The sequence below is a fragment of the Oreochromis niloticus genome, linkage group LG4, assembly GCF_001858045.2.
Source record: "Oreochromis niloticus isolate F11D_XX linkage group LG4, O_niloticus_UMD_NMBU, whole genome shotgun sequence".
In the NCBI taxonomy this organism is placed as follows: Eukaryota; Metazoa; Chordata; class Actinopteri; order Cichliformes; family Cichlidae; genus Oreochromis; species Oreochromis niloticus.
In genome coordinates, this window is record NC_031969.2 from 7,507,138 (window position 1) to 7,651,316 (window position 144,179).

The 144,179-nt window shown below is 40.7% G+C and overlaps 2 protein-coding genes and 1 long non-coding RNA gene across 13 annotated transcripts in view; 2 read left to right on the top strand and 1 right to left on the bottom strand.

Moving 5' to 3' along the window:
- Positions 1 to 46,241: 46,241 nt before the first annotated feature.
- Positions 46,242 to 114,484, bottom strand: plppr2a (phospholipid phosphatase related 2a). 4 transcript variants are annotated; one of them, XM_005468525.4, is made up of 9 exons: positions 114,361 to 114,484; positions 113,979 to 114,168; positions 107,377 to 107,504; positions 78,583 to 78,771; positions 56,860 to 56,980; positions 54,879 to 55,129; positions 53,222 to 53,398; positions 51,351 to 51,478; positions 46,242 to 50,309 (listed from the first exon to the last, which is right to left on the bottom strand). In XM_005468525.4, exons 3-9 carry the CDS (start codon positions 107,467 to 107,469, stop codon positions 50,201 to 50,203), a joined length of 1,068 nt encoding a protein of 355 aa, XP_005468582.1. In that variant the 5' UTR covers positions 107,470 to 107,504; positions 113,979 to 114,168; positions 114,361 to 114,484; the 3' UTR covers positions 46,242 to 50,200. The 4 variants fall into 4 exon arrangements, with proteins under 4 accessions (XP_005468582.1, XP_005468581.1, XP_005468584.1 ...); XM_005468524.4 differs by having other exon boundaries at positions 113,979 to 114,445; XM_005468527.4 differs by having other exon boundaries at positions 51,335 to 51,478; positions 113,979 to 114,445.
- LOC112846756 (uncharacterized) lies at positions 68,433 to 71,398 on the top strand. Its single transcript, XR_003219878.1, has 3 exons — positions 68,433 to 69,516; positions 69,892 to 70,425; positions 71,350 to 71,398. It is a non-coding gene; the product is annotated as an uncharacterized LOC112846756 (long non-coding RNA).
- Positions 114,485 to 141,860: 27,376 nt separating the features above from the next.
- LOC102078207 (uncharacterized) overlaps positions 141,861 to 144,179 on the top strand; it is a 10,207-nt gene continuing 7,888 nt past the window's right edge. For 2 of the 8 annotated variants that reach the window (XM_013270180.3, XM_019358229.2), the window contains exons 1-2: positions 141,861 to 142,069; positions 142,442 to 142,481. The gene's annotated coding sequence lies outside the window, so the exon portion shown is untranslated. The remainder of the gene's footprint in view (positions 142,070 to 142,441; positions 142,482 to 144,179) is intronic. The other 6 variants (XM_025906744.1, XM_013270183.3, XM_013270179.3 and 3 more) reach the window with 4 other exon arrangements.

A 144,179-nucleotide genomic window follows, 5' to 3' on the forward strand; every position in this document is an offset into this window, starting at 1 on the left:
CAATGGATGTAGGTCCCCACAACATCTGTAATACCTGCACCACGGGAATCTTTTCTTCTCACACTTGTGCACCGGCATGTTCAGTGTGTGCAGTCAGTAGCCGTGGGGTTATATTGTGCGATGCATTATTCATAAGAAATTTATGAAGGTACAGTTTTTATTGAATTTGTGCTAAGAAAAAAGCAGAAGGAGCGCAAAGAGTTAAAAATGTATCAGATGAGAACAGATGCGGGGATAGAGATTGCCTGAGACAATGCAAGAGGAAATTTATGTGCAGGTTTATAGACTGCATACGAAGGTGAAATCTCACACGTATAAGGAATTACAGGTTGGTTACAAGCAGAAAGCACAAAATTACTTTGTGACATAGCAGAATCTAAATTTATAGAGAATTAGATTTTAATTTTCAGATGTGCAGAGTTGAAACAAAGGACAGTGACTGAATGCTTTGGCAAGAAGGTATGTGAGAAAGCATACAGAGATGGATAAATGATATTTGTGTTCACTGAAAGAGTGTGTCGAGACAGGATGAATCTAATCCCTCCACTAACAATGAAGAGCCTCACAGATTTACTAAACATCAGCTGGTAATTAGAGCAGATCAGATGCCAATCAAGGGAGTAGCACAGGGAAATAAAGAGGCGTGGGGAAAGTACAGCTTTTAAATAATGTCAGACAATATGACAGGGGCAAGCATGCAAGCAATGGTTGATGTGCCATCACTTGGTTTCCCAGTGGCATTGGGTTACAATGTGTCAGTGTCATTACCAGAAATTTTGTGCCTCCATACCATTACAATTGAATTTAGCTTCCATAGTGGCCTACTCTAAGTGAAGCATGTACAGTATAATGTTTACTATGGTTCTCAACACAAAAAGCACATTATGTGCATTAAGTACGTTCATTTAGGTCCATAAGTATTTAGACAGTGATGCCAATTTTGTGATAGGAAAGGTGGTAGAGAGACCAAGGGGAAGACATGTAGTAAATGGCCTCTGGGCAGATTCAAGCCCAGGCCTCTGCATTAACTGGCAACTCCACACTGGATTTTAAACCAACAATCAAAATGTGATTGAAGTGAAGGCTTTCAGCTTTAATTCTAGGGTTTTACCAGAAGTATCAGAGTAACTATTTAGGATTTGCAGCCATTTTTATACACTTTAAGAAGCTCAAAAGCAATTGGACAATTGGCGGTCAAGCAGTTTCACGGTCAGGTTAGGCTTTTTCCCCACTTGAAGTGGATCAGTAGTGTTTATTGCTGATGTGACTGCTAATAGAAGTAGCAGGTGACGTGTAGAGCAAAGGAGGAACCACAGCATTTGGTGATGTTCAGGTGCTTTAGACTTAAAGCAGTCAATGAGTGCAAAGGATTTTATTGAAGTATTCAAAAATTAAAAACAATCCCGATAATCAAAGATATATTAGTTTGTTAAGTTCCTTTTGAGCCTTTGACATGGTAAAGTAAAGACCCTACAATAATACAGAGAAACCCCAACAATCAAACAACCCCTTATGAGCAAGCACTTTGGCGACAGTGGGAAGGAAAAACTCCCTTTTAACAGAAAGAAACCTCCAGCAGAACCAGGCTCAGGGAGGGGCGGGGCCATCTGTCACGACCAGCTGGGATGTGGGAAGGGAGAAAAGATAAAAGATATCATATGGAAGAGAGACAGAGATTAGTAATGACTCATTATTAAATGCAGATTTCAATGCAACAGTCAATGCAATACTTTTGTTAAAGCCCTTGAATCAGAGCTGAAAGTCTGCACTTCAATCACACATTGATTGATTGGTTTAAAATCCAGTGTGATGGTCTACAGAGCCAAAGTAAAAAAAAAAAAAAGATGCATAAAAAGATTAGGTAAGCCATATTTATCTAGCTTTTCAATACAATTTCATTATAGCAAATAACAGAAGTGAATGCATATGAGTCTGACATCCCATAGATTTCTTTGTTCAGGACTGGTGGGCTAATCAGTTTCAACACAGCAAAAGATGATATAATTCAAAACCAGACCCGAAAACGCATCACAGAATCTGAAGGAAGCTGTTGCAAAGTCCTGACTTATAGTGGAAGAAAAATCTCTGCTTTCTGTAAAGAACATTAAAGTTCATCACAGTTTGGCAGTGAACAGAAACTTAGTAAATATTTATGCGCGTTCTCCTTTTCATTACATGAGTCTCATGCTATGAGACTACGATCTTTCCAATACAAATCCATCCATCTATCTCTTCCACTGAAGCCTATCCCAGCTACCATAGGGCAAGAGGCAGGGTACATCCTGGACAGGTTGCCAATCTGACAAAGGACTAACACAGACAGACAGACAGACAACCATTTAGACTCACATTCATACTTATGGGCAGTTAAGAATCCCCAGTTAACCTAACGCCATTAATTACATCTCTTGGACTGTGGGAGAAGCCAGAGTACATAGAAAGAACCCATGCAGACACGGGAGAACATGTAAATTCCACGCAGAAAGGTCCCGGCCAGATGGGGGATTTTTAAAATTATTATTATTGTTATTTTTGGGGGAAGACACACGGCTAAGGGATGCACACTGGACTCGAACCCAGGCCATGGGGCATGTGGTTGCCTGCTCACCCACTGAGCTAAACCGGCGCCCCAGATGGTAGATTTAAACACAGGACCTTTGTGGTGTGAGGCAATAGTGCTCACCACCGCACCACTGTGCCGACCAATACATTTTATACATTAGAATTAAGTATAAATCCATTAAATATTACCCCGTATGAGAAAATGCAAAAGGGAACCTCTTTAATGAGTACATCATAGAATGCGACATGTAGCTTTATATATAAGACTTACGTGCTAGCTACTTTCAGCTGCTCATTAATTCATGAGTAGCCGCGAGAGCAGGTAGCCCTGAATATTAAAAAAACAAAACTTATTTACTTTTTTATCTGGGATCTTTCATTATTTAGACAAATGTATAACCACACTATGGAGCCACACATATAAGACTTATGTGTAAAAAAGAAACTGTACCATTGTCTTTGCCACTTGGTTAAAGGCAGATCCTTTGAGAAAACTGTTTTCTGGTCAGATGAATGAGAGATAGAGCTGTTTGGCCTCAGTAACAGACATGTTTAGTGTAGATCAAAGACAGCTCCTTGGGAGAAGAACCCGCTGTGAAGCATGGACCTGGAAATGTAATGGTTTAGGGTTGCTTTGCTGCCTCAGGGATTTCAGCTTGCTGTCATCACCGAGCTACGAATTCCACATCATATCAATAAGTGCTTGAACATAATGTGAGGCCACCTTTCTAAAAGCTAAGCAGAACCAGAAATAGTGTAGACGTTTTACAAGGATCATGATCCTAATCACACATCAAATCCACCAAGGAATGGTTTAAAAAGAAGACATGGTTATGAAATAACCTGGTAAAAGCTCAGATTTAAATTCTACAGAGGGGATTTGAAACAAGCAGCACACACTACAAATCCCCCAGACCTCTCCACTGGGAGGAATTTTGCAAGAAGTGAATACAAAATTTAAGTAAGCCAACATCAGAGACTGGTAGGCAATTACACAAAATACAAGAAGAAAAAGAATTATTTTCTGCTAAAGGTAGTATGTGCCTCTGATGCACAAGGCTTCTTAGTTTTTCTACATTTTTCTTTTTGTTTGTTGTTGTTTGTCATGCTTCCCATGATGCACTGCGCTCTCTATGTCTTTATAAACACTCTGCATTTAATCATTAGGTATTATTCATCTCTGGTTCTCTCCCATAGTGTGACTTTTGTCCTGTCTGTTATTTTCTCTTTCCACTTGCACCTAACTGGTCACCACAGATGGTTGCACCTCCCTGAGCCTGGTTCTGCCAGAGGTTGCTTCCTGTTAAAATGTTTAAAAGGAGTTTTTCCTTCCCACTGTCACCAAGTGGTTGTTCATGGGGGTTCCTTGTATTGTTGGGGATTTCTCTGTATTATTGTAAAGTCTTTACCTTACAATATAAAGCCTGCTGTTGTGATTTGGCACCATATAAATAAAATTCAGGTTGAAACTACTACAGAAATCACAGTGGTCTCGCAGTGAGAAGGTTTAATCATTTCTAGCAAAAAGTCCTGATGGAAACACTTGACTGTATTCTTCACATTTTGTGACCATAACCACATTTTTACTGATTTCATTACATTGGGGTGACAGCAGAAATCTCACATATGTGAAAACCTGCACAAAGAAAACCAAAAGTGCAATCACATTTTTAATTTCGATGCAATTACCCTTTAGAGTGTACTTTAAAGAAATAAATCAATATTTTTTATTAAGGTAACTCCATGGGTCAGAGGAACCCTAAAATATGAGCTGGGACAACCCATCTGCAGTTCAGAAATGTTTTAATCATGCAAAAACAATTACTTACAAAAATCGAACTCAAATAAGAAGATAGAGGCTGTGCAGAAACAAACACAAGAGAAAGAGGGCCATGAACCAACCACACAATGGGCTTACCAGGCTAAAGTAAAATTAGAAAACCAAACCGATAAGACAAACACTGCAAACAGGACTGCTAGCAATCTCCATCTCAACTAATAATTAATAAACAAACTGCAAAAAGGAATAACGGTTATGAACCTCAGCAGCTAATCGGCACTATCAGAGAGGATGGTAAGAGCAGGTTAATAAGGATGATAAACTTATTCTATTTCTTGACAAGAATTACATGACAAGATCCTAAATACGGAGCTACAGCCATCAGCAGAAAACACAGATTAAACCTGTTATGCTCATTTCAAGCTCCTTAACTTTATTTTTTGGACTTTATTAGCTTTGCAACATTTGAAATTAATGGAGTTAGATTAATTGGTGATTCTAAATTGCCCATAGGTGTGAAAGTGAGATCGAATGATTCTCTGTCTCTCTGTGTTAGGCCTGTGACAGACTGGCCATCTGTCTAGGGCGTACCCGGCCTCTCGCTCTATGGTAGCTGGGATAGGCTCCAGCCACTTCGCGAGCCTGATAAGGATAAGTGGAAGAGAATGCATGGATGGATTTGCAGTTCAAAATAATTTATCTCCTGCTGGGTCTCAGTAGCAGCCCTGCATATCACCCACTCTCTGAAACAGGTTTAGCTCCTTTCCCTTTGAGCAAACTGTCTTTTGATTGGCTGCCCCTCACGAAGGCAGATGAGTGGAGCGTCTGTGGTGACAAGCAGAGCTGCCTGAGTTCAGTGGGACTACTTGAAACTTTGGCCTGTCTAATATGAGCATCCATATTTGTAACGCTGATAAAAAAAAAACAACCTAAGAGGTTCATTTAAAATGTTTATTGTATTGCGTAGCCTACTGTAGATCTCCAACGCTCCTGTTGTGTTGTTGGGTGCGAAAAACTGATTCTCAGTCATGGTGTGAAATTGGTGAGAGTGACTCATAACTGGGTGCAAAATGATGCAATTTACATTCTTTACTGCACTTTGATGCCAAATTGGTAAACAGGTACAAGATGGTTGTTAATAATCAACAAACAAAACCCAGCAACTCTCCGCTGGATTCCTAAAAACCTCAGAGGGGTTTTAGAAAGCTTTTGTTATCTGATAGATTTAATTAATTTAGTCAGATTCACTAAACAAATCCTTAATTTACATTTTCAAGCATGGAAATTTCACGTCCCTGATGACTGACTGTAATTAACCCGTAATGATGATGATAATGAGTGCAACAGTGACATTGTTTATTATATTACGAGCGCAATTGAATACAGCAGGCTACTTCATCTCACTGCAGGACAGAGGGCTGTTCTCATCAAGGTGTAAGGGCAAGCCACAGCAGGGCAGTGTAGCGATCTGCAGGCCGGCTGAGTGTTTGGGCCGGTGCCATCTCTGTTGGTTCTATTTGGATGAAGCATAAAGTCTGGGTGTAGTGGCCTTTTTTTCAACCTTGAGGGTAATTGCTGGAAGGAGAAAGGTGGTTGGCTTGTAGCCCAGGACAAAGAGGCAGTTGGTTTCCAGTAGCCCTGCAGTGGACATCCATATGCTGAACAGGGCAAGATATATATCAAATTAAAATGTCAAGAGTGCAGAGCAGATCACTTATAGCCTGGACCTTTGCTTGTGGTGAGGTGAGCTGGTAAAGTGTTTATTTGAGCAGGAGGAGAAGGTGTAGTGATGTGAACAATGTGCCTGCAGAGCTATGTGTATCCACATCACTGGAACAAGCTATGGGAGGTGTATAGTAACTGTAGGGGTTGTTGTTTTTGATAGCTACAGACATCTTAAAAAAAAAGGTTTACCAGGGTCGCAGCCAACTTTGAGGACATTGAGCTCACATTCTCTCTGCTTTCTCTGCAAATGCATAGCTGTAATTAAACCATAATATTAAACTGGTGAGATTCATGAATATGGAAGTTTAAGATATGAGTCAACATTTTTATTTAGTCGCACAGAGTAATTTTTTTCTTAACCTCGTTAAAATCAGAAAGGTGCCAATTATTCTATTGAAACTGGTCTGCTGGGTGATGATTTGTGTTATTATATGGACAATTATCACCAGGAATTCACTTGAAAGAAATACTGAAGTAGAGGCTAGCCTGATTGTGACACCATGACTTCACTCCAGTGGCAAAGATGAAATGTGTATATGTTAGCCATTTTCAAACACCACAGCTCTGGACTTTTCGAGGCATTAGTTGGCTGATGTGCACGCAGGATGTGTCCTACCAGCTTCCCAGTGCATAGAAACATACCTGGGATTTATGAAGCTTGCGCACTTACCTCGTGCATATGTTAGTAAATCATTCAGAACTAAGATGTTTGTGCAGTCTCTATTTATCTATATAAGGAAACACGTTTACGTCTAGGTGAAGTGGAGAACATAGTGATGATGTTGCAAGAGAGAAACCTGCAGCTGTTTTTAAAGCAAAGAAAAAAAAGAAATATCGAGACTCGGGATGAAAGAATGGAATTTCTGGACATATTTCCCCCTGAGACACTCGCAGTGAGACACAATGAAACAAGCTCAAGTACAAAAAAAAATAAAGTTTGGACATTAAAGCTGATATGACAACAGATTAACTGACTGAAGAAAACAGGTCGAGGACAACGAGCAACTCACTGTAATGAAAAAAAAAAAGATTCTCCAGCATCTGTGGGATAGTGCAAAGAAATATAAATGTAAGTGATGACATCCAATGCAATGATATGAGTCATTTTTAATGAGAGATAAGATAACGTAAGATAAGATGAGACAGCTGAATGTGTTGAAGCTAAAATGTTACATCTTTCTATTACATTTTTTTATTTATTTAATTGTAATTCTGAGCATTTTGTGGCTTATAGTGTAAACTATAAATAAACATCAAAAGGCAATAATAATAATAATATTAATATTAATTAGTAGTAGCATGCATTATAAGCAAAGGTTGTAAAGACACCTACAGTCATACAGAAAATGATTACTTCAATTTACTGCTGCCAAATGTTGCTCTACAACATCCTGAATCATGGGGTGTACTTAGGATTTCACAGGATTGCATAGAGTTCTGTGAAAACTTTCTTTTCCACATGACTGCAGTTTCTGTATAAAAGCTGTTTCTGTATATGAAGCTTTTGCCCTGGACCGTGTGGCTCGTGCAGAAAGCTACTTAGGGGTATAATTTTGTCTCTGATACAGCGCTGTTAAATAATCAAAGTCTTTGCTCATTTTTCTTCAGTACAAGTGGATAAAAGCTGGGGAAAGCAGAGAAGCTGCCACTGCCCCCACACCCCCCAACCCAGCTGAAATAGAGACAGTCATGAGATGGGGCCACAGACTCACAGGAAATGTCAACAGCTTTGCCCTCAGGTCAGGGGCATTTGGTGCCTTGATTGGATCTTTTCTCAGATAACCTATAAAACACAATCAGGCGCCAAGAGAAGGCCACAAAGGATAATGAAATTATCTGAATAGCACGCATAAAACACCAGCGGAGAAAAATAGAAGTGAGGATGAAAGTTTACCCAGAACTGCACTTGACATGGATGAGTATACTGAATAATGAGGAAATACTGAGCCATCTGTTCCAGAAAGGAAAGAGTATGAGAATGTTTGAAAACAGACAAACGCACAAGTGTCTACAGCACAAACCTAAATATTTTAACAGATGCAGCGTGTTTTCGGCTTGAAATATTATAGTCTGACAGTGCATCTGAGTGCACGTGTGCAGAAACACGTCTTTATCTGCGTGAGAGTACAGTGCAGAAGTGTAGTTGTTGTAGTGCATTATTAATATATTGATGCTGTGATCCGCTTCTATTCTCCACTTTATGAGTGTTTGGAATTTATAAAGCAATAAAATTAGTTGTAATCCCAGGAAAACACTTGGCAGAATAAATCATTGTGTTGCCTTCCTTAGTCAATTACTGTAATTATTAACCTCCCTTGGGCCCTCTGAGAAATGTTTGAACTTACCAAGGCTCAAAATATTTCATTATCTCGGGAGGAGACTAATTGGCACTCTGTTGCAGGTAGTGAGTTAAGAACAGCCATTATTCAACAAATAAACATGCAATTTAAATCCATCTTAAGTTTAATTGTTTCATTTCAGCTGTGGGAGAAGGTCAAGATGTAGGAGCGGCTGTGCAGCACACACGATGATAATTTTAGCCCGATATAATATCTTTGTCAGAAACCTGTTACTTCTCGTAGTTATTTCTGTTCAAAGCACAATTATCGATGCGCTGCGACACTTTTTGACAAACTGTTTCATATCTTTTTTTATAATCTATGTATCCATAGGTGGATAAAGTCAAGTCCTCCCACTCCTCTGATTTAGGAGGTGTTAAGTTTAACAGCAACTTCTTCAGCTCCTTGCAGATATTACACGCTACTTAAAGGCTCATATAATCATGATATTTGGTGGACTATTTGAAATTAAAATGTGAAAAAGAAATGCAAATGGTTTAGGCTCATACTAATAGGGATAGTAGAGAACCCTGGAAGTAAAAGTGCTTCTCCAGCTAATGGTGCATGAGTAATACAAAGTGCTTTCTAACTAGCCAAATAGGAGCACGACTGATTCAGAATACATTAATGAAACATTTTTAGAGCTTCAGACTCATTTCTATCACTTTTTATCACTTGTATTATAAAACCTGGAGAGAAAAAAAATCCAGAACCTAGAATTTAATTTATTCTTGCTTAATGTTAATGTGTCTGGAAGCACCGAGCAGAAACCTCTGAATAGTGAAGCCATTGTGGAAGTGCCCAAAACGGCAGGTCCTGGAGTGGCCCTCCATGTTCTAAAGCATTAAAAGTCATATTTACCTCAGCCTGGTACACAAAAAAGGGGGGTTGGCCTCTATGAATAAGTTCCCCTTTAAAACAAATGTACAATGGGTGATCTGGGGCTATTGTTTTTTTGTTTGTTTGTTTGTGATGTGTGATGACTGTAGCAGCACTAGCTAGTAGCTTTTTTTGAGGGCTTACATTAGGGCCTAGTCAGATTGGTTGGTGACTGCCTGGCAACCATCAATCACTAGGGAAAAATGAGTATTCTCCAACTGGTTGCAACTGGTTGCACTATGAAACTGAAAGCTAGCTGCTGAGGCTGTTTGTAGTTTGTACAGAAGACTTCAACTTGTCTGCAAACACTTGCCAACTACTCTCTAAGAGATAATGACAGAACAGAAAGCTGTTGCCGTCCAGTCTTTTAAAATATGTTGGTTTCAGAGTTAAGGAGCTAGTTTTGCTACTGCTCAGTAGTTAGTGAGTGCTTGCAGACAAGTTGGCATCCATCATTCAAACAATGTGTGACCAAAGCAATCTGCTTCCAACCAAGAAAATCACAAGGAATCCTGTGAGGATCCCACATTGCCAGTGTATTGCCGACTGGTCTCTAGGCTTGTGTAACTGAGACCTTGGCTAATTTGAGTCACTGAGCTCGTCCTTGATACCATGTTTGTCCTGGTGGTTGAGTTTGGAGCATTTTTAATAGAATTATCTGGCAAACAATCCGGTGTTCTGTGAGGTGTGGGCTGCAGATTAGGCATATGTTTCAGTTTTGGTGATAAAAGTTTTGGTGTATTAATAGCCCATTACTTAGCACTGCTATCATTAGCTGATAAATTGGCACTCTGTGTTCTCATCCAAATGTGGTCATTTCTGACCAATTTATCCCTCCTACCCATTTTAATAAGAACAAGAGCACGACTGTACAGCGATTACACATGACAGAGTGACGAAAACACAGTGGAATAAGGAGAAATCCCTCCTGTCCTCCATCAACTCTTTGAAGTTGTTGTTGTTCTGATGACGAACACAAGATGGCATACTTGATACTGTCCTCCAGTAACGTTACTTCAGAGGGCCCAGAAAGGGGTGGCTTTTCCTTCCCAGTCAGCTCCTACATCAGTAGAATACTCAAATCTGCGGCCTGCATTTATTAGAAAGTGGAGAGTAAAGATTGAGCAAAGAAAATCCTGAAACTTCCAAATCCCACCAGATAGAGCCCATCAGCCTGCGAGGCTGAATTTTAACATGTATCTCTGTACCACGTTACATAATATTGGTGATGTGCTAATGTAAAGCAGTTACACTCGAATGGGTATAACAGAACAGCCTATGCCAGGTCCCAGTGTGTGTGTGTGGGGGTGTGCGGAGGCGTTAGAAAAAAAAAGGGGGGGGGTGCCATAAGTTTGTGTTGTGCCGTGCCGCAATCTATTCCATTCTACACCCACACAGCTAAACTAACTACTGTAGCAACTAACAAAACGCAGGAGAAAAGCTTTTTCAAGAGTAAACAAAACGTGTTCAGATTCACAAAGGCGCAAACACACGCTCAGATTCATATGCACCTGCCATCCTTTTACCCAGACTGGCACCTACTGTCAGTATGATTTAACCCCACTTGTCCTCTATCCTGGGAAGTTTGATGAGCGCCATCAGACAAGAAGAGCTGGTCCCTTCTTTTTCTTGACATGTGAACAGCTGGGGCCTTCTGTGTTATGACTCCCGCTGCCACATCTGGTGCGTGTGTGTCTGTTTACGGGGCGTGCATTTGACGAGTCCTGCCACATCTGGGAGGCAATCCAGCTGTCCCGTTCTTCACACGTCTGGACAGCGTCCTGCAGACACCTAGCTGTCACTCCGGGTTACCTGGAGCCCACCTCACCGTTAGAGGCGAGACACTGGCTACATGTGCATCCACACTACCACATCTGCCCTGTGTGTGTGTGTTTGTGTGTGTTTGTGTGTGTGTGTCAGTGTATATGTGAGAAGCTGTGTGTTGTTGAGTGTGTGTGTGACACTGAGGGTACATGTATGTCCTCAGGGCTGAGGCTCCAGTCTTCACACCTTTCAGTTGAAAACACACCCAGAAAGACACACCAGGCACTGTAGCCACGCTGGGTATATGGGTCAAAGACTCTGCTTCAGAGGGAAGATTTTTGAAGCTCACGCTTCTGCGATGAAGCAAAAACACATTCAAGAAAAACAGATTTAAAAATATTAATTTAAAATATGAAACAAAGACATGTGATAGCATCAATACTGATCTAGTCTTTTAGCGTTAAAGAGACAGAGAGTAAGCTGGGGATGGATGTGAACCAACTGAGTCGCTTCCAATGCAAATATCTTGAATATGACCTGAAGCAAACTTAGTTTCGTTTTTACATTTTGCATCACCAGAGCGAACACAGAAAACAATTTTTACTCGGCAGACTTTTATTGTGTTTGTGGTATAAATATTATGTGTAAAGATTATTTCCAATGGATGTGACAAATACAATTCATCTTTTGGTAGTCTGAGGCTGTCGAATGTTGTGAAGTATTTGCTAAAGCTTTGGCAATTAGAAGCCTCAAGAAACATCTTTGTAAGTGATATATATTGTTTTTTTATGCGAGTACAGAGATTAAAATCACTTTTCTGGGTACACAAGATAACCTGGTGAAGTTCAAACCGAGCATCAGAAGGGTAAGAACAAACACAACCATCTCTGGGATTTACAGAAAAAAATGCCCAGTGAGCAGCAGCTCTCTGGGTGAAAATGCCTCGTTAATGCCAGAGCTGAGAGGAAAATGGGCCAGACTTTGAGCTGATTGGAAGGCAACAGTAACTCAAATAACCGCTGATCACAACCAAGACATGCAGAAGAGCATCCCGAATTCACAACACAACTGTGTGTATGTGTGTGCAGCAGATGACCTACAGCGGCAGAAGAGCATGCCAGGTGCTTCACCCACCAGCCAAGAACAGGAAGTTGAGGCTACCTTTGTACAAATTCACAACAGAAGATTGGAAAAACGTTACCTAGTCTGTTAGGCAATATTATTTCTGTTATGACACTTGAATTGTTGGGTCAAAATTTGGTTTAAATTACATAAAAAGCATGAATTCATCCTGCCTTGTATGAACAGTTCGGGCTGCTGGTGATATAATGGTGTGGGGGATACTTTCTTGTCACACTTGGGGACCGTTAGTAATACCTGAACATTGTTTAAATTCTACACCCTACTTGCGTATTGTTGCTGGCCGTGTCCATTCCTTGATGACCACACTGTACCCATCTTCTGATGCTTACGTCAAAGCTCAGATCATCTCAAACTGGTTTCTTGAATATGATGTCTACAATCACAAGATCTCAATCCAATAACGCACCTATGGGACCTATAGGTGAAGGTGGAGATTCTCATCATGGATGTGCCACTGTGTGATGCTGTCATGTCAACATTGACCAAAATCTCTAATGAACATTTCCAACCCCTTGTTGAATCTATGCCATAAATAATTACAGCAGTTTCTGAAGGTAAAAAGGGTGTACCTAATAAAGTGGTTATGAATGTTTATGTCAGTCTTTAGGGAGGTGCGTGTGTTCTTCTCTAGTCAAGTATTTTATCATGATCAGGAGAGCAACATGTTTCTCAGCCCTGATTTATTTCTGATCCCATTCTCCTTTGGTTAGACGGATTGTTACAAAAGAAAAATCAAAGCAAATAAATGTCTAAGATCAAAAAACGTCTTATTTTTCTGTGTCGTCAAGGTTTATTTAGAAAAGTGTCAAGAAGTCAACAATCAGACAAACCAAGGTGTTTAGAGCGTTTTCATACTCCCCCCTCTTTACCCCAAGAACTGTCATCCAGTCTTTTGCAAATCATTAGAAGACTGTGTGAAGTGTAAAATCTATTTGTCAGGCTGTTCTTGACAGGGAGCAACGACAGTCACAAAGATTAAACCAATATCACTACATATATATATTAAAATCAGAAGTTTTAATCTGAGGTTTCATTGAAATTCATTTTTTTATGTTACAATTATTTTACAGAGCTAAAATTTGACTAAGCTGCTTCTTGATATTTTGATACCAGATCAGTCACGTATTAATTAACTGCATCACATTCATTGCTGGTTCCTGTTTCTCAAATGATCATATTTCCTGCCTATTCTTTATCTTGAGGACTGCCATTTGGGAGTGTCTCTGGGAAAATGTGGTGGACGTTTACATTATTTTCTGATATTTGAGCTGCAACAAAAAAAAGTCCAGATGATTGTGAATTGCCACCACACCACAGAGTTGTTGCACAAAGTATGATGTACATCTTTGAAGTCTCGAGAGTCTGTCTCTCGTGTTTTAAAGGCAGTCACTCGACCGCATGTGTTGATGTGTAAAAAGCAGCCTTGGAATGAAGCAGCACCACAACTCAGTGGTTCCGTGGATGCATGCGCATCTGCCTTGCCATCTACGAGGAGTGTTGCCAGTTCCTTACCTCCAGATCAACATGCATCTCTCCCTAAGCACTCCACAACTGAAGAATCTCCACTCTAATTAACTGAGATTACAGCAATTAGCAGACCATTAATCACACCCTTATTAGTTTAGCCAGGCAGAGAGAAGGAAAGAGTGAAGAGAGGGATGGAAAGACGTGGAAAGTGCAACAGTGGAGGAGGAAAGACTGGTGGGGTGTGGGGGAGAGGCTCTCCTCTTGGCACCAGAGTTGTCTGTGACTCTACATAGTGAAGCTTTAGGAGCAAAACGATGCTTCCCCAGATTAATACCAGGGGGTATTTGATCCTAAACACTTGCTCTGTGTTTTACAACATACTTAGACTTTGCACACAGACACACCTTCATGCAATTTTTTCAAACACGCCCTGTGCAGATTTTACATACGATAGGGGAGGTGTACACTTAGAGTGTAAAAAATGTGGCGAGTCCTGAAGACAACTGTGTGTGTGTGTGTGTGTGAGTGTGCGTGTGTGTAAAGGTGGTGGGTGGCAGAGTGTGAGTTCGGGTTGGCACAAGTGCTGGTATGTTATAGCTCGAGCATGTGTGTGTGTTTATTCGTGTGTGTCCTAATGCATCGTCTTACAGTTTTGATAAATGTGTGTGCATGTGTGTTTGAGCCAGGGGGAAGAGGTTGCGTGTGTATATATGTGTGTGTGTGTGTGTATTATATATGTGCGTGCGTGTGTGTGTGTATATTATATATGTGTGTGTGTGTGTGTCTTAAGGAAGGAGTGAGAGCAAAGCGGCTTCAGAGGCTGAATTTCTAAATGCGCTCACATCTGATACTATCTTCCATCTACTATTCTATGTTTCTTCTTCTCTCCTCTGCCCCTCCCCTCCCACCCCTGCCTCCACCCCACCCCACCCCAACTTGCCTCCCCTCGTCAGCGAGCGGGGTCAAATGTTATTCCCTCCTCGTTGTCACGGTTGCCAATCACCTCACTTTCTGTAGCAACTGTTTCCAAGGCAACGGAGAGATCCGGTTGCCAGGCACCGAGAGCAATGCATGTGATTGTTACTTATTTATTTAATTCTATCTTTATCTATTTGTTCATTCTAAATGCGTCCGCACTTGCGTTCACGTGCGCACCCTCCATGCACCAGAAAGGCACACACACGCGCACACACACTCTGCTCATCTCGCACTCACAAGCACAAATACATGAGCTTCACACACACACACACACACACAGACAAATGACTGAGACCTTAACTAGCTAACCCATCTGCATTTACCACAGGTGTGAAATGTGCGCATTGGATGACAAACAGTGATTATCATAGCAATAAGGATCCTAATCTGAGCCCTGCTCTCCTCCTGGCCTTCTGTTCCCTCCTCTCATCTGCCACGTCTCATAGGAGCTGCACAGTGATAAAGACAGGCCCTAATGAGAGAGCTCTTATTGCGCTGTGATTTCCTCCCTCTGTCCCTTCATCTCCTACTGCCCCCCCCCCCCCCCCGCCACCCACCCCCAACTCCTCCATATCCATCCTTCTATACCTACAGCATCTCCTCTCTCTCTCTCCCCTTCCGTCTATCCGTCAGATCCCTGCAGCCACTCCTGCACACAGCAGGCCTTTTGTTTTCCTGGATAAGTATTACAGGGTAATTGTAATGGAGTGACCCATCGAGGAGGAAATTACTTCTATCACTGCGCGGCCAAACCCAAGGCATACTTATTCATTCAGAGCCTGTTGTCTCTGTTTTGTTTGGTCTTACTGTGGTTATTACAGACTGATCTGTCGGGGGTGGGGGTGGGGTGGGGGACAGTGTAGATGGAGGAGAAAGGGGTTGGGTTAGGGTGGGTGGTGCTTCAGCTGACCACGTTGTTGATTCTGATGGGGGTTGCTTTGATGTAAGCTCAGCCGCGGATTGTAATGTGGGGCTATTTGCCGGCCATGTTTAGCACCATTGCTGTTAAGAGGCAGATCGCTATTGTTGTCCGGAAATGATAGATTAATCATGTTCATCAGCAGCAGCTCTATGAGAAGTGGATGATGAAGAAATGAGGTTGATTTGAGTGTTGGGAATGTGGTCAGTTTACTGATTGCGGAGATACAGTGGTGGAAGTTGAGTTACAGTAAGTAGAGCTGGGAGGGCTGCGAAATATGGACTACAGCAAACTGCCTATGATGTATTCCTTCATAGCTTCTTCATAGGTCACAATTTGTTCTCTTTATAATTTTAGTCCACTACTTTTATTTTTTTAACCTTAAGCTGCTTTGAAAAAATCATAAGAAAATAAATTAGAGTCATACAGTCTTAATTTGTATACTTCAGTTTGTGCACTTCTGTGTGCACTTTATTTACTTACTTGCACCATGTTTGAATTTCTCAAATTGAACACTGCAAGTTGTGTACTTAGAGATGATTGATATCAGGCATTTTGCAAATATGTCCGACTTGTCGAGCATTTGGCTAAATTGTTTTGCACTGAAGGCAAGAATTCTACGACGCCACACATGTATATGTACAATGCCCGATCAGAATTGGCCTCCTATTGTAACTTTGATGTCTCCTCGTTCCGTCTAGCGCCACCAGCAGAAAAATCGAACGTGTGTCAGGCGTACATGGTTCGTTGACATTTATTGCTCTGCTGAAATGTCTGTTTGATCTGTTGCATAGGTTGTCATGAGAACACATATAATCAGGTGATACGATTGTTTGTTAGGATGAGACCGTCTTCTCATCTAACGCCAACATTAAGTGTATATTTAAACTTGATTCATGATACCAGAGGAGGAAATGTCAAAGTTAAGTGCACATTTAGCTTTGTTTTGTACACAGAAAATGTTGGCGTTACATCAGATTGTAGCTTAATGCACAGTCAGTGGATATAATAATCATTGCTTTTTTCTATAAATTTCCACAAATATTGAAAAATATACTGTGAAGTGCCAGCAAATTCAATATTTCTAATGTATTTCCTGCCGTATGAAACAAAGACATCTTGGCATTTAAGAAGCTAGAGAATTAAAAGTACTTAAATAGTTAACTGCTAACAAAATTCCTGCCATACATTTTCTGTGGATAATTATTTATTCTGTTAGTAAATGTTTTTCTTTTTCTTTTTGAAGGCATTGTATTTAATGGCAAGGTGTACACGTTATTGTTCCAACTCTCTGTTTAATCAGATATCATAGAAAAACCAAACTAGTGAAGCAGGTAATCAGTGTAGGCAGGGAAATCAATTGGATCTTTAATTGCTGTGTGGAAGAAGAGACTGAAAAATTGCAGTCTTACACATGCGTGCACACACACACACACACACACACACACACACACACACACACACACACGCACACCCGTGCACAGTGACAGACAGACAGTGGCACTGATATGAGTGGTGTCTCTGGGGAGTGGCGTGGAGAATCCTCTTGGCTGGGAATTTCCAGGGTTTAGCACAGAGACACAGTTTCTGTCAAAGGGCCCTTTACATGGATGAGCCCCAGCATCACATTCGCCCACTGTGAAATAGAGGGATTTGAATAATCTTATTACATCCCATTACAATAACACTAATATGATCCAATGCCCTGCAAACTAGACTGGAGTGGGGGGAAATTGACAATCTGACCACCCCACATGGCATCAGAGCTGGGGCAAGTAAATCACAAAAAAGATATTAAGGGGATGGCATTTTCATGAGATTACTTAACCAACATTTCAACCCCACAAACATGACTTGATTAGTGAGTTGAAGCAGAGGCTGGTGGAAGGACTTATGTGGTTAAGATAACAATTGCACGGCAAATCTTAAAGTCATGGATTTTTACTCTGCTTAGTGAAAGCAGAGACGTATCGTCTCCTTATACGTGGATATATACGCATATATAACCTGGTTGAAATTGTTCTATGGATGTACTTGAAAAATATAAAAAATAAAGATCACACAGCTTTAGAATTATACAGCTTGATGTTAGAATTAAGCTGATTTACTCTAAATTACTGACTGCAAATGATATCGCCTTACTACAGTGTGTGGTAAGCAGTGTACACTGGTAGTGTGCTACTTACAGTAACATGTAATTTAAAGTAAATTGTGTATGATTTTTAGAAGTAAATGTATGCAATGCATGAAATTTACCTGCAGAGTAACTGTAAAAAATCAAGTTAAATAAGGAAAAAGGAGGAGTATGAGTGTAGGCAGGATGACTTTGTTACATTAGAGAAAAGCTAATTTTGAGCATTGTTTTTGATACATTGTTTCGATTTTCACCACCTGTTATCAGCCAGTCAAACCCATGCACTTTGCTCCTGGCAGCCTGAGTCTGTTAGGCCTGCGATCAGCAAACCACTCCACAGCAGGTAACCTTTGCTGAAAATTCAACATTAATTTACTTAGGAAATTTAAAAAAGCTCTAAAAAAGCCCTAAACCTGAAAATAAAGTAGAGTCTTCAGAGGACTTTTCTGCTTTCTGTCCAGTTAAAACATTAAAAGTAATCAAAAAGTAACCAAATGTAATAATTTATATGACTTTTATGAAAGACTTGAAATAAGTTCATTCCTTACATTTTTAATAAGATAGTAAACTGTAACCTATATTTCAGAAATTACCTTCCCAACACTAAAGATTGATTTACAATCCTGTGCTAAATCTTTGGTCATAGTTGTCATGTAATTGCATGCTCTATGCTATTAACTATGCCATTTTCTGAGACCTTCCCAGGGATGTAAGTACACATTTCAACAAAGCACACGGCAACAACTGTGAGTCGTCTTCTTGGTAGTATGCTGCTTAAATACATAATGAGGCCTCTACGAAACAAAATGTAACCGAGTGTGTGTGTGTGTGTGTGTGTGTTAGTGAGTCTGGGGGGGTTGGGGGGTGGTGGCTATAATTGTATTTAGTTTGCTCACCATGCTAACACAATAGCTCGTATTCTGCCAGTGTAGACATATGCTGTTTTCTTGTTTTCATAGCTCTGACAATCTGCGCTTCAATATTTTTTAGCTCCAAGTCCAACATGATCAGCTCACTTTCAGACACGAATGGCAGAACGATGCAGACGCAGCACACAAGTATAAATGCAAACGACGACGTCGCCCACTATAGGCTCTGCAGAGATTAAAGCTAAAGAGCTGCTGGTCTCACACACTGCAGTAAACAGACAGACCCGTATGTCTGTATTAATCTGTCTATGCAAACTGCTCTCTGCCATGTTTTTGTTTATGTATACTAACTTTTTTATCTATATATTGAAAAAATATATAAATATATATAGTGTGTGTGTGTTTCATGGATTTAGTAACTTATTTATAATTTTACTGTATATATACATACAAGGCCTTGCAATTGTTACACTTTTTTATATTGTATTAGTGTTTTTAATCTAACAACAATAGTGTAGTTACTGTATTACTTGTTTGCAATAATGTACTTTATATAAAATGTAGTTGTAAAAAAATAAAAACTGCTACATTTGCTTTTGAATCCAAATCCAAATGAAAATGCTGCATTAATGTCACTGCACTGACATGTTCCCCTGCCCTCCCATTTTCTTAGAAAATGAACAGTTCAAAGAGTCATACTGGAGCACTGAACACTGCACTGTGTTTTGTATAAAAGCCTGAATCTATATATTATAGATAACTAGATGAGCGGAGTGGAGTCGTTTGCTCAGTAAAGCTGTAAGTGAACTGTATTTAGGGGCAGAACCTGAGCACGAGAACGTAATTGTACATGTTACTTTCCTTTCATCAGATATTTGAATCACAGATATTGCATGTGAAGGTTGTTCCCGTGTTTGCCTGTCTTATAGCCCCTGTCTCTGTTCTTCTGTCTGCTTCTCCACCCACCCTCCTCCAGGCAGCTTGGAGAACAGCTGAGAGTAGACTGAGATTTATCTCTGACTTTCTAAATGCGTTCCTGCCCGTGCCCCTACCTGCCCGCCAGCCTGTTTGCCCGCCCGTCTGCCCGCCAGCCTGTCTGGATATTGGATTTGCTCTTTGACTGTGACCTTATACACAGTGAGCCACAGGAGCTAGTGCGACTGCTGGACCTTCTGTCCTGTCGTGCAGAGTCGTGTCTTCCTGCCGTCGGGGGCCCAGCCTCCCTCCCACCGAAACATCAACACTCCCCCCCTTCTCCAAACCCCTCTGCCATGTGCACTTATTGGATTCCCCTCTTCACCACGCACTCTGATAAGGGCATCTGTCAAGCGGATGAACAATCCAAGCTAAAAAGGTGTGTGATGCACGCTTGGAAGGATCTTACTTCCTGCAGAGGCCGAGAGGATGCTGGGTAGAGAGTCTGAGGACCTCGAACGGGACTTCGGGAAGAGGACTGCCATCACCACAGGTGCTCTTCACATCAGGAGGAGAAATGTTTTATCACTGCAGATGATGGTGATGATGATGATGGCTTCCGCTCAGCTACGCGTATTCTCAAGCAATAACATCGACATCTGTATTATCAACCCAAGAATACCCGTGGTCGAGACGGGAGCAAACGGTCACGCCACCGCTCTTCCCTCCACCTTCTCTCCTCTCTTATGCTCTCACCTCGCATCCCTAACCCACCCCCTCTGTCCCTGTTCGACGCTATACGGCAGGAGAGAGCTGGAGGGAAGGGTGGGGATTTCATAAGCGTTTTCATAAACTGTCCAGGTTCTGCAAAAGGAAAAAAAAAAAAGAAGAAGAAGAAAGAAAGAGAGAGAAAACACAATTCTTATGGGATAGATTCAGAAAATAATTACGACCGCAACAGTTTTTTTAATCAATCATTCATCTGCACATTATTCGCAAAATATCATAAAAATAGTACAAATAAAAAGGCAAAAGCGGAGAATGCCAAAGCCCTATGTGATATTACAAAACCTCAGCATCTGTTCACATTAACAGATGACAAAGAAAAACAGGAAATCTCTAAATGATTGTTATTGTTTTTTACTTTTAAAAAAATCACTGAAATTATGACCAAAAGCCTTAACTGCTAGTGGAAACATCGTCTTCGTCTATTGGCTCATCACGGTCACATTAAAGTTTGCTTCAAAGTGAGAGGATAACCAGGAAGCTACTGAGGAACGAAACAGGAATTAAAAAAAAAACAAAAAAAAAAACAGGGAGTGGATGCGTTCAGATCATCATCTGAACCGAGAGTGAACGCTCTGCTCAAGATGCCCGCTCCACGTCGCGCACAAGTCCTCGCTAATTGCCGTGAATACGTCTTGTGTTTCAGCGATGTCAGCCACGGTGCGACAATGAAACTACTCTTGTTTCCAGCATCGTAAACACTCCCTCCACTTACTCGCCGTTTCTCCCGCAAACACCAAACCGTATCTGCAGCCAGCAGCAGGCGAGCAATGAAAGAAATAAGAGGGAGAATGTGATGGACTGCCGTGCTCGCATGAATAGTCATTTTGTCACCGCACACTGGGGCGCAATAACCCCCCCCCCCAGCCCTCTTTTTTTCTTCTTTATTCTGTTCACTGCTTGGAACCTCTGACTGTGTGCGAGTGAGGAAGTGGGAGATGTGAGCTTTAGCCATCCCCTGTCCCCCGTGTTTTATCAGCGAGCGCCACAGTCGCACGCTTGCATCTGAGGGAGTGAGGGCTGCCCCGCAGTGCTGCGAGCTGGAGCCCCCCCCCCATCGCCGTCACCTCCTCCACCCCACCTCACCCCGTGCTGCACAGCACATGTAAGAGAAATCAGGAGAAAAGGAAAAGCGGAGCGGAAAATGTATAGAAGAGGAGGCTTTGTAGACAGACGCCGAGGACGCGAGGAGAGACATATATATGTGTGTGTATATATTATAAATGTCAAGGAAGGAAAAAAACAAAAAAGGAGACGAGTGTGCACAATTTCAAGAGAAAGAGAGGGAGAAGAAATGGATAGAGAGAGGTTTTTGTGTTTATGTGTGTGTGTGTGAGAGAGAAAAGACACAGAGAAAGAGAGAAGGGTGGGTTTGTGAGGGGGAGGGGCGGGGTGGGGGGTATCAGCTGGGTTCGGACTGTCATTCTACAACATGATTGGCTGTGTCAGGGAAGAGAGATAAGCAGTCTTCACATCCCTCTGCCCTCGCATCTTCAAGGCCCCGGAATCAAACGGTGGAGAACACCGACGTGCGCTCCTCTGCACTGAAAAGAGACTTACATGAAAGGAGTGATTCCTGCTATTATTCTAAACACCTCTGCATGTGAAATACCACACTTTTTTTTCAAAGGGTGGAGGTGGGGAGGGTGGGGAGGAAGGATGAAAAGGCAGAAAGACAGAGAGAGAGAGAGAGAGTGAGCGAGAGAAAAAAAGGCTGCTTTTAGAAAAAAAAAATGTTAGAATTCCTCATAGGAGGTTGTAGCCTGATAGTACCCCTGTGGTTCCAAGGCCCTGAGATCTCAAATCCCTGTGTCTTTACAACTCTTTCTTCCTCTTCCACTCGCCATAAGCTCTCACATTAGACAGCATTAAGGGAGGAGATGGAGCGAGGAAGAACAACTCCCCTACATCTCAGTTCCTGTAGGACTTAACATCTTAGCTCTTAACTGTCCCGGTGGCCTGTCCAGCCGCTCTCCCCTGATTCAGTCCACCACTTCCCAAGTGTCATCTAAGAGAAATCCCCAAATTAATCCTCCAGGCGTTATTATAAGCTGTGACACTCTTGTATAGATCTGCAGGATTAAAAAAAAGAAACAGGCAGGTATTATAAGGTATTACTAGGTATTAGTTTTTTTTTTAAAGCAACAGCTTAAACCCTCACATCTGATGATGGACGGGTGAAAGGGCTTTTAAACGTTAATTCTATTGATATAAGTAGTTCCTTGTGAACGCCGAGAGCTACAGGGTGGTGTAAAAGATTCCGATCACAAACCCTTTAAAAATAAAGAACCGCAGATTGGGGATTGATTGAGCAGATCTGAGCGCGCGCCGCAATAAGAGCGAGTGTTGTAGTGTTTGGACCCTGCGAGGATAGAACGCCAGGCTGTGTCTGAAACAAGACAGACTGTCTGCGAGGCTGCACAGGCATCACCGGCAATCTCTGGTGTGCTCCCAAACAGCTCCCCACTATGCGCCGCATCAATTATTCAGCATATTTATCTATGCAATTTGACGGCCTCTCCCCTCCAAAGCTCTGAACAAATTGCGGAAGCAGCTAATATCGCTCCCGGGCTGTGTGGCTCAAATCGGCGCGCTATAGCAAAAAAACCCCCAGAGGCTGAGCACAAGAGGCTGTAAACAATCACTTGACACTTAGCACTTATATTTTTTGATCTGTTGGGCTAAATGCAGGCTGTGAACTCGTGCACACCTCCTCTTCCGAGACGTGCGTGCCGCAAGCGCGATCCTCTTTTTTTTTCCACGAGAGACACAGTGGCGATAAATGTGCGCGCAAGAGACCTGTGGAGCTTTTACAATACCAACAAATCTAAGCATCCCTCTCCCCGCCCCACTCCCATTGGCGAATCCATGTGAACACACACACACACACACACTCACACACACACACACACACACACACACACACACACACACACACACACACACACACACACACACACACACACACCTCATTTCTTTCTTTTCTCTCGTTTTCCACCAAACCGGCATTTAGCATGACACACGCCGAGGAGCCAGGGTAGCCAATTATCAAACAGATGTCAATGTATGCGTTACAATACTGAGGGGAGCCCAATTACCACACAGATGTTTTGTTTTCCTTCTCTCACTCTTGCCCCCCCCCCCCCTCCTGATTTTTTTCCCTTTTCTACCCAGCATCCTCTCTGCTCAAGGCCCTGTGAGGATGGGCCCAGCCCCCCCCCCAACCGCCCGAAAAACACACCCTCCACTAGTCTCCACTAGTCAACACTAAAACCTAAAATCGAAGTGCACACACGTGTACGCGCGCACTTGCGCTCAGCCTTTAGCGAGCCAAAAGGAGAGCATTGGGATGTCAATCAACAGGGTGGAGGAAGGGAAAAGGACTGGGGAGGGAGTAAGTGGGGTGGGGGATAGGAGTTTGTGCGTGTGTACATGTGTGAGTGCTTTTTCTTTTGGGGGGGGGGTAACAGGGAGGAGCAGTATATAGGGCCACTGATCAGAACCAAGGACAGCTCCCAGTGGGCAGACGCTTGCCGCTTTGCTGCGTTATTAAATGGAAGTCTTCAGACACACACGCGTTCATATGAACACACCCGTGCAAGTGCGCTAAAGCACCGCTATACGAACAAACTGATTAGTGTGTGTGTGCGTGTGCGTGCACAAAAAAAGTCAGACACACACATGCACATATAATCACATGTACACTCACACGCGCGCGCACACGCACAGGATCTTTGTCCAAGCACTAACAACAATTTAGTAATCAACTATTAGCTCATTCCTGTTTCCTCTCTTCATCCATCTCCCTTAATGGATTCCCAAGGCTTCGACCAATCTTTTTTGTATTTCCTCCTCCCCCCCCCTCACCAACACCCCCTTCCACCTTCTCGTCTTCATAGGGGGGCCAGCAAGCCTAAAAGACAGACAGCTAGCTCCAAGCCGAGCCCACATGAAAACCGAGGAGATGGAACTTTATGTCTCTCTCTGCTGCTTGATCAATAGGAATTTAATGGACAAGGATTGAGTTCAGGGAGTTCATGCTTGCCAACGTGCCTGAGGGGCTGAGCACATGCACACTGTGAGGGAGGCAGGGAGGCTTACAGACACACACACAAACACCAACACACACACACACACGGGCACACATACACTCATTCAAATGGATGTTCTTTCTCTATACCATACAGATGCACGCGTGAACAGGTGCACATCACGCCGTCACATGCTCACACGAACCAAAAGCTGCAAAATAAATAAACAAACAAACAAATAAATAAATAAAAAGCCAACAGTTGAAATTCAACTGATTGCAAGTTACAGGCGGAATCTGACATAACTGTTCACTGCACAACTCACAGAAGGGAGACATGGACACGCCGAGGAGAGAAAGCACGAACATGTCACTGAAGTGAGCCGAAACCAAATCATCTGAAGAGGTCCATCACATTATGCTGAGCCCTCGCGCGAGAGAGCAGCTCCTGCCTTACAAATGTGGGGTTTTAAAGCGCAGGCTGTTTAGCTCACATGGATACTGACAGAAAACTTATGCTGGATTGCTGCAAAAAACATAAAAGAGAATGTCAAATGAAGAAAGGCCCGAAGAGCTCGGAGTAGATCCACAAATACATCAGCCTGGTGTTGCAAACATCAAATGATGCTTAACATTCACGGACACACAAACTGTGGCGGTGATGACTTTCGGATTTATCAGGGCGAAAGAAAGAGTGTCATGATGTGATGTTGCATTGTTTCCACATTTTCCTTTGTTCTAAGCTTTATTTGGCGGAGAAAATAAAGTTATTCACATCTGCATTGTAGTGCAGGCCGTTCACTTTGAACACGAAGTGAAGTCATTGCAAAATTACAGGCAACAAGCGAAGTCACGTCCAACTCTTAAAAAAAAAAATCTTACTCAAGTCTGTGAAGAGGAATTAGAAAAAAAAAACAGGGAGAGGGGAAAAAGCACGGGAGCAAGTTGGAAAATAGCGCGCGAGGAATGAATGAATGTATGAATGAAGGGAATAAAGAGAAGGGGAATGGTCTTAAAGCGCTGTTTCATGACACTGGTGTTGGCTTTGTGCTGCGATTACACTACACAGAGCGCTTTTTCTTCCTCCTCCACCCCATCCCCTTTTTTTCCCCCCTCTCTCTTTTAATGGACAGTCTGCTCTGTAACGATGGTCAATGATTTGAATAAACCCACCTGACGAAACTGACAGCTTTTCATAGTGCACTGTAGCCATATTGGCCACACATTTTCTGCGTGACTTAACGGCTCTGCATTAATTCTATTACACAGCATTTATGTCAAACGGATTATGAGAAGAATGGCAGCAGCGGCAGCAGCAGCGGTGGCAGCAGCAGCAGCAGCATCTCTGGAGGATTTATTCCATACTCACCCCATTGTTGGAAGTCTGTCAATTTCCCCCTCATGCACTCAAGTCGACGGCAGTGTATTGGCGATATCTGGAAATCACACTGAAGAGAGGAGGGGGAAACGCCCCCCTTTCTAACTCTCTCTTTCTCCTTCCATCCAGAAAAAGCCTCACCCTTGTTCGAGGGAGGGGAAAAATGAAGGTAAAAGAGGAGAGGGAAAAAAGAAGAAGAGAGATCCGAGAGGCAGACACTCTCCACCCTTTATCCTCCCTTTAGATCCTGGAATCTCTGGCTCTGCTTCTGCCCTCATCTCTCTCTCTCTCTCCCTCTCTCACTTCCCCCCCTCTCTCTCCTGTTCTCCCATTGTTGCGAATCAAGCGTGGTCAAAGGGGCGCGGCGGAGGCGACTCAACGATTCAGGATTCACAGAGAAGGAACAGATTCAAGCCCCGCGCGCGCGCTCACGCACGCGCGCGCACATACATCGCGGTCATGGTGATGCACGCTGATCAGCATGTAATGACAGCTCACACACTGTGGGGGGAAGATTCGGCGTAGGTCTAATTACGACGACGATGATGATAATAATAATAATATTACAATAATGATGATAATAATTCAAAGTGTGTGAGTGTAAAAGCAGAGTGTGTTAACTCGTCCGCATTCTTTGCTCACCGGACTCAGTGCAGCTTTTTTCCCTCCTTTGTCTCAGTGTCTTAATTCCATTAGGCTATAATAAGCGCATTAAACAATAGTCTCTAACTAAGGCTTGGAAATTATTCAAATGTAACCTTCACCAAAGTGTTCAAATGATAAACCTGCACACCGGGAGACACTCATTAGGCAGTGGCAGGCTGCCTGGAGAGCTCCGCTTTGGAGCCGTTTGCCCTGAACATGACCGCGTTGCGCGTTAGGCTAATTAACTTTTCAAAATTACAGATGGTCCCGCATTTAAATTCTGGCTGGAGTGATGGACATTTTTTTTTGTTATTAATTCCGCACCCTATCTTCTTTTGTACCCAAAAAAGAGAGAAAAAATCATAATTGTGCCCAAAATCAGGCCCCATCAAAAATCTTTTTTGTCCTCCTGTTCCTTTAAAATTGTCTACTTCCTCAGCAGCATATAACACGAGCTGATGGATAGATGCACAAGCAAAGGAAGTCTCACTGCCTGCCCATTCAAAAGCACAAGCACAATCTGTATAGACACACACACACACACACACACACACATATATATGTGTGTGTGTGTGTGTGAGTGTGTATACTATGGCCTACTGTGAGCATTGCAGCTCCCTGACAGCAACTTCTCAGTGACTGGCTCTATATCCATCCTAATCCAATCCCATGGGATTTCCAGCCGTTGAATTTCCACAGCAAGAAGACTGGCAGCTTCAGCAGGATCTCTGCTTCTCAAATCTTCCCAAACCTCGCCTTATCCGCCGGGGGATTACACAGCTCAACTCCCCGGGTAGCAGTGGAAGTAGAGGTAGTATACTCCAGCATCAGCAGCAGTAGCAGCAGCAGTAGTAGTAGTAGTAGTAGTAGTCTGGTGGAGGGTGTGGAAGTGGTGTTGCTCCATCATTGCATAATAGCTCAGTATCGCTGACGAGGTGGGCACATTGTGGGACTGCGTCACCCATTCATCACTGTTTTATTATTTGTCAAAGAGCATCAGGATGCAGGGTTTTTACTGGGCTGACATCAAAAGGCAGGTTTGCTTTTCTCCAAAGAAGGGGCCTGGCAGAAACAGCACGCGTGAACACGCACACGCATCATATCTGACCATCCATCACTCTGTGGCTGATACGGCTGTAGCATTACATAATATTGCTGCATGCTGCCTGTCAATCACAAAGCGGTTCGATTTCCTATCCCGTGCATACTGTAGGTGATCAAAGTTTTTTTGTAGTAGTGGGGGTTTGCACAGTTTTTTGGGTCCCGTCTTTACTGAGCTTGAGATGGGCCCCCAGCCTTGGTGAGGTGGTGGTTTTCCAGGATCTGAAGCCATCAGCAGCTGTGTGAGGAGCCCAGACAGGACAGCTGAGTTGTAAGTCCTGTTTCCTGCCTGTTTCCAGTCTCTTTGGCTCTCTAATTTCTTCTCTCTGTCTTTCCTCTGTCCCCCCCACCCCCCACACCCCCACTCTTTTGCAGTCTGCTCAGATCCCTGTGGTATGAGCACATTTCTCATTCCCTCTCCTTCTCTCTCTCTCTCCCTCTCCCTCACTCCCTCAAGATTGCTGCTTTATTAAACAGACTCTCCCTATCTTTCATTTGCCACTCTCCCCACCGTGCTCCCCACTCTCGGCCTCTGTGTGTGTGTGTTATTTTTATTTATTCTCTCTTTCGACGCACACATCACACTAGCTTTTGCATACGTCAATGCATTGCTCAGCACACATGCCTGGGTACACTTTCCCCCACCATATTCTCTTTAGTGCAGTAAAACTAAAGGATGGGAAAGTGTGATAGCAAGAGAGCGAAAAAAGAAAGAAAGGAAGGCTTCCCTTCTTCTATATGTTCCACCCCGACTCCAACCTCATCCCTCCCTTTGCTCGGTGTCTACATCTCTCCTGCCCTATGTGCTCTCTCCATCTCTCTCCCTCTCCTTCTGCTCCCTCCATCTCTTTCAGACCCAGGGCAGCTATATTTAGCGGCAGGTTAACTGCTCCTGTCAAAGGTCTGATTTGTATTCTCTGCATGCAAGCCTGACTCGGGCCTCGCAGCAACACAAACAAAAGGCCCTAGTTTGAATATGCACTGAGCCCTACTGGCTTAGGAATCAAAGCCCTCTCTCTGCCCCTCTGCCAGTGGCGCCACCTGCTATGGAAAGGGGAGGGTGTGTGAGGAGAAGGAGAAGGAGGAGGCGGTGGGTCACAGGGACTCAAAGTCAAGCTCAAGTCGCTCCAAATGCACACATTCATGCTACGGGGGGGCACCGGCGCAATAGGCCCAAGTCGCTCTGTTGCACGACACCCCTTGAATGTGCAATATCTGAGTAAGTGAGGCAAACATGCGATCAGTCGCACCCCTGTACCAGAATCTGGGATGGCAGGTGGGAGCGACGGGGAAAGAAAAGGAGCCCCCATACAGGAGACGGACCAAGAATAGAAATCTTCCCATCCTCAAAGTGTGCCCCCAGGGGCTCCAAGTGACAAGGGAGATTAAAGTGAAAGGCACATGCATTCCACGCTACTGTACATGTAAGGACACATGGGGAGCCCACGGAGCCGGGCTGGCGGAGAGGTGTGATAAACCCCGCTGCTTTCCCCTCGCTTCCACTGCCTGGTCTCATCTGGTCCTGCAGCAGGCTGTGGGTGACAGGCTGAAATGGCACCGTGCTACATCGAGAGATACAGTCACTCTGACCAGAGGCTCTGAACACAACACATCCCACATACCAACACAAAGCCAGCCTCAGCTAGACTCTTTTCTAGGTCCCTGCCCTTATTAGTTACTGTTGCCTTGCGTGACGTGCTTTCCATTCTCGCACTGGCAATACAGTGACAAAGGTGGCGGATTTAATATCGAAACCATTAATAGCGTTCAGACAGACCCAGGGAAAAGCAGCTACTCATATCTTGCCAGTAACAGTCAGTTTTCCTGAATGAAATGAGAACTTTCCCTGGCAGCGTACATCAGCTGTAGGGAACTAGTAAATTGACATTAGATTTTAAACTATAAGGCCTTCTGAGGTTCATTAATACATATTTGATGGTAATCTATAGAATAGTCCCGCTAGTGAATAACTCATTTACATATTGCACATAGGAGTATCTCAGTAAATAATGCTGCAACACAACATCATCGTTGTGCTGCTGCATGCCTGCTGTGCAATTCAGTGTTGTTGCATTATCAAACAGATTGTTCGACGTTTACTGTTAGAAGACAGAAGGCTTTCAGGATGAGGACTAATCACTGCATTTGGCAAATGTAACATCCGGGAAAACAAGTTAGAGCGGGGTTGCTTGAGGGTAAACTTCCCCAAATCCAATAAAATAAAAAAAGAAACACAGGACAGAGACACTGAGCTGACACTCTGAAAACCATCAGGAAAATACACAAAGGATGAGCTAGTTATGAGCAAAAACACCACTAAACCATTTTTAAAAAAAAAGTAGTATAAAATGCTCATTGGCATTGGAAGCCATGCTTTGTTAGTAGTTTAGACGATTGCATTTAAGGTCAGAGCTTCATGTTTACTTTCGTGTATATGTGAAATTTGGTTTAAAAGTAAAAGGTGGAGACAGAAACTTCTTTTCATCCATCACGTTCCAAGCACATTCACACATAAAGGAATGTCTTTCTGTGCAACCTTTAAAAGTCTTTTCACTTTTCATGTTTCAGCCCGCTGAGCACTGGGCTCACTTCAACATCATGACTGTGTCGTCGCTTTCGTACAGATGTACACTCTCTGGCTAGATATAGATCACTTTTGAGTCCGAGCACTTTTAATTATTCATTGCAGCGTAAATGTGATCACACAAACAACTGCGAACATGTAACAGGGCTAAAATAATTTGAAATGCATTGTGTGAAGGGTTGATATGACCCCGTTTTATCCAAAGCATTATTCCATTCCCTATTTGTGTCACTAAAAGTATCTATTCAGTAGCAGGGACCACACCTCAAATGTGATTAGACAATGTTTATTGGAAGAGAGTGGAGGATGGAGTGAGTGAAGGTCTGGCCCTGAGACTGCGGTTTGGGGAAGGCCTCAGAGAGGATTGGTGACTACTCCAGACAGATGGAGGAGAAAGTATTGGAGCCTGGAAATAGGAATAAATAAACTTGTGGGACAGAAAGGCTTTTATTGATGCTTGTAAGAGGTGTGGTCCTTTTCTTGAAATTTAGATAAATTATCAAAAATAAACAATCAGGGTGTGCACTAAAAAGAATCCTTTACTGATTTGTGTAAAAATACACTATACTTGTCCTCAGGCTAAGAAGACAGAGACAGTCCAGCTTACTGTAAGACTAATAAGATTAATACATGACAAGTGGGAAAATGATATTCAGGAAATGGCCCAGGGTGGGCTAAACACCAGGCCTCTGCTCAATCCAGTGAGTAATATTGGCACTCTGTGTTGATGTAGACTCATCAGGCATAACATTATGACCACCTGCCTAATACCGTGTTGGTCCCCCTTTTGGTGACAAAACGAGCCCTGACCCATCCAGGCATGGACTCCTCTAAACCCCTGAAAGTGTGATGTGGTATCTGCACCAAGATATTAGCAAAAGACTCTCTAAGTCCTGTAAGTTGCGAGGTGGGGCCTCCATGGATTGGACTTGTTAGTCCAGCACATTCCAAGGAGGCTGGTTGTGCTCCTCAAACCATTCCTGAACCATTTTTGCTTTGTAGCAGAGTCCATTATGATGCTGAAAGAGGCCACAGGCATCAGTTAATACTGTTTCCATGAAAGGGTGTTCATGTTCTGTAACAATGCTCAGTTTGGTGGTAAATGTCAAAGTAACATCCACATGGTTGACCCAAGGCTTTCCAGCAGAACATTAACCATCGCAGTGCCTCCACCAGCTTGCCTTCTTCCCATAGTGCATCCTTGTACACATACACAACAAACTGTGAAGCACTGTGTATTCTGAGACCTTTCTTTTAATTTTGTTAGCAATTTTAGCTCGTCTGTTGGATCGGACCACATGGGCAAGCCTTCGTTACCCACTTGGATGCATGAGTTTTGGTTTTCCATGACTCTGTCGCTGGTTCATCACTGTTCCTTCCTTGGACCGTTTTTGATAGATACTAATGCACATGGAAACCAGGAACACCCCACAGGAGCTGCAGTGTTGGAGATGCTCTGACTCCGTCATCTAACCATCACAGTTTGCTCCATGTCAGACTCAATCAAATTCTTATGCTTCCCATTTTCCTGCTTCTAACACAACTTTAAGGATAGAATGTTCACATGCTTCCTAATATATCCCACCTACTAACAGGTGCCATGATGAAGAGATGATCAGTGTTATTAAGGGTATCTGCCAGTGGTCAGAATGTTTTGGCTGACTGGTGTGTTTCTAAATGCTAAAATGAAATCTGATCATTTCTGCAATCCGATCATCAGATTGCAACAAAATTCAGTTCAATTCAATTCAATTCAAAAACCAAATGGTAACCTCAAGGCGCTTTATACTATAAGGTAAAGACCCTACAATAATACAGAGAAAACCCCAACAATCACATAACACCCAGTGAGCAATAACTTGGCAACAGTGGGAAGGAAAAACTCCCTTTTTACAGGAAGAAACCTCCAGCACAACCAGGCTATGACTAGTTGGGGGACACACAACTCACTCCACTCCACGTGCAAGGACTTCCATCCATTCCTGTACTGTATGTCATAAGCTTCCTTGTGTATAGGTTTCTGGTCTGTCGCCATATGCAGTACACCCTTTTAACAGTTCATCAGCAAACAGATTCAGGTTGTATCTTTAAGCTGCATAACCGTGTATGTCCTACTGCTCCCCTTTAAGGTCTACATGTGTTTTTCTTCAAACTCATGACTGTTCAAATGAAAACTTTTGAATGATATTTTTTCAGGCAAAGCGTGGTCCAAAACAGATGTCCATCTTGGTCTGAATCCGGACCAAATCAGATGGACTAAACAATTTTCGATGACTCGTTTTGGGCTAAATAAAGACGATGACTGGCCGAACACAGAGCCTCCACGGACATCTGGTGTTTGGTGGGGAAGGATGAGAATGACTAGTCTCCCTTAACAGGACATATGTTTATACCACGGCTAAGACACCATGACAGACAAACATTCATGTTCACACTCGGGGTTTCCAAATCAACCAAATCAGCGGGGCAAAAGAGCCTCAAATGAGACGTAAACTGACACCTTGCCTGTCACATCAAATCACTGTGAAGAAAAAAAAAAAAAACGCTCTCGCGCTGCTAAATCCCAGAAGGAAAGTTTCTTGATTCTTGTATCTGCCATAAAAAAAATCTCAAATAGTATGATTTGCATATCCTTTAGGAGTTGTAAGAAAGATTCATTCGAGCTTGAATTTTGCCCAAATGCATTATGATCAAAGTGTGAGGTTTATGACCATGTGGTCGGTAAATATTTTGAATGCAAACAGTGACAGTTGGTGTCCAGTCTGCTCAGTCGGGTACTGACACAGCCAAACAATATCAACAAACATGACCAATGATTGCGTGATTCAAAAGGGGACTTATCCAATCAAATCCAAAAAGGAGGGGAAAAAAAAACAATCTTCACAGAACAGTTTCTGAATTGTCCATTACATCCAAGTGGCACCTCGACTCAGACAAGTGAAAATGTGGTTTGAAAAATAGGCCAGGCGCAGACATGTAATGAATACATTTCCTGGTTGGCAGAAACATATTTGAATATAATTTCAAATGAGCTGTGGAACACTTTATATTTTGCTCACTGAAAATAGCTTTGAAAATGAATGAATTGCCGGTCAAATAAGATTTTTTTTCCCCTCCCCTTCTTCCTTGCTTGTTTCCACAAACACTTTATGACGATTTGTTTAAGGGATGGAAATAAATCACAAGCTATTTTTAAATTACTGTACTGTAACTTGGCTGTGATTACATGACGGTCGTATTAATGCCGAAGCATATTGCAAAGAGATAAGTTACGGCATCGTATTTCTTTGGAAAATTACATCATAAAAGGTTATTAAAAATAAATATATTTTTTGTAATAGAGTGGGGACCAACACATGAGGCTAAGCTTGGAGAGAAAAGAAAGAAGTCTCTCTCTCTCTCGCTCTCTGTAGATTTAGCTACAACATAGTTACATACTACATCAAATATAAACATATGAAAAGGACTAAATTGAAATGTGCTGTTTTTTAATGCAGGGGATATTTTTGCAAAGGGATTTCTTTGCTATGAATGCACGGCCACATGTAATATTTATGTGTGTGCATAAATGTTTTCTTACATGTGTTTTCTTGTTTGTGCAGTTCACACTGCAGACTTGTGCTTTGGGGCTTTCTCTTATGCGTGCATACATCCACGTGTATGCACGTATTTTAAGATTAGACTTAAAAGTTTTCTTTTTGATGGAGCTTATAGTTAGGGTTTGATCAGGTGATCCTGAAACCTGCCCTTAGTTATGTTGCAATAGGACAAGGTTGCTGGGATGCACTGAGTGGTTTTTTCTTCACTCTCTATGTATTTATACACCACTTTGCTTGTGCATTAGTTGTTATTAATCCCTCCACAATGCGTCTTTTGTCCTGTCTTCCTCCCTTGATCCTCAACAGATGGCTGCTCCTCCCTGAGCCTGGTTATGTGGAAGGTTTCTTCCTGTTAAAAGGGAGTTTTTCCTTCCCACTGCCCCCAGGAGGTCATCTGAATGTTGGGGTTTTCTTTCTATTATTGTAGTGTTCCTACCTTACAATCTAAAGTGCCTTGAGGTGACTGCTGTAAAGGTAAATAAAATTGAAGTTTTTCCTCATATTTATAACATATTTTTTGTATAAACACATACAGACCTGTCTGTACCTTGTAATTATTTCAATAGATGTCAGATAGTTGGGTGTATTTTAGGTGAAATTGTGTGTCGGAGCGGAAGTGTTGCCCTTCTTTAGATATAAGTGGCACCTCGCGTGTCCAAATTATTTTACACTGTCATTTGCTATGTCATTTAAAGCTGTGTCGCTTTAAATATTTTTATAGGCGTCTGGGATGTCAGACTAGATTGTTCCAAGACTGAAGCCCTTATCCTTCAGATGGATGACAAGCCAAGCTTCCACACAACTTACAACGCCAGAGGCAACCTACAGTCCACACAAATGAACCGATCTTTGGAACATTTTACAGATGTTTCTACTTTGCTAGAAGAAAAAAAAGCAGTTGCTGGCTATCTCTGCCCAGCCCTCTCCATTTCCTTGTCTATCCGTGTCAGTCTGTCTGTCCAAAAGCTGACATGTACTGCTCAGCCCCGCACCCATAAACACTGACCGATTTTCCCATTTGCAGCTGTCTTAAGGAGACTGGGAGGTGTTTTCAGTTTTATGGATATTGACTCCTCCTCTGCTCTTTGATCCTGGTTGTCCACCTTCAGAATGGAATCTATCAGCTGCTTGTAAAACCCGGTGACAGCTCCAGACAAGTAGGCCCGATGTAAAAATGCATGTACTTTTATTGTTCACGTCTAGTCTTACAATAACCAGGTCTGCCAATCAATCACTCTTCCAGTCAGTCGGGGCTCGAGATGAAAGGGTTTTTGCTACTGGACCGCACACAGTTGGGCTTATGATATGCTTGTTTTTCATTTACCCTGATTAATAGGGTGAAAAAGTGCACATGTGACAGCTGCAGTCTCAGAGCGCTTTGTCTTGTCTGTGCTCACACTCGTCAGCCTCGCCTCCTCTCAACAGCTCACTCAAGGGGAATGTCCTTATTGTCTATTAGCTTGCTGTGTGTCCATGTGTTTACGTGTGTGTGAAAAAGGTCCTGGGCCTGTCATCAGTCAGATTTACTACAGCAGTAGCAACAGAGGCAGAGGCAGTGTAGCGATGGCAGGCAGGGAGGGGCTATATGGGCTGGGATATAAGGAAGCTGAGCCTGGGTCGGTCCCTCGGGGCCTGCTGTATGTGTGAGGATGTGTGTAATGTGTGTGCGCTCAGGTCAGCACCTCGCCCACAGCCCACTGATGATGTCCACGCCTGATGATGTCATGGTATTGATCAGCAAGGCGTCTGTTGTGGGATTTGGTGTCAGTATCTGGAGAGAAAGGAAGAGAAGAGAAGAGAAGAGAAGAGAAGAGAAGAGAAGAGAAGAGAAGAGAAGAGAAGAGAAGAGAAGAGAAGAGACAGGGCTGGTGGAGAAAGAGCAACAGATAAAAGGGGGATGGCTTGTGGATAGATAGAATGGATAAAATATGATTTAAAGTAAAACTTTATCAGGCATTTTAAAGAAAATATTTGAAAATTGAAAGTGACTCAGCTAGCCTGAGGCAGTTCACTCCATGGCCTGAGGGCCACTGACTACACAGGCTCCATCCCTTCTTGTTTTACACAGAAGAGCAGAACGAAGACCCCTGAGGATGTCTTTGTATTGTACTGTTGAATATATAGTTAGAGATCTGAGATCTATCTATCTATCTATCTATCTATCTATCTATCTATCTATCTATCTATCTATCTATCTATCTATCTATCTATCTATCTATCTATCTATCTATCTATCTATCTATCTATCTATCTATCTATCCCTGTCTGTCTGTCTATAACAATGGGTTCACTGTACTCAAATGGCCTCCGGATTCCAAAGGAATACAACAGAACGGCTGCTTGTCTGTGGTGTCTCAAGCTGTCCGTGTTCATTTCAGAAACAGAGTATAGCTTAGCATGAAACCTGGGCGATTTGATTGCTCTGTCTGAAGGTAGCCCACTTATGTGCTCTATTGTGTAACTTCCAACAGCAATTCAGAGGGCTACCTGTGTCTAGGAAATTTCAACTGTCTCTGGGAGCCACCCAAGATGTGTTTTGTCCTTGTTTGTAAGCATAGACTGTGCTATATACATTAGACGGTTTCCTAGGCAACTAGAACCTGCAATGTCTGCAACCAACAACCAACCCTTCAGCTAAAAAGTGATGTGCGACAAGCGAATCACCTCCTGTGCGGACATCCCTTGAGAAGCCAGAGATGTTACGCTCTCGTATTAAAAACAACTTGTTAATCACAAAGTGGCGACGCCCTAAAGCATGCCCAGCTTCATGATCTATTTTACTCTAAATGGGATCATAATTTACAGCATGAACATCATACTGGATTGAAAAAACTTGAACCCCCCCCCCAAAAAAAACTAATTAATAGATATACATAATAGATGTTTCCTTATGTGATAAATTACAAAAAAAAAATAAAAAAAAAATAAAAAAATCAGACTGCATATCTGAAGCATGTCCACATAGGCTTAACCTTTGGGACCACGGGGCGACATCAGTCTTTTAAAACCCGCACTGACAGGTGCTACTGAAAAAGTCTTCTCTCTAATGTCGGAAGGATCAGTGTTGCTACTACTTGTTATTAAATTCTCTCCAGGGAGTCGGTGGTGTTGCATTCGGCTGTACACGTGTCACAATAGGTTGAGTCTGAAGTAAAAGACATCCAACATGAAAAGGTGAAAGGGGAGGTGGTGGCCAGAGTGCTGTCTGAACATACAAACCATCCTTTTAGCTCAGTTTTGGTCTCCATTGAGTCCTGAGGGAACATTAGCAGGCAGATTTTCCACTGACATGTATGTATGGTGTGGTTATAAATGATTAAGATTCAGAAAGAACAGATAGATAGATAGATAGATAGATAGATAGATAGATAGATAGATAGATAGATAGATAGATAGATAGATAGATAGATAGATAGATAGATAGATAGATAGATAGATAGATAGATAGATAGATAGATAGATAGATAGATAGATAGATAGATAGATAGATAGATAGATAGATAGATAGATAGATAGATAGATAGATAGATAGATAGATAGATAAAGCATGAGCATGAAGGAAGCTTCCATCTCTGACTTACAGTGGTGAAGTGTATCAAGCCCTTTAACCATCCAGTGGGCCCAGGGGACTTGTGTGTAGGAGGATTACAAACCTTACTGCCAGCTCCGGCCATCATTTAAACCTTCTTCAGCATCTCATGCACTTCTAATCGATGCGTTGCCAAGCATTAGCATCACATTAACTGTGTGAATATATAGACTTCTGCGTTATTATAAACATTCGCTGCAGTCACCTCGTACCATCAGCCCGCGTAGCGCCGCCATCCTGCCAATAATGACTTTAATGAGCATCCTCCTGCGTGATAGTGGGCTTTTATGAAGTGGGCAGAAAGCATGAAATATACAGTAGCTTGTTTTATGGATTTGTGTCCTCTGGGTTTCCCTCCGATGCCTCGGCATAGCACGGCACCTCCATCACATTGACAGTCAGTCAGTGGGCTGAGCCGTGCTGCTGAAGCTGTATTGTGTAGGCTTGTACAGTACAGTTAAGCTACAAGCTGCTGCATTAGAGCTTGCAGACTCTGATGTGTGCTGCACAGAAAAAGAAGAAGAAGAAGAAGAAGAAGAGGGGGAGGAAAAAAGAGTTTTTCCTTCATCTCCTCCTCCTCCTTTTCCTCCCCTATCTCTCACTATCCGCTTCCTGGAACCTGCCCATGCAATTGGATTTAGTGTCTGTCTGTGTGCCTGGCTTGTCTCAGCCCTCTCTCTCTCTCTCCACTGCTCCATAGCACTCCACTCTCCCACTTTACTGCCCCCCTTGGCTCGTCTCTGCATTCTAATAGGACGATAATGCAGCCAGTGTGGTCCACAACTACAACACTATATGACAGTGCAACAACAATAGAGCTCCTCCAACAGGCTCACTGCCGACTGTGTATTGAGCCGCTGCTGCTGCTGCTACTGCTGCTGCTGCTGTGTGTGTGTAGATTATTCCACGTCTGTTTACATTCGTGCACGCGCAGTGTGATACCCAGGTCTGTCCGTACAGTGACTATTTGTATTTAGATAAGGGGGGCTGAAAGAGGGAGCAGAGACGAGGGACGGCGAGACAGTCCGCTGTTTACCCTCATCGATTGAACTCCAACCACCACGCCTCTCATTCACATTCCTAGCTGTTTTTTTGCCTCTACTGCATGTGTTCATTTTATGTGTTCCATCCATCCATCCATCCATCCATCCATCCATCCATCCATCCATCCATCCATCCATCCATCCATCCGCTCTCAACAAAACCCTCCTGACCCTCTGCACACTTATCGCTGCTCCCATTGCCCTGTGCTGCTCCCTCCGCATCTGCTCCACGTTCAGCTGGGGAGTGGGGAGCTGGCCGGGTAATGGCTGTAGAAACGGCCTAATAACATTACAAGCTGCCATAAGGGTGGGGAGGGGTCAGGAAGGGTGAAACGAGGGAGGGGTGGGTGGGTTGGCGGGTGTACTTATGAATTGCAAGGGGTTGGTGGGGTCTAGAGGGTGGCTGGTTGTGAGTGAGGGATGCGGGTGTGTGTGTGGGGTGGGGGTGGAAGGGGGGAGGGGCAGGTGCATCACTAATGGCTTTTTAAAAAGGTTACAGCATGTCGCTCCCTCTTCATAATGGGGCCCTGGCTGTGCTGGAAATGCAATTTCCGGGAAAGATAATGCAAGGAGTGAAGGGGCTGCGTGTGTGTGTGTGTGTCGGGCAAGGGGTGGGTGGAGGGTTGAAGATGGGGTGAATGGGTGTGGGGGGAGGCTTAGTGTGTACCTTGCGCTTATATTCAAGTCAAAGAAACAGAAAGGGAGTGAATGAGAAGGGGGGATGAGGGGGAGAGAGGAGGTGCAGGTGTGAAAAAGCACGGGGGCTTATGGAGGTGTGTGCATGCATGCGTGGGTGTGCATGTGTGTGTCTGTTTTGGGGGATGTGGGGGGGGGGTTACACATTTTCTCGGATGTTCAGATAAAGCAGGAGAGACGGCGGGAGACGGGCATGAGAGGAGGAGGCGTCGAGGTGGAGGAAATGCCGCATGTACGCTGGAGGAGATACGGGGTTTATCTGTGTGCTGTGTGCAGCAGCATCAATACTTAATGAAGACATTATCTGCGGACACTGTGCCCGTGTATCTAAACAAACATAATCCTTCAACCCCTTCCCCCTCCACCCCTCCAACATCCTGCATGGTTGGTTAAAGCCAAGTATACTAATTAACCCCACTCCACCGCTGGATATGAGTCTCAACTTTGCTTGATTGAATCTTCCTGCTTTTCACCGGGCATCTGTAATTGCTAGTCATGTTAGGGGGAGGATTTAAGTGTATACATTATGTTCCCGTCGGCGCTGCACACTTTGCTCGATGCTGTAGTAATACTTTCAATTTATTTCACACCCTCTGCACATAACACAAAATCAATACCTCACAGTTATGTGTAATTTCATTGTGTCAGCCTGTAGTTCTGCCTGAACAATTATAATTTAACTAAATTAATATTGAGCTGACATCTGGTATCAGTGCGTGTGTGTGTGTGAGTGTGTGTGTGTGTGTTCAGCATGAGTGTGCCCGCCTCTGTGCATTATTTTTCATACATAAATAAAAGAAAGAAGAGGCTGAGGATTGAGGAGCAGGAACTTAATAAGTTTCTCTACACCTGCTCTGTGGCTTATTTTCTATAGAAATTCAATACAGCACCACACACACACACACACACACACATAAACCCACACTCTCACTCTCTCTCCCCTCCCTCCCTTCCACGTCTCCCTCTGTTCCATCATGACTCATCCGGCTTGTCTCTCCTCCTCTCCTCCACTTAACCACGATGATGACATGTGCAACTTCCTCAGTGGAGCAGCTCAGCTGACTGTGCCTCACCTCCAAACTGTCAGGGGGAAACTGATGCCCCGAACCTGCAGTACCCGCTTTTAGAAACAGGTCCCGTATCCCGGCAGATGGGAGACAACATGGAGTGGGACGGAATTTGAGATTCGAGTGGGAATGCCCCCATCGTCTGCTTGTTATAGATTTTGTGTGGTGCCTCTCCTCTGCCTGCTCGCTTGCTCGCCCTGCTGTAATCAAAACTACAAGAGTGAGAATTCAAATCAGGTTCCACGGCAACACTTTAAAAACACTCAAACGCACAACGAAATAAAAAGCAAAAGACCGAAATAATTATTGTGAAGATGACATATTATTTTATTTACTGAGTTGTAAAATTATTCTGTTTATAGTTTTGGAAATAAAATAAATAAATAAAATAAAACCTGCTTGAAATGCGTTCTCTTGCATAAACCTGGGTAATAGAAAGTTTATTCAAGAAATTACAAACAAATATTGTTTAGTGGAACATTTAAATTATAAGTGGAAAGATGTAAAAAGAACTTGTGGTATCGAAGACACACAGCTTGATTTGAAGTCCCTCCCATAAAGAGTCAAACTGAAATGTTTGCAACAATGTAAAATACATTCATAACGTAACTTTATTAAAATCAGGACCGGATTTCCTGGCTGAAAGCAGCAACTCATTACATGAAGGCATCCATTTTAGACGGCCTGTTACTTCCTGTAGTGACAGATAATCCAGCAGTGAGCTGAAGATGTGGTTGGACTGTATACAACTCGTGTGTCATATATGATACAGATGGCTGTGTAAGGTCCAGCACAGTATTGGAGAACAACCTCTCAACGGTAACATGTTGTCCGATAATGTGAGGTTTGTGCACTTTTTTCATTCAAATATTTAAGAAAATATAAAAGCAGATGGAATTTGTGAGTCTTCTGACTGTTAAGAAGCCTCATGCAATAAGTCGCCAACATTAAATACTCACCAGCCACTTCATTAGGTACAGTTTGTACCTAATGCCCGGATTGTTTATCTCGAGAACTGCTGTAAAAACAATGTGCTGGGAACATTCTTCAGAGATTTTGGTGCATATTGACATGATAGCATCACGGCGGTGTATACATGCATCTCCTGTTCCACCAGTTAGCCTGTGGTCTTTAAACAATGCTCAGTTGGTACTAAGGGGCCCAGTAGGAGCAGCCTGAACCAGTTTTTGGTGACAGTTGTTGTAGCCTCAGTTTTCTCTTCTTAGGTGACGGAGAAGTACCTGCTGTGGTCTTCTGCTGTTGTAGCCCATCTGCTTTGCCTTCAGTGCATTGTCAGATGCTCTTCTGCATACTTAGGTGGTAATGAGTGGTTATTGAGTTGAGGCCATTCTCCTCTGGCATCAGAGAACTGTTGCTCACTGGACATTTTCTCTATTTCAGACTGTTGTCTGTAAACCTAAGAGATGGTTGTGTGGGGAAGCAGATCTGCCGTTTCTGAAATACTCAGACCAGCCTGTCTAGCACCAACAGCCATGCCAAGTCCAAAGTCACTTAAATCACCTTTCTTATCCATTCTGATGCTCAGTTTGAACTTCAGGAGGCCATCTTGACCATATCTTCATGCCTAAAAGCGTTGGGTTTCTGCCATGTGATTGCTTTGTGTTAACAAGCAATTGATCTATCAAAAATGACTGGTGCCTGTATTCTTGTCAATGAATACAAGCTCATAAATGGCTAAATGGGAAGCAAACATTTAAATAAATATTTATGTTTGCAAATATTTAACCCTGTAAGACCCAACCCATCAAAAAATAGCCAGAAAATTTGGATTTCTTGGACCGGAGATGTTTTTTAACCCTTATAACAAAATCCACATTTTTTTGCTATATCATGTTGTGTATGATATATTTTTATTATATATTTATTACATTTTTTGTGTTGCACTTAATACATTGGGCGTTTTGTGCAACTTTTAGAGCAAAAGAAAAAGAGTTTTGTCCATAACATTTTGAAATGATGGCAAGTATTGATCATGTTGATGAGATAGCGGTCTCAGAAAGGCATGTATCAAATATGATAAATAGGGCATTATAGGGTTAAAGATCTACACTTTTTCCCATAATGTAGAAGATGTGATGCGTAGTGAGGTTGTGTTTTGTTTTTGCTGTTTGTTGGTTTGGAAAGAGAAAGACTTGAAGATCTCTCAGCCTTGTGCACACTGCTCACACATGTGCATAAATCCAAGCAAGACAGGCTAAAAATAGAGATCGTTTAAGGTTTAGTGATGGGTCACCTAAATTCGCTAAATTACTCAATAAATATTGATTAACCTTCACTTGATATCATCTCCTGAGCAAATGGTCCACATTTGCCCATATGCAACTTGACTGTCCAGTTTTACTGACTCGGGAAGGAGATAAAGACATCAGTTGTGTTTTCACCCTTGCCTCTCCAGTAATGCATATTTGCAAAGCATAAATCAGTTAGACGGCTTCAGCTTTGAATTTTTAATATATTTTCTCTCTGTTGAATTGAAAGATATTGATTGTATCTATCAGGATCAAAACAGGAAACTGCATAAATCACCAGACTCGTGGAAACAATAACAAGGACGGTCACTGCTCCAGTGTATTTCTTTTCCACTTATGCAAAAGAAGAAGAAGAAGAAGACGAAGAAGACATGATTTCTCTCTAAGAAATCTCTTACTGCACATTCTGCAGTCGTATTTCTCTGCGCACTCATCCCCAGCATGCAAAACCCACTCGGCTCCGAGTTGGTATTAAAACGTTTGGTCACCCCGATCACGTTTACCTTCAAACCCAAAAGAGCTTTCTGGTTGAAAATAAAATTACCAAAAATTACAAGAAAACCCTTGCGATAGGAATGCAGAGGAGAAGACAGTGGAATTAAAATTCCCAGCAAACTAACAGGAGTTGTGCTGCCCACACTAATGAGGCCTGTATGGGCAAGAAAAAAAAAAAGAGGCAGAAAGATGCTGCAGGTGGGATTTCACCGGGAAACTGCATCATCCTTTGAACCTCTCTTACTGGGATGTTTGCTAGTCATTTACATTGAGTCAGGCAGTTAAAAATATATTTATTTATTTTTTTAGGAATTGCAGGTGCATCTCTCTAAAAGTCTGCAGAATTGAGCTGGTTGCAATTAGCGTCAGCTGTACTGTAAGGTTTCTTTGATCAGCTTTCCGTGGATAGTGTTCCATGTTTCATGGGCGCGAATTTCCCTCCAAAAAAAAAAAAGAAAAAGAAAAGGAAAAAAATCTGTCAAAAAAGAGCCACTCGCGGTGCAAATCACACGTGCAGAGTGGCAGAGCGCGCAGACGCTTACGTATAAGCAGTTCTTACCATTATCTGTGACATTAAGGAAATGGATGCCATTATAACTCATTAGCGTGCACAGGTGCAGATCTTCTCATTAGAAACTTTGATTGTTCCTTTCATTTCATGACACAGCTTGAGATGTCTCTTCACGTCTGGAGGATGGATGCTTTGTTGGAGCCGACTCTGTGCTCCCTCCCTTAATATTTACATGTCTGTGATGTACAACGCCATCGTGTGGATTTAACCCGCAAACGCATGCACCCCTTGAGAGTGGCCAGTCAAGTGTTTTTAAAAAGACAATGAGAAAAAGCATACTTTTTAATTTTGTAAAATGTATTCAAAGTTTCATATGGTTTTCTTTCATGTAGTCATTCCCAGCACGCTTGACACACGTGCTGTAATTCAACTTTCTTTTAATTCATATTTAATTCATTCATTTAAACATATTTTAAACAGAACTCTGAAAATAACTGGGCTAAAAGATTATCATTCCTCTTCACAATCGTTGAGCTCCATCTCTGGTGTGGGTTGGAAAGGAACGCTTTACCCCACATGATGGCAGTACTGAGCCTGCCATGTCACACAGCTTTAAACAGACTGGGAATTTAGGCTGAATGAGACTATGTATATCACAGGTGTCGAACTCCAGGCCTCGAGGGCCGGTGTCCTGCAGGTTTTAGATGTGCCCTTCATCCAACACAGATTTAAATGCTAAATTACCTCCTCAACATGTCTTGAAGCTCTCCAGAGGCCTGGTAATGAACTAATCATTTGATTCAGGAGTGTTGACCCAGGGTATTATCTAAAACCTGCAGGACACCGGCCCTCGAGGCCTGGACTTCGACACCCCCGATGTATATATTTGTTGTCGGTTTCTTATTTTTTCTAATATTTTAAAAGTTGTGCTGTAGGTTTAAAAGAACACTTTGCAGACTTAACAGTTCAGCAGTCATGCGGAGCAGCCTGTGAGAACAGTTGGAACAGCATGTCCCCTGATGATGTCATTATCAAGTGGAAGACTGTGAAGAGTTTCTGGAGCTTGATGCGTAAAAACAAGTCTGAACATCTCAGCCTCTGAATTACTCATATATGCCAGTGATTCCCTTATTATCTTTCTTAAATACAGTATATCTGATATGCTTGTGTTGGTGTTCCTGCATCATAATAATGTTGCAACTGGCCAATCACATTGTTGTGATGTCATAGCCTTGCAAAGTGGGGATAGAAAGCAAAAAACAAAAGGATAAAAAAGGTTTTGTTTATATAAAACTCTGTTCTGGAACAAATTATCAGCATTTCAAGTGTGTTATTTGTTCATTTTTACAACATAATGATGTTATGTTCGACAGATTTACATTATTCATGTTGATTCGCTTGTGAAAGTTTTTAACAGCATTAGTTAATGTCTTGGCTCCTGCTAACCTAAAGCATTGATCAGTTGCATTGTTGATGATCCTGGATCAATGATGATGTAGGAACAACACCAACACGGGGATATCTCATCAGATCGTGCCATATATACTGTGTTACGGTGCTGGTTCAGGAGAAAGATGGCCGGTGGTTCAATGAGGTCAGTGTATGTGCGAGTAATCCTTGTGGGCCATATTTTAAGGCTTTTTTCCTCCTCCTGGCTTTATAAATGTCAATGAAAGTGGATAGCCTAACCCTGTTAGGAGGGCTGCCCGATGCTAGCTTAAAGAGAAGGTAGTCTTAATGGAAGAGAAGGTAAAACAGCATGTTTCAGACAGTGGATGAGGTGTGTGGCTGCATCAGCTCAAGATAAATAAGGGTTATTTTGAGCTGTGAATTATGCAAAGCTACTCTAGTAGAGGCCACGAATAAAGCAGGACGAGTTCCCTTTGAGTGATGGAACAGATGGAGGTGGAAATTAGCCAACTACCGCAGGTCTGCTTCGTGACACTTTAATGTTACTTTAACTTACAACTCAGCAGCTAGACACTTTAGAGAGACATAGGGCACCCTGTCTGCAACTGATTTCATACACTTATTCAAAAGTAACTTTAGGTAGTAAGATTTTATATTTAAAAAAATTAAAGTCGAGAAAAATTACCTTAAAACTTCTCTCATCTTGATTACATTTAAACAACTACTTCACTTTAAAACTTTAAAAGCCTAAAAGAACATTTTTTTTCTGTTCTAATGTTTAAACTTCTGACACCCTCTCAGATTTATCAAGAGAGAAAGGGCCTAGGTTATGTAGAGTTAACGATCCAGTAACATGATTTTTAATGATAATGAACAAAGAGAAGGCTGCTGGTAATACTGCTAAGTACTTTCTGTCGAGTAGGATGTTGGATGTGGGACTTTTTTCATTGCTGTACTGACACATTTGTAAAGAATTTGTCATCTGGAGATATACACCATGTGTGTATGGGAACGGAATGGGAATAATAATGTAGTAAGTCGTGACTAATCATTTTAAATGAATCTATTTCTTTTGTTATTAGTTTTTTCTTTTAATCAGTGATACTTTGGCTCCATATCAGGAGATCAGAAGATACTTTAGGAGTTGAGCTGCATTTATAAAATACCAAGAAGGGGACAGAAGGCTTTCTAAAAAGCCCTGACGTTATTAAGTTTTTCAAGATTTTCCCAACAAAACAAAATGAAATGCAGTCTCACACCATGACAGAGCCTCCACTGTGTTTTACATGGCTGCTCACTGTTCTACCTTTCTCCTTACCTCTTTATTTTTTTGATAACCTTTTTAACCAAAAATGTAAAATTTGACCTGCTGATGCTGATTTTTTCGTCCAGTTTTTGTGTGACTTGGCAGCCTTTTCTCCCCGCTTCCTTTCCTCAAGTCAACAAAAGCATCCTGTTCACATGCAAAACAAATGCAGCAGCTCTGACACACAAAATCACCACCGATCACTCTGAGATCACAACAGCAAAACAAGCAGTGCAGACTGACACAGACAGCTTTTCTTATTTCAATATCCATTTATTGTTCTCATCACACAAATCTTTACAAAAACAGAAGGTTTGCTGCATCAGGATCAAAGGAAACACGGTCCTGCCTCTCAGTAGCAGATCTGAAGGAGACTGGTGCTTTTTATTCACATGTCAGTCAACTGCAGCGTGTTTGCTGTTTGATTTTTAAACATGTGTTACCGAAGACTTTACAGGCAAGTAAAGCTGCGGCGACGACAGTCGAGCCGGTGTAGAATCCGAGTCTTCGTGGCGGGCGTGTTTACCTTTCATGTTTGTTTGTGCCTCATTTGTGCATTTGGGTTCACAGAGGATTCACAGAGAATTTGGACAAATGACAAACTCGCACTTGCAAATGAAATTACAGCCAGTCACTGCTTAGAAAACACTTTCGTTACATTTCCTCATCAAGATTATCTTAAGGCATTTCTGCTTCACTGGGACATTGAAGACTGGAAAGAAATGAGGAAACACATGAAACAAAGGGCCATCATGCAGCAAAGGTCACATGTCTGACTCAGCTTCACAAAGTTGCAGGTACAGTATGTGGTATAAGTAGCCCTGGCTCTCTGAGCCATCAAAATGTCACAGTTTTGATTATTTATTTATTTTTTCAGTGAAATCAAACCTCTCACAAGTACAAGATGCTGATGATAATGAAGCTTAGCATCCATATAAGGGTAGTTTAGCACATATTCTCAATGGTCAAACACATGCTTTTGGTTAAGTAGAAGCTATAATGAAAAATAAAACCTACTGGGTGCTAGATCTTGATCTTCAAAAGATGGTCATTTTTATTTAGCTGAGCACAATTTAAAAAAATAACATGAAGAGAAGTTATGTTCTTTTTGTTTTAATTTCCAAAATGATAACTATGACAGCCACATAGAGTGTGAGTGGAGCGTTTGTAAGGAATGTTAACAAAAAACTAAAAGATATGTAGGCTGATGGAGGATTTAGCTGTTGTCACGCGGTCTGATGACGTATTAGCACTAAAATTATAATGCTAATGATTAACCAGAGAGGCACATATTTACAACACAAGGCTATCATCAAAAAATAGGGCCATCTTTAACTCACATCCACATGAATGGGGAACCAAAAGCGATACATGCCTGGAGAATTATCACCCAGCTCTGCTTCTCAGCGATATGAAGCCTTTTAAGCATGTTATAGGTTTTTATTCTGGTTTTGTGACCTGCAGCTTTACATTACTTCAAAACATTGCTATAGTCAGATGAAGATTCTTATTTCCATCTGCAACAATTACTCTTTTCTGGGACCTTGCTGCTTTATTACACAATAGTCATGACATTGATGAAGTCAGATATAGCATTCGAGAAGGGGTAGTGATCAAGGTGGGTTGCAAAGCAGCTTGCAGAAGTGCATTAACTGCAGACAGGCTACACCAACTCAAATAGCATAAGTCGGATCAGCTAATGTGGAATAGCATGAGGATTAGCTGATCTGCTGGTATCATGAATGAGCCTCACTTTATGCTAGATGATTAAGACTTAAGAGCAGGAAGCTCCCTTCAGTGGGGAAACCTCTGGTAACTGTAAAACTGGTCCAAGTAGACAGCAGACAGACAAAGTTAGCAGCTGGCTGGTGATCATAGTAGAGCATAGTAGAACAACTAAATAGAAAATATGCCCATTCATCATTAATATTACACCATTCGTCAAATTAAAGCTCTTATTCTGTTAAGTTGGATGTGAAAGCTGTTAGATAAAGTATTAGTGCTAACTACAATGCAATAATATGGGAATGGTGTATTCACAGCTTCACCTAATGCCTTAAAAAAGGAAAAAAAAAGATCTCTTAAGGTGTTTACATATCTATGCTTTAATTTTATGGCCCCACTATAAACTGTTGACCTGTCCAGGATGTAACCTCACTCTTGCCCTATCACAACTGGGATAGGCTCCAGCCCCCAAACTTTGATTTGGACAAGTGGTTAAGAAGATGGATGGATGGATGGATGGATGAATGGATGGATGGATGGATGGATGGGTGGATGATCAAAGCATGAAAAAAAGAAAGTGAAAATGGCCTCATAAAACTCGGAAAGTCAGGATCACATAGTGTCTGATGTCAGAGTAAAATGACTTTTCCAATCCAGCTTTATTCAGTCCAACAGGCAGACGCAGCAAATTGAAACAAAACATGAGTCATCTGAGTACTTTCCAACCGATGGGTCAGAGTGGTTCAGCACGTCTGCACGAATTCTCCATCATTGTAAGAAAAACAAGATTTTCCTTCAATCGCCACACAGAGTGTTGGTGATGCTCGTGTAAAAATCACACTCTCAATAGAAAAAAGAGCTATGTACAATATCTTACAGGTTTGGTGGTAGAAAGTGGGGAAGAGGAGAAGGAAAGTACAGTAACAAGTAGGGGGTATAAGTGTGCTTGTGCATGTGTGTGCTTTCAAATATGTTAGAGTTTATTTACATGTGCTCTGTAAAACGAGGTCTTCTGTGCTTTGTGTGTGTGTGTGTCTGTGTGTGTGTGTGTGTCTGTGTGTGTGTGTGTGTGTGTTTGTCCAGCAGAGGGAAACATTTCACAGCACAGTGATGGCATATTAGCCTAGATACAGACACCACAGAGAAGAGAGATAATTGGAGAATGTAAAAAAAATATATGTATTTGTAAAGAAAGGAAAAACGAACAAAAGCAAATGAAGAGAACAAAAGACAAAAGTGGATTGTGAGGGAGTGTGCAAATCAAAATCAGCAAAACTGTCACGCCACACAGAGCGCTTATGGCAACCACGCCGTATATACACAAACGTCAGTAAATCAATATATCGATAAAATCTCAGAAATAAATCACAGTAATTACACGACGCAGCCAGTCCGCAGCAAAGGAGACGCCATTTCAGGATGAGTGATGCTGTTCCACAGTTAAATGAAAGAGACATTTTTTAAAAAAAGTCTGTTGGCATCACAGAGAAGTGTCCTGTATGAAGGCTCCTTTTCGCAAAAGAATACAAAAAAAGCAAGCAAAAAACAAATATTTGCTCCTGAATGTGATGCACTTAATTTGGCTCACTGTTGTGCCACCTGCATTCGGGAGCTTGGATTTGTCTCATCCAATGTGTGTTTCTGTTTCACATTAGGTTTTGGCAAAATTGCAACCATCTGAGAGCGAAGGAAAACACAAAGTTGATAGCCAAGTGAAGATGTCTGTACCTTCATCCTGTTTGCTTTTGTCTGGTGCTTCTGCCGAAGGATAAGAAACGGATCCTTTGATCCCGGGAAACCTCATGCGGAGCTGACTAGGGCACTGCTACTCGACTGTGGTGGGTGCTTATGCGTGTGTCTGTGTGCGGGTGCATGGGATGATATAAGGAGAGCAAGTGTGTTTGCTTGTGTGTTCATATGGCTTGCTAAAATGATGTTTTGTACGGGTAAATCTCAGCAGCGCACATTTCCTCAGGTGGGTTTCTTTGGTCCAACACGGCGCACGTCAAAGCCGCGTCCTGAGAGCTCACCGTCACCTTTCGGGTTCTTTTCTCAAACAGGTGTGCGCTCGTACGGTTGGAGAAAAAGAAGCGGCGGACATTCTCAGTGGTCACATTTGATTTCGTTTTCGTAACAGAGCAAACCACCGCTGATGAAAGTGAGCTTCGTGTGATTGAGTTTATATACATATAAAAAAATTAGTTACATTTTTCAACATGAAAAAAAAAGGAAAGAAAAAAAAGATGTACCTGACTCTGTACTTATTGTTCAGAGCTTTACTTTACTGGTATTCCAGCAAAGAGAAAGTCTTTGAAGAGTTTGCCTATCGGTTCCCCGGGGGTTAAAAGGGCAACGGGGGATGTGTGTGCTGTGTATCATGTATTAGGAGGGGTGGGGGGGGTCTAGACCTGCGTGGAATAGGAGCGGTGCAACGTTGCGTACCGCCCAGCCGGATGGGCGGCGCATTGCGGCGAGTGCTGCTCCGACTGGTCTAGACTTCGCTGGAAATGGAGCGAGACGGTATGAGGACATCGGGGGTGGCGGGGAACCGATAGGGCTGATGGTCATGTGATCTCGGTGAACGGAGATCCCCGCGGAGTCTGCAGGGGAAAGAGAGGAGTGAGAAAGAGAGAGGAGGACGGGGCAGAGAGGAGGCGGAGGAAGAGAGAGAAAAGTGAAGAAAAGAATAATCAAGAGCAATGTACAGGGATGAGGGGAGGAAGAGAGGACAGAACAGATGTTCAACAGAGCAAAAAACAGAAATAAGGTAACAGATGGCGGAGATAGTGTTGGGGGGGTGACAACGTTGGGTAAAAAATATTCAAAGCTGGTTAGAATGGTTGGACGTAGGTGTTGTAAGGTGGGGAGGAGGAGGAGAGTGCAAGATGCTGGAGGAGAGTGAGGGACAAGGGAGCAGATTGAAAGGAGAGAGGCAAGGTGGGAGACAGAGGAAAAGAAGGCAGTCAGGTGAGGGTTAGCGACGGTGAGAGACCACAGAGGACGCACGATATTTTTCTAAATGCTTCACCCCTGAGAGAATCACTTTCGAAAATGCAGCTCTTTCGGAGAGCAGATATAACTTGAGGGGATCGTTTCCACAGCTAAGACTATTTTCTTTTAGCCTCTGCTGACTTCACAGTTTCCCTTCAGCCAAGTGCTCTGCATTATATCCAAATGGTAAATAACACTTGGAGTGTGTCAGCCAAACTGCTGATTCACCTCAAAGACACAAGTGGCTCTCTCTATAAACCAGATAACGTGAAAATTTGTAACACTGTGGGATTTTTAGGAGTAAGCAGCACCTCTTTCCAAAGCAAACATTCACACTAGAATTTGTTCCATCCTCTGACTGAAACATAACCGTGGCTCATTTCACACCACTAGCACAAATCTCACATGCGTTCTTATCAGGGTACAACAAGCCTCGCGTGCGCAGATATTTAAAGGATTCACTTGGGTGTTTTGCTAGGACTGGGCGTGCAGGTGGGCTTGGAGCATGCGTGTTTGAATTTGTTCTTTTTTGAGGAACAAAAGGAAGGTAACGGATTCAGTTAAGAGACAAGGGGTGTGTATCTCAGCGCTTCTGTGAGCACAGTTGTGCCTCACACCCACCCCCGCCCCTTACCTGAGGGCCACTTAACTTTTCGAGTGGACTCTCCACTGAGGGCAGTGTCACCATCGGCATGCCCAGCATTGACTCGGGACGTTGGGGTCGCGGTGGAGGAAGACCGGGCTGCAGCTGCTGGAAGTTGTTAATCACACAAGTCACCTGATGATAGAAACCAACATAAAGAGTTAACTGGGAGCAGGATAAGACACATGAGAGGAATTAACCATTTGCCAAATTCAATCCCTAATCAGATTGTTCAGTAACAGCTTAGTGGATTTTCCTGTGTGGCAAAATGGTTTACAAGCGCCGAATTATCTAAGAGCATGAACGTTATAGTTATTTTGGGCTTAGGATGATTTCTTTGAACTGTTCTTTTTCCAGTGAACATCTTTAATGCACAAGTTTAAATATTGTTTTCCAATCCACACGGGCTCGAAAGTACTCAACATACTCAGATATCGACATACATTCACTTAAATCTTATAATATGCGGTACTAAAGGTTCTTGTCTTTTAACTTGACAAGGTCAAGGCATATTAACCTCGCATTAGTGATCATGATTGACTACAACTGGTAGTAAGTCTCTGGCTAAATGTTTATTGGTATATGGTAAATGACAGTTCTTATATAGCACTTTTCTACTCAACATAAAAAGAATTTGACAGTACTCTCTGGATTACTTGATACTCAGAATGGGAAAGTCCAAGAAAAAATCAAAGAATGAGAATTATAGATTTACACAGGTTGGGAAGGTCTCAAGAACTGCATCATCAGCTCAAACATTTCTCATGTAAATGCGAGTTATTTGGATGTTTCCCCACCAGAAAACCCAACTGTTACCCTCAGCTGAGAAGAAATGTGTTAGGATATTCAGGAACCACCAAGGTTCAAGCCTGGCATGACCTGGAAACTGGTGGAACACCAGTGTCACTGTCCAAAGTGACGTGGGTTTTTACACTGCCGTGGACTAAGACAGTGCTAACCAAGAAAGAAGCCCCTGCTCCAAAGGTGGCAGTGTCAAGGTCTTGATGAGTGGGTGTAAACAGGAAACATCATAGGCATTGCTAACTATTGTTAGGTCTGCAACTTTCAGTTACATGATTTTTCATAATTTGGGGTCTCTATGCCACTATAATAGGTTTGAAATGAAACACTCTGTGTTCAATTGAAATTGAGACTCTCAACTTTGATTCGATGAATTATACGAAATATTTTATTACCTGTTTAAATGTTACAGTTATTTTTACAACAAAAATTGCCAACTTTAAGGGGTAACCTAGAAATGCACTTAAAAACAATTTCATAGTCAGATTAAGGTTATTTTTCAGTATTTCTTTATCAGTTAAGCAAAGAAAATGTCTTGAGTAATTTATTATTGTGGCACTTGCATTGGGAAACTGTTATAGTGGACAAAAACAACTGGTCAAAACAAAACCAGATACTATAGTGGGAAAGTTAGAACCAACCAAACCATGACTCATGCCAGGAAAATGTAAAGCTCGCCAGGTACAGTAACAGTAACAAAAAGGGGTGTGGTTTAAAAAATGGTTGCTTGGCTTCTGCTACTGTGGTGCAGCATATTAAAATTGCATATAAACCTATTTCCGAATGTCATTTAATCTGTTGAGATATTAATGTGGTCCTTAATCATCTGATTGATATGTAGCCCATTAATGACCGTTTTTGTCTTTTTTCATAATTAAAAGCACCTAACAGGAATTTTTTCTGATTATGAAGAAAGATAATAAATCATCATATGAGATATTACACAGCTGTTTTCACAGTGCTCTCTGGGGCAAGTAAGCTAGTCTTTACATGCAAAGATGGGGCGCTTAAAAAACTGAGAACATGTCTTTCTTTTTTAATCTATTTCTCCGCCTGCTCCTTCTATTCTCGCCTCACCAAAAACACAGCGATGGCTCCCCCAGTGAAGAATCCCGCCAGGACATCAGCCCAGTGGTTGCGGTACTCAGCCACTCTGACCACACCGACTAGCATGGCGAGACAAAGCAGCGTGAGGCTGATAGTGGGCTTGGTGAGCCGCGTGCCTTTGGTTTTGAACACCAGTGTCACGTACATCTGCAAAGAAGCGTAAGGGAGGGAGCGCACAGTAGGGTGCAACAAACACAGAAAGCCACAAAGAGCATGCAAGCACATAAGATACATCACTAATTTAAACCAGGTAATAAGACGTACAAGAGATTTTCTTCCTGTGATTGGCTGGTTAAAGTGGACCTATGTAGCTTGTCCTTACTTTCTCTCATTATATATTCAGCTACACTAGTGGATGGTCATATTAAACACAGCCTTTTGGTTTGTTTGGGTTTTTTTTGAGGGGGGAACTAATCATAAGAAAGTTGGCTTAAAAGGGAGGGGAGCATAAAGCAGGTGAACTGAGGAGCTACACCAAGTGGCACAGGATAAGTTACAAGAATAAGAATACTGAGATAAAAGTGAGCATATGATGCCACCTTTAAAGTTAAAGTACCTGTTAACTGTCTCGACAAAGGGAGGAAATATATAATCTGAAATTTTGTTCAGGCTAAACACAAATCAAATTTTTGAGGTGGCAGAAATCAGCATAAGTATCCACTTGATTACATCAAATAGCAGCCAGTGTTATTTCTTGTTCAGCGTGGTAATGATTGTTTACAAATGACAAATACAAACTGGTAGAAACAAACTAATCACAGTTGAAATAATTGGTAGGTGGCGCCTTTTTAACTGAAGGCAGCATTTCTGCAAATGTGTTTGTTCGGGTCTGTTTACTTGCATACATCTTTGTTTTGCTTAAATGTGAGTGGTAAAAGGTAAAAGGGTTAAATTTATATTAGTGCTGTCAGCGATAATCTCGTTAAAATGACGATAACGCCATAACTCCATTAGCGAGTTATCGCAGATCGCCCCTTGCGTGGAGCTGCACGGCGTCAACGCATTAGCGTGGTTAGCTCGTCTATAGATAGACGAGATAGACAGACAGATAGATAGATAGATCTATCTATATATATACACATATCATCCTGAAAACATGAAGTTTCATCAGGACTGGGTAGATTCCTGTGAAAAACTAAGTACACACTTACTGCATCAATAGGAATTAAGACAGTAAGTAGCAACAAGGTACTGCTAATCAAATACTGGTAATCACTTGATTAACTGATCAAGCACTCGACTTTGACGGGACTATAGGAGAGTGGTGCATAAATAAATGCCCACAAACCTCAAAGAACTTAAGCAAAGTCCTGAAGAAGGAAAGAAAACACTTATTTCAAGTTATGGATGCTAAAAGCAATTCGACAATCCATTTTATCCACAGGACCCTATGTAACTTTCCTTTTCAAATGACTGTATTCCTTAATATGTGATGGTCTTCTTTGATTTCATCCTAATCTGAGATCTAGTGGCAATGGCATTCACTAAAAACAGAAAGTTTGGCATGGGCCTGAAATAACACAGTAAAGTCAGCAGGCAGGCTTCAATTGCTAGCACACAGCTGAAACTCCTGTTAAGTCTTAAATCTTTACAGTAGCAGTATCACCTCCAGTTTTGTCCAACCTACCACTGTGTACACTGCTGAGTAGACGCTGAGCGCTGCATCCTTAGATGGGAAGGATTTACGTGCAGACATGACAATCAGCGGGTTGCCTGTGCAGGCCCGGCGCTCTGTGATGTACTGCATCGTGGACTGGCAGCCTAATGCTGTGTAGTTTGGTCGGCAGGCAGACAGGAAGTGAGGCGTCTGGTTTCCTGTCACCACCTGGCCGGCATTGGCGAAAATGGTCGTGGTGAACAGACCAAAGGCATAAACACCTGGACAGGACAAGAGTGTAGAGAAGGGGAAATTGTGGAAAAGTTAATAAGCAAGCATATATTTTATTTTTATTGAAAGAAAATATACATTTTGAAAGACACGGACATCACCAGGTGATAAAAGTAGTAAAATGCTTCTACTTCAAAGAGCCCCAGCACATTATTATGTGAGAAATTGCAACAGAATCCTCCTCCTCAGCTGATTCAGCTCAAGATGCAGATTTGTAGGCTTCTTAATATTCATGAGAGCCTTCCTGCCAGGATCCCGAGTAATCTACCTCAAACATTATGCCACATTTGATCATCCAATTAACAGCTTCATGTGCCAGCTGTGGCTGACAAACTGAGGAGTAGCAGGTCAGGTTTTTCCAGTTCAACAATTTCTTTCATAATGTTTAATGGTACTTTTTATTCTCTTTTATTTTTCATCATTGAATTATACACTTATGAAGCACTTATTTATAGACTGAGGATACCTGTAAGTGAGAGCCCAAATGTCCCCCCCAAAAAACCACATTAAAGCCTGCCATGGAGCAGTGCTGGTTGCAGCACGTCCCGAAGTAATGTGTTACTGCACTAAATTCAGTATTTATATTACGGTTACATTTAGGTCATTACTTGTGTTGCAAGTTATCTGCACGCTGAGCGGATATCCTATATATGAACAAATAGCTAGCCAAGAACCCAAAGTGACGTTAAATCTTACTGTATGCTGACCCCAGCCCAGCAGCCAGAGTTTAGTCCTGCCCAGGTAACAAAAGCAGTGATGAGCAGTCAGTCTTGCAGCATTGGAGCCTTAATTTCTACCTGTTCATGTTTCTATAGTAGAACATGAACAAGTAGAACTGTGGAAATCACTTTAAAGTCTCTTTAGGCTGTTTTTCAATGCTGAGTAATTAAGTAACAAACTAGATTAAAGTGCATCCAGAATGTTCTCACAATGCTTCACTTGTTCCACATTGTGTCATACAGCAATTACAGTCTGAAGTCTTTTTGAATATGATGTTACAAGCTTGGCATACCTATTTTTAGGGCAGTTCCTTCTTTGCAGAACTACTGCAAAAAATAGAAAAATACACCCAGTGGCTGTGTGCTTAGGGTAGTTGTCCTGTTGGAAAATGAACCTTCACCCCAGTCCTGAAGTCAAGAGTGCTCTGGAGCTGTGTGTCATCATGGACGTCTCTGTACATTGCTCCACTCCATGTTCATCTTTCCCTCGACCCTGACTCGCTCTCAGTTCCTGCTGCTGAAAAACATCCCCACAGCATGATCCTGCCACCACCATGCCCAGTGCTTGGTGCCTGGTTTCTTCCAATTTTTCTTCAGTTTTTCTTTCATCAGACCAGAGAGTTTTGTTTTTAATGGTCACACTCCAGCACTCCGCAAAATGTGGACCAAGTGAAGTGCTGCGAATACTTTCTGGATGCACTTTTAAGAAAAGTGATACATTACTTTGTTGATAATGACTAAGCATTGCCCAGTAGTTCAAAGTCTATGTGATGTCTAAATAAGTCCATGTCAGAATACAACAGGTAAAGAGAATTCATTACAAGTGTTTGGTACAAGTCCAGCTACCTGCACACTGCACCGAGGTTCCATCGTTTTGGAGGAATGGGTCATTGTGACCTGACACTGTCCACAGTTTAAATATGAAAACGATTATAAAGATTTAGATGTGTCATTTCAAAAGCCTGAAAAGGGGGCTGTGGAAGACACTACAGCATGCTCACCCAAGAAGCGTATTATGCGTCTCAGTAAGGGGTTGAAGTAGCAGCAGTCTGCAGTCACAATGGTCTTCTCCTGGGTTCCCTCTGCCTTGGTGAAGAAGGCGCATAGCTCTCCAACAAGAATCTGGAAACACACAATAAACATAGTAGCCATGGTTCCATCCATCCATCCATCCATCCATCCCTTTTCACTGTGGTCCAGATAACAGGGGTGGCAGTCTAAGCAGAGATAACCACATGGAAGACAAAGGCAACTGAGACATGTTATCTCTCCAGTGTGTTCACAGGAGGGATCCTAGACATAAAACCACCTCAGCTGGCTTCTTTCAATATGGAGTAGCAGCTCTAGCCCCTTCAGAATAACTTGCATGCTACCTAGAAGGCTAAGCACTTCAGAAGAAGCTAATTTCTGCTGCTTTTATACAGTGTTATTCTTTTAGGGGTATTCCATATATATACATATATAGGAGAGGACTGGAACATAGATTGACCAGACCATCTACAGACACATCTTCACATTACGTTTTGGTAAATCGTCAAAAATTGTGTTGTATAATATCACTGTAATTTTTAAAAATACACTCTACTGGGGTTATGCGTGCATAGATCAAGTTTAAGCATGCCATTTATGCATGACTCCATTGTGATCTCTGTAGTTAGTGAGTCCAAGTCACTACCTTGTTTTATTTTATTTTTCCTTTATTTTTTGTGTTCCTCTTGTTCTTCCTGTGTGGTTTTGTGGTTTGATGTGCCATGTTGTCCTGATAGGGGATGCAGCCACCATTAGAAGGTGCTGACAACAATGGTTAATAATATCCACAAGCATGCAAGGCACCAAAGTTTCAGAACATTACATTGCAACACAGTGATCAATTAAGTTCACTTCACCTCTCAGTGGTTTTAATGTTATGGCTTATGGTTGTACGGCAGTGGCAGGAATAGAAGCGATCATATTATCTGTTACAATTGAACAACTCATAAACTCCACAGACTGTTCACTGCAGAATGACAGTGAGCTCAGGATTTGTTTATCTTCAACTGTAAACATGACATAGCTCTACAAATGATTTAGCCATGACGGTATTGCAGCTCCAAACATTACTTATGATCTCAGGACCCACTGTGCGAAAATAGCTAATTACACACTTTAATCATCATCTCTTTAATTAAGTGTGAGCTCTCTGGCTGTAGTGCCATAGAGTTGTAACCTCAGTACAGTGCTGCAGATTCTGTGAGCGAAAAATAGCAGCCATCGTTGCTGGGTGCTCACAGTTTTATTGCTGTTTTTGTGATGAGCATCAGGCTTGGAGCAGAGAGTCTGGTCAGATGACTTTGTTCAATTCGCTCCCAGCGAGTCTGAACAGCGGTGGCTCTCCAGACTGATGATCCCTTAATGGGCTGCAACTGTGAGGCTCATCTGTATGAGAGCCTACTCCACTCAAAGACTATAGCACACACTGCAACAGAGCCCTGAGTAACCACCTATGGCAGATATATCCTTCATCATCCTGACAATATGCATGCAGACTGTGACAGAAGTGGGACCTACATTAACACTGATTGTGTTCCACAGACTCATGAGCCTTGTTCTTACTCTTTCCATGCTTAATATAATTCACCATTTACATTCACAGTGGCAATATCTGAAGCACTACTGTAAGGGGAGACGGAGCAGGAGAAAATGAAAGAAAGAAAGATGAGAGATGCAGAAAACGATCGCGTTTCAGTCAGGTTTGATATATTTCCATGAGGGACCAGCCAAGATGAAAGAGTTAAAAGCATGCAGGGACCCAGCCAGTGCAGCAGCGCTGTGAAGTGCATGCCCAGCCAAGTGATTTCTTTCATTAGAGACACACGGCCCCACTGGGTTTCCCATGGCAACCATCTAAACACTAATAAAAGCATGAAATCAAAGCCAGGGGGGGATTAATCAGAAGCTTCAAATCAGAGATGTTATGGGTAGTATGAGACTCTGGACAAGCATTTAGGGGGCAATTAAAAGGCAGGATAGCGTCTGTTTCCACAGGGACAGCTTGTCTGCAGAGCATTTAAGCCTGTGTGCACCACAAAATATGAGATAACAGCACCTTTTAACACTTTACCTGCGGCATAGATGTGGAGGAGTGGGTGGCAGGCTTTTTAGAAGCATTTAACAGCACTATAACCCCCAAAAATCCTTTATTTTTAAGGCTTTACAAAACTCCAAATTTCACACTCAACATTCCCAACTCCTCACTGCTTCATGCTGAAGTCTCTTCTAGCACTGTCCATCCTGCCCCTATTGTCCAGCTGCTATAATCCTCCCAAGAGAAGTTCTTATTTGACAAAATTGATATGCTTGCAGAGATTTACTTCCTATCGGTCTCACAGTGTGCCTCAAGTAACAGGCTTTACAGACCGTGCCTAAATCAAGTAAAATTTTAAATTAGAAAATTAAAAGGTTTATAAAGTATGTCCACTTGGATTTTACATTCAATTAGTTAAATTATTACATTAGTTAAGCTTCAACCTAATTGATTTAAAGCAAGAAAAAAAGTGAGTTTACTTTTCCATGGGATTGCTCTGCAAACGTCTAAATAGATTCTGTGTTAAAAACGCTTATTTTCAGATCTCTCTAGCCATTTTTGACTGTTAGATCTATTTAACAGTTTAAAGCATCTGTTTTCAAGTCTTACTTACTTTGTATGTTGTTATATTGCTTCAAGTTGAGCCCATTATTGGAATAGCATGTGCCTTTTACAGTAAAGTTAAACAGTAATGTGTAACACAAACAGTGTGTGTGATTTGCCTGGTGTTGCTCTGGAAAGTCACCCATGACAGAGATCAACAGGAGGACTTAACAGCTCTACATTTTTGTAAAGTAAAAAGTAGCACAACAATAACACCTACCTGTGCTGATACACAGAAGTTACACTCTGGTTGTTGTGACTTAGAGACTTACTTCTGACCCTTGTTTTTCGCTTAAGGGTAACCTTGGCCCTCTGGAAAAGTCCACAACTCCCTTTGCAAAAAATCTGGGAGTGTTCTTTGATAACAGTTTTTTATTTGAGAAACAAATAAATTCTGTTGTAAAAGCCAGCTTCTTCCAGCTCAGGGCCCTTGCAAAAACTAAGAACATTTTGTCATCTGCTGACTTTGAGAAAGTGATACATGCATTTATTTCATCCAGGCTTTACTGTAATAGTCTTTATTTTGGTATCAGCCAGGCTCTGCTCTCTCGTCTTCAGCTAGTTCAGAATGCGGCAGCCCAACTTTTAACAGGCAAACATGACCATATTTCTCCAGTCTTGGCTCGTTTACACTGGCTTCCGATATCTTGGAGAATTGATTTTAACATGTTATTGCTTGTTTTTAAGTCTCTGAACGGATTAGCTCCGTCACACCTCTCTGACTTTTTAACTAAAAATATTCCAAATAGAACAATCAGGTTAGCTGATAAGTTGCTTGTAGTTGTCCCTAGAAGCAGGCTAAAAAGCAGAGGAGACCGGGCCTTTGCGATTGCTGCGCCCAAACTTTGGAACAGTCTGCCTCTTCATATTAGGATCTCTCCAACACTCGACATTTTTAAAACCCGTCTGAAAACACATTTTTACTCTTTAGCTTTTAATTGTGACTGAGTTTTTGTTTTATTCTTTGTGTGTGTTTGTTATAGTTTTTAATTTTTTACTATGTACAGCAATTTGGTCAACCTGTGTTGTTTTTAAATGTGCTTATAAATAAATACATTGATTGATTACTTATCTATCAACCAACTAATCTGAGCAAGATAGTGTTTATTGAGTGGGTGTAAATGAAAATATTAGGTTTACATGAATAGACCTTAATGAAAACATGCACCAGGCCAGGAGTTTTAAAGAGATAAGCTCTTAATAAGACAAAAATTTGATATAATAATGTGAATTTATGGATTTAACGTTACATTTAGATCCCCTGGTGTTTCGATGAGATGATTTAAGTTGCTTTTAGACTCAAAAATTACCTCTAAATGTCTTTGTCTAGTATTAATAAAGCGGGTAACAGCTCTCAGCAGTGGGGAAAAAAAGCACCCAACTACTCCAATAAAGTGTGACTAAGTATCGCGTTAAAACCCTGATTATACCTCATTCATCTGTACAATTCAACATTTACACCCTAAATGTTGATAACATCTTATAATGCTGACTTTCAAGTAATCTGATTACATGTAAATTTTCAGTGTAATTTTCTTACATAAGCACACTGGAAAACTTTAATGTATTCTGGTCAAATGACATTTACTTGATTGGTATACATTTAGTTTATACAAAGCATCTTTTCCTTAATGATTAATTATTAGAATACATTTTTATATTTTCAGCTGCCTTTTAATCAATGTTGTTGTCTCATGTTATATGAGAGCCAAGAATAATTTTTTGTGTGTACAGTGTGTGAAATGTTTTATGCTGCCTCACTTTGCAAAGCAAATCCTCGCTCTCAAAAGCAGCAGCAGCAAAAGAAAAGATGAGTTTAGGAGTGAAGAAAGAAGAGGGGGCGCTGTGCTGAAGGTAGAAAGTTAATGGGGTTAGGGTTAGTACTGCAGGAATACATTATTCATGCATTGATGCCATCCGTGCGAATCATGAAGCGCATTATTTCAACCAACATTTTTAAATCATCTCTCTCGGCTGCGGCAGAATGCACTCTGGCTCCCTGCCTCTGTCCCGACTGCTCCTTCAAGGACTCACGGTTAAATGTGATGAGGCTGTCACTGCAGTTTAGAGACAACAGGATTATAATTCCTTGAAATTAAGCTGCTCATCAAGAGTACGCGATGACAAAGCGGAGGTAGTGTGAAGCATTCGGAAACCAAGGACATGTGGCTTTGTTGCTTCAGCGAGCTGCAAAATCGGTACGTAAAGGTGAGTGACAGGGAGTTGCATTGGTCACATGATGCAAAACTAGAGATGAGTTGAGGAATGAAACATTAATACAGACGTGAGACGTGATTAACAATCTGCATCATGACTACACAGCCCATTTTTGTCCTCACAAGGAGGCTGGAGGATTCGGCTCTGTGTGTGTGTGTGCAAGTAATCAAATCTCAATTTGCGAGTATTAGTAAAATGCGAGTGTGTATTCAGACTGGCCCTTTTTATGAATGTGTGTCTATTATAAGGCAATAAGCGGGGACGTTTTACTCTGAGCCATGAGATGAATGAAGAGGATTGTGGAGATGACAGGGGAGCGGTGGGAGTTGGAGAATACAGAGAGCAACAAGAAAGCAGGGAGGATTAGAGCAACATTATTAAAGAAGAGGAGAACGGAAAGAAATAGCATTTTAGATAAATACATTTCACACCCATGTGCGTTATTTTATATCTAGCTTTTTAATTAGCAGTTTCACACTGAACATGTTCATTCAGAAGAAGGAGGAAAAGAAGTCAGGATACACGATCCAGCAGTTTCCTGCAAAGCCGTGTTAAACAAAACCAGCTTCATCTTTTTTTCCCTTTTAGTGTATGAAAGAATGAATTTCAGAGAGCATATATAAGAGCAACAGCCAGACATTTTAGCATCATCTACAATAATGAGATGAAGCTGTGAGGGCCAAATCAGGCATCTAGGAAACAGCCGGGACCTGCTGCTTAGCAGCAAGATACAGATTACTTCCATTAGTATTCCTCTCTGCAGACAGCTGACTTTGGTGTGTTAGTGATCAAATAAGGTGGCAAAAACAGAAAACTCAAACCACAGGGACAGATGAAAATATGACTCATGTTAGGCTCTGAGTATTCACATAAAATGTATCAGTATTTATTAAGCCTTCATAGCTAGAATCTGTTTAATAGTAAAATGATCAAAGACAAATTTCTAGTCTACATTGTTAACCCTTTAAACCCTGAACTGTTAAATAAGTGCCAGAAAAGTCACATTTCTTGAAAATGGAGTGTTTATAAAATCTTATGACAAATAAAAAAATATTACTCCGCATATATGAGTTTAAATTTGTATTATATTGGCTAAATCTGCCAATTATTATAGTTTTATATTTATTTATTGGCAGTTTTTTGCTTTGTTTAGGTGTTTCAGGGGCAAAAAAAAATCAAACTGGTAGTGTAGAAACACTTATTTATCAAATATGATAGACTAGGTGTTAAGGGCTTAGGTTAATTTCACCTGCTGGTGAACACATTTGACCCATTGTACTGTTTTCCATTTATCTGAACAACATGATACACTTGGTCTTAAGTCCAGTAAGGTCATTCTTTTGTGATGTGATGCAATATGAGAGAAGTTCGCACTGCATGGGTGTTTTGCACTTTGTTAGTTAGTGATTAATTTTCACTTGGTGTTTTTTTGTTTGTTTTTTTCTTCACTTACTGGTTTGGTTTAGCCACCAAAGGTACTTGGTTAGGTTCAGGTACTGAAAACTACTCGGTGGGTTCAGGAAAAGGTTGGCGTGTGGGCTAAAATATTCTCCTTCACAACAATAACTCTGCAGAGTGAAAAATGACTCTATCCAGTATGTTGAAATGTGACACCAAGGGGTTCTTGTGACAAGCTGGAAGTGACAGACCCATCTCACTACAGCCATAACCCACTGTGTCACACGCCAATGTCAAAGGACCTCGTGCATAAATGTGACACGCCAAAGCCTTTGAAATAGCGATATTTGAAGCCCCAGGAATGCGCTGCTGATTTGTCCCATGTTTCTACAGCCTGTGAAACAAGGCGACAAGAGCACACACAAGGCTCACTTGTTGTAGTCCACATTCATTAAACTGTAGTTTCACCGCAGTAGATCTACAACAGCATTTGCTATCAGGTTATTAAATACTGCAGTGCAAGTGTAGCTGGATACTCTGTGTTTGTCTTTTCCTAAGTGCCTGTGACATGTAGTTCACTCTGTGATCTTTTCTACTGAATTTGAGAAGCAGTGATTAGAAAAAGACATGATACATGAATGTAGTCCAGAATTAATCCACCCTTGCAGGACTATCATTAAGTGCAATATAAACCAACACTGTTTTTGTCCCATATGAAAAGCTGGATTAGGGCCAAGCTCCTTTGTTTTTAACATTTTCTTTCTTTTGCTTTTCTTTGTGTGAGAGGGATGGGTGGGGTGGGGGGTGTTCTAGGTATTTCTTAAAACTGGCCATGGTGCAATATAGCTGGAGGGCATTGTGCAATATTTGAGTGTATTTGAGCTAAAGCTTAGTCATTTGGGAGTAAAATCCATGTACAGATTTTAGTGACCCCCTTTGGTCCCTTTAAAGCATAATTCTGGTTGCAGAGCTATCAGTTATTCCCCATGAACAACTTATTACAGTTTGCATTTCTGCCACTTTCTGGTGTGTGGAAATCTTAAAATACACTAGCTGCCTTTAATTTCTTCTTCAAGATTTTGCTATTCTCAAGTGATTGTGTCAGCACTTAGCTTTAGGCACCCTCTCAGGATCACGACTGTGTAGCAGCACGATTTTATATATAGTTTTTATTTGTCCTGGCTTATTTTTACCTAGTGGAAAATACTGTAAATGAATGCGAATTTTAAGAAAGTTTCTGATTTCTTTTTTGCTGGACATGCATCTCCATACGTGGTAGTTCTTATTGAAAATAAATAGTGTATAGCTTTCAACAATATAAAGATGAGAGAGAAGTTAGGATAAAGCAAGAAAAATATCCTCTGTCAATGTTATTTAAAGATTGTATGTAATGTGTTTGTATAATTTTGTTGCTGCAGATGTTTAAATTGTCATGTTTAAATGACTGAAATGTTCCAAGTTGGACTGTAAAATAACAACAGAGAGAAACTGCAGGTTTTGTTTAAACTGTAAGTCCAGAACAAACAAAGCATAAAGGTGTAAAAGTCTGAAAAGCAAACATCCAAAATACACAGACTAGAAGCATGAAGAAAAAGAACACACGGGAGGAAACAGGAGCCAGTCAGACACATGGGAAGTGAAACCCTAAACAAGACCAAGCAAAACAGGAAACAACCCCAAAGTGCACTCACTGGTCATTTCATTAGTTACACCTCATTAGCTTTAGGTTGGACCCCTTTTGCCTTCAGAACTGTCTTAATTCTTCAAGCAAAGATTCAACATATCGACACAGACACGGTGCATACTGACATGACAGCATCAATCGGCTGCACATCCATAATAAGAATCTCCAGTTCCAGCACATCCCAAAAATGCCTATTGGACTGAGATCTGGTGACTGACAACAGTGAAGTGATTGTCATGTTCAAGTTATCTAAAAATTCAAAACACAACACAACCCCGTGGCCTTAACAGTTATCCTTAATGTACCAGTAGTTCTGTATATCTCTATGTTTCAAGACACAATCACTCACATATTGTATAGCTGAAAACCTTTGTTGGGAGATATTCAGTTCATGTCTGTGGCTTAATTTAATGAAGGCATGCTGCAATTCTTGCATTGCATGGACCAACTGCAGACCCACATTGATGAAACGCAGCTCTGCAGCCATGAGACTTAATGCTTCTGACAAGATTGGGAAAGTCATTCATGTGTAAAGTAATGCGATGCAGTGTATAGATGAGATCTGGGCTAATGGATGTTAAAGACACGGCACCTGTCTGAGCAGATCAAGATCATTACCTTCCTTTCCTTACATGTGGATCTCACCAGGACTTTGACTGTGAGGGGTGGGTGCTAACACGACACTCCTGGTCTCTGAAAATACAGACTGGACGAGTCTATAGATCAGAGACTTCTAAACACTGATAAGATATGATGAAGAATAACAACTGAGAAAAGAACATGATCTCATTTATGGATGAATAGGCATATGATGCATAAGTGCAAACACAATTGCATTCACAAGGCCAAGGGGCACTTTACACAAATGTTACGGCTTCTACAAAAATGGAGCCTATCAAGCATACACGTCAACACACATCATACAACCTAATAAACACAGAGTGATGCCCTTCTTCTACTAGGAAAAATGCAACATCACAGCCACTGTCATTCTGCTTGGTATCTGTCCAGAAAGTCAAACCCCGCCTGCTTGTGTTATCAAAGTGATCCTTCTTCCTTCTTACATAAGCACAATCGCTTCATCATTGCGTAGCAGCATCACTAATCCCCTTCTTTCCCTTTAATCTCTCCTTTCCTCTTCCTTTACCTTAGTTTTTTTTCAAACTGAAAGAAAAAAGTAGGTTATACTTTTCTTACTTTTCCCTTCTCTATTTTTATCTTGTTCAATTTCACACCCCACTTTTCTCTGCTCGGTAACATCCCTTAAAATATGCATCAGTGGGACCTATGGCTGCTTTATATCTCATTGTTATCTATCATTCTGTTTCTTTCACACTTCACGTCTTTGCTGGGACATTGTTTATTTACAATGAGCCACCTGGATGCACATCCGATGACAGAACTTGGATTTGGGTAACAGAAATTTCATGGAAAATATTCCCCATATGTAGCAAAATGGGAAAAGATGTCAGCCTGTAGATGTGTAGACCTACTACACCCGTGAGCCTGGCCACTCATATATACGTATATATATATGTATATATATATATATATATATATATATATGGGTCAAAGATACCTTTCCCACATTTTATTAAAATAATAAATCATTAAAATCATTATTAAAGTGAATAAAATTATATAACCTGAGCCTGTTTCTGCCAGACATTTCTTCCTGTTAAAAAGGAGTTTTTCCTTCCCACTTTTGTCTGTTCATAGGGAGTCATATGATCATTGGGGTTTCTTTTGAATATTTTAGAGTCTTTACCTTCCAATATAAAATGCCTTGAGGTGACTATTGATGTAATTTGCTAGATAAATAAAACTGAATTGAATCAAATTGAATATATTACTCACAGTATTGCTTTTATACTGTAAACAAATAAGCTAATAAGCTTTGCAGGTGGATTCTATTATCTTTAGATACAGAGATTAGCTGTTTTTTGATGCTAGCTTAAGCTAACTGGTGGTTTCAGCTTCATATGAGCGGTACAGAATAACAATGGTATCAGTGTGAGAAAGTGTTTGGGGCTGGTCGTGCAATCAGATACACAAGCTTCCTTTTCCAAATCAGTATACAGTAGTACTGAACAGAAGCATGCAGATCAGAAAACATCATGTCATGTAAAATCCGCATGCAACAGATTTTAGTTTGCTGTGATGGCGCGCAGTATTTAAAATTTTAGGGTGAAAAAACATTTATTGGAAACTGGTGATATTTTCTTCAAAAGTAAATATTTAATAGTAATATCTGAGAACCTTCAAACCTTTTTCCCCATTTTTAGATAAGACAGTGACGATGGAAAACAGGAAAACTTTGAGACACATTTCCTTTCAGAACGTATGCCTCTGCTTGCTGCCTTTAGCCAGAATAATGTTTTACAGAGAACTTGTGTGAGTATTAATCCACACTACTGCATTTTTGCTTAGAAACATATGAGTATTACAAGCATCACTAAAACAGTTTACAACTCCTTAAATGGAGACCTTTGGAAATACTGTCAACCCAGTTTCAGGTTTTAGACTTTTGGAAATGAATGATAATCTATGCTTGTTTCATTAGACAAGGAGTTTATGTCATAATATTATAATTCATAGAGTTAACTATTGGTAGGAATACAAACTTAAAACAAATACCAAGAAAAATCTTCAAGGCTATTTTTGATATAAAAAAATGTAAAAAAAAAAAAATTACATGCAAAGATTATAACAACACAGACAATAATATAGAGAGTTGTTTTTAATTTGTCTGATGTAGTGCTGCACTACTGATGATTTGAAACCATTACTTCATTAAAGATAGAGATGGTAAGGTCGGCTACCACGGTTTCCATGTAGTTGCAAACTAGTAGACTTTTCTCAGCTTCAGTCTTCAGAGAAACGTTTATTTACAAATAATTATTTCACACTGTTAAATTAACACCGTCTATCATTATTACAAATGGGCAGGACTGAAAATGTTAGCTACCAAGCTCCTACATTAATGTTATTGTTTTATTATTACCCATAGCTACCACCTTAACGATAGCTTAGCAGATGGCTAATGTGGCTATTGGATAAACATATCTTCATCTGCTCCATTATTTCCCGAGGCGTCGCCACATCATTTGGATATATTGATGTCTGATTTGGCACAGTTTTTACGCTGGAAGTTCTTCCTGATGAGCCCATTTATCCTGGGTTGGGAAGGGCACTAGAACCAGTACGCTAGCTTGAGGCTGGATTTATATGTGTCAAATAATGGCTAATAGATAACATGTGCACTGGCCAGGTTAACATTTATGGTAACTGTTTAGTACTAAAGCATTGATGAAACTGGAGTTTTACTGAAATTCCTGATATATGTTTTTTTAACGTTTTCAATCTCCAGTACCGTTAATGTGTTAAGCTGCTAGTGAGTGGAGGGGTCAACCCTAACCCTATGTCCTGACTGAAGTTTAGTGTCAACTAGAGGAGGTTAAAACGGCACTGTTGATATCGATACAGTTGCTAATTAGCATCTTCTTTCACTGTCCTGAGTGTTGGATAGAGGACCTACACTTCAGGCTGAATATTAAACAAACGGTGAGGCTTTATTGTGGTTGAACAAAGTTCCACTTTAAATACAAAAAAGTCCAACTAAAACCATATAAAAAAAATATGAAGGCACAGACAGGAGCAAACCAGACTGAAAAAAGGAAAGACTGTAAATACATTTTGTAATAATTGGTCAAGAAGAAAGAACACAACGGGGGAGAAGAACACAGTGAAAACAAACAGGAGATCAGGGGAAGACAGAGACAGACAGCAAAACTAAGACAGGATATGAAAGAAAACCAGCCTTCAAAGTAAAACAGGAAGCAAAAGACAAATACTAAACAGAGACAAAAACACACTTCAGATGACAAAGAAAAGAGAACAGAACAGGAAATAACACCGAAACAAGATAGAGGGGAAACAGCGAAGGTACTTGAAACACCCTGATTTTATTTGAAGCCACTGCAGTTCCTTGTATTCGTTATTTTCTGCAAACAAATAGATCTCTGCTCTTTCTCTACACCGCCATACTCAGTGTGCACATGATGAGTGTTCATCATCCAAAGGACAGAAAATATTTCTTAAACCATCCTAAAACGTACATCTGGAGAGATTTTTTTAAATGCTGTTTTAAAAAGAAGCATTATTACTGTGAATGCAGCGTGAGTGTGAGTTAGACGCTAAAAAGAAAACCTAAGACTTGGACCGATGTACCCATGTAGAGATGTCAGAATAGACAGTAGCGAACCAGTATGCACCCCTGTTGTGAATGCAGATTGGGCACCGGCATTTGTCAGAAACCTCTGAGGTGTTGACTGAAGCATGGCAGTCCACCAGCCAAGCAGGACCCCTGAGGTGTCTCTGCTTTCGCCTGAGTAAAAATGGATCAAAGCTAAGAAGCAGAAATGACAACCACTGTTCAGTCTAATCTCATTTCACAGGAATGGGTGACTTCTGCTGAAAGCACTAGGAAGGCATGAACTTTATCTTTCTCGCCCTGTTCACTGCATAGGCAATCAGGTTGATGCAATAACCGCCCTGGGCCATAAAGGAAAATGGTGAAGTACAAACTGCAGACTTATGAAGACACAGAGAAGCTGGTGGAGGTGACAAAGAAAACAAAGAAGAGAGAAGGTGACGGATGGAATGAGGGGATGTCAGTTGATGATTAAAATGGTATGTTGATGCAATCCCCTGCTATCTTAGGTAGGGTGATAATCACCGTGAGGAGTCAGATGAGAGCTGTGACTGCATGCCAGGCAGAATGGGAACTGTGCAGACTGTGGTAAATTAGCCTTCTGTATGGATCCCAGCATCACAGATAGATAGAAAAGATAGAGAGTCTTTAATGTGCACAGAAGAAAACAGCACGAACTGCTTCTTTCCATGAATAGAATCCTTATCACTTTCTTTTTCTTAAAGTTGCTTTTTTTTACATGATTTTCCCTTCTGGTATCAGCCTCCATATCAGATCTCTCTCCCTGCATTACCATCACCTCCTCTATTATTATTTGAACATTTTCCTTTTTATTTCCTTGCTCTCCCCATCAGAAGCTAAGGAACAGAAGTCGAGGGGGCAGAAGCCTTCGCCTGCGTGACATATGCTCTCATGGCAGCCAGTGTCGCAGAAATCGATGCCGCCCCTCTGCCGCCATGGAGCCCACCCTGCCATCTGTCTCATTAACCTGGCTTAGCAGCATACAAAACTAGACCGTGTGCTCGTGGGCCTGTGTATGAAAACATAAAGGAGAGATGCTAAAGAAGAAAAACAGCGGGGAAGACCAAAAAGCAAAAGGTTAAGGAAGAGAGAAAGACTGGAAAATGGGCACTCATCCTGTGTGCACAATTTAAGATGAAGGTGAACTGTTTTGTGGGGTGGCCAACATGAGGTCGTAGTTTGTGTCAGTGATGCACAGAGAGGTTTAATGGAGGAGGAGGAAGCAGGCAAGACATCTCTGAGAGAGGTTAGGTAAACCCTCACATCATTCAGCTTCACCTGTTCGGACCTCAAAGCTCCATCCCTGTCACTACTGCTTTGAAACCTGTGAAATACCCAACACTTTTGTGGAGGCTGTGGCTCAGCAGGTAGGTAGGGACATCGTCTCCCAGAAAGTTGCTGGTTCGCTTTTCAGCTCTTGCAGCCTGCATGTTAAAGTATCCTTGGGCAAGATACTGAACTCCAAGACGTATCCACTGAAGTGTGTGTTAGACAGAGTGCTTAGGTATGGAAAAAAGTATGTGTGTAATTAGGTAGGCTTGTAATAAAAAGTGCTATACAATCAATATATTTATAGAGTACTTTAACTAAATTGAAAACATCTGTTTATTATCGATGCACCAAGGTTAAGTTAATGTTACCGTCAGACTTGATTGAACTTTAGCACTTGAGAAGGGATATTTTACTGTTATTTTATCATTGCATCAGAATCATATAATAAGCATTGCATTAAAGCATTTATTGAAGCTATTGACATTACATTAACGTTTGTATTACAGTGATTATAACCTCATGTTAATCTTCTATTTACAGGCGTTGGTATAATCATATAATCTTTCATTACAGGTGTAACCATGATCATCTTTATACATATTGCCGCTTAGTGCTTATTATGGAGTTGTGCTCACGTCAGTAAGGGTTAAAAGCTACAGTCAGCGGGATGTCTGGCTGATCTATTGAGGGAAGTGACGTAGAGCATAGAAGGCCGCACATGCTTACAAAACACATATATCATGTTATTCATCATGATCCTTTATTCATTTATATTCTTTTTATTAAGCTTTGAGTAGTGGCATTTGATTAGAACATTTATTCAACATATTACATGTATGGTTTCAGTTAGGTTATTGCACACATGCTGAGTTGGCCTCTGTCCTTATAGACAGAGTGAATGCTGAGGTCGAGGCACACACGCACACACACAAGCAGCAGTTAAACTCATGTGTAGGGGAGAGTTCAAATATTTAAATAACAATCTGCAAAGCCTTGTAGCTGTTTGATTATGCTTGCAGGAGAGACTGTTTGTTCCAGGGGATAAGCAGAGTTAGAAGATTACTGGGAAGGATCTGGCCTCGGGGAGAAGAAGATGTTCTTTTAATGTGTTAAAAGTTGTCAACATTGATTGTATTGTACCTACTTTACGCATGAGGGGGCGTGCCAATACCCTGATTTTCATAAAAACTATTGTTGTGTGGTTTTCAGAGAGAGATCGATGCTGTCTGCGTGCAGTGTTCATCTCCCACACGTGTGTTCATTAAAATCATCGTTTGACTTGACCCGGCCGGACCAGTGTTGTTATTTTGGTTTTCCTCCTGTATCCATCCCCAATATTTTGAACCCGTGACACACTTTACCTTTAACATAGCTAACATTACCACTGTCTTCAGCATTTTCTAGGATTGTTTGCCACTGGGAGAAGTTGGGTATTTGGGCATTCTGACAGGAAGACTTCAGGAAGTTAGGGAGGAAGCATAAAGTTAAACTAAACCAGGAGGAAGCTGTTATGGCTGAAAAGCTAAAACTGGACTTTCAGTCAGTAGATAGTGGTTTGAATCCAAGTAGTAGTTCAGTTTTCAGCTGGACCTTAGCTGGGACAGGCCAGCCTCCACCCTTTGACTTTGCAGTAAAGACATCTCTATAATGTTTGTATTATTATTAGAAACCTATTTTTTAAATAGTAATTTTCCAGTGGAAGAGGTGAATGAGCAGCGATGAAACTTGTGGTTTTATTTGAATAAACTGAGCTCAACTACATATGGATTTAACAAGCCCTTGAATGTTCTGTGGACCTCTCCTTGAACGTGTCAGAACAGAGCGTAGCTGGAAGGTGACGTTTTTTCAGATTTATTAAGCAAAGCATTCATCTCTGTGTGTGCCTTTTATCTGAGTGTGACTGCAGTCACATAAAAGACTTATTCTCCTCTTCATCAGAGGTAAAGAGTGGGAAGTGGGACAGATGAGCACAATTTTGATCATTTTCTGTAAGATCTCTATGCTTATCAGTCTAGCCACAGATTTTGATGCCAGTGAGGTGAGAAATCCCATCAGGTCCTGGCTGTAAAAATGTGTTAATTGGCAGGTGAGACAAACACAGAAGAGAAGAGCGGTCAGGAAGGGTAAAGGATAAAGATTTAAAAATGGAAGGAAAGGTGTTGATGAGTGGAAGCAATGTCACAGTACCCAGGATGGTGAAAGGTGGGGAAAAAATATGTAGTACTATTATGCTGTTCTAGGATATTTCCAAATAAATAAAGAGAAAAAACACAGAAAATCCTAAATAGCATAGGAAAGACAGGAATGGTAATAAATAGAACACGAAGGCAAAAAGGTCAATGTGGATGAGATGTAGTGGAGTGAGAAATGTGGACGGTCGTGGAAAACGGCCGTGCAACAGAGAAAAAGACAAAAATGAAGCTGATCAAAGGTTGGATTTACAGAGAATGAACACACGTTTGTGCGCACAGTGTCAGACTGAATCTTTGCAGGATAAGTTAATTCATCCTAAGATTAACTGGCTTACAAGCTCCATTAGGCAAACTTTCGAGATGTCCTTAAAATGAACCAAACTAAAGTGTGTGTTTATACTGAGAATTCTTACTGTTATTCAGATACAGCAGTGGTCTTTTGATAAATGCTGACAGCATTTATGTGCAACTAATGTATAAAAAAAAAAGGCATATGGATTATCACAATATGTGTTTTCCTTAAGTAAAACATGATCATTTTGATTACAAACAAGTGATTGACTTGCTGCAGTGATTTAGGTGCTTTTTGCATTGTTATGATTGCAAGAATTATTCCTAAAATTGATTGTGCAAGCACAAGTTTCCCATTAAAAGCATATTTTCTTTAAATAATCAAATCGATGCCTGCAAATTCCAACACCTGTGATTAAAAATCACATAATAATTACCAAACATTTATGTCTTACTGTCTTCTTCCATCTCTCAAACCCCCTCTTATGAAAGTATCCACGCAAGGCATAAAAGTTTAAAAGTCAGCTTGCGCAATTGTCCAAAAAAAATTGTATATAAGTCCACGAAGAAACGACCAGCAATTTTCTACTATGTTATGTTGTTTCAAGTCTTATTGGACAATTCTGTACTACTGTGAGGTGTCGTGTCCTCGATTTCTCAGTCAGATCAAACAAAGGGTGAGATGACCACAACGGTCAAGAGGGGATTTCAAAACTGGAGACCACTAACAAATACAGTACTATGCAAAAGTCTAGAGTATTGAGTCGCCCAACAAGCTTGAAAGTCAACTTTTGGTATGACCACCATTCTTCAACATAGCCTGAACTCTCTGAGGCAACTTTCTTGTCATTTCTTTAAGCTGTCTTCAGGAATAGTTCTCCAGGCTTCTTGAAGGACATTCAAAGCTCTTCTTTGGATGTTGGCTGCCTTTTTCTTCTGTCCTCTGTCAAGATGATCCCACACTGCTTCAGTAATGTTGAGGTCCTGGTTCTGGGGAGGCCAATCCATGACTGATGGTGTTCCATTGTGTGTTTTTCTATCCAGGTATGTTTTTAGGTTCATTGTCCAGCACAAAAATAATTCCATTGTCAATCAGACAATAAAGTATATTCCAAAGTGGATCAAACTGAAAGTATTTTTCTGTGTAATTTCATCAATTTTGATGACATCTCCAACACTACTGAGTGAAACGCAGCCCCAAACCATGACAGAGCCTCCACCGGGTTTTACAGATGGCTGTAGTCACTCATGTTGTACTTCACTCCCCATCTTCTCTGTTCACTGACAGTTTAAACATCAAATTTCAAATTTGCATCCATCACTCCATCAGACGTGTTCCCACTGATTTTTGAGTACAGTTCTTGAGTAATTTGGCATACCTCAGCCTTTGCCACCCTTCAACATTTCTGAACTGGCTTGAATGAACAGTGGATAGATCAACTGAACACCCAGATGCATCTCTCAGGTTTTATTTCAGGTTTTGCTGGTTTTTCCCTGTTTCTTAAGGACGTGACTTCCAGACTGCTCATGTGCTATAGTCCTGCCTCTTTTTTCCCCCAGTTGTCCAGGACACACTGCACACCAACCTGAAATATGCCAATTTTTCAGCTAATAAGATAACCTTTATTAGTGTGAAATTTAATAGCTCTTTGCTAACTTGTCTGTTATGTGTAGCCATAACACTGCTTCCTGATTTCCTTGAGATGACCATTTATGCTTGAATGAGTCATAGGGTGGTGTTAAGTGACTCAACAAACAAACAAAACAACAACAACATTCCTCTGAAATATAAAGAAATCAAGTGTGACTCAAAACTTTGCTTAGTAATAAAGATGAGCTAACAATGGCCATTGTTTGAAAAAATTACAGCGCATTTGGAAATTTGCTCATGCATAGCAACAGAAGCTAACAGTAAATTGGCAGTGCTTACTGGGTGGGAGGTTAGTGGGGGATAATTACATTGTCACTAGTGACTGGTGTTCCATGTGGAGATGGAAAGATACTTTGAAGAAATAATTGACCAGTTACTCAGTGCTCCCTGAAAGTGGCTGCGATATCACCCAACTACAGTATGCTTGAGAAAGAAGGCAAGTTTGCTGCCATGGAAAGATGAATGTGACCTGGAATTTTAAAATCTTTACAGATTATAAAAGATCTTACCTAAATTACCCTAAATGTCCGCTCATATGGTTGGGTTATTTTAACAGGCAGACTAACAATTCCAAGAAATTGGACTAATAGGAACCGGTTTTCTACAAGAACTGGTTCTCAATTCCCATCCCCAATTGTAGGCCTGTTGTGGACTGTATTAGATTTCATAAACTTATAGGTGTAACAAATTTGGACTTTTTTTGTATGTACTGAAAAGATGGATCTCACCCATGCTCAGTGCTTTTGGAAATAATCTAAAGAAACTGAAGAAAAAAATAACCCCTTCTTTATTAGTTCTTCCCACCTTTAGTGTAATTTACAAAGTTATAAAAAGTTGCACCTTAATGTTACTGAGGTGGAAACCTGCCTTATGTTTTGGTCTCCACACAGTGGATTGGGTCTTTGTGCTAAAACCTTCAAAAAGTGATTGATGATTTTAATTAAATGTTGGGACCATACTGGGAGCCGACTGAGTGCTAGACTGCCCTCTGTTGGGCTTGGAGGACTGGCACTGACCCAAATACACTGGATGCCTATTACCTTCAATGGCTCAGCCAGACAAGGTCTCATTTACATGGTCAGTACAAGTAATTAAGTCCACATTCTAAAGTGTAATTAGTTCCTGCAGTAGCAGTTTTATGGTACGATGCTCTCATACTCTATATCTCTACTACATTCAGTGCAGTTTAGATGTGTTTCAAATCAAAGAATATGGACAATAACTGAATATAACAACAAAATGGCAAAGCACGTTTACACCAGACTGCCACTATCTCAGGGAGTTACTGCTCTGATTTGCTTTGGTGCTTGTTACACATACCAAGGCCTCTGTCAGCACAGGTTAGGGCAGACTAGCTGGTGTACGTAATGCGCTCTGACCCAGTTCAACATCCCGAGTAATTTACCCTGAGTTAGGGCAGATTTAAAGGTCTCTGTGGATAATCCAACTCAAGAGAAATTAAATTATCTGCAAAATAATATGTCCTGCTATGTGGGTATTAGTGAGTTACTTAGCACTAAATAACAGGTACAATTTTCTGCTAAGTCCTATCCTGAGCCAGCCCTATTTCTTTATGAGACAGACTTTCTTGTCATTTTTGTGTGGTCTTTCTGAAAAATTTCAAAGATTTTATTTGGACATTGGCTGCTTTTCCCACTCATCTTCAGTCCAGTCCAGTTTCTTAAGCCATCATTCAAGCATAAAAAAGCTCCAAACTCAGCAGATGAATCAGTGTTGTGTCTACACAGAACAGACTTAGGCCCATTATTACTAGCAGCCTGTCACAAAAACACATAATTTGTTCTGATTTCTTTAGTTGAATCTATAAAAATGCAAACAATAACACAGTTTAACATAAAGAAATAGTACTTTTGCACCAACAAGGTGATTAGCAAAGAGCTACCGTATTAGCTGAAAACAGCATGGAGTGCAGCATGTCCTTAAAATATTGAAAAAGTGAGGAAACTGTACAAATGGAAGACAAAAGAAGAACCCAACAAACATGTCCTTTGCACACACAGCCCTACAATTCACCCCCCTCTAACTGTGGAGACGCATGGGAATGTTTTCTGGGACGTGTCAGGCCTAAAAAACTATCTGGAACAGATGAAAAGTATCTGAAAGTCATGTCCTTAAGAAATAGAAAGAAAAATCCAGCAAAGACCTGACACAGGACCTGAGAGATACATCTGACCCTTCGATGTTCACCAAAGCCTCATCAGAAATGGTCTCAGTGGAAGGGTGGCTGTCAGGAAGCCATTCTTAAAGAAGGGAGAAGTACAATACTGAGTATCATAGTCTGGGGTCAGTGTTGTTGGAGCAGTTGGCTTAATTTTTCAGTATAACAATGATCCCAAAAGAGCATACTTAGATAGAAAAACAAACAATTTAACACTATCAGTCAGAGGCCGCAACCTCAACATTATTGAAGCAGTGTGGTATCAGCTGACTGAGAATGAAAAAGGCAGAAAATATCCAAAGAAGAATGTCCTTCAAGAAGCCTGGAGATCTATTCCTGATGAGTACTTCAAGAAATGAGAAGAAATTGAGAGAAAGGAGAGAAAGAGGAGAAGCCTCTTAGTCCGGTTATGTTGTTAAGTTTATAAAAGGCTGTATTTTACTCATAAAATTAGAAGTATCACCAAACTGCACCCATAATGCAACATCACTTTTAAAATTCCCTTTAAAACTAAAGTCTGAAAAGAAAAACAAGAAAAATGAAAAATGGAATAAACAATAAAAAAATAAATGCTGTTTCATCCAAATGTGAGAAAACAAACACTTTAATAAAAGAAGACATACAAACTTGTACATTTGTACATTTTCTTCCCTCCTATATTATATTCCTACCAAATATATCAACTTTACCACTTAGTTGTCAATATAAATACTTTCTGAATCCATTAAATCACTTATGCGTATTGTTTTGTCTGCTGTGGTTGCTAACACAATCAGATAATTGCTCACAATTAGGGAAAAAAAATCACTGTGTATTGTGGCTGCGAGACAAACTGTACACAGCGGTACCACATTATGACAGCCCACAGTCTTTCTTCTGGCGATGAACTGCTGCACAGAAAACCTCATCATCTGCGATTGTTTGGTGCTCCAGTTGTGGGGTATTCTTGTCTTTGCACTGAGTGCAGGCTGTGGCTTTTGTCTGTGCATGTAATCTGCTCAGGTTATTTGTGTGCTTTGTATTGTGGATGCTGGTTGGTTTCTGTATGTGGTGTTTATTTTCTTTCTTTCTTTCTTTCTTTTCCGTGGTGTGCTGGGGATTTAAGCTGTTCGGGTTTGTGTCTGCACTCAGGGCCAGGTGTTACACATTTCAGGCTCACTGCCTCCCATCTCACTTGAGGCTCAACAGCTAATCTCACACGCACGCACATGCACAAGCATTCATGCATGTGCAAACATACAGTACAAAAAATAATAGCACACACCCCCTCTTAAAAAATTACCCTCCGTCGTGCTCATGTGTCTTTTTCTCACCTCAGTTTTTTTTGTTTTGTTTTTTAAGGACAGCATCTGTTGCCTGCCATCACTGCTCTGTCTCAACTCCAACTTTTACCTGGCTTCGTTTTTATTGCTTTCTCTGTTGTTTGTCTCTCTTCCTCCGATGCTCTCTTTCTCTCTCTCTAATGACCTGTCTGCCTCTTCCTATCACATCTCTGTGTGGTCCGAGCTGATGCTTGCCTCCGTTTTTTTTGTACTCTTCACACACATACAAACACACACTTGCATCCGCTTGTCAAGGACAGAGGGTGGAGGGGGTTACCTCTATGCAGCTCACCAATCTGCACACTATCTACAGTGGTGCAGCACAGCACACACACACAACAGATGATTCATCATGAGAATTACCAAACACAAGAAGTAGGAGATTCTTATGTACTTTCACAGCATCTGAAGACAGAGCAAATCTAATACACAATCTCAACTTTGATAACTTCCATCTTTCTAAAGCATAATTTTTCCCCACTCTGCTTTTTCAGCGCACGGGAGATGCAAACCCACTTGCATGATTATCTCTTGAATTTCTAAACTACCCACCCCCTTCCGTATCTGCCAAGCTTTACTTCCATACTTGGAAATGAATAAATAATTAGAACTCTTACCGTGAGGGTAGGGATGGCTGTGACGAGCGAGTAGATGAGCACCGGAGGGATCTTGCTGGTATCGTCCGGACCAGGGTAGGGCTTAGAGAAGGTCTTGTCGTAACAGAAGAAGCCCTGGATGTGCACGGGGAAGGTGTCCGTGTACTCAAAGTAGTAAGCCAGCAGCACCGTCCCAGCCATGATCACCAGCTGGAAATAGAACATTATCCCTCCGTTAGGAAGCGAGAGGACGAGAGGTGAAGCAGAGGAGGTAGAGGTGGAGGAGCCGGAGCCGGAGCGGGAGAGAAAGAGGGGAGAGATGAGTCCCTGTACCCCTCAGCAGCGGGGAGATGCATAGGAAATGCCGGATCCAGAGAGAGGCAGAGTGAGAGGTTCAGTGTTTGGAACCAGAAGAGATGGCGAGAGAGAGAGAGAAAGATGAGAAGACAAGAAATAAAAGAGCCAAATCTGCAGGAGACTTCTCTCATCAAGAGATGAAAACAAAGATTCAAAGCAGGAAAAAAAACTAAAACAGCCAAAACATGATAAAAGAGGATTCCCCAACACCGCAAGCAGCAAAAAAACAAAGAATTGCATAGAGAGTGAGCAAGAGAAGGAGAGAGTGAGGGTGCAATGGAGAGAGAAAGAGTGATAGAGAGAGAGGGAGAGAGGAAGTCAGATGTGAGGGAGAGGAAGGGGGAGGCAGCCTTCATGCTGCTGGCACTCATGAAATCTACTACAGTTGAGCTGTGGGTGTATTTGTCGATGCTGCATGCACATGTGTGTGTGAATGTGTGTGGCATGATCATGTGCACAGAGACTGAAGTTTCTGCAGACACATGGCTCTAACCATCAGCTGCTATGCCCGCTAAAAAGTTTAGTTCACATCATGCAAAATTTAATCAATTTCATTTCATTTTCTGATGCACTTAATGGCTTTCTAAGTGATGAATCAAGTTTTCAAAAAAGGCTTTTCCCTCTGCGTGTCCATTTTAGAATTCATTTGTGCACCGCTTTCTACTTTCTTTTCTCTGATCACTTTGATTTAAAAGTAATCAGAGAAGGCTTGCATGTGTCATTTCAAGCCGACACATGCAAGCAGTGCGCCAGCTTGAAATGAAATTCCGACCTAGTGAGCAGCGTCACGAACCCTGATTGGTCCTCACAGCTTGTTTTTGCAGTTTTCAGAAGGAAACAAGAAGGACGTTTCCCTAAACACAAGTCCCAAATGAGAGTGCACTCCATAGATTTGCAGATTCACAAATGCAGCAGATCAAAGGCAACAAAACTGATGATGATTTGTAGCAATTAAAGCCTCACAGATTTACCAGTATTGTCGACTGATATTAGCTACTGGCCGATCCATCTGTATCAGCATTTATAACAGCCAATAACTGACAATGTAAAAAATAAAGATCGTAGAAACATCCTTGACACGTGTTATGAATTTTGATGTTACGTTATTTGTCCACCAGAGGGCAATCTGCATTTTCCTTGTTGGCATTACCACAAACACAACAACTAGCTGGCTTAAATGTGAATGTGAAGTCAATAAATAACTACACACAAGAAATGTAAGGGAGATTTATGATGAGTATTAAGAACACATTCTGGGGGAAAAAAATGTTCATCTTGCGATTAAACTTGAAATATGTCTGTGAAGATTCTCAGTCATCCAGGTCATCGTAGTCAAAGGAGTTTGCAAAGAAAAGCGTCTGGACTTCTTTAAGTTGCTCCCACTGGGTTTAAATCTGGGACTCTCGGCCATTTGACCTTAGAACTGAAGAAGCTTCTCGGATGAGAGGTGAAACGTCTTCAAGCAACTTAAAGAAGTCCAGACGCTTTTCTTTGCAAACTCCTTTGACTAAACTTGAAATAGTATTTTGAGAATAAAGTTGAAATGTGGTGATTACAGCTGTCATTTTAAACTAAACCGCCATGACTCCTATAACCTTTAGGAAATGTGTAGATGAGTTAGTGAAACAAACTGATCAGCAGTTTTATGGTGTCTTACGTCCAACCGTGTAACCATCAATATCCTTGCATCATTTTGTACAAATCTGGCCAACTCTTCCAAGTTTTTCCTTCTGACCAGATGGAGCTTTCGGCACCATCTTTTCACTGTCGTTGTTTGTATAAGGATGGCTGCAGCTCAGGAGGTAGAGCAGGTCATGTACTGATTGGAAGGTTGGTGGTTTGATCCCTGGCTCCTCCAGTCCGCATGCCAAATATCCTTGGGCAAAATACTAACCCAAGTTGGTCTCTGATGCATTCATCGCAGTATGAATGTGTATGATTGGTAGATAGAAAGCATAGAGCATTCCAATCCATGTGACTGGAGTAGAAAAGTACTACATAAGAATCAGTCCATTTACCAATCACCCCACTGTGTTTACGTGCTTAAAAAATAATTTCTTTGTAACTAAAACTGATTCTAAAGTACAATAAACTAACTCATCCGTGTAAAGCAGTTAGTCTTGAAACAACTGTTAAGGATTTCGACTTAGTATTTCATGTTTAATTAATCTTGAAATTTCGACTTTATTCTCAAAATGAACAGTGAATTTTTTTCTTAATTTTTTTTTCCTTTTTTTTCCTAATACTATTAACGCTTAGCATTTCTGAAAAAAAATCCCATTTCGACTAATATGTTGGAATATTACAGTTTGAAATGATCAGATATTGATACTGTTCTTAAAAATCCTATATTGATTCAGCTCTAGTAAAACTATTACAATGAAACAGTGTAATGTTGTGCAGTCACACAACACAAAAAATGAAGTTTTACATAGAAAAGAAGTTGAATCTGTGTTCAGGCAAGTTATTGTTAATGTCCGGTTCTCTCCACAGAGTGTCTTCCTCCCCTCATCCCCAACCGGTCACGGCAGGTTGCTGCGCCCTCTCTTAGCCTGGTTCTGCCGGAGCTTTCTTCCTGTGAAAAGGGAGTTTTTTCTTTCCCACTGTTGCCAAAGCATTTGCTCATAGGGGGCTGTCTGATTGTTGGAGTTTTCTCTGTTTGCTGTGTATTGCTTTAGGGTCTTTATCTTACAATATAAAGTGCCTTGAGGCAACTGTTGTTATGATTTGGTGCTATAGAAATAAAACTGAAATGAACTGAATTATTTATTTCAATTTTACTGAAAAAAAATCCTACTGCCTGGAAAATCATCAACTGAGATCCTTACATGGACAGCAGACAATGAGAAATGGTAGAAAACCTTATTAACTCCATTTGATAGCAGTTGTCTAGGCCAAGTTGATGTGTTTCAACTTGGCTAAGACAGGAAGGACCATGGAAACCAGGAAACAACCATGGGCTGTATTCACCCTTGTTGTGTTGGCTATTAAACCTTGATTATACTCTGATGTAGTCAGACATGGACAGTTAGAAATATTGCAGCTGAGTAGGTGTTCCATCTATAGGCACATGTGTGTAGTTGGTGTATTTTTGTGTGGTCACTAAAAGCTTGGCAGGGACATGGACATCCGCAGAGACCTGCATGCTCACGTCTGATGACAACATTTCATTCGGACCCAAGGGGACTGTCTGTCTGTACTGAGAGGCGTGTGCAGTCTGCTTTACTGAAACGAAAGCTATGCACACTTGATGTTTTGGTCTTCTGTCACATCATCAATAAGCACAGGTTACTCAGTGCCACTGGAAGTCATGCTTGCCCATACATCACACTGTTTCACACGGGTTTTACAGATGATGTTGTGCACACTGAAAGCTTCTCCATATTTTTTTTTCCCTGTAATTCTGTTGCATTCGTAGAGTCATTGATCCAATGAATGCTGTTTTCGGAACTTTTCTTGCTTTTTACATTTTCTTTCTTTCTTTCTGTGATGGACTTGTAATGATACACCTACCTCCTGAAAATGGTTCTTGTGAAGGGCTTTTTCTTTTCAGTCAAAAGGATCAGGCAATCATCTACCACTGGTCTCTTCCACAGATATCCAGGCCTTTTTATGCCTGTAGAGCTGACCAGCTCACTATATTTTCAGAATGAACTAGAACCGAATGAACTCTCATGTTTCCACTTTCTCTGTGATGGATTTGTTTTATTTTTGTAGTATGGGCAGAATTGCCCATTTCACACACATTGAGAGCTCCACAGAAACTGTTTCCGAAATCCAAATGCTACACTTGGAAATCAACTGCAGACCTTTTTACCTCCAAGTATGGGAAACAGCTTTTGCGAGAATAGTCCGATTACATTTGAGCCTCTGAAAACAGACCGTGCCTTAAAATGGATGCAATTCCTAGAAGAAAAGTCAACACTTAAGGCCTATATCCATCTTAGAACTGTAACCTGGGTAAGTATATAAAAAAAGTTGTATTAGTGTCTGAAAATATATGAATGTTATGGTAAGATGAAGCACAGATCCTTATTCACCATTCATGATTGGCAAATTTTATCTCACATACATGTACACATGTTTACACGTCTATGTATATCAACATCTACACATATACATATGGCATGCACTATACATATGTCCTGAATGTATACATAGAAGGGTGCATGCACTTCTATCATGTGCAAAATTACATAGGGGCACAAACATAATGGATTTTTTATTTGTATAAACACCCTTCATTTGTGCCTCCCTCGTTTTGTTTTTTGACTATCTGTAGTTGTCATGGAGAAGTAATAACTGAAGCACCAGATTTATAAAATACAAAAATGTGTTTGTACAGATTTGTGCTGAACTTACGCTTTGCTTCATGGTTTATAAATTATTGTAGTAGCGGTTTATGTTTGTATTTTATGTGTTTGTGTGTCTTGTACACACACGCTTGATGGGAGCTGTTTGTTGGGTTTGCTTTGGGCGAGAGGAGGTGTTCTAAATGTGTGACTCATAAAGCCTTCCCTTGTTTTCCTGTTTGATGGTGTAGCGCTCCTCCCCTGCATTTACCCAACGTATTGTGACTCACACTTCTAGGAAGAAACACTTCTAAGTCACAACGCCACGTTAAAATCATGATCATACTTATGCATAGTTGAGCACAGAATACCATGCCTCCTTTATTTCCACTTCTATGCGCTGGAAAAAGATTAGAGAATGTGCGTCTTCTGAAGATTTTGCCTCAAGCTCCCATATGTCGGAGTTCATAGTTGTTGACCAGCAAATCTGCATCTCCAGCCAATAGATGAAGAGCTTATTTTTAGAGTCATCTTTAGATATGAGCTCCTTCTAGACCAAACCAGGATCCAAAAAATACTACAAGGAGTATTGCAGCCACATGAAGCGAGAACAGAGAATATTCTATTTACTTTACAGAATAAATAGAACATTATGATATTAATATTCATTAAAACGGAACATCAATAATTTAGTAGCGCATTGGGCTCACAGTCAATAACACCTAACAGATTATTGCTCGTAAAATGATCAATGTAACCTTGACCATGACTTTCAGCTTTATTGTTCAAAAAAACAGTATATACTTTATTCTTAGTATTCCAACCTCAACATTTTAACTTCTCAAGTTTTCAAACTTAATTTACAGCACTTTTTAACTTTAAAGATGCAGTGTGTAAAATTTCAGCACTAGATGTTAATAGATTGTAGATTGCAGTCAAGTAAATTCTGTTTTTTACACATTCTAATTCAAGTGCATTATGCTATCTATGGCGGCTGCTATAGGACAAACATGTTTTACTCAGCAATAGAGATCACAAACATTAAATTAAATTAAGAATGTACCGCATAATGATACTGCTGTTGTTTCTGTTGTTAGCCACTGTCAGCTGCTGTCAGCTAGCATTAGCTGCTATTAGCCGATATCAGTAAAGTTTTCTTATAAGTGAATCTAACATTGTTGGACTCAGGCACGTAGCGAATAAACTCTTAGATTGAAAGTGTAATTTGTAGGACACTCAAGCCAAACATTAGCTGCCGTAATGTTAGCTTATAACCAGCTATTGTTGTGTTTTAGTTTATGGTTTTGTTGTCAGGTGCCTAGAAGAGAGGACCATCAAATTTGTCTAATTTGCTGAGAATAGGTAATTGCAACAATTACAGGAATGAATAACCATGTTTATGCAGGTTTTTGTCTTTAAAAGCATTGACTCCAGTTTAGGAGATGATGTTCAGCGTGAGGAGGAAGATGATGATTTTTAATCCAGATGGCTGTTAAGTTGTGTCTTTCCTTCACATTTTCACTTCTTTGGTGAGAAGGGGATCCCTTCTCATATGTATGGTCACAGGTATGATCCCTCAATCCTGAGTGTGAAGCTGCAGACATTAATTAAAATTTGTCTCCATAGCACATATACGCTGACGCATTCTCTTATGTATGTGGCCGGTCTACAGCCACAAATGTAAAATGTGATTAGATGGAAGGGTGTTTTCCATCTTGGCCACTGTATTCAACTGGAGCCACATGGCAGCTTAAAAAAAACAGTGTCCGCTCATGTATTTATGCAAGATGCAATTCCACACTAATAATGTATTTTTATGAGTTCAATATTCTTTTTTCTATTAAATAAAGTTAAAAAACAACTGACTGTACCTTTAATTTTACCTTTCTTGTTATTTTTTTATTCTCAGAATGTAAAATAACTAATAAGTGATTGGATAGATAAAAAAGTTCCTTTTTTATTTTAGTGTTGTGATACCACTCCTTCAAAAAAGGCAGCATGGAATCAAGTACACCATAAAACGTTGTATTTTTTGCAGCTATTAAATGGTGGAAAACAGTCTCGAGTCACTTTCTTCGTAACTAACATGAGAACGTTTTTTAAAATTTGCCAGTGCAGATTAAGGTGCTACTCTCATGATGGTTTGCTGTTACCTGCAATGTGACTTATGGCAGTTTATTCACACCCTGGCAACTCTCTGTCCTACCCTCCTTTTAGCACTCCTTCACATTCTTCTCTCCACTCTGCTGTGCACCTGTCTTTCCTTTTTTCTTTATTGACCTCATCCAAAAGAGAGCAGCTATTACCAGAAAAAGGGACAGGCTTCAGAGTTAAAAACCTGCCCTGCTCCGACCTATTTTTGTCTGGAGATGGAAGGGCAGATCAGCAGCACAAAAGATCCTTGGCTTGTCAAGATGAAAGGTCACATTAAGACAGTTCAAGTCTGAAGCTGTCAAAAAGCAATGTGTGGCTGCCTGTTACAGGCGCGAAAAGTGGGTGAAGACTGACGACTGTCTTCTTCTATTCTCAAGCTACTAAAGATGTCATCATCTCCCTCTGAGCCTCAGCATTTTCGAAATACACTTTTTGGCTGTCATATTATGAAGGCGTTAGGAGACTACATCTCATTAAGACATAAAACTCACTTCATTATTTTAGGTATCAGGATATTTTGAACAAGCTTCATTTCCTGATTTTAAAAAAAAACATGGAGGAAATGAGTTTTGAATCATTGATTTCTGTGAGGCAGTATGAAAAGTGCTTGTCAGTGATAAGAAGAGGGCTTATCTGCCCTGCATGTCTGATCTGTTAAGAATGAAAAGGTAATGGACAATAATTAAATTCATATTTCTAGAACCTCGGGTACCCTTACTTTGTTATCATTACATTAAAACAATTATAATTACACCTGTACTCCACTACAATTGCAGCAATATACACTTTAAATAAAGTTGTGTGTGTTAAATGTACATAAAAATATTTCTGAAGCAAGTTTACATAATGTATGTCTTTATTCACTGCACCAAATTAATTAGATTAATTAGAGCTGTATATTTTTCATCTTTAAATACGGAAATAACTCAAGCTCAACAGAGTTCTTTGTCATCAGAGCTAGCAGGCTGATGGTAGATGTCTTTTTCAGATGATATCTTCCAGTAAAAACTGAGTTTCTGATGTTTAGCTGGCTTCTGGTATAAAGGAGAATATCACTGATGTCAGGTTGCAAAGCTGAAAGTTCACAATTTTAGCAACAGAAAATGTTATTCTTAAGGCTGAAAGAATGTCACCAAATATAACAGGAGCTGATGAAGGAGTCGCTGTCTAAACCAAAACCAAATGCAAAATGCCTGCAAAACCAAACGTGTCAGCGTAATGGTGCCACTGGGGGAAAAGTTTGGGGAAGAACAAAGTCACTATTTTGGGAAAGACTAATATCAAATGCAAAATTTAATGCAAATCTAAATGGTAGATACTGAGATACTTTGGTGGCATAAAAAGTCAAAACTTCACAACTGTCAGATTAATTCAGTGACCAACATGAATGTGTTAATTCACATCAGTCGCCTGTGGTCAAAAGTTTGCTTTAAAAGCATCCATCAATCCTTCCATCCATTCATTTTTTTCTATTCAGGGCTGGGTCACAGGGGTTTAGCCTAAACTGGGAAACCCAGACCTCCTTCTCCCCAGTCACCCTCACCAGCTTATCCAGAGGAACACCAGCACATCCTGTCTCTACCCTGGGGCCTCCTTCTGGTAGGACATGCCTGGAACACCTCACCCTTGAGGCAAGCATCCTTATTAGCATCCTTATCAGATGCCTGAACCAATTCAACTGACTCCTTTCCAAAGGCAGTTTGCTTAAAAACATCTGGAATGGTTTTCTCAAAAACCCAACCTCAACCTTTTTGAAGGCTTGTGGACTATACTTAACAGCTGGTTCCGTGCTTTGAGGGTGAACTCTACCAATTCTGCCAAATATATATATATATATATATATATATATATATATATATATATATATATATATATATATTTGATGCTTATGCGTAAAATTCAATAAAGAAGGTCTCTGTTCACTCATCTCCCTGTTTTCCCAGGTGTTTATCCTTCCCTGTAAAACAGAATTGCTTTAGTCCAATCATCTTTCTGTCCACTTTCTCCAAGCCAATCAACCTGCTGCATATTGCATACTTTAAACTGCACTGCTCATCTTTCATCCAGCATGCAAACCACCTCCTCATCTCCACATCACCCAAGTCACTCAGCCTGTATCCTATCTGCACCACCACTACCATCTAGACTGCAGGGGGTCCTGATCTAATTCCTATCACTGCTGGGATTCTGTCTGCTGTGATGGCCCATCAGAGTCTGATTGCCAAATAGCATAAACTAATTCTGTACGGCAAAAAATCCTATTTATTTTATTGTAATGAGCTCTCCTTATTGATATATATTTCTATTTATATATTCGGATTATTAAAAACCTCACAAACAAATGTGTAAAGCTTTATATATATTTTTTCATTAGTTATAGTTGGCAGTCTAGAGCAAAATAACAGATTGGGTAACACACTGGCTGCATGACTGATAGGGAAAAGACAACTTTAAGTATTACAGTCTCTCCCTTGGCAAGACTTAAAAGCCTTAAGACCTCACAGCACACAAATCAAGTCAGGAAAATATTTCTCATCTTGCACATCATCATTCTCTAAAAGGGCACACTATTCAGCATGTGCTCCCTCTGTGAGCATTGTCACATTCCCAATGGCACTACAGGATGAGCTCTTGCCCTTTTCTCAGATGAATATCCTGTTCTACCTGATATCAGCATGTATGACAATGGAAACGTCGCAGTGTGTTTCTCTTTAAACTGCTCCATGCTCCCTGCTGCCTTTAAAGGATAAAACATGGCTCAGATACCCAGAAACTCCTTTTCCTGTCCCTGACAGAGATGAAACATTTTACCTGTCAAAAATGCACCCCACCCCACCCCACCCCACCCCACCTTGGTATCAGTTCTTCCACTTCTCCACCAACATACACAGCTTTTTGATGAATATTTCATATCAGCTGATGAACTGACAGACTGTGCCCACTTCTAGTGGCTGCGATGCCACAAGGCAACAAGGGTTTACATCAGCAGTGACATCAAGACGTCTGAAAACACGGCACAAATAACTGGAAAGCATTTCGGGAACAAGTCCAGGGAACAGCAACAGCCAAGAGCATGTGAAGGACCCACCACAGCGAGCTCAGATCCTAAAATATGACCACTTTCCCCTCCTTCATTTAACCGGTGTGAAAACCTCCCACACATCCAGTTTTTTTTCTATAAACAGGAAGAGACAACACTGCTCAGAGTTGATGACTCGATCTTAAATAGAAAGTTGTCTTTATATTTTTACAGTTGAGATTCGACTTTGGAAGTTCTCAGCTTTTTTGAGCAGATTGTGTATAGACATCATGGATATCACAGCACTTTGCCACTTTTATTATTAATAAACATAAAGTGGTGAAATGTGCAGTAACACCTCAATTTCTTTCTTTCTCTTATTTCCACAGCTTTTATTGTTTTCTGAGGCTGCCATGGACACGCCACAGCGCTCCTGTATTTATTAGCAGTTCATTTTAAAAAGCCACAGGGGTGCGCCTTTATACTCTACCTGCTAAAGGCAGGCTGAGCAAATCCAACATAGCCGTCTAGCTCATTAAAAATAATAAAAAGGAATTCTAATATGGCACCTTATCTGCAAATCTACCCTCATGTTGTTAAGTGGAAACAGTTTTTTAGGTTCTCTTTTTCCAAAAACAAAACCAAAGACTTTATTAGGGTGGAGCTCAGGCTAATGTAAACATCTACTACTGCAACCAAATATTTTTCCATCCAATGGATCAAATTTAGATGACATATAGAGTCATTATGAGCGGTGTCTTTAACAAGCAAAAAATACTCATAGCCCAGGGATGCTGTGAGACTTCAGTTAGCAATTCAAAACTTACCATCTTATCATGTATGGAAGCTTACTCAGCACTGAAAAAAATGATTTAATTATCTTTTGCCATTCATAGGTCAAAAAATTCAGGCTCTCAAAAATTTGACTTGCTACTTAAACCACTGATTTATTTGAAATTTTGAGATAATAAACTGAAATATGTGTTTTATTCATTTGAATTTATTTTTTTAACCAGCAGTGAGCTACTATAGAAAAAGTGAGGCAAAATTAAAGAAACTATATTGAAATTAATTACTAGTAAGCTGCTTTAATGCCAGTGAACAAACTAACAAACTGTTAATTCTTTTGCACTGTCTTGCAAAGGTTCAGTATAGTTCCCTTCAGAAAATGTGATTAATATCATAATAATATTGTTGACCGTGCTATTTGTAGTTCCACTTAAGCACTGAAAGCCGACATGAGCACACCTCATATCAGTGAAATCCAGTCATGTTTGCAGTCAGTCCTTAATGAATTATAACATGGACTGTGTGACAGAAAATGCACAAGAACCCACAGTTGTATAAAGCAGTGGTTATCACTGTTGCCTAACAACAAGGAGGTTCCTGGTTAAAACCATCTGGTCAGATAGAGGCTTTCTGTGTTCTCCCTCTGCCTGCATGGGTTCTCTCAGCATGATCTGGGTTTGACTCCAAAGAAATGTATGTCCAATGGTAATTCAAGCTGCTCATAGGTGTAGATGGAAGGCGGATAAAGTGGTAAGCTTCATAAAATAAAGTGCTGTATTAAAAGGTGTCAGAAAAAGGGTAAATTTGTCTTCAATTGTGGCCAAGAGAGGCCAATAAGACCAATAAATTGTATTTTATATTTTTATGTTCTTAGCCTATCTCTTCAAAACCCATTAGGCCAGTTTCTCAAACGTGTTTTTATTTGCTTATTTCTTTTTTCTGCATTGATTTGGTTAGTTTGGAGGTTTTATATCAGGATTGTTCACTGATTTATGGATGGCTATGCATGAAAATGTTACTAAAGGCACGTGAATACGTTTTTGAGTCATTCTCGTTCTGGAAAGTCATCACATTGAGGCACTGATAGACATGATCTATCAGATAGACTCTGTCAGATAGACTGATAGAAGCAAAACTAGACATCTTACATTATATGTTTAGTAATACATCATATCATCATCATATTGTAATAATAAATATAAATAGGAATAATTTAGCACTAAAAAACTGTTTCAACTATACATTGTGGCCGAGGATTTTCCTGACTTGGACAGCTCTTATTTTCATATGAATAGTTGGTGAAATCACCCTTAAGCATACATTTAAAAAAATTATTTTTCAACAAGGTACAAACTCTCTTAGGCAAGCTATCTTGTAATTTCTTTAAGTAGTCTTTTTAAATAGTTCTCAAACCTTCTCTGGAGAGGCCAGTTTGTTCCAGTGTATGTTGTTCTATCCATTGGTGCTTTGACTCTGACTGACTTGGCAGCATGTTAGAGATCACTGTCATGCTGAAACATGAAGCCAGATAATATTGCATGGGGGATCCAAATGTGACAGTACTTTTCTGCATTGATAATTTCATCAATTTCACCTCGATCTGAAACACCACTGGCTGAAATGTAGCCTTAAACCATGACAGATCCTCCACTGTGATTTCACAGATGGGTGTAGTCACTCGTTGTTGTATCTCTTTCCTACTTCTTTGTTCAACGACGGTTTGAACAAAACATTTAAAATTTGGATTCATCACTCCACCAGACCTGCTGCCACTGATTTTTGAGTATAGTTCTTGTGTAAGTTGGCATACTTCAGCCTTTTCTTTCTGTTTTCCTACCTTAGTAATGACGTTATGACTGCCATTCTTCAACATTTCTGAGCCAACTTCAGTGACACTTCACTCATGCACACTTTTATTTCACACTTCTGACCTGCTCCATAAATGCAGAGATGATTAACAATGATTTGAACTAAAAAAATCAAATTCAGTCTGACACTGCCACTATGTTTGTCCTGCACTCGTCCAGTTTACTTGGAAAATTTTTGCAAGAATATCGGGTTCCTTGGAAGCAAAATATAATGAAATGAGGGGAGACTCAAGGCTTCTGCACAGTACTGTACATTAATATTTGTATTGTTGGAAATACTTCAGAATTAATGCAGAAATATGACATAAATGGCAGGTTTACATTAGTGATACTATGAAATAAAAGAGTACAATTTCCATCCACTTTCAGCTCCTTGCATCCACATCAGTGAGTGCTTTGTTTCCATCATCGCATCGCAGCAATGACTTTTTTGCTGGAAGCATGCTGCCCTCTTTCTGTTAAGGTTGTAAATCAATCAGATAGATTCAACAAAAAGTGTAAACCAGAGAATGCCACGGATTTGATTGCCAATAAAATGTTTAGTTGTTGAGACTTATAAGATTGATAAATGATAAAATTTGCACTTCCACATCTCCACAGTGTAAAAGCCACAGCGCTCTAACGAGGGTCACGATCGCTGCTTGTCTTTCCCGTGTTGTTCTCCTTCCCTCCCTTTCTCTGGAGGTCCATGTGTCTCCCTGAATGCTGTTAAAGCTGTGTTACCTAAAAGAGCAGTTTTGTGTTTTACAGACGGAGGATTTAGAGCAGAAGCACAGGAGAGGCACAGGAGTCCACCGTCAGACACATGCTATCCATTAAGAGGCCTGCCATCAACACACGCTACACTGCACCTGGCCAGCATGTCAGGAGTCCTGGAGGAAGAGGCGGAAGCCCAGAAGAGGAGCGGAGGTAGCAGGGGATTGAAAAACAATGGAACAGGGAAGAGGGAGGAAAGAGGAGTGTGTACAATGATGGTGAAAGAACACAGAAGCTGGGTGCTGGGGAACAGGTGCAAAGCTTGGGGTGTAGCAAAATTACCTCACTGCCTCCACCTCTGCTCTATTTTCTTTTTCACTGTTTGTCTTTTAAAAATATCATTTCTACTCAGGCGTTTTTTGGGGTTTTTTTGTGGAATCCATTTCATAGTCTCAAATCCCCAGTGCTGTCAGCATAAAAAGCAGCCACCTTGTTGAAAATATGAAACATATATGAAACACGACAACAAAGTCTCACTGGGGTGTACATGTGTAAGCTCTATGTGCTTTTGTCAGACCTGCAGCAGCGCTTCGGCTTTGCCACAAAAACACGTCTACGGTGCTCAACAGTAACACTCTTCGGTGTTGAAGCAGAGGAGCTTCACGCCATGACAAACTGCACAGAACAAAAAATGTGATAAATTATTGAGCAACTGGTGTATCTGGTTTCTTCTGCTGCACATTCCAGAAAAAAAACAAAAAACAAAACAAAAAAAACCCCACAAAGACTGTAAGCTTGTATTCTTTTACTGGGATTTGGAGCTTCTTTCACCACCAAACACCACCTACTAGCCAATACTTTGCCATTGCAACCACCCACACGCCGCCCTCCCACTTCCATGTCTTTGGTTCTCCTCTCAGCCTTTGATTAAATAAAAGAAAGGCCATGACCCTAGCACTACGCACGGGATGATTTCCATCATGTCATCCTAATACGTGTTATTTTATGTGAACTGGAAGCTAACAGGCGGCCGCCGCTAACTTCATGGCTCAGCGGTCTGTGCTGATCTCTAATCTGTCATTCTAAATACAATAGAAGCTTTCTGCTGAGAGTGGCATTAAGGGAACTAGAAGGGGGAGAAAACAGTAAAAACTCAGTTCTACTGTACCAATTTATTTGGTGCAGTATGTCCTGTGATATATCAACACTGTTAAAAAGCCTTGTGGCTAGAAGTGTTCACGAATGAAGGGCTCAGGTTTGTAAAAGTTTGCCTGCATGGAGACTAAAGGATGAAATTTACTTCTCTTCTTTTAGTTGGCAAACAAACTGTATGTTACTGCTCTAAAGTGTTGAAGAGGATTGAAGCAGACCTTTACGATCTGACTCTGCAGTTCTTCTAAGCTAACCGCTCCACAACTTTACTTTTGTTTTAGTACATCACCAGTTTACACATTATAGTTTTAGAACAATAGTCTGGGATCGCACCTGGCCCACTACACGCTGTTGGAGTCAGAGTGAGGGGAATCCTATTCACACTAAATGCAGGACAGAACAGCTAATCATCCACAATTAACTCCATTTAGCTGGGCATACAGCATGGTGCACAATGATTTGTGAAGCATAAACAATTTGTTACATTAATATTTGTACCATCCATTCTCTTCCACTTCATGGGGGCTGGAGCCATGCCCAGCTACCATAGGATGAGAGGCAGGGTACACCCTGGGCAGGTCACCAGTCTGTCGCAGGGCCAACACACAGAGACAGACAACCATTTGCACTCAATTTAGATTCTTCAACTAACCTAGCTAACTGCATGTCTTTGGCCTATGGGAGGAAGCCAAAGAGAACCCACACAAACAGGGTGGCGGAATTGAACTTAGGACTTTCTTGTGGTAAGGAAACAGTGCTAACCACTTCCCCACCATGCTGCCCGAACAGCTCTATATTTAAAAAATTACAACAGCTTATTGGATAATGCTACTCATTTTGAAAGTAACAGCTGGGCAAAGAAAGCAGGGCATCCCTGTTTGAAGACAGCAGGAAGAAAAATGTCTTTAGTTAAAAACTGTGATAAACTTGAGTGCACTTCTTGCCAGAAGTGTATCAATAACGGGAAAAAAAATCCATCAACACCCAGAACTGCTGGTGTATCCGCTGAAGTAAGGCTGATGGCTGAGGAGAAGTAGCAGGTCTAAATATTAATCAATGTTCATTAATGTCTGAGTAACACAGATATTTCTACTGATACCACCTTCATCTGATCAGCAGCTTCATTATGTCTTAAAATATGTGCTTGTTTGCCTTCACACACATATGAACTTGAGTGACATCCCATTTTTAGTCTTTTAAAAGATTCAAAATGGGGTTTATTATGATGTCGGTCTATCCTTTGCAGCTGTGACAGCTTCATCTCTCAGGGGAAGACTTTACACAAGGTTTAGGAGTCTGTTTATGGGAATTTCTGACCATTCTTCCAGAAGCATTAAGAGTTCCTTTCACCACAACTAAAGGGATCAGCTCCTGAAAAACAATCGTGTTTGTCTGCATATACTTGCCAGCCACTACTGGTGGTAAAATTTGAATAAAGTATAAGTTCCTAAGTGTTGCAGCCAATGTGTGTTTAAAAAAAAAAGCAAAATGTTTACTTTGAAAGCAGCATTTCTGCTTTCTGCTGCACTTTTCATGGTTTCACAACAGCTCGGAGAGTAGCTGGTCAGTGCACACAAGTTCGTCACTACCATGCAAACTAGGACCACAGCAATGTGCTAGCAACCAAAGCAATCACAAGGAGGTTTTAGCCAAACAGTTGGGGAATTTAAGGTTTTCCCTACGCACGGTTGGATGCGTGATTGGGGCCTTATTCACTCTAACTTACACTTTCACCGTGATTGTCAGCCACCAAAAATGGGCGACAAGTTGACCTCAAGAAGTCAGTGTCTGCATATCTGCAAAACCTTAAAAAGGTTACCAGAGTTTCTAGGTCCTCCCCAGAGATTGGTGACAACACCAGCACACCAACATTAACTATATGTAATCATAGTGCTTCTTGGAGTGACTTTACTTTGGTATAAGGTTCACTATAGGTAACAATAAGAACTTTGTCACCTATTTCAAAATTCATGTCAAGAACTTAAAATTGAAACTCATCTGCAGCTTCATTTAGACCCTTTGTCAAATCGGTGTCTCAGTCTTGTGTAATTGTGTTGCATCTGTGAAAGCAACAGTTGAGGCGAGTCACTAAACCTCACCACTAACAACTAATGATTCAGCAGCTTCTGCCAAACTGTCTCTTATCGATTCTGTCTAAACATGGTCTGGCCAGCATTGGTCCATAACGTTTTCTGAGACTATATCTAAGTTTGGTGCAGATTGATCCAGTGTGTCATCTGATTTGGTTGTAATATTATCTTTTATATAGATACCTGGATAGACAGACAGGAAAATACATTTGCTGTCTCCTCCTCCCTGACTCTTTACCATGCACCACTACTCTCTCTATTGATATTTTGCTCAAATGATGACAAACAGCTATATTAAAGCAATAACAGTTCGAGCTGCCTTGAGCACCTAATCTATACAAATATTCCAACGTGACAAATAGGCATTGTAAGCAGAATAAATGGCCCTGGTTCGTCAGGTTTTTGCAGCTGAATGAGAACGAGAGTACAAATTTGAAAAGTTTAGGCAGAGTGCTCAAGAGTGAAAAATGTGGAGCAATGGGAGCTGGAAAAAGAAAGAACTAACGGTGCATTTAGCAAGTCCCAGAAGACGAAAGGAAAAATAGAGGAAGGAGAAAAACAGGTGTTCAGGGAACGAGAGAGGGTGGGAAGATGATGGGAGCAGACTGAGATAGTGCGTGTGAATGTAAGAGCAGAACGAAGAGGTGAGCTGGTGATGGAGGGGGCCGCCCAGAGAGTTTCGGTCCATCTCCGAGTGAGTATGTGTGTGCGTTTGTTTATGGGCAGGTGGGGTCAGGACAGATGTGAAGAGAATACAAGAGTGAGAGCTTTTGTACATTCTGCTGTGAAAAAAAGGGTTGAAGGGAAAGGAGTCCAATGGGATCAGGAGAAAAGAGACGAGAGGAGCAAGCACTGCTTTAATCATCCTCCACTCCAGCCCTCTTTTTCACACTTTAAAAAGAAAACCCCTCTCCTAGTGCTCTTATTTCACGGCATACCAGTCACCATGTAGACTGCCTTGTAGCAGTCTTTTAATAGATAACACTGTGCATGTACGACCATGCATGCTGTTGGGGATCCACCTCTTTGCATGTCGTTGGTGCAGCAAGAAATCCACCTCTGCAGTGCACGTATCTCCACGGGGAAACCTTGTGTATACAAAATATAGAGATTACACTGCAGCAAAACAGCTATTACCAGCCCACAATCTGCCGCAAGCTCCAAACTCCTTGTCTGCCAAGTCATACAGTGTGCAGTCTGTGTATTACTCACTCCGACTACAGTAGCTGGTTTACTTTCTTTTTTGATGAATCATCAGAATATTTTTTATTGCTAAATTTACCGTGCATTATTTCAACCAGAGCACCAACTGGTGGATGTAGCTACCATAATGCCAGCCACTGGTTTATGGACTAGTATAACATTTTGGTTCCTGCTGTGATGATTCTTGGAGAAATATTTATAAATAAATATGTATAAATTTTGCTAAAGCATATAGTTAGGGCTGGACCAGGTGACCCTGAATCCTCCCTTAGTTATGCTGCAATAGACGTAGGCTGCCGGGGATTCCCATGATGCATTGAGTTTTTCCCTTCCAGTCACCTTTCTCACTCACTATGTGCTAATAGACCTCTCTGCATCGAATCATATCTGTTATTAATCTCTGTCTCTCTTCCACAGCATGTCTTTCATCCTGTTTTCCTTCTTTCACCCCAACCGGTCGCAGCAGATGGCCGCCCCTCCCTGAGCCTGGTTCTGCCGGAGGTTTCTTCCTGTTAAAAGGGAGTTTTTCCTTCCCACTGTCGCCAAAGTGCTTGCTCATAGGGGGTCATATGATTGTTGGGTTTTTCTCTGTATTTATTATTGTGCTATCTACTGTACAATATAAAGCGCCTTGAGGCGACTTTTGTTGTGATTTGGCGCTATATAAATAAAATTGAATTGAATTGAATTGAATAAATATCACTCAATTTTTGAGATTATATAATAGGAAAAAAAAGTGGATGGGCCGTTCCCCCTAACTGTATTGTAAGCATGTGACTGAGACCAAGTTAAAGGTGGAAGTGAATTTAACTCTTAGACATTCGCATGTCATGGAGGGAAATTTTAATTTGAGTTAATTTGGCATCAAAATATGAGTCAAGAAAAATCATACCAATGTTTTATTATCTGATAATGGGACCCTTTCATCAAGCTTCATCTCCTGAACTGATGTCGGGGCTCTGACACTAGAAAAATTGCGTAACACAATTACAATTACACAATTACTTACAAGTCCTACAATCTTAGATCAACTTCAAAAAAAGTTTCACTAATGCCAGCTAACAACAACTAACAGCAACTAACAGCTACTAACAGCTGCTAACAGCTCCTGTTAGTTGTTAGTTGACAGCAGCTAGCATCAGCAAAACAGCAGTGCTTACTGCCTACTATCCTCAACAACTCACCTCAGTGTCACTGTCATCATATCAGGCAGCTTTCACAAAGTTTTACAGCCTCCAACAGAGTAAATCGATGTGGACACATATTGACAGCTGAGGTCAACAGTGGACTGTTAGCCTGCACTCAGACTTGTTTGTCCTACAGTAGCCAACTTTATCTAGGACTACTTCAACTGGGAGGAGTAGGAAACAGAATTCAGTTGACTGCAACCGACAATCTACTCACAGGGTGAAGCTAATATTGTCAGCTAAAAGTAGCTAACTTAGTTAGCAGTCTGCAATCATAAACTGTATGAGTGCAATGGACAGACACATTAGTAACATTAGTAACAGACTGAAATACTAGAGTTTCACTTCCCAAACTGAGATATAAGGTTCTAGTAGTCAGTAGTATGATCAGTCCCAGTATATATCTTTTGAGCTACAACTCTATTATAAAAATACTTCAAAAGACGTGTCTGCTCACCTATTTCCTAAGGGGTTACCAATGCAGATGGATCCAGATGTTTGGTTTGGCATTCTGTTCCTGCCTTAACCCTCCCATTTCTTTTGTATCATCTCGGGACAAGCACTAGGAGTACACCAGCTTGTGACCCTCTGAGACTGGGTTTATGTCTCCTCCCGGTCTCAAACATTGAATCTTTCACAGTGAAATAGGTTAACAACCACACCATAAAGCATTTTTAATGCTGTCGGGTTTTGGCTTGCCTTTGGATCAGCCACAAGTGATCACTCAACAAAATGCATCTTTTGAGATGTTTCTTCATTGTTAACAAATGTCATGAAAAAAAAAAACTATCAACTACTGCGTATGCTCTAAAAATTGTAGCTGCATCCTGACACTGTTTGTCTTATTAATCTGTCACTGAGCCGATTCCCATAAACACATAGATTTCAAACTAAAGCCTGTACTGTCTATCATTATCTTCTCTGAATACAGATACAACATACAACACCAGGTCTGTCCTTTAAGGGAAAATCCTGGTTGTTATTGTGACATTTTGAAGAGATTTTTGATTTAATATATACAGGTTAGGTAACCTCACAGCACAGAGCTTTAAACAGACACGGTGACACAAAAATCAAGCAGCTCTAAATTGCTCTGCCAACAAACCATAACCTTTGCTGGTCTTTTCATATCATCTTTATTACATTCACTGTCAAAATAGCATTGTCTAACCTGGTGAATCTGTCAGTCATACAAGGCAATAACACATTCATTTTTACTAGCTGAGGTCTCAGAACAATCTATATGTCATATAAGACACTCATTCAACTACAGTTAAGCCACCGAACTTGCAAAAAAAGAAAAAAATTAAAGCTAAAGCACAGCATTGTGCTGTGAGTTCGACTTTTAGAGTTAACCAGATGGACTGTAAAAGAAGTCTTGTTACATCTAGTATAATTTGCTTGATCACACCCCAGATACACCATTACAGCATCTGTTTTGTGGGTCAGCATTTGCCTTTGCATGAGCGGATTCAACAGTTAGCTCAGTATTTCTGGCTATTGTCTGTCTATCTCATTCTCCATACATTTGACCTAGTGTGCATGCAAAGGTTTGATTGCGTGGGGAGGAGATGTTGTTGGCTACACCGGGAGACTTCGTGTGACTTGGTAAGCTATCAGCTATCCACCATTAAACACTCTGGCCTATTTATAGCAGCTGAGGAGGCAACTCAAGACACTGATGTGATGCTGAAGTGTTCTCTGTCTAATCTCTGCGTGTCACTCTGGTGTTAATGAGGCTTCTGAGACTGATGTGTGTGTGCGTGTGCATGTGTGTGTGTGTGTGTCTGTGTGTGTGACACACTCAAGAGTTTTTTTTGTTTTTTTGTGGTGTGTGTCAAAGTGAATTAAGAGAGAAAACTGAGCAATAAAGACTATGTGAAAGATCAAAGTTCAACGCAAGTTACATAGTTAATGCTGCAGTTTGCAGGGAAGCTTTAGCTGCGTTACAGCAGTGCCCCCTGGTGGAGACATTTTTGCCTGTAAATCATCAGACTGAGAGGGAACACCATATACCACAGAAATGAAGGTTTACTTCCAAAATGGGAATAATTGTCGACAGATCTACAAAAACAATGAGATTAATGTGCAAGATGCAACCCTTAATTTTTTTAAGCAAAGGAGCTCAGGGAAAATGGTGGATGATCATGATGTGAGGTAGTCATATGTGGTTCACTTTAATTGTGGCACCCACACTATCAAATTTGGAAGTGCATAAAAGCTAATGTGTGACACATTGGAGAAATTCATTCAAGCTCCGAGCTAAAGAACAGCTACCTGCCCTCATGGCAAATCTTAACTATGGCTAACATCCCAATTTTAACCTTAACAAGGGCATAAAATATATTTCTTTACAATACTGCCTCAGTCCATTGAGGCATTAATTTATGCACAGCTGTACTCCAGCATTTCAGTGGAGTTAAAGTCTGGATTTTTGATTGGGTCATTGTACAGCCATGATTCTTTCTTTTTTTTTCATCCACTCTGTTGCAGATTTGCTGCTGTGATTGGGATCATTGTCCTATAGTATGACCCAGTTTGGGCCAAGCTTTAGCTGTCACATTTATGTGTACAGAGGAGTTCATGGTTGACTCAGAGAGTGCAAGGTGCCAGGACCTATGGCCTGAAAAACAAGCTGAAATCTTCCCCCTGCATCACCGTGCTTGGACAGTTGGTTTGAGGTGTTTGTGCTGATATGCCGTGTTTGGTTTTCACCAAATGTGTTGCTGTGTGTTATGATCAAACATCGTCACTTTGGGCTTGTCTGTCCAGCAGACGTCATTCCCTAAGTCTTGTGGTTAGTCCAGATGCAGCTTGGCAAACTTCACAGTGCTGCCATGTTATTCTTAAAGAGAGGAGAATTTCTCCTACCAAACAAGTCATACTTGTTCATTTTTTTAACTAAATTGTCATGTTAACACTTAACATGCTACATGTCTGACATGCAGCTCTTGGGTTTTTCACAATTTCTTTGCACAGTCTGAACTTGGGATGAATTTGGGGCATCCATTCCCAGGTAGGTTGTGGCGTTGTTCTCACAAACACCTGAGTGCTCCAGACCAGCAAACTGCCAATACGTCTGCTTTTATTGAGAAGCTCACACTTGCTGATAATCAGTTAATCAAGTGCATTTAATTAGCAGTGTCTGGCTGCTACTTATCCTCTTGGTTTTTATGTAAGCAGTAGTTACACAGCTTATTTTATTGCCATGATATGGGTTAGGATATTTGGTCTTCTTATATCTGTTTTTATCAGTCTCAAGAAAATGCACAACCATAGTTTTAAGGCTAAAATATACTTTGTACACTTCTCTTTTTTGACCCCTACATCACAAAAGGACAAATTGCATGATTAGCTGTCCTAAATAATAGCAGCATTAAAAGGCAAAAGGTACATTTTTAACAAAGCAACCACATTTTAATGACAGAGGTCCGACTGAACAGTTTTGTTGTGAGGGGGCCTGTAAAAAGTATTTAAACTGGCAGAATGGTGACTTTATATCTGGTGCTCCACTGGTTTAGATAAGAGTAATCACCTGTTGTTCACAATACCAAACACCTCTACACTAAACCACACAATAGATTAGCATTGAAAAAAAGGGTTTCTTTTAAACAGCAAATTTGCTTGTGTCTCTCCGAATGGCAAAGACTGTTTTTTGAAGAGCAGAGGTAGAGAGAGAGTATCACCTATCAGATAACAAACAGAAAAAATGTCCACAGAATATATTTTTAAACATGCTATTTAGGTAACAAAGGTTAAAACAGTTCTTATCTCCAGCCTTTACAGAATGGGATTAGATTAGGAGCAGAGACGATAACATAGAATTGAACACGGTAAAACAGGATTAACTTGAAATTAATGAAAGGTGATGTTGATATCTGTGCTGCTGTGAATGGCTGCGAGAAATCCTGCCAGAACCAGAGACCAAAGATAAGTGCTAGCAGGGAGGGAATCACACTGAAAAATGGGAAATGACAGAGCAAAATGGAGGGGATAGAATAGACACACAGAACAAGATGGCTGAGTGGGTAGCACTGATAGAAAAGGTTGTGACTTGTGATTAGGGCACAGAGGATGAAAGGAGTCAGAAGAAAAAGAGCACAGACGGAGAATGAGTCTGGCTGATTGGTTTCCATGGTAACTGCTGATGAGGTGTGTAGGGCTCAATAAAAGAGCAGGTCCTTCTGGCTTGGTATGGATCACTGTCTCACACACACACACACACACACACACACACACACTGAAGATGTGGAGGGACATGTTTGATAGGTATTGTCAAACCTGTTCCTATTGCAGGACAGTGAGAAATTATTAAAATTCTTCATTTATGCAATTAAAAAATATACATCACTTAGCAACAACATTACAACTACTGCCAGTGGAAATAAACAACACCGATTGGCACATTACAGGGCAGTGCTCTGCCAGGAAACCTCAGGTGCTGGCATCAATGTGGATGTTACCCAATCTAAACATGCTTCACACTAATAACACGCCGCCATGGCTTCCTCACTATACTGGTTTGCCCCACTGTACCGCATAAAGTGCTTAATAATTGCTTTAGGAGCATGACAAAGGCCCATCCTGTAACCCTGAGATTTCAAAATCTCTGCTGCTTGTTCCTGATGATACAACAGGACAACCTTCGAGGTCCCACGTCTGTGCCCTGACAGGTTAGAGCTATACAACACTGAACTGATGGTTTCAATGTGATAGTTGATCTGCGCATACAACTCCCATATTATGACATCCAGAAGAACTGTTAAACCACAATCTTTTGTTTGCTTGACAGTATAAAAGCTGGACAGTCTGAAAAGTGAAATCAATGTGGAAGTGCCTTAAACATGCATTCTTCTTTGTTGCCATTAGGAAGCAGTAGGTGTAAAAGCAAAAATATTTCTGGTATTAAAGAACTTTTACTTGACCCATAGCGAGCCCTTTCTCATCGGTGTGTTAGTTAGCTAAATCCGATCGGAAAATGCTTTTTAAAGCTACAAGTTTCTGTTCATTTATCAAAGGCCTCAGTATTTCTGCTTATCCATTTAACCTATTTCTGTAATATTAACTGTAGTTCACTCACACTGCTTTCTATGGCTCAGTAAGCAGATTAGGCACTGTAGCAATAATTGTGGTTACTCACCATGGCTGGTAATCATTATCATTCATTATTTTTGAAGTAATTAATGAAGAATTTATTTGTTCTCTTTTATTTCTTTTTTTCAGTTTCAGACAGGAATTAAATTCACCATGAACTGGAATAAACTGGGATACAGGATGGTAGTAGTATCCTGTGAGGGCAAGCATGGCGAGCAGCACTTGCCCAGTGACAACTAAAAATAAACATGAATTAAAACCTACCAAAGTAAGAGTGAGCTCTGTCCTTGCATTTCAAATTACATTCTGTCATCAAGAATTTTTCCTGTTTGCATTTATCCTCTCAGTCACAGTTGGCTGTTGTCTCTGGAAGCATGCTCGTACCTCTTGCTTGGCTAAGAGCCGTTGAAATCTGTAGTGTCTGTTGATTTCATGTGCATGTCCATGTCACATTACTAAATGCTATAGGCAGCTTGTAGTATCCAGAGAAGTGGCAACACAAACCCCCGACAATCACAGAATATGCAGACATCCCCAAGAATAATGCAACATAAACTGCTAAAACACCTCACAGTCAATAGTGTTGTTTAAGGCAGTGGAGTGGCTCAATACTTAACACTGTCAATTTACAGTGAGAAGCTCCAGGGTTGGGAACTTGAATGCATGGAAAACATCCAGGTAAAATTATGAATGTAACTTGGACTCGCTGAACTAACAAAGCTGTGTCTTTGAATTTAGACCACACAGGCAGCTGTCATCTTATATGGAAGTTGGGCAAGAAAACTGTTTTTTTTTCCCCCCCTGGACAGAAGCAGAACCAGTCCAGATATTAAAAAAAACAAATGTACAAAAATACTGAGAAATAATCTGATGGTGATTAAATGTGCTAAATAAATAATTTCTTTATGCTGCGTAACTGCACCAGTACCATTTTCACCTCTTCTGTTTCTACTGACTTTCTTTCACTATTATGCATCATTGCTCTTTATTATATTTAATGCACAAACCCTACATTCTCCACTCGCCAGTAAAAAATATTCCACTCTAATCACAACATCTCACTTAATATAGATACACTTCAAAGATAGCAACAGCAATTAATGAAAATATGCAGTAATAGATGAGATATATCACTCTTATATGGCTTAGAAGGCATCTTCTAATGTCATATTTTAGATGTAAGAGTTAGAAAACCACTGTTCTGCAAAAAAAACTTTGATGCCTCAAAAGAAATTAGACCCTTAAAAAGCAGTGAGAGAGAAAAAAAGCTCTGTGATGTTTTCTGTCTGCTTAGCAACAGTATCAGTAATGAGACAACCCAGTTTATACAGTGACTCAGTGCTGTGATTTCCAACTTGCATCAATATAAGTCTGTTGTAAGGGTATGTCTAACTGTAGAAGGACTTGTAAACACTATTTATCTCTAGAGGCTGTGTACCTGTCCACAGCAAAGTATTTCTGCATGGAGCATTACCATTTATCAGGGATGAATGTTCTAGTAGATCATCCACTGCCATGTCATTCCCATTGCCATTTTACAGAAAAATCATCATCAAACGAAACACATCAATCTAGTCAAAAGAAAAACAATCCCCAAACTTCTCCAAATAACAAAAGTCTGTTTGTAACTTGGCAACCACAAATACATACATGCAGTTATTTTCTGTCTACTTTTTCGATATGCTTTACACATAATGAAACTCAGTGAATAAAGGGGAAAAAAAAATCTAAAACATTAAACAGACGGAAAATTAACAAAACAAGAAGGGTTTTTAGAAAACACATTCTACTCCAAGGCCTGTGCCCTGTTTTGCAATTATAAACAAAGAAATTCATATCATATAATTCATATATAATTGGATCTTTCTTTACCCATGCTCAGTCATGGAGAAGACAAACAAAGAGCTCTTATTCTGGCAGAAAAATAAAGCTGGGCAAATACAACTGGCTACAAGTAAAGTAAGAAAACTGTGAAGACAAATAGAGAATCAACAAACGAAAGACTAAAATAAAGAGAATTAAAAGAAAAAGCAGGCGCCATGTATTAGTAGCCTAAAATAGTATGTTTAACAGAGGTGGGAGGTAACGAACTGTACTTAGCTAGAATTTTCAGGTATCTGTACTTTACTTGAGTATTTATTTTTCTGACAACAAATATCTATGCTTTCTACTTTCATTTTTAAAACAGGCTCATTACTTTTGGTTTGACACATTTGAGGGGAGAGCCCGTACTTTTTCACTTTTTCTCGAGTAAAGAAGTTGAATCAGTACTTCAGCTTTTACTGGAGTATGTTTTAACACTAGTATCTGTACTTCTACTTAAGTAGAAGTACTTAAGTAGAAGTACGTACTGAGTGAAGTAACTAGGAGTGCTATGCTAGTGCTGCTAGCTATGCTATGCTTCCTACATTAGTGAAGCATTACTAACAAGGTGAAAAGAGCACATGATCAAATTGTCTTCATTAGTTTATTATATATCAAGTTGTGTTAAATGGTGCACATCTACAATATAGTATTTCACATGTGTGTCAAAGTGAGTCCTGTTTAATATTACAGTGTTAGCTTAATTAGCTAGCTAGCAGCAGTGGATTAATTCTGCTACCAACAGTTGCCATAAATGGGGATCCAGTTATTCTTAAATACAGAATTAATAGTTCAAGAATTTAGAGGGAGACAGGACTTAGCAAACAATCAGTTTGCTTTCCCTCATTAGTGCTCCTCCAGTATTGTAATTTCCAATGCAGTAATGAATTTGGCTAATAGCTCATAACTTTGCAACTCTGCCATACAAGATTTAAATCATTCTCTTGTTTAAACTCTGTTTAATTTGATATATAGAAATATAAAATAGTAGCTTTAGAAGCCTTACGCTCTACCTGCACCTTTCTCTGTCATGCCAAAGAAACCCTTTTTTTCACTACTCTGCCTCCACAGGTAACAGCTGCTGGCCCCCTTTCTTTCAACTCGATTACTTGCCAGGCTTCTCTATCCCAGTGTAGTCATACACTTACAGACACACATAGATGAAGAGTTAGCAAGGGAATTGACTGAGACCTGAGGGCTGAGCACCAGTGTGTGGGAGGCATATGGCAGAGTGGCCTAATGGAGAGCTTTTACAGTGTATTATAACCAAAGACACCAGTGTTTCATAGGTAGCCTGATGAAGGAGTTGGCTAGTGTAACTACATTATTCAGGTCCCCCTTTGAAACAGTTTGGTACAGTATAGGTGCACAGGGCAAATTTGCTGAGCTGTTCAGATAAAGGGCAGCAAAAGGACACCAGGGTCCCCCTTTATTTCTTACTCTTGCATCCACATAAAAACAATAAATGCACCAACAGCTGAAGAAAGGAAAACAAGAGATCTCTAACACACCCGCTGAGTGTATGGATGAACATGCCTTTCAAAAGTTGGACATTTCTGCATTGTAAATCCTCTTTTGGTTGATTTTATGAGATATTAAGTATTCTAACATACTGGAATTATGAGTTCACTTATTTCACACATAAAGTGATATTTCATTTTACATGCAGTGCATGTATAGAATGTAAGAAAGTTTATTTTTTGAATTCAATTATAAAGAGCAAACTCTTTTGTGCTATTCTAATTTTCTGAGATGTGCTTACTGTATTACACTGTCACACTGAATGTGCATCATGGGGGTGTGTTTAGATCTGACTGAGTTATGTCTGCAGGAAAGGATGAATTTTGACAGAAATCAGCAGGCAAAACAAGACATAACTTGTCTTTGGAAAAACAGCATCTGTCAGTCTTTTTCACCCCACATACTGTGTTTTGTCTCATGTCTGTTTTCGTGTTCTCTTCACTCTTCGACCTTCCCGTGTCCTCTAGAGTGGTGCATTTCATTTTGAAAACTTCACCTAGTTCAAAGTTTCCTTTAATGAGACCCATCTGCAGATAAACTGCAAATTATATCCAGCACATACACTGTGCGCTGCACATGTATTGTCAACACTAAACAGAATCCAAATGTTTAAATCCAAAAGCATGCTGCATTAGCACCTGGAAAGCAACTGTGCAAACAGCTTCTCTTATCTGTAACAGAACAATGCTTTAACTGTGAAGGTTGCTCTCTAAAAAGCTGATGGTTGGCTTAGCTGAAGCCAATGAGCTTCTGGACCGCTAGCTTGGTCTAATTAGATTGCAGATCGTCTGATTACCTCACCAGTTTGTGCTTTTCACCACCTCAGTTTCAATTGGGTGAAAGCTCTGGACTTCCACAGCCCTCTGAGTCATCTGTCTGACTGCTCTCACAAGGGATGTGGCGGTGTGTGTGTCCATGCATGTTAGCGTGTTTGTCTGAGAATTTTCAGCCTGCCACAGACAATGACCTTTGGTGTGCCCAAACCTAAATCCTGCAGTACATCAGCTGAAAATCCACTATGTCTCTGCTGTGACATCCACAACTACCTCGATGAATCATGCAGTTCACAAATGTGCTGGAAAAAACCTCAGCATGCCACAGAACAACTGTAGCCACTTTACCAAGCCACAGCTTCCCCTGGTGCTGGAACAGAGCAGAACGCGTGACACAAAGTGAGAATGTCAGCAATTTGCTGAGCTGTCCCAAACTCCACTGTTGAGCCTGAAAAAATGTTACCGCTGAGGCTGAGACTGTAGGGATGTAAAGAGATGAAAGCGCTTAAAGCTGGGCGTTAAATAGCGAGTCACTTCTCAGGTCTCTCCTTGCTAACACGACGGGCAATCTCAGAGATAAACCTGGAGTCAGCATGAAACAGGAGATTTGGTCAAGCTTTTTGCATGATCTGCAAAGTGAGGTGAGGAGTTTTCTGGTGATTTCATCAGTTCTATTGAAAACCGTTTTCCTTCCTAGTGTAACACAGGATTAGTGCAGAAACTGCAAGCCATACGTCAGCTTGTCCATACTGCTTACCTCCACAAACAGGAAGCAGGGAACGATGGAGCTGCTGCTCTTCACGCCCGGCTTCTCCTCCATGGCCATCCCTCTCTTTGTTTCTTTGAACATCCCCCTGAACAGGCCCAACTTTCTGCCTCCTTATCCTGAAAGAGAGAGAGTAAGTCAGATGAGTGTGCTTGTCAGCCCTGAGGTCATGCCCAGAGTGCAAGATTAAGTAAAATCCATTCAGGACGAATGAGCTTTGGATAGATCTGGAGCATTCTTTGATGTCTTTTTTTTTGGCTGTTATTTAATATGTTTCTATTGTTATTTTGTTGCAAACTCTAAGAGCAGATTGTACCCAAAGCCCTAACATTAGTACACCTACTCTAATGAGCTCACAAGCCATGCTGTGAGCCATCATTTACATTAGATCTTTTAAATAAATCCTTTCATTTATCTTCCTTTTACTGATGTTTTGCCACTGCCTGTGAGTAAATATTATTTTGCATTATTGCAGTCTGAATTTAAAAAGGGAAAAGCGTGCCTGTCATACATTTCATTCACACTATTTGCACAAAATCTAAAGATTTAATATATATAAGAGTGAGAAACACACTACGACATTCTCAGAATAGGTCATTTTTGATGATTTTGCTCATTTGTCTAAGAAGTGCAGAGATCATATTTCTCCCATATTAAATTATCTTCATTGGCTCCCTGTTAAATTTAGGATTGAATATAAAATCTTTGCACATAAAAAGTCCTGAATAATCATATCTTAAAGACCTTGTAGTACCTTATTATTCTAATAGAGCACTTGGCTCTCACACTTCAGGCTTAGTTGTGGTTCCTAAAGTTTCCAGAAGAGTTCCTTATCTCTCTGTCCTCGCTTTTTTCCTCTTATCTCTTTCCCCTCGCCACCCAACCAGTCATGGGAGAGGACTGCCCGTCCCTTAGCCCGGTTCTGCTGTCTCTGTCTGTTTAAAGGGATTTCTTCCTTCCCTTTGTCATCAAGCACTTGTTGGGGTTTTCTATCTAATATTGTAGAGTTTCTTCTACTTATATCACCTTCAGATTTTTGCTGTTATAAACTGGAACTATATAAATAAAATTGAATTGAACCAACTGCACAACAGAGTGGTCAACACATGTCCCAGGAATTTTATGTAATAAAATCCCAGAAATACTGTTTCAAATGCATAGCTGGTACAATATTGGCATTAAGCCACAACAGCCCACCAAAGCTAGTTGTAGAGACAGACAACATTACCCAGACAACACAGTTTATTCAAGAGCTCCATGCATAGCATCAGCTTGCGATTTAATGACTGTAAACAATTTAATTTCTGGGAAGAACATATACTGTATTTGGACGTGCTTCTTTTGTTTGTAGAGACTGCAGAAATCATTGAGCTGTGAATAGTGTGAATAGTAGATTTTGCCAGTTATTTCCGCTGCTTCCAGTCTTTGCAAAGCACTGGGTTGTAAGGAGGTTTTCCAAAATTGTTGAACTATTCCTTTTTTGGTTGTTTTTTCCATTCAGTAATCAATTGCAAGTAGTTGAGCAACCACTTTGGATTGCAAGTAGACAGAATTACAATCATAGCCAGCTTAGACTGACTGCAATCACTCTCAGACAGATTTGGGAACATTTGCAAATAACTGCCATCTAATTTCTAACCACAGATTGCCAACACTATGCAATTCTTTGGAGTCAACCTGTGCGATGAGGGCAACTAGTATGTGATCTCTCTGCAACAGGAAATTTGACTACACTAGCTGCAAACTGGTTGTATTTTTGTTATATTTCTATAGAAACGCAAGGCTGCAGAGCACCTATGTCATCTTGCAGTTAAATTGCTGTCCTGCAGCAACTACTTCACTCTTTGCAGAGGAATTTCTGTATTTCTGTTTCAGATCTATGAGTTTCTGGCTGGACTATATTTTCATTTCAGTTTAATGAGAATTAAACAGACTGACTCCGTCTTGTTGCGGTTTTAGCACCTTCTCCTGACTGTGAATGAGCAGACCAGGTCTTAACACCCATTCAAATGCAACAAGATTGCAAGTTCACTGCAAACATTCACAATACTTTTAGTCATGCCATTGTCTGAAACCACTGTTTTCCCCAGTGTCACTGTAACATAACCCACAATCTACAATCTGTGTCTTTATTAGGGAAAATACAGTGAAACACATTTCAAGAAAAATGAGGACAGAAGGGAAAAATCTTTGTGTAAAAAACACAAAAAGACAAGGATTTTGAGATTGTACGTTCCAGCAGCATGTACAGTGTGATTTCTGTTGTCACATCCAAAGTGAGTAGGAGTGCTCAGCTACAGTTAGTCTTGTCTTTCTGGTTTTATGACATTATCGTTTCTAAAGATTTCACAGGCTTGATATAGACCCTGAAATTTCCTGTTGTCAAGTTCACTTTAAACACACATAGAATACACAGAGAGTAGGCGAGAGAAGACAAGCAGTAAGAAATAGAAGATTTTTCTTCTTTGTTTTGTCTTTTTGCCCAGAAGTTATCAGATCGACCTCTATCCTGTTGGTGAGTAGTGTGTTAGGTGCCGGACAGCTTTCCTCCTCCTAAATTCTTCTGCACTGGTGGAAAGAATAGGCCTGAGGGATGAATAAGGCATGAAGCCAAGCTCTTAGCAGCCCCCAGAACAACGCAATGTGCCAACCAAGACTGCTTTTAGAGACGGTTGGTTGTTTGGTTGTGTGTGTCTGTACAGCTGTGGGTATGTGATACTTGTCCAAAAAAAAGTAACTGTCAGGGTGAACAAGCAGAAGCCCCAGGTAATGGAAACCAGCAGTGAGGAGGAGAAGAGAGAGAAACAGAGATAGAGGGAAGAATCGTTCCTGTTACTTCTCCTCTGGAGGCTGATGGGAAGTGTTACTTTGTGTTTCATTTCCTTGGTGGGAGGCAGCACAATGAGACTCTCTCCTACAGTTTGGCCACTGGGTGGAAAAGTGAGTTGGCGGTAGCAGATTTCCTGTAGATGTAGTCCTGGGAGAAACTACTCAGGTGGCCAGTGATGAGAAGCTTTTAATGATTAATATCTAATAAGTGGGACATCAAGAATGGGAATAATAAAACCTATCACGTTCCTTCGGGGTATAAGCAAACTTCTGAGCCATCCCATTTGATATCCTTATTATATTTTTTCTCAGAAGTGTTCTCCAAGTGCTGATTTCGGTGGCAAGTTTGCAGCTTAATTAGTATGGGAAAATCTGTCCACTGCTCAGCATGCAGCACAAAAACAGAGCCAGAGGCTGACATGGATCTTTTTAGTCTTACTGTCCTTGTATCAGGTCAAGAGTGTTAATCAGTGCTGTGCAGTTTACTTGAAGAATCAGCAGCCTTTTTGCACAAATCTCACAGCTTTAGATATTCGGACAGAAAAAATAGTGCAGCAACATTAATTTGAATGTATGAATGTATGTAAAATGTATCAGATCATCCCAAGCCATGCAAAGCTAATGACTTACTATATTCACATCATCCATCCATCCGTTTTCTCAACCGATTATTCAATTCAGTATCCAGTCAGGCTGAAGCTTATCCCAGCTGTCACAGGGTAAAAGAGGGGGAGGCCCTGGATAGATCTGTATTTACATCATTGAATATTTTTTTTTTTGTAAGAACATTAACGCTGACTAATCAGAGCCTATCTCTGAAACCCCCCCTAGCAAATGAAAGCTATAGCTGGGCAGGTCGATCCAAATATTGATAGTATAGACACGCTGGTATCGATGGCAAATCAATACTAGCTCAATAGGATCGATGCTTAGCTTCTGTCTTCTAAGCTCAGTATGTGAACCACTGAATAGTGTTAAATACATATATTTAAATTTGTAAATTTGTACCTCAAACATGCAGTATTGTCTAATGTCTCAGTCTTTTTCGTGTTGACTGTCACATCTATTTTATTTAGTCTATAGGATATTTAAACAACAGAAACAAGAGCTGTAAAAGCAGCACCAGACTGAATTCCTTCCTGCTAACTCACACTACATTACCAGATATACACTGCCCATGTCTTCTTTCGCACATTAACTGCCTCAGCTTACAGAGCTCTGGCTTCAGGCTTTATTGGAACTGATACCAATAGCTTGATTTGATAAGGCTTGGGACCACTCGGATCTGCACTACACAAATGTCTGCTTCAGGGGACTGTGAAGGGAAGCACTCCACCACCTTGAAAGAGCTCTGTGTGTATTAGGATTATGCAGTCTCTTGATCGGTCAGGCTAAGAGGCGGATATTTCCCTTTGGGAGACCAAAAGATTTTGAAGTTACTCTTGATGATTGCAAGCAGAAGTCTGATCTTCACAGTCCATCCAGTGTGTTAACTGAAAGCAGGGAAGTGATATAAACTCGAGTGTATCCTTTGGTGAAATGGGAAAACGGGGGGAAAAAGTTGAGTCAGAACACTTGTTTAAGAATTTTTAGAATCAGTGGGCCAAAGGCTGATTCTGGATTAATAAATGTAATGTGATGCTCTAATCATTGGCCAGCTAGTGGCCTCAGACTGGCCTCAGATACAAATGATTCTGTGATGGTTTCATGCGATTCCATGTAGCAACTGGAGTTGCCTTGTGGTCAGAACTTGGTCAGCACTACTTGAAATAAAAAAGCTGGAGACAGCAGCATAGTAACATTACCACTTTGGCATTTTGGAGGTATAATTACAAAGAAATGCAGGCGTGTTGTAGCATACTGGGCTCAGACTACACAATATTTTTGTCATGATAATCACCAAGTCAGATTAGGGCATTATAGAGACATAAAATCTTCTTTTGCTCCCCAGTCAATCATGCTTGACCCCTTAAAAGATGCCAATGGGTAGGACTTGGCAATTTATGATGCAGGCTGTCTACTCCATTTTACAGTTCCTGAACTGATGTCCTGCGTGATTTGAATCAGCCAAAATTGGGCTGGTATTGTGCTGTCTGAACCTGGCAACAGATAAGCGGGATATACTGCAATTTATATCCTTTTTCTCCAGCAAAGTGGAGCCCTTTATTCTGAGATTTGTTTGGAGAGAGAGGAAAAGAAGATCTTATACCCTGATGCAGTTTTGGAGTAAACCTGAAAATTTTCAGTTGGTCAGTGTCAATGACTTCGTACTTCTCAGATAACTGCAATCAGCAGGTCATACATAACTGATCCACCTCGAACTGCAATCAGTTATGTTCTTGAAAAAGTGAGCAGGTAGCAGTCATTTAGAAATGCTGGTTAAAATCTGTGTCTGTATAGCAGAGTGAGTGCATGAAAATGAGAAGTGGTCCAGCTGGTTGTTTAAAAGGTCCCCGTGAAAAGGGGCCTAATCGAATAGTCCATCTATCAGTTAGAGAAAATGAAATCAACCTGTCAGCAGACACAATGATGGTGAGAAACTCCCAAAACAGACCAGAGACAAAGAGACTTTGCTGCATAGCCACACACACCAGCAATACACCCATCGGAATATAAAACATGAGAGAACTGAAATCAAAATGGTGGAGATGAGAGAAGCAAAGGGAACAGCAGAGGGGAAAGTTGAATTAACACTAGCAAGCACACACACACACACACGCCTGCACTTCAGGGAGAGCAGGACATTTGAATCGTCTGCTGCTCTGAGGACTCCCGTCAAAGAGGAGAGACCCAGGAAGTCATATGTCCTCTCTTTTGCCTCTGCAGTCCACCACCCTGCCCCAGGACATCCCTGTGCATGTAAGCACACACTTGGACACAACCTCTCTCTCTATTACACACACACACACACACAAGCTAATTGAGCAAAACAATCTGGATCATGCTCGCTCCTGCTTTACCAAAGCATGCTCTTCCGTGTCTTTTTATGCAAAAATCCACATTTGTGCAGCGGTAACATGAGAAGATGTGCAGCAGCAATGCAGCGTTAAAATACCAACTGTCAGTCACCCGTTCCTCTATTTCATGTCTGCACCACCATCAAAGACATACACGAGCTGCAACCTAAATATCCAAGACTTTGTCAGCAGAGTATTACTCGGTATTTTGGACACCGTTTTGGACCATTTGCATGGAGTCAGGTGCCAAAACATGTGATCAGAGCAAACTGTCGAATACCTCAGCTCGTTTTTGTGTGTTCAGTGTGTTAAGATTTATTTATTTTTGTCCTGCAATTGTCAAACCAATCACTTGCAAGTCAGATTGCATGCACAGTCCTACTGAGCACGCTTCCTCCACACATAGAGGCTATGTGTGAACAATGCACCTATCCTGACACTTGAGTTGAGTCACAAACAAACAGCAAACATCCCACTCCTTTGACTAAGGGGCAATCCCTTCCTACTATTAAAAGAACAAAGTAAAAGGGTGAGAGTAAAACCATAATAGGATTTACCCAGTGCTCGATAATTAGGGCTTCTGTTTGGGGAATACCACAGAGAGACACTCCCCCCACATTCACAGGACTCTTGGAAGAAACACGTAACAGCGGATCTTTGACCGGTTAGGGTGCAGAAAATCCAACAGTGGCTGCTCCGTTACGGCATCCCGGGCAGGCATGCTGTTCAAATCATCCCGGCATGGGAGCGAGGAGAGGAAAACCTCCCCGTCTGCCTCTTCATTCACCACTCCCCCTCCCTCCTTACCTTGGATCTGACGGTTGCCACGGCACCAGATTCCTAAGCGGTGGCCATGTCAGAAGAGATGATGAGGGGAAGTGGTGTGAAAATGTCCTTCCACCCAGGTGTCTGTCCCTTCTCTCTTTCTCCTCCTTCTCCTCTTCTTCCTCTTCTCTCTCCTCTCTTCTCGTCTGCTCCACAGCAAAGCGTGAGAGAGCTGATGAAGGGGACGGCAGCAGCAGCAGAAGAAGCAGCAGAAGAAGCAGCAGCAGCAGCGTCAGTCTCCAAATCTTACACACAAATACACACACACACACACACAAACACACACACACACACGCTCACGCTCCTTTTAATTAGCTTGTTCCAACAACCAGCGATGACTAATAAATCAAGTGGCTGAAATCACCTCCTGTGCTCTGCTGATCCGATGAGGAGACACAGAGGAGAGGGAGAGAGTGCAAGCACATGTGTTCGAGGGAGTAAGAGTGTGTGTGTGAGAGAGGGACAGTGATCTAGAGCATGAGAAAGGGAGAGAGAGAGAGAAGGAGAGAGAGGAAGGGAGGGCATGCATTATGTGTGTCAGCTCATTTGTATTCAAAGCTTGTTTTGCCTCTCCATCCCTCCCCTTCTCTCTACCTCCATCCATCCATCTCTCCCTTTATCTAACTCCCTCCATCCATTCCTCTGTTTCCCTTCTTTTCCCCTTTTACTGTTCTGTCCTTTGAGAGGTCAAGGAATTCCACAGATTAACAAAATGGGATGGAAGTGAAAAAGAAGGTTTCTCGTGTGTGTGTGTGTGTGTGTGTGTGTGTGTGTGTGTGTGTGTGTGTGTGTGTGTGTGTGTGTGTGTGTGTGTGTGTAGGTTTGTTTGTTTGTTTGTAAGGTTTCACAGCTGCATGCCTCCAGCGAAGCACACTCTGGATGTGGGTTAATGATACATGGCTGGCTATTGATCTAGGTCAGAGCTGGTAGGAGAGAGCCAGGCTGGATGGACACTAGTGCACGTTTACCTCAGAGGTGAATGAAAGTTTGCTGTTACGCAGAGAAAAGAAAATACAGAAATGCTATACAAGCTTGCCAAAATGTGTTTAGCAATCAGTATTTCATGTAGATCACAAAGAAACAGTCATTAAAACAGCGCAACAAGCCTCTAAAGACACCTTCTTCTTAAAGCCCACCAGTTCTGAAGCAATGCTTCTCTGTAGAGGGTCAGGACAATGCCTTACTGACAGCTGAAGACAGGAGCAGCAGTGGCAATGTAATGAAGAGAGTTGCAGAGAACTCGCATCGCTTTTGGATGAGACAGAAATATCTTGGAATTTCCCAAAATAAAAAAGATATTGTTGTTATTCACAGCAAATGAATGCCAAGATACTTTTCTTCCAGATCCATTTCTTTGGCATTCGCTACTCAGATGCAACAAATATAATATAAGCTTCATAGGCACCATAACACAAAAATACAAGCTTTCTTGTTGGTAGTGTCCAAAACAGCTGTTTCTGTATAATATGAATGAGAGAGCTGGTGTGGCGTCAAGAATAAAAATATGGTTTGGGGAATAAGCATAGCTGGTCCCCTTTAAGTCACTGCATGAGCATTAAAATCTCAGATCTGATTACCTTTTGCTAGAAGCTTCAAAAGTCAGGTTTTTTCACGCTTTTTTCTTCTTACTATAGACATTAATAGGATGTTGGTGTCTGCAGCTCAGAGACCTAGAGGTGCAAAAGGAATCAAGGTTGCTTTTGGTTGAGGTCTTAGGTCTTTTTGTTTGGTAGGCTCCTAGTGGCTTCCGCTATGCCCAGTCTTCATTAATATAGAATTACCTTTGGGGCATTAACAGCCCGCAGGCTTATTTTATGCACACAGCTCCTGACCTATTTTAGGAGTGACAATCCATCAAAAAAAGAGGCAAAGAACACCAGTAACCAAATGGTGATTTAGTTTCTCGTGCTGGTGAAACTGTTAGCATGGTAAGAAGTAAGAACAAAGGCCATAAATGGGCATGGACTCATCAAATAACCTTCCTATTTTGCAATTATTTACCTACAAGGAGATGTGGAAATCAAATCTAACAGTTTGTTAAATTCATCACTATTCTCTGTCATTCTTTTCAAATTACCTCATCACTGAGTTTCACTTCCCCTCCTCCAGTGCTGAGTGCACTGTCCTGACTTGTAGGGGTCTCAGTGGGATTGTCATAGTGGTAGATGAGATATGGCCTGAGCATCTTGGAAATGAGAAATCTGCCTGTTATGGGGCCATTATGGTTTACAGCAGGTTGGATGCCTGTCCCATGGGTCTACTCTCCTCCCGGCCATATACCCTGCTCCGTTTCTCTTTGTCCAACCCCCTCTCTCACTGCTTTCACCCTCGCCAAGCTTACAGTGGAAACCCCACAAACTATGTCCATGGCTGATGGGCAGAGAAGTCTGAGAAGGTGAAGGATAGAGAAGGGCAAAAGAAAGAAGAGGAAAGGCCAAAACAGAAAGAGGTCCAGACCTCAAGGAGAATTGACTGAGCTTTTCCTCTGTATGAATTGGGTGTTTCCATGGAAACCATTGCAATCAGAACCATACACAGGAAAACGCACATTTAGTCATTGGAATCAGGTTTGATGTAGGATACTGTATGCACATTTACTTATTCGTGCACACTGCACAGTTAGAATCCAGTAAAGCGTCTGTAGTTTATATGTGTGCTACTTGCCTGCATGTATATGTATAAATGCATCCAAAGGTCCCTTGGCAGGGCAACATACCTTCCAATATCTTTACTACATGATGCCACTTGAACATGTCTCGTTTGAGTAATTTACATTATTAATACAGACTCAGAAGCAGTAATATAGAATTGAATACTTTAAGGAAGTTGAGCCTCAGTCACATGGGCCTAGAGACGGGTCTGTTTCCACTTCAGAGTCAAATATATGTCTTACTGCTGCAACCAATGACCATTATGGTCATTTCAAGTACCAAAGTTTGGGGGTAAAAAAATTAAGCCAGTGCAGAAATGAAAAAACTAACAAACAAAACTGCAGTTCCACAAATAGCCTCTTGAGGCCAACTCAAAAATAGAATTCATTCCCACTAACTCCCATGTTAAAATGTCCATTGCTACAGCAGAATTAAAGATGTTTACGGCTTGATTTTGGTCACTTGCCAAAATCTTATTGCTATGATGTGGTCAATATTCAATTCAATTTTATTTATATAGCACCAAATTACAACAACAGTCACCTCAAGGTACTTTATATTGTAAGGTAGACCCTACAATAATACATACAGAGAAAAAAACCCAACAATCATATGACCCCCTATGAGCAAGTACTTTGGCTACAGTGGGAAGGAAAAACTCTCTTTTGACAGGAAGAAACCTCCAGCAGAACCAGGCTCATTATATTATTATTCTGTCTTAAAGTTATGCATGACTATAGATGGCTGTGGCTGTTTTTTAGGCTGCTAGCTGTAGGCCTTACCTCAGCTAATGTTAATGACTGAACTAGACCTCTCGACTGTGGTTGTTGTGTTGGGTTGAATTTGAGATTCTTTTCAATGCAATTATCAGAAAAGTCTTACGGGCTGCTTTGAAGTTTGTGTTTCAGTTTTGACTGAAATTTCTGGTATTTCATTAGCAGTTACTTAGCTGTAATTAGCAGATTAGCAGTAGGGTTGCTAGCTTTAGCTGATAACTAACCTCCCTATCTTCTCGTTGAATTGCAAACACTTCAGGATTCAATAAACCAAGATGGAAACAATAAAATGCCAAACACAAGGCTTGAAATTTATTTTCAGTAGGTGAAGTGACAGTAGCTACATTCATCTTCTTGGTTAAACACCATCTATTTTTGCATCTATCGAACCAATTAGTCAATCCATTATTTGTAGCTAGCTGTTGCAGTCATTTATCCTTTATCATCCTTTTTTTTTTTATATAAATGACTCACTTACTAATTACCATGGTGGCTCTGTGGTGTTTCAATAAGAAATTATATAATAACGCTGGAGAGTTTGATGAGTTTGTGCAGTAAAAATGAAGCTACTGTAATTTCACTAATAAGGTAATAAGAAGTTTGGCTTAATACTTTTAAAACAACAGAGGTGTGAAACTTGCATTTTGACAATATTGTTCCTAATGTTTTGTTTTATACTTATAATATAAAGATTATATAATATATTTATATTTTCTCTGCACATGTGGCAGTGGTATCAATGTCTACAAGAAAATCATTCAAAGGATACAAATGGGCTTTTTTCATACAAGACACAACCATGCTTAAAATATCCAGCCATATACTGGGGGAAAAATGGGGCACATTAGTGGGCTACATAACATTAATAACTCATTTTACGCCCATCATTTAAACATAAATGAATAGAGACAAACATTATCTCTCTATAACCACAAACATAATCCTGCACAGCTCCCCAAACATCAACTCACCAGCACAGAAGCCCCCAAATACCTCCTTGTATCATTATGCCAAGAGCTCCAGCTGTGGTCGAGAAGGGAAATTCATTAATCAGCCTTAGAACAAAGGACCACATTCCTCCACTATCCCTCCTTTGTCTGTTCATCCCTCTTGATCCTGTGCTAATTCTTCCAGTTAAACTGAGAAAAAAGCTCTAATTTTGTTTCTCAATCTCGAACCACACCAGTTAGATCACATCTGTATATTAATTATTTTGAATATGGCAAGTTTGACAGTCTGTAAGTCTAAACACATGAATAAATAGTACATATCATTCTGGCGCATAGTTTGATTTGTGCTTGGTAATGTACATTTATCTTAAACACAGCTGGACAAACATAAGGAAGTACAGTATTTAGCAGCTGTTCCAATATTTGTAAAAAGGTATCCAGAAGTATTAAACTGAATGAACCACTCATCATGCAGTAGATGTGTGGCATTTTTAGCAGCTCAAGTGTTGACACACAGATACTGAATGGCTTCTTCAAGAGTCTTCTCTAAATTATATGAAGGATTTCCCTTAAAGAAATTCTTTCATACCATAGCCTCCTATCAGAGGTTTTCCCATGGAGCTGTGTGGCTTCTTGTTAGTCATAAGAAATGTCCCATTGCCTGAAAAAAAATGCCATTAGTGACAAACCATCAACACTACAGCATGCTTCTGCAAATATCAAGGTGGGGCCTACAGCAGGTGTTCCCTCCTTTTCACAGTGATTGGAAAATAAATTCCATCTCATGCGATTTGATTTCTTGAGCTGCGGTCGGCTATTATCACCCCCACCTCTTTACACAGGATCAACTGAAGTGGTCCCTTGTTCATGTCGGAATGCTATAAACCCTTCGGGCACAGAAGGAAATGATGCATGTTATTGTGAACACACCAGATGGGGTCCCGAAGCAGAGAACGTGAAGGTAGAGCAGCAATCTTTCTATAATGAGATGTAAATGGAGGCAACTCCAAGCTAGGGATAGTGACAGGCTCATTTTAATGGATAACAGTGCAAAGTAATGTAAGTGACAGGTAGCAAACCTGCATGAAAATAAATCACATTTGTTAAATTATGCTCAGCACACAGCTCCTCTTAGAATCTAACCTATTATTAGTCCCACCAGCCAACATTAAAGTCTCTAAAATCAATATTTTTAACAATAACGTTGTTTCAGAAGACTATGTGTGATGTGAAATGAGTCACGAACCCCATAATTATAATCTGCCTTTGTTGTTTTCCGTAGCGCCACAGAGCTTTATAAGCACATCTATAACACTGCTTGAAAAATGCTTGAAAAATCTATTGTGAATCCCTTTCCTATACCAAAAACTACAAAAAGCTAAGATTTACATTCATTTACTTAATGTAATCTTAATCTTAAGTACTGTAGATTCAGCATCACTTACACATTCTATGGCTTTATTCTTCTTTTATTTTGTGTACATTTTAGATTGAAATCTGTCACTTTTACTCTGTATCAGTTGCCAGTTAATGTAAAAATTGAATTTCCATTCATTTCAATACTTGAGCACATTTAGATTAGTTAATGAACATTATATATATATATAGTACCAGTCATGATACAAATAAAGTCGTACAAGCCGGTGTAAGTTGAATGTGACACATGAAAAAAATGCAAAAGGAGAAAGTAACACCACATTTGCAGGGGGATGATGAAATGGACATAATATATATGCAAATCAAAATAATTAGGATTATATATTAGATAATAAATATTTTTTCAAAAAAGTATAAATGTTAATAATCACTGCATGTTTGATGAGTTTTGTTTAGATCGGCCCAACCATTAAGGAGGAGACAGGGTACATACAGACATATGCATATATACGCTATGATCATTATAGTAAGGTTATATGTTATAGTAATATATCCAAACTAACATTTGTTTGGAAGAAAAAACAATAGCTAATGTACTAGTGATGTATTTATGCAAAGGATGTGGAATATGTATGATTATATAAACATTTCAGCATATCCTATAAATAAAATACTGGTGATGAAAATAAAACAACAGTCTGCATCTAAAATAGCTGTTTTATATGCAATTCAAAACATGTAGTAAACAAGAAGTCATTCATGGATGACTTGCAATGAATCCTCAGTGGACACCTCACTAACAACAAAGAGCTCAGTCCATGGCAGGAAACAGGAATGATATGACCCAAGCGTTAAGGAGACAAATAGCTATAGTCAGGTTGCTTTTATTAAAAGTGGTGGCTGAAGTCCAGGCACTCGACCACCCATCAACATCACTGTCATCATCCTTATCCCTGCTGCCACCAGTTCCTCTCTGACTTCCTCACTGCCAGTTTTCCAAATGCTTTCTTGCCCAATGTCAAAGTCAATAATCCATCAGTTGTGAAATAGGATGCTAAAATACTCAAAATATCAAACATTACAGTCACACAAGAAGAAGAAGAAGTCGATTAGATGAGTGATGAAACGTTTCTCCTACTGAAAACGTTACATCCAGATGAACAGAATCAACTTCTAGGGTTTTGCTTACTTGGATGATTGAGCATGCATCAAGACATTACAGTCACAGTTTGTCTTATTTAAACTAATTTACTTATTTTGTCATGCAAGTGACTGTGTTTGAAAAATTATTATGTGTTATATAGAAATATTTGCTTAATCTAAGTCATCTTAATATGACTCAGTTGATCAACCTTGCAGTCACAGTACTATATTTACAGCTTAGATACAGTTGGACCCAGAAGCAAAACTGGAAAAAATGTCATTGTTTGTGTGTTATTTTTTGAAATGTAAAGAAATTCCATGAAAAAAGACATATATATGTGATCTGGTGCATTTAGCTTTATGTGTTTATATGCATTTCTGATTCTGAAAGCGAGAGAGACGCAGAGTGAAGCGCTGAGGGTCTGATGGTGTTAACAAATCCAGATTGGAGCCCAAGGCTGGTGAGACTTGCGATAAGACACCCACATGCTGAAGCAGAGCGCCTCATTAGGTAGGACATGCAACGGTGGGGGCGGAGGACGAAGAGAGGATGGGTGGGAGAACGAGAGAGATGAAGGGAATAGTTGTTCACGCTCCATCTGGGTAGAATCTTTAAAAATGCTCCTGCGGTGTCGGGACTTTGCACTGGCAGTTCAAAGTGTTGGTGACATCGTGGATGGGTGGAGGGTTGCATAAAACCATGAAATTCTCCGAATGTGAGTCCTACTGATAGTGAAAAGATCTGCACTATCAGACTTGAACTGCCCACAGCTTTTTAATTTGTAATGATGACTGGCTACAGCTGGCCAGGCAAGTGCACATAGGGGTTATGAGGGCAAGATGTCAAGCAGAGGTAGTAGCAGACTTCACAGGGCGGGAGTAGTAGTAGAAGTGAGATTATACTGTATATAGCAACTCTGAGTTTCTTGTCCTTAAAATGTGCATGCCACCCTATGTGCTTGATAGTTTTGAATATCTGGTATTAGTTCAGCTGGACAGCTTTGTGAAGCTATTTTATCGTCTAGAATGTGTAAAAAGAAGAGTGTGAGTACGTGAGAAAGAAAAAAGCAGGCAAACCTCCAGAACTCTTTTTTTTGGCTTCTTGGCAAGATTCTCCTGCTCTGCTGGAGGAATCAGAGACATAAGCTCAGAGCTGTCTGTTTTGCTATTCTGTCCAAACTTAACTACATAATGTCAACACAGAAACACAGAGAAACACAGAGAAACACAGAGAAAATACCATCAAGTGTTGTCAAATAACAGTCAAAATGCACTAAGTAAATATGGTAACTGTCAATATAATATTAGTGTAGCAGATTTCAGACAACTGAAAGTTTACCAAAAATATCAAATTAATTGGAGTAATTTTGCTGTGGGATATGGGAGGCTGTCAGGGAGTACTAACGTTTTTCTTTGACAAAATGCACTCTGAATGTTAAAAGGTCATATTTGGCACAGACAAGAGACTCCCTAAAGTCCAGAGTCCATCCAAGAAAAGCCTTAAACATCTAACAAGTAACGAATTTTGAATGAAGGAGTAGTCCAAATTTCTGCATGTCAGTCCCTGAGATTTGTGGCTAACTATGTAAAATACCATTTGAAAATCAATTTTCTTAAAAGCTTATCCAGCCAGGATCGTGAGGGGCACTTGGCGTCGGGCAGGAGAAAGGATACACGCTGGACAAGTCACTTTCAGCCAAAATATGAACATCTCATCCAACTGACTCCATAGTTTGGCACTGCACTACTTTTGGTCACCCAGCAATATAGAAGGGATGAATGATTCCACACAGACATACAGAGACTCCTGTATGCATTAATGAGTGTTGCTCAACAATATTTACAAGAAGATCAAATTGAATTTAAACATGTCGTTGTAGGTTTCTGTCCATGATGAAGATATTCTGCCATCCACTCCATCATCACCTCTTCTTCACCTCGCTTGGCTCTGATGTGTGATTTTCTGGGATGAGAAAGCTGACTGTTTCTCACACAGTGACATCGATGAATCACTCAGCTTTGCAGCGAGCTCTAACCTTAAAGGCCCTCCCTCACCTGTTTCAGTTCTGCCCTAGCTTAAACTCTGTCTGTCCATCATGAGGATTAAAGTGGTTTATGGAGATCCATGCTGACAAGCAGGGGGGAAAAAAGAGTCCTGTATTGCTGGAGCCTGGAAGGTAAGAAACTCAGAACACTGAGTTTCTTACTTTGAGTTAGCTTTGTGAACATGATGGATGGACACAGACGGGTAACTCTTCAGGTAACTCCTTTCTGACTTACCATAGACCACTATGAAATATGTCTCCCCCCATCACCACCACCACCTTTCATGCTGCTTGTCAAAACCACCATCTACAGTAACAACAGTCTTTGTCTCCTCTCTCCCTTTGCATAATTTATTAGGGGCTCTGTCCCTCAGACCCATTACTCTCTTATCAGGTGACCCAGTTATGGGGGGAAAGCCTGCATCACAGATATGATCAGTCTGGAGACCATAAATCTTCACGTTGGAACGCTGCCCGGTCGGTAGGATGCTGAAAGTGCAACCAGAGCCCAGAAAAGCTGGTGCAATAGTGGGTAGCATTTAAGAAACAATAAATCTTCCAGATAAAGTTTGTTTATGTAACTGTAGAAATTAACATCTGAATGTAGAATGACACATGGCTGTATGACCAGTGTGGCATGATCCAGGTAAAGACAACATATCAAGTGTTTTTGAACCACTACTGGTTTTGGTCCTTATGAATTTTAAGGTGGTTTATACTGCAGTCGCACTAGGGTAAACAAAAAAAAATAACATTAATTTCTTAAATTCAGGGTCCAGCCAGAAGCTCCTAGAGTTGAAAACTGTTTTTTAGAAATTCCTCCACAAATAGTCACAAATACTGCAGACTGACATAGGTGCTCAGCAGTGTTGCTTTTATATAAGAATATAACCAGAATACAAACCTTTGATTTAAGTCACCTTGTAGAGCTACGCTTATTCACAGGCAACTGTGGCAATCTACTACAGCTGTCAATCTGTATATGTTCATCGTTTTAATTTTAGAATTTTACATTTATAAATTTTTATGAAAACAATTTCAAAAAGTTGGGACCCTGTGTAAAATGCAAATAATAATTAAAATACATTCGCAAAACTTATAAACCCATAATTCACAGTACAACATAGAAAAGACACCAACTTTTAAACGCAGAAAAACATTAGCTCATATTGAATTTGTTTGAAAGACTGTTTGAATAATTGTATACATTGTGAGATTTTAAGTAGATAAAATAGGACTTTGTTTGTAGCTCTACGTGTCACTTTGGGTTAAAGGTCTCCATCCTAAAAAGGAGCAAATAGCTTGTGCTTCCTCCCTGCGTTTTGTTCAACTCGATCAGCTCTCTGCAACCTCGTAGAATCTTTTCCTTTTTAAAGCAAGAGTCTAAAAGAAAAAAATGGGTCACACTCAGAAGGATGTAGCCATTTGTATATTTTATTGATCTCAGGGCCAAGTCGTGGGATCATTTAAGCTTCACGTTTAAAAAAGGAACGAAGGCAGAAATGTAAATGAAGCAGAAATAGGAAATGATTTGAGGTTCACAAAAGCAGACGGCTATTTAGAGAAAGTGCCTCAGCAGAGGCCAGAAATAGCTTTGTTCCAGCCAAAAATAGTCCTCCTCGCTCCTATTTCAAACTTTTATTGCCTGTTAATGCAAAATAGATTAAGGATTGGCTTTTCTAGAGATTTTATTTTAGTAAGCAGCCGATGTATCATGTGTGGGCCTTAGAACCACAAAACTGTTGCAAGATTTTATATTATATAAAGAATGTTTTAGTGTTGTGGGACTAGCAAAGAAGCCTGGGCAAAAACCTACATTTAAATCCAATTTTGTCCTCAGGCTGCACTGCCCTTGTCTGTCACAGCAGTCAAAATATTGGATTAAAACTTGTGTTTAGTCAGACATTTTATCATTCCAGGCAGACGGCATGCTCCTGCTCCTGACTGAAACACAGATTAATGTATGGGGTTAAGATGCAACCTCGATATCAAAATGACTAAAATGACTTTGATCACCACATGATATTTGTCATCACAAATTATTTTGAGCTTTCTTAAATTATGTCATATTACATCACATTACATGTGTTGCCACCAGTTGCTAAGGAAAAATATGTTTTCTCCGACTGGTTGGCTGTTGCTTCTGGAAGTTGCTGTCTGATGCGTGAAATCGGTTTCAGGGAAGTGGCTGCACCAAAAACCCCTAGTGATGGCTTTGGGTGCTAGGAGATTGCCACAGTTGCCTCGTGTTTGTCTGTAAAAACTTGCTAATGATTAACCAAGTAAAACCAAGTCACCAGTTAGTGGTCACGTGTATGCAACACCGCTGCTTTTAATCTGGGTCACACCATATATGAGCTTGAATAGCTTGAAAGCTAATCCTTTTTCATGTATTGTGACCCTGTATATCTGCTTTCGCTGATCCTTTACTCCCCTCTTTTCATACACTCTCCAGGGACTCTCTGTGAAAGTCAGAAGGACAGAAGGATGGCATCCTTGAACATAGGCAGGAAGTAAATAAGAAAAGTGTTTTAACCTTAAATATGTTGTCGTTTTGGTCATCCTGCAGTAGCTATGTGGACATAGGTCGGAGATAGTCAAAAGGGACTGTGAAGGGCTACAGTAGAAAAGAATCTGCATGTGTGCCCCCAGCGCTTCATGTCCCATGATGGCTAAACAAGAAATATGCAGTGCTGCCAGACAGCATAAGACAGAGCTCAATCTGCAGTCCGAGAGGGAGGACAGAGAGGCAATGTTGCATAATTGCTTCTTATCTGTGTCATGCCTATAAACTTCTATGCACGCTGCAAGGTCTTGCTCTGAGCTGGTTAAAGTGTCAGCATGTCCTTCTGGCTACTTTGTGGGCAGATGAATGTGTGCAAACTAGCTGAAATCATACATTTCTTTCTGAGAATGTGGGTGCTGCTTTGCATCCGCTCTTAATGTGTAGGTTGCAGTAATTCTTTGATTTGTTTCAGCAGGAGGCAAAGATCCCATGGAGAGTAACTGTAAGCTTATAACGTCTTAGCTCAAAAAATTAGCTTTATTCGATAGCGAGAAAATGGAAGATGGCTGATTAAAGAAGACATGCCTTTGAATGCTCCAGTTCAACCCAACAGATGACGCTTGGCATACGATAATACAGAGATGCCGTTTGCTCTGACTACAAGCATTGCGTGTTCTTTGCAGGGGTGGATATAGCAATTCAGTAATTCCTGGGCAAACCTAGACATGATACCTTACACATCCGTCTACTTCAGAATTTAGCATTGCTGTTGCCGTCAGATTTTCTTTTAAAAATGGAAAAAATGTTTGTTTAATATATGGAATAATAAGAGAGCTGGCTGTATATACTTACCCTTCGATAGAGGAAGCATCATGTCTTCGGTTGTTATTACTAAACTACGCAGCTGAGGTCTGTTCTAAGTCTTGATCTATTTCTCTGGGCGAGATCACCCACTTTGGGTAGAAATGGAAACACAGGATGTGAACTTAGCCGTACTTGGACACAGTGGTAAAGGTACACAGACACACAAAAATCCTGTAGTTAAGCATATGATAAACAATTGGTATGCTGTTTTTTATCATTTGCTTGAGGGAATTCAATCCTCTACCTCAGGTTAGCTAACATATCAGGCATATTAGGCACATTTAAGGCAAATTCGATTTCTACCTGGTTTTGTTTTTAAAGATTGGGCCTCAAAAGGTATATAATGTGTTGCAGAGTGTAGCATGGTGGAAAAGAATTGAGAGAATCCTCCACTAAACATTTCGGTTGGCATTACTTTTCATGTTTTTACTAATTGCATGCTTTGGTGTTTTTGTGTCTTGTGTGAGGTGTGGGCCACACCAATGTGGGAGTGAAGACTAGTCCAGCTGCCAGCTATTTGGAGTTCAGTACCGGGAGCAGTTGATTGGGAAGGATTTGAGCCCTTCTCTATAAAGGGGAGAGGAAATAGGAAGGGGGAGGGGTTTTGTTGGTTTTGTAGGACACTGTTGCAGCAGAGAAGCCAGTTGACCTTGAAGACTCCAGAATGAAAAGTGCACATTTTAAAGGAAAGGATTTTTAACCTGGCCTGGTTTTGCTTTTAAAGTAATCTACTAATGGTGGAGGGAGGACTCGTTTTAATTAGGATTCATGTGGATCTGCTGGGATTAAAAGACTGGATTGGAGACCCTCTGTGCCTTACAGAGTGGCTGTGGCTCAGGTGGTAGAGCAGATCATCTACTGATCGGAAGGTTGATGGTTCGATCCTTGGCTTCCCCAGTCTGCAGGCCAAATATCCTTGGGCAAGATACTAACCCCGAGTTGCCCTCCGATGCGTTCATCGGAGTATGAATGTAGTTTACGTTGCACTTGAGTTTAGAAGTGCTTGGGTGAATGAGGCATCCTGTATACAGTGCTTTGAGTACTTCGGGAGTGTAGAAAAGTGCTATATAAGAATCAGTCCATTTACCTTAGGAAAGGAAATTAGTCAAGATTTAGAGAAGTTTGAGCTTGAGGGTGGAAGCCCCAGGATCTGGTGTGGAGACCCACCCTCTAACAACGCCAGGCCTGATGAGGCTAACAACCCTGACCGTGGCGGCTTTGGGCCTTGGATTCCAGGCCCGAGTTGTGACTTCAGTCAGTCTGACTTGGAGGGAAAAACCGCTCACACTGCAGTGTGAGCAGTGTGAGCGTGGTGGTTTCCTGTTGGTCAACATTAGAGCTTACTACGTTCTGTACGGAGGCCATTTGGGGCCGTACATAACAAATGTATTAAGGAACTTTATCAGGCTGATTTGGACATGATGGAGAAGAATGAACATAATGCTGTATATCATATTTGGTTGATATTTCCCCCCCAAAAAATTGCACAAATCCCAGTTGTGGAAAGACTGATAATAAATAAAACGTATATATGGAAAGTTATAACTCAAGTTTTGTTTGAAAGTTTTCCAAAAGGTCCAATAAACACTCCAGTAAAACAATGTTGTATTTCCTGGCAATTATTTCAAGGTTCAGGCTTTACAGGTATAATAACAAACACTTTTATAAGTATCTTCAATTCAGAAGTTTTATATATTAACAAAAAAGAGAGCCAAGTTAAGGTAAAAAAAAAAAAGATTAAAAAAGGGAGGACATGTCTACAACGTGTAGCTGTAAACACCAAAGACACATTTGTGCATATTTATGGACTCTGTAACCATCTAGGACGCAGTAAACAGAAGTGTTTTGAGGGTGTCTGGCTTTAAACTTTTAACTGGCTGTGAGAACAGAAAAAACACTTTTCATTTGTAGTATAACCGTTGGTTGGATTTTGCCCGTGGTAAATACTCCAGTTCTTTTTATCTTGGATTTGAAAAATTCATTAAAAAAAAGAGGGTCAGAGTTCAGAGCAGATGTCAGCAAAAGGCCAAAGAGCTTGAAGGAGGTCTCCACGGTGTGGCTGTGCATATGTTACAAACATGTTCACTCAAACAAGCAGCAGATGTCTTATTAAATCTGCTTTAATCAGACTTTGTTGTCTTTGTGTGTTTTAATTGAAAGTAATTTGTCAGAGTAGATTACAGCCTGGCAAACAGCTGTGAGCAAGATGAGAGGGTCCTGTGGAAAAGTGAGAAAGGGCTGTTGAGCTAACTAGGTGCACAATTTTTCCTCTGAACACTGAGTCACGTAGGCAAGGCAGCTTTTTAAAGTGCAGTTAAAAAAAACAACAACAAAAAACACGTAACTTTTAACTTTAACATTGCTTTTAACTATCTGTACTTTCAAAAACGCACTTTACATTAAATGGAATTTAACTGGAGCCCATCAATATGCTCGCTACTGATTGGCTTATCGATATTGCTCCATTGCATAGCTTATGTTTTTCTAAGTCAATTTTAAGAAAGTTAAAAGTGTATCTAGCAGTTAGTAATATGACAGTAAAGCCTCCGAGCTGCAGTTCATAGGAGGTTTTTAGCCAAATCCAGAAAAAGCAGGAGCAGTGTGGGGAAAAGGATTAGGAGGATTGTGAGCGAAGGGCTAGTATATGAGATTTGTGCAGTCCTGCTGAGGTCAGCTTCTCATGACCAAAGCAAAACTGTGGTTATTTTAGGAATCTTGGAGGCAGAAAAAATGTTCCCACAAATCAAACTGATGTCATTTTTTTCATCAAACATGCAAATTGATTTACCAAGAAGTTCACTTCATGTTCCCCCCAGAAAGTACACTTTTGTCTAAGAGAGGAAATGCTTTATAAACAGGACATTTTCTATTCATCACTTTTCTCACTAGGTAGGTCTCATAATCTCGTAGTTTTCTTTTCTATAAATACAGGGCAACTCTTAGCAGACTTCCTTTTATAAAGAAAATTGGGTTCATAAGTTTCATGAGATCATCGCAACACACTGAATCCAAGTCTTTATACTTTATACATATGCGCCTTATCTTCAGGGTGGTTCACAAATGGGACTAAGCTGAAGTTGCTGTGGCGTGTCACAGCAGTTGAGGTGCAAGTAAAAAATGCAACAATGGCAACATTTAAATAATGGCCTGCCCGAGGTAATCCACGGAGAATAAACGCTGCGATTTCTGCATACGTTTTGACACCACCACTTTGACTCACTGCCAGAGCACGTTAAGTGTAAGAACTCTCAGACCACACACACAAAACGGGGCTGCACAGTAGCTGAAGCTGAAACATCAACTCATTTCAAATCAAAGATTTCTGCAGACACATTTACTCGAGCCATGTAATTTCAGGCTCTTGAAGTTCTCCAAAAGGACATGCACCCACAGCTGTGGCTGGTCACAGCACTGATATTGTACACAATCGTCATCACAAGCTCAGCATTTTGGGAAATAAGCCTTTTTGCTTTCTTGCTAAGAGTTTAATGGGAAGAGGGAAGCATTTGTGCTGTAAACACAAATTTAAACAGTTGCACTTAAACTTGCACAAAGGATGGAACCGTTTCTGTGCTTGGTTAATATATAAAGGGGTTACGAAATTTATCTACCATCTAGAATGCTTTAATTATCGTGTTTACGTGTTTAAACTGTGCAACAGCTATTAAAAATTGGCATACTGCAACACTTTCAGATAAAGCAAACTATTTCTTTCTCATGTTTCCTAAGCTAAGGTAAGCTATTATCACTGAATGTGGCATTAAAACATTAAAAAGACTTGGGTTCTTGGGTGCTCAATTAGCACCAGATCGTGTAAGTGTAAGCCTCCATGGACTGTTTTTTTGCAGCCCATCCCACAGATGCTTAATCAGAATGAGTTTCATGTTTTTGAAGTGTTAGGCTAGAGGGAGAACCCCCAAAAGTGTTTTAGTTTTCAAGATAACCTCACTAGAGGTAGAACAAAAAATATTAAAAAACTGCAAAATAAAGTCATGCTAAAGAAATCTTTTAGCACAACTCAAGTAATTTCCCAACGGAGGCTCTGATCCCAAACTTGGCATTACAGTGGACCAGGGGTTTCTCTACATGTCTGAAAAAACAGAATGTAACTTTCTTAATGCATATAGGAAATGCAGCACTTTAAAGAAAGATGTACATTAGGTGGACATTTCAGGTATGAGGATGTGATGAATGTATTCATAAATGTTTCAGCAGTTTTTTTTCTGGAACTGTTTAGCTTAAATATCAGCTAAGCAGTACATATTTTAATTAATGTCTGAGGTGTCAGTCTCCTGGAAGTAATATTGTCACATAGTTCTTAATAAACTAGATAAGGTCACTATAAAGGCTATAGTAGATATAGATATATAGTAATTTGATTAATGTTAAGCCATTAAAAGCATTCAAGTTGTAATTTCCCCCATCCACATTCCCCAGTGGACACACGAACACATGTTGCCAGCTATGTACATTTTGGGAGATTGGCACAGACTACAGTGCCACCAGAGAGTACCATTATTATGAAAATCTGCAACAATCTCAAGATAGGAGCTAAGTTGTCAAAGCTTTCCCAGAACATCAGCCAGAGCGTCAAACAGCCTCCACAAGCTTGTTCTCTTCCTGCTGTTATCTCCTCCTCAGTGACACATGATGTAAAAAGAAAACCAGGCCACCCATCCACTGTCCAGCTCTGTTGCTGGTGTACCCATTGTAGGAGCTTTTGGTAGTTGGTGGACAGGTGTCGCCATGGGAATGCTCTACAGAAACAAAGCTGCAAGGCAATGCATTTTCAGCAGTTTTAGTTAGGATAGATCTTGGGTGGAACTAAATCTCACACAACAGCCTTTGGTCCCAGTGCACATCAGTGAGCCTTGGTCACTCAAGACCCTTGTTTCTGCTTCAATGATTCTCCTTCATTTAGTCCAGTTTCTACATACAGGCAGCGCTGTGTCACGGGCAAAAAAAAACAAAAAACAAAAACTGGGCTTGTTTGTTTAGGGATTACGTTGGGTCAGTAGATTGTAAAGTTTTTCACAGAGTATGTGTAACATGGGTAACTTGACATCTACATGATTCAGACGACTGTGCAAGGAATAAAGTTACCAATGGCTCCGGTTGTGTACGTGACCATCTTTGTCATATGTCAGTTAAAAGTATTTTTCATTCCCAGTGGTTATCGCCGTAACCGTTTGGCTCAAAGTTAACATCAGTTTAACTCAGCGACTGCTCGCTTCAAATCGTTAATGGCTAAGTAACTAACTCTTTGGTTGCCATGCTGATACTAGTGTGTTCACGTTTGTTCAGATATCTTTCATTCTTTACTTGTCCCACAGATGCTCCCCAGCTCAGCACAGACTATAGTAGGAACTGAGACAACTCTAGACAGTACATCATTTTCCTTTCTAGCCAAACAGAGAGTGCATCCGAGCATGGCAGCATGTACACTGAGGAGTGCTTTGAGAAAGTCTGAGTGCGCACAGGGGATCAAATGAAAACACACAGAGAGAAATGTACTCAGTACATAGTGTGCAACAGTGAGCAACATCATCTTTCACTGATCTGTTATTTGGAGAGATGGAAGGGGTTAATCATTGAAAGCTGTTGAGGGCAGCATTCAGCCTGCTGGGAAGCACGGGTTTCCCTTCTTCCTAATTAACAAGTACTTGACAGAGCCACTCAAACAAACAAGGCAACGGAGCACACAGCCGCCATCTGCAACTGCCTCGTGTTTGATGGGGCTTTGATGCTGATTTGAGCCAATGATGAAGTAAGTCACGCTGACATCAGGCTGCACGCAGGCCTTTGAAGGGAGCCGCGCACGATGGCTAACAATCTGTGCTGCAAGATGACGACTCCACCGAAATAAAAAACCCATCTGACACTGCAGAAGAGACTCGAAGGCTGAGATAAAAACAGAGCGATCACTTGAAAAGCTATGTGAGCGCAAATACCTGAATGAGAAGGAAGATGTACCGCGATGTGTCATGCATGTGTCGGGTTGGAGTCTGCCTCAAGCAAGTCTGTAACATAGAGCTTATTGATCTGAATCAGGCCCCTCACCCCAAGGTTCTCTGGTGTCAGCTGACAGGAGGCTTCCAGTTATGCAGCCTCCCCCTGCGTCTGACAAATTCCATCCACCGTGGACACGATGAGCTGCCATTACTGGTAAACAAGCAGTCATTACTTTCTCCACAAAAAAAACTGTTGTGTTGATTTTTGTGCCAGACATAACAATCTGTGTAATACAGGAAGAGATCTGTTGCTTGTTTGTTACTTTTCAAAGTTGATCTTTGCACTCTGACACATCCACTATGTTGTCTTCTTTTTGGTATCATAGCACAAATAACAAGCAAGGTTTAATTTGCAAAGCACACACAATAATATGCAAACATCTTGAGCCTATCCTCTTATGCTTTGTTAGAAAATAGGAAATAGGTCCGGCAATTTATTGAAAGAGGTGCAAACATACATGGAAATGCAGTGTATGAGGTAAAAACTGTGTTTGTACAATAACAAGCTTCACTGTCAGTATTTGGTATGACCACCTTTATTCTTCAGCACAGCCTGAACTCTCTTAAGCAGCTATCTTATCATTTCTTTAAGTAGTCTTCAGGAATAGTTCTTCAGACTTCTTAAGGACATTTTTCTCTTCTTTAGATGTTTGCTGCCTCTTCGTCTGTTCTCTGTCAAATGATCCCATACTGCTTTAGTAATACTGAGGCCTGAGCTCTGGGGAGGTCATTGCGTGTATTCCAATCTATGTATGCTTTCACTGCACTGACAGTGTGTTTGGGATCATTGTCATGCTGAAAAATGAAGCTGCTGCCAATCAGATACTTTCCAGATGGAGGTGTAATGTTTTATAGATACTCACTGTTATACTTCTTTGCTGACCTTATTTATAACAAAACCAAATTTGGATCTATAAGACCTGTTGGCACTGATTTTTCAGTCCTGTTCGTGTTTACATTTGGTATACCTTAGCCCTTTTTTCCTGTTTCCCTTCCTTAAGAACTGCTTCTTCACAGCCATCCTTCCACTGAGACCATTTCTGATGAGGCTTCAGTGAACAGTAAATGCATCAACTGAAGAGCCAGATGCATCTCTCAAGTTTTGTGTCAGATCCTTGATAGATTTTAAGGGCATTTATTACTTTCAGATATTATTCACCTGCTTTAGATGTTTTTTTAGACCTGACACTTCTTCTTTTGTCCTCCACTTGTCCAAATGCTTGAAATTTTTAAGGAGACACTGCACATTATGCTGAGATATGCCACGATTTTAGTGGTGCTAAAAAAATCATTTTATCCTTGTCTAAATGTGTTATATTTGGTGTTGAAACATGTGTAATCCCATGTTTCAACAGCCTGTCATGTCCCTCTCTCTTGTGCTCTCTCTCATCTGCCTTTCCTCCTGTGTCAAGCTCATGTGTCAGTCTACATCTCAGTGTTTCCTTTATTTTGATAGTTTTGTGTTTCATGTTCGGTGTGTCAGGTCGTCTGTTTGTGTACCCATGTCTGCTCATCTGTCCTTGTTCCTGGTCTGTAGTTTTCCCATGCTCCCTCTCTTTGTTTAGTTTTTTCCCAGGATTTTAGTTCGTTTATCTCTGTGTTATTTTGCCTTTGTTTCTCATGTTTATTCAGCCTTCAATAAACGGCTTGTTTTTTGTTAAACCCGATTCCTGCCTCAAGCGTCTGCGTTTGGGTCCTTTTAAATAAATACAGGGTCTTAAAACATCAGTTTGTTCCCAACTACATAAGGTTTTGTAACTGTGTCGTTTAGTTAAGATGTTATGACCCTGAAGAAATCTGCACACAGACACAGAGAAACGAATAACCGCCAAAGTGTTCGCCACAAACTGACAGTAAAATCGACACAGTAAAAAACAACACCAGCCTTGCTGTCACAGATGGTAATTAAAGCCACAATTAGACGGGGGTGTTGCCCCTGACTCCCTAACTGACCTGACTCAGCAGGGCAAACAAATTTGTTCTCACTTTGTCAAGAAGGAGCACAAAAGGTAAACTGAAAAAAAGTGTGTGACCTGAGTGATCCTGCTGAAACACAAGATTTATTTCTGCCTCCTAAACTGTGTGTGTGTGTGTGTGTGTGTGTGTGTGTGTGTGTGGCGCTCTAATGATCATGATAAAAATCAGAAAGCAGTTTTGCTGTTTTGTTACTTTGAAAATCAGGAGCATACTGTGTCTCATCTCTTGTGTACCACTGATGTGCAAACTCTTCACACCCACTCCTTCCCAGCACTTGCACAACTGTGCTGTCACTTCACACCAGACCTCAACAGCGAGAAAAGAAAGCGACAGCAGTAAAAGGCCATTTTGAGCCCCCGAGGAGAAGATAAGGCAGAAAAACATAAAACGCCAACCATCCTGTAAGCGATACAGATTTAAAATTCTTGCGCCCGCCTTCCTTTCCTTCTTTTCCTTCCCCTGCTAAAAAATGGCTTTCATATGCAACAGAAAGTCCGATGCATTATGAATGGACAGTAAAATATCTAGCGAGGGATTTTAAATTCTACAAAAAAAAAATCCATTATTTATTTTCCTTTCCTTGCAATTCACACTCACTTCTAAAAGCAGTTTTAGAGAAACTCAAATCAGCAAAGCGAATAATAGAATTTTTTTATTTTACTTTTTAATTTTACGTAAAGATTGCTTCAGTAAACACACTGAGATTGAATTCATACTTATCTGTGTGCAACAGTATTCATGTTTGCTATTACAGCTTGGTGATAATGTTGTAATATTGGGGCAATCAGGTTAAACAAGATGGTAATAATTTGAAAATATCATGTTATTACCATTTCATTGGTTCCCACTTAATTATCAAAGTAAATTTTCCTGATAACCACAGTCTTGCCTCAACAGTGGTTTTAGCTGAGTAATATTAGACTGAAATTCATATAACTGGGTAGTAAGGGACCAGAAACTAGGAATAATAATTTGGAAACATATATGAAAAAGCACAAGACAGACGATATACTAACAGAATAAAACAGAAACACACATTTCACAGCTTTGTTCTAAATGTACTGTGACGCACCATGATTGGACAGTTATTAATCTAATGTTTTTCATGGTTGTTAAAATACTTAAATTTGAACCTGTTTCGCGGATTTTTTGGTGCAATTTTGCTTTTTTTTTTTTACAGCACATTGTGTTCTGCCTCCTGATTGGCTGTAGACCACTGTCAATCAATCTCGTGCCGTGTTCCTGCACAGTACAGAATGCGTTCAGCTTGTCAAGTTTACATAAATTTACATAAATGTATGTTTGTAAGTTTTCTCCCCAACAACAACAATGTCGATGAAACGTTTTGCACCGTCAAAGGCGACCGCGGGTGCCTTTGGTTTCATTCTATAATACTGGACTTATTTTTCTACAAAGGTTTGAACTTTGAGAGTTTAAACAAGAGAGAAAAGTGTGAAAATGTTCATGCCTGTCTGAGAAAAGTGTGTAGTGAGGGGTTTTACAGCCTTAAAACATCTATAATAATTGTAAAAAAAAAAACCCCAAAAAACTGGCTACTTTGCGGATTTCACCTATCGCCGGTTGTTTCTGGAATGTAGTACCGCGATAAACGAGGGACCACCGTATTACTCTTATCCCTTGTTTTTTTTTTTATCCCTGTGTCATTTTCTGAGTCTATCATGTCTTTCGTGTCGTGTTGTTGTAGTGTTGTGCTTTCATGTGTACTCTCTTGTGTTCCCTCGCTCCTTCTCTCGTCTGCCTTTCCTCCAATTTCATGCACCAGTCCACGTTTCACGGTGTTTCCTGCTTTATTTTGATAGTCTCATGTCCATGTTCTGTGTGTTTTGCTTCCCCCTTGTTTCAGCTGTGTTCCCCAGGTGTTGCCACTCCCTTCGTCTCCTCTCTGTGTATTTAGTGTGTGAGTTTTCTGTCATTCGTTGTCATTGTATTCACATTGAGTTCCCTAGCTTCCATGTTTCCATGTTCTGGTAATCCCGTGTTCACGTTTTTATTATATTCTTTTGATGTTCTTTGTCTCTTGAGTTTAGTATTTAGTTTTTCCCAGTGAAGCTCTTGTTAAGTTTTGCCTTTGCATCTACCTACTCTTGCTTGTTGTTTTCTCCAGCCTAATAAACAGCTCGCTTTTTGTGTAAACCCTGCCTCTGCCACTGCATCCCCTTTGACACAGTCTTATACACCACTGCCTGCATGGATGTTAAAACTAAAATGATTCAGGGACTATACTTAATAACAATGTGGTCTGTCATTAAGTACAGTAACACTGGCAGCTGGAGCCAAAAAAAGTTATGTCCCTGAGAGAATACTAATGCAGAGAGGAGTAGGAGGTCTTGTCACTGTGGACAAAATATATTCAAATTGGTAATGCATGCTCAACAAACACAAAAGATATATACTGACAACAGTCAGTGTTGTTTTATTTAAAAAAAACACACAGTTCCTCAATGAAATACTGTAATTAATCTAGTCTTTTTCTTATAATACTCAAGTGATATTATTGCGTAGAAATATTGTGTCAGCCCACTGAGTGGCTGCAGCTCTAAATATGAGTCATGTGCATGATTCAAAGAGACTTTCTGTTCTGTTCCTTTCACTGTAGGGATTTCTCCTGGGTCATAAACCTCCATGGAATTCAATCCACATCTGTTCTCCCCTTCTTCATATTTATGTTTGAAACCTCTTCATCCTTGTACTTTAGTGCCTGATCTTTATGTCTTTGGGATGTTTAACTGTTACATGTTACAGCATCGTCTCACCGTTTCCACAGGAAGTAGCACGTGTGCTCTCAAATGTTAAGCCTGCTTCCTGCTTGTGAAACATTAGCTAGACTGCCAACAAAAAGTCATCCACCCTTTGTCAATCATTTCTCATCTCATTAACCTTCAAGCATAACACATAAGGTATCATATTCATACTCCCTCACTCCAGCGCAGTGTGTTTGTGTGTTGTGTTTGTGCGTGCATAGGACTGCAGCTGCCGTCATGAGGAGATAGCAGTTCCCCCAGGGGTTGTCAGTGACCTTGTGCCTCTCAGTGAGCTTCTTTGTCATATTGAAACAGAGCAATATCTCCCAGCGGTGCCATCTCATTCACGAACGGGCAAAACTCTTCATTACTCGTGCTTCATATGTCACAAAGACAGCACCCTTCCACCGGTGGCCTAGACGGATATTGTTCTGTGTCACAGATCTAATTTGTCTTGATCTTAGCAACTGCTGTGATCTCTGCTGCGCTTTGTTCTTTGTATCAAATCATTTGACTCAGAGTGACAAAGTTCTTATAGCAACTCTGTAAAGTAACACACATGTACAACAGTAACTACTACAGAAAAACTCATATAAATATTTATTCCATTAGCTTGAAAACTCAGCAATATAACACAGTCAAACATTGAAACAACACAGTCCTGTGAGTCCTAACTTAATCTATATCCTAGTGGACTGTGTTGCATCATGAACCCTTGTTGAGCAAGACTTCTACACCTGATTCATGGCCTTTTCCACTGAACATCTCGGTGTAAAGGACAGGCAAAACCTGCTGCTTTAACAGGGACCTTTAATTGCCAAATTCTGAATAGTTCATCCTTGAATAATTTCCAAATTACAAGAAATTTCCCTAAGGACCTCAGGCATATAGCACTGTAATGGCGATCTGAAGTCATTCCTCTCCAGATAAGTGGTTCGTTGACTCATGAGGCAGCTCTCTGGGGACGATCTCTCAGTTCAACAAGCAGTGAGTACAGTAACTGTAAATTATGATACGTTTCCAAGGATTTTTAAGCACTACGACTTCAAAGGTTTGATCTAACCTGACAGCACTAAATCTGAAGTCTGTCATTGAATTACAAACCAAGAAGCACCAATTTTTTATACAGCTTCACAACGCATGTCGACCTGCTCCCACTCCACCTGTCTTAGCTGAGCCTGGTCCTGGCAAGGGCTTAAATGTTTGATCTATGAGTCGGGGTGCGAGCTAATCAATATCTATGTAGTACAGCACAGTCTCTTTATCACTTCCCTTCCCCTTAGTTGCTTTCAGAGCAAGTCTGCTCTTTAGCAATCAATAATTCTTTGAATCTGCCTTCTCATTAACATGGAATGCAAAGTTTGTGTTACTTGCTGTTTGTTTTCCTTCCACTGAGGTCTAATAGGTGTCATCATTGAATCAGCAGAGTGTGTTTAGCACACTTTCCATTTAGAGTGACCAGGGCTGGACTGGGACAAAAAATCGGCCCGGGCATTTTTACTAGAGACCGGCCCACCAGGATAGAGATTGAAAATGTGATGTCATTCAGGGGTAAAACCGCAAAGGATTCTGGGAACTTGTGGCAAGAGGTACTAGCGCACGCAGGCTTTCAATTGAACTCAGTTACACAGCGATAAAAAGAAACCCAAAAAATGGCAAGAAGCTGTTGTATTATTAACTGCAATAGCCGGTCGCATGACAGCCACGGGAAGCCGACGGGTAAAGAGATCGTTTTTTTTATCGGATGTCATTGAAGAGAAATTTTTTAAGCCATGATTCCGAAGTAAGAGCCGACGGATGGTCTGGATATACCAAATATAACGTCTCAGAACACTCCAGCTCACATGTTAGTCTGCTCCAAGCATTCCCACAAAGGTCAGTGTTTTGTAGTAGTTAATACGTCATTTTTCATAACATAATTGGTGATATAGGTTACAAGCAAGTCTGGCGCTGAACAGAAATTGTCGCCCTATGCTTCTTTATTTATTGTGCATAAACAGTGAATTGTCCTGACACAATATGGCGTTTCGCTTCTGTTATTACCACGGTACATTGACAAAAACATATACTTTTATTCACAGGATAAAACAGTTTTTTTGTATCACTAATTGCCCAGTACGATTACAGCATACAATATTATTGTCACTGCTACATTTCTGTAATGCGTACCAGAAATTATTTCCACTACTAATTAATTACCGTTGAGCTCAAAGGTTATATTAATAAACGGTTAACGAATGTGTATTTATGATGACGATTTGTGAGACTGGTAAACTTACCTTTGTTTGTACGATGGTCTTTCGTTCTACACGGTGCATTTCAAGGTCCTGTACCCATCCGTCGGTAAACTGTACCTGGGCTTGTTGCAGTGACCTGAAGTTACTAAAAACTTCATGAGTGTATGCACTCACTCCAAGAACCGTATAATTATAAATCTGAGCGTGGTGAAAGTTGGGCAGCACGCTAACGTCTTTTGTCCACTCTGTGTGCTCGTAAGGGTCTGACCCTCTCACTCCTTTGATTTTTTCCTGTATCTTTTCTTTGCCTTTTCGTCGAGTCTATCTTTGTACGGACCGGCATTGTTCTCCTTAGTTTTGTACATTCCTTTTTTGTGCGGCAAAGAAAAAGCAAGAAGGTATTGGAACCGGAGAATGAACGTTTTGCGGTGCTGCAAATGCTTGCATTTGATGCGGTACTTGGATTGTTTTGCCACGAGTTCCCGGCATGCAATGCGCGAAAGTCACGTGATCTGTCAATCGCTATAGGAAAAACCATAAAGCCTTTGCATGAAAACAACTGCTTTGATGTACACTGCCTTGTTGGTATATATGTATCAATCTAATAAACTTAAACCTACACCATCCTCCCTATTCTGGATTTTAAACAGTACATAGCAGAAACAAAAAGACTGCTTGGTCGAGTTAACCTCCTGAACTATCTACAACACATGGTAGAAACCTTAAATTAAGATCAAGAACACTGATCATTAATTAATATTAAAATTAATAAATGACAGATTTAGTGATATTTTCATAAACACCTCCTTTCCTTTTTTTGTTCTCCATTTTCTTTAGTTCCTCTATAAGATTGCTAAACAAGGGGGAGAGTGCATCCGGCCTCCTCGGCTGTAATTGGTACAGCCCAGAGTCGATCATGACCAATTGGCCAATCCAATACCTTTCATTATATATACCCTTCCTAAAAAAAAAAAAAAAAAAAAAAAAAAAAATCCATCGGCCCATAAAAACAAAAAATCGCCAGCGGCCCACCGGGCAAATGCCCGGTATGCCCGATGGCCAGTCCAGCTATGAGAGTGACCCAATAACTGTGCACAGCTTCCATTTAAAAAAAATCTGATTTCAATATTTTTTAAAGCAATAGCAATATTTTAAAATACATGGTTAAACAAAACTCACAATGTTAACAAGATATGATAGTCAGTGGATGGATGTCTGGAGCCACTGTACCCACTGCTGTTGTTATGCTACCTTCTGGAAACGTAAAAAATCACAAATCCACTGTTTCTAACAGTATGTGTTTCGATTGTTACTGGTGAACAGCTGCCGAATTAAAGCACGCTGAAAACTGGACTATTCTTTTTGATAGACCCTGTATACTGATGGTCGTTTACATGTGTGGTTAAAGTTTGTCCACTTATGATCTGGTTGCCTTAGACGCATGTTAGAACAAGATATGTGTTGCGCTAGCATTTTTTTGCACGTTATGTGTACTATGTGCACCAGCTCGCTCCCATTCTTTGTTTTTATTAGCCGCAAAAATGTATGGCACAGTCCACTTCCCACACACCATGCTTCTTCAACATATTGGCAAACTGTTCGTGCACAGCTCAAGCCATTGAAAATAATGGGTTTCAGAACCCAGCTGTGCCGCTGTCACTCACGAGTCTGTGAGAGTTTTATTCCAGGCTATCACTGGTCGTAAGACCATTACAGCAGTCGGCTTTGTAGCTCTCTTTCACAACGGTCATTTTTCATGTGGGACAGCCCGCAATTCCGCAGCGTACCGTACATGCAGCTTTAATAAGGTCCAAGTCATTCAAGAGTCATAAAATCAAATCTTAATATAAAAATAAAAGAAATAGTTGGTTACATCCTGCACTCTTATTAAATACTGTATCATAATTCATACTGTAAGCTTTATCCATCAGACAACAGCCACAAAACTGCTACTGTATATTTCCTTCAGCAGAATCATTTAAACAGTTTTTAAAAATAATTCTAAAAAAAAGCACCAACATAGGCTTCGAGCTACTGAGCTGAAAGTCATTCACTCGGTAGTTTTTCCCTTTTACTGTCCACTTTGGTCAGCCTTAAACCATCTTGAACTTTCACCTCACGTCAACATAATCTTACTGCACCGCCATTGTCTCCTGTCATTTCAGTGGAATGGTCTCACTTGATATGCACTGCCTGTCCAGAGACCATTCCACAGTTAACTTTCTGGCCAATAACTATTGGTCTGTGAAATGAATGGCTCGAGGGGCCTGAGTTGAGCCTGCCCGCCCGCACTCAGACGTGCCATCAGCCCAAACATAAGTGACCCACTTCACTGGGCATAGAGAAGGCCTGAAACCGACCTCAGCATATTTATAGCTTACATTAACAGTACGCATACAGCATCAGCATGTATGCAATGTGCTGTGTCACTGAAGTATTTCTTTCGCTATCCCTGAACTCTGCCCATGCTTTAATATGTCGGTCACATCTCCTAAAAATATCCCCCCTCTACTCTGTATCACTGTCTGTGTTTCTCAGCAGACTCCTTTTACACAGAACAAGTCCTTGTCTTTAGGGAACACGGCAGTAAAGGGGTGTTACCAAAGAATTCTATTAGAAGCGGGTGTAACCCACAGCGATATGAACCGTGTTCTCAGTTCTCTCTGGTTTAAGTAGGAGGAAAAACAGCCGTCTCTGTTGCTTCATCTTGCAGTAACCTGCTTTTTTCAGGTCATTTGGCTCTTAGGCGGTAACTTACAAAGGGTGGACGAGGGGTAAGTACTGACTTAAAAAATGAGAAACTTACTTAAAAGCAAATCCTCTCATGATAATATGTTTCTGAAGTTAGTACAGACAGTTCAGTGCTTTCAGAAACATTCAGTGTTAGAAAATAATAAGAAGAAGTATGTGGTCAAAGTTTGTATGAATCCTGAACAATGTGAAAGAGTGTGAAACTGTACAAGCTTTCTTTATCCTGCTGTATCCACACATGGACATCCGGAGTTTGGCCACTAAACATGTTTTAAATGTACTATTATCCTCCATTTGGTGACAAGACTTAACATCAGAAACAGAAAAGCAACTTCGAACGCTTTTATTTCAAACTTTTTTCCTGTCACTGACCTGAGTTCTCCTTGCGTCACCAGGAGAGGTTTCCTTACTGCAAGAAGAGGAGAAACTCAGGAGGTTTGCATCTTTCTTGTGCGGATAGCTGATTGTCTCAAAGTCAACCTGAAAGTGTAATTTAAATAATATCTGAAGTGTCTGAAATGTTTGCCGACGAGTCGGCACATAGTTCGGCACAAGCTACTGGCAATGGCAGGAGTATGCTAATGGCCAAAGTTATCACAAGGAGGTTTTTTGTGCAGCACTGTGCTAGCAACTGCTCACAAACACTTTCCAGCCGGTCGCAGAGTACACACTTTCCCCTAGAGGTGATTACCAAGAAGTCACTGAGTGATCTGTAGGCCTGCCTGAATGAGCCTTTAAAAATCCAGTTTTTCTGTTTATAGGATCTTCACACTTCACCTTTAGCATTTTCAAAATACATTTTCTGTCCTGTTGTGTTCATATTACCCTGACAATACCTAGCTACTAGCTATTGTTATCAACCAGCAATAGCTACTAATTCCAAAGCCTTCCTGGTATTCAGAATTTAGTCTTTAAGTGCTGTTTATTTGTTACTTTTTAAGAACTACCTCACCATACCATCTTTATATGCCAAAAGGCTAGCTAACTAGCCTTAAATCCTTGTTTCATGGAAGCCTGTACAGTATGTGGGTAGCCACAGAGGAGACAGCAGTAGCTCAGGAGGTGGAGCAGATCCGCTGCTCATTGAAAGATTGGTTGTTTGATCCCAGGCTGCTACAGTCTACATGTCAAAAAAGCCTTGGGTGAGATACTGAACCCTGAGTTTCTTTGAGTGCTCAAAGTAGTACAGTAGAAAATGCTAAATAAGAGCCAGTCTGTTTATGCTTCACTGTTAACACCTGAGAGAACGGCTACACTGAAAAAATGTAGTGTTTTTGAAAGTGAATTGTGGCTTTTTTCCTTTATGGAAAATGGGACGCTGAAATGGAAAATTATGTCATACTCAAGAGATTTTTTACAACACGCGCCCAGTTTGCTCTCCCCAGTTTCCTTTTTGCTGCTTCATTTCTCTTTATTTATTATTTGCACCTATGATTTCATAAAGCTTTCAGTGGCCTCATACTGGCCATTCAGACACAGGATGGTCTCACTGGACTTTCAGCTAAGCTGTGACTGCAGTGAAAACTGAGGCAGGGATCTGGAGTTGTTGCTCTCTTTTTAGCTGTGTTAAAAACTGACCGCTGGTGGGCCCCACCCTTATATCAGGCCATATCTTGTGGCTGCCAGAGTGAGATATTTGCTAGCTGACGTGTAGTCAGATGTTTCGGGTTGGGTCACTTGGACTTTATTATGTCTGATTTGCTCCAATCAACACATGTGCAAGCTGTTTTCAGTTATATATGCAGAAATCTTGCAGACACTTCTCACCACAACCAAGTGGTGCACAGAAGAAAATGCATTTGTATAAACCTCTGGTTGTTTTTGTGTTGAAAACTGAGAGAAAATGCAAGCGTCTCCTCCTGCAATGATGACGTCAGAAAAGGACATTTGTTTGATATTGGATGGGCACTGTTTGCTGTGAGCCACTATGCATACCATTGACTGCTAAACTGTTCCCTGAAGGAAGGATATAAGCTTTTGAAAGTAAACAACACATAACAGCCTAAATTGTCTATGCAGCCAGAAGCCGTGTGCTGCATCATGCACGCTGCAAAAGCCTCCCACACACTGTGCAGCACATTTCTACGTTCTCCAAACACCCGCAGCCTCAGGCATGTGCACTGCTAACGGCAG

Bases quoted from the DNA above. Each gene is read 5' to 3' on its own strand.
- plppr2a (XM_005468525.4), bottom strand. From the start codon at position 107,469: ATGTTCAAAGAAACAAAGAGAGGGATGGCCATGGAGGAGAAGCCGGGC. The intron at 78,772-107,376 runs GTAAGCAGTATG...TTCTATTTCCAG, and splicing joins CCTGCTTCCTGTTTGTGGAG to CTGGTGATCATGGCTGGGAC. The intron at 51,479-53,221 runs GTGAGGCGAGAA...TTCTATCATCAG, and splicing joins GAGCCATCGCTGTGTTTTTG to GTGACTTGTGTGATTAACAA.